This window comes from Hydra vulgaris, chromosome 10, assembly GCF_038396675.1.
Source record: "Hydra vulgaris chromosome 10, alternate assembly HydraT2T_AEP".
Lineage (NCBI taxonomy): Eukaryota > Metazoa > Cnidaria > Hydrozoa > Anthoathecata > Hydridae > Hydra > Hydra vulgaris.
Genome location: NC_088929.1, coordinates 28,098,003 through 28,230,415, shown reverse-complemented (window position 1 = coordinate 28,230,415; position 132,413 = coordinate 28,098,003). Strand labels below are relative to the sequence as shown.

At 27.9% G+C, this 132,413-nt stretch overlaps 4 protein-coding genes across 9 annotated transcripts in view; 3 read left to right on the top strand and 1 right to left on the bottom strand.

Annotated features, from left to right (window-relative positions):
* Positions 1 to 11,017: 11,017 nt before the first annotated feature.
* On the top strand, positions 11,018 to 81,139 carry LOC100205497 (serine/threonine-protein kinase TAO3). The gene is made up of 19 exons (XM_065807687.1): positions 11,018 to 11,401; positions 25,015 to 25,060; positions 25,751 to 25,858; positions 27,475 to 27,516; positions 38,721 to 38,781; positions 50,481 to 50,532; positions 51,762 to 51,801; positions 61,769 to 61,862; positions 64,339 to 64,420; positions 70,767 to 70,970; positions 71,223 to 71,348; positions 71,474 to 71,601; positions 74,097 to 74,265; positions 74,346 to 74,474; positions 75,176 to 75,361; positions 75,603 to 75,842; positions 75,944 to 76,156; positions 79,906 to 80,088; positions 80,174 to 81,139. The coding sequence occupies exons 1-19, from the start codon at positions 11,102 to 11,104 to the stop codon at positions 80,570 to 80,572; spliced, it is 2,802 nt and encodes a 933-aa protein (XP_065663759.1). The 5' UTR covers positions 11,018 to 11,101; the 3' UTR covers positions 80,573 to 81,139.
* Positions 81,140 to 82,680: 1,541 nt separating this feature from the next.
* On the top strand, positions 82,681 to 101,100 carry LOC100199415 (uncharacterized). Its single transcript, XM_065807686.1, has 8 exons — positions 82,681 to 83,000; positions 83,989 to 84,281; positions 84,359 to 84,629; positions 93,796 to 93,947; positions 94,320 to 94,422; positions 99,979 to 100,220; positions 100,344 to 100,632; positions 100,802 to 101,100. The coding sequence occupies exons 1-8, from the start codon at positions 82,738 to 82,740 to the stop codon at positions 101,070 to 101,072; spliced, it is 1,884 nt and encodes a 627-aa protein (XP_065663758.1). The 5' UTR covers positions 82,681 to 82,737; the 3' UTR covers positions 101,073 to 101,100.
* A 17,407-nt stretch (positions 101,101 to 118,507) lies between these two features.
* Positions 118,508 to 120,535, top strand: LOC136085882 (tigger transposable element-derived protein 4-like). The gene is made up of 2 exons (XM_065807685.1): positions 118,508 to 119,187; positions 119,315 to 120,535. Exons 1-2 carry the CDS (start codon positions 118,802 to 118,804, stop codon positions 120,405 to 120,407), a joined length of 1,479 nt encoding a protein of 492 aa, XP_065663757.1. The 5' UTR covers positions 118,508 to 118,801; the 3' UTR covers positions 120,408 to 120,535.
* Positions 120,536 to 121,150: 615 nt separating this feature from the next.
* Positions 121,151 to 132,413, bottom strand: part of LOC101235931 (hyaluronan mediated motility receptor) — a 40,343-nt gene continuing 29,080 nt past the window's right edge. For all 6 annotated transcript variants that reach the window (XM_065807680.1, XM_065807681.1, XM_065807682.1 and 3 more), the window contains 5 exons: positions 129,105 to 129,207; positions 127,118 to 128,883; positions 125,219 to 125,590; positions 124,021 to 124,464; positions 121,151 to 121,990 (listed from right to left, as the gene is read on the bottom strand). In XM_065807680.1, coding sequence (XP_065663752.1) covers positions 121,980 to 121,990; positions 124,021 to 124,464; positions 125,219 to 125,590; positions 127,118 to 128,883; positions 129,105 to 129,207 — 2,696 coding nt within the window. In that variant the 3' untranslated portion in view covers positions 121,151 to 121,979. The remainder of the gene's footprint in view (positions 121,991 to 124,020; positions 124,465 to 125,218; positions 125,591 to 127,117; positions 128,884 to 129,104; positions 129,208 to 132,413) is intronic.

The following is a 132,413-nucleotide window of genomic DNA, read 5'->3' as shown; positions in this document are numbered from 1 at the left end:
GATTTGCTTTGTAATATTGCAGATCTTTTACCAATTTTCTATAATAGAGTAACTAGCCGATGTACACGTTTATAAATGTTGCAGTAGCTAGCCGATGTACACGTTTTATATCATTTTTCCTGATGGAAAAGAATTTTTATATTATTTTTTATTTTTCCAAGGTTTTCTAAAATCTAGATTTTCTGTTTGAAAAGTTTTATTGTACACCAATCTTTTAAATTAAAGAGCAATATCTTGAATCGGGCGTAATTCTGGAACATTAGTGGGGTTATGCTTTTTTGGTACGAATTCAATATTTTAAGTTTTTCTATTGACTTGTACAGACCATATAATGATACTGTCATTTTTATAAAATATTTTTAATGAATTTTTCTAATCTAACAAGATATTTTGTAATACACACATTTTCATTGATTGCTTGGTCCGATGAAGGAACGTAATGCTTGAAAACTCCTTTTGTCGGGAATGCAATCCAAACAAGTAGTTTTGGCTTTTTTTTTTTGTAATTTCTTTTCAACCGTACATAAATGAAGCATCGTTTTATGCTTTATTTATGTAAGAAGAATATGGCGTTTTCAAAAATATAGGTGTTGCTCAAATAAAAGAAAGATTCGTTGCCAATAACAACTTCTTTTATTCCGAAAAATTGAAACCAATCTACGGCATCTTAAACGAACAGCTGCTTATAGCTTCGGTGTTCTTTTATGTGTTTTAATATTTTTATGATGATGAATACACAAGTTTTTTTTTATTGATAAATATTGCATATGTACGGTTACGATACATTGAATCGTTTCGCAAGACCACACTGTAAAATACCATCTTTTTGATTAATCGATTTCTAAAGTTGTTTTATCTGATTTTAAGACATCTTTTTTGCGTTTCTATCACTTTCAAATTTTGGTCCTATATTGTTCTCCTTTCTTTTAGTATATTATATATTATTATGGTATGTTTTCCATTCAATAATGATTTACAATAAAGCTTTTATTCTCATCTGGATTTAAATACAACTATGTGTACACTCGTTTTCTAAGCGAATCTTCGTCATAAGCCTTGTTTTTCATTTTAAGTTATAACTAAATAAAAAAATATTTAATGATATATGTGAAGAGTTAAATTTGTAAATAAATAGGAGTAATTGTAAGCATATAAAGTTGTTTCTTCATTTTTTTATTCCTTCATATTTTATTTCTTCATATAACTTTAAAGTTGTTTTTGTAATTATCATATTGTTTGGATTTTTCACTGAGGTATTGACTGTACTTTTTCTTTACAACTGACTTTGGCAATTTGTTCTGATTTACAAAACTCATTAAAGACGACTGTTGATTGGATTTTGCTATTGACCTCAGAGCAGCAAGCACGTTTGCCGCTATCCAATTTGCAGGACAAGGCACCTAAGGGTATTTAATCCTGAGATAGCTGATAGAACTGACATATTAACTTATTGTATTAATGTATTTAATTTTAGATGAATTATTTTCTAAAATAAATTAAAATTAGTGTTTTTTAAGTAGATTTAAAAAGTTATTTCTATATTTACCTGTGTTACAGTTTGAAAAATTGAACTTTTTTGCCAACTTAATAAAACTTTTTTGCCAACAAAACAATAAATATGAAGTCCTGGATTGACATCTAAGGGAGATTATTTAGCTTTGTACTCTTTTTTTTTTTTTAATAATTTGCAGATATTTGTAGCAAAGATAAAGTTTTTTTTTTTACCTTATTGTAAAGATTGCTACACAACCCTGAAGAAAAACATCACTTATTCAAAAGATTTGTTGAGTTCTAACATTGTGACTCGGGCATTGATGGTGGAGAATTCTTATTATATGCTTGCTTGAGTCTAATTTCTGAGCAGCTAACAGAGCCACAAAGTCCAGTAAAAAAGTTGATTAAGTTGGCTTCAAGTAAAAATTTTAAAAGTATAGGTGTTAAAAAGCAACTAATTGTAGCAATCTCTGAAAACACCCTTAAAACGTTTAGCAATATCAAACTGATTTTAGATCTAATGCAAGTTAATGACATTGATTTAGTTACAAATTGATTCTGTCATAGGGTATGAAGCTTGCAAATATTATCTGTCTAATTAAGTCTCACAGTAGCAAGTATCCTTGCTGCTGTTGCAATAAGAGTTGATAAATATTCGTGGCCAACTTAGAACATTTGGAGCAATCAGAGATCAATATCAAAAATTTCTTTTATCTGGTAATGATCTAAAAAAGTCAAAAGAATTCAAGTATAATGTTCATCCACCAATATTTCGATTCCCAGATGAAAACTTATCTTGGAAGCTATTCCTCCAATGGAACTTCATTTGTTTTTAGGCGTTGTTAACCATCTTATTAGGCACTTGGTTTATGTTTGGCTAAAAACCAAAGAATGGTTGACTTCAATACATTTACCATACCATAGTGGTCACTGGCAATAATTGCATAAAGTTGCTGAAAAAAATGACACCCTGAAGCAGATTACCGTGGCTGATAAGACATTTGAAAAATCATCCATCTGCCATGTTCTACATTTGTTTCTCCAAGTTGTTAGTTCTTGTTTTTGATACTCACTCTCTCCAGACTTTGAGAAAAAGATTGAAGACCAATTATCTAAAATTAACTGTTTCTGTCACTCCAAAAGTTCATGCTATTTTTCACTATGTTCCAAAATTTCTAAAGCACCATAAACTGGTCTTGGAATTTACTGTGAGCAAGCAACAGAGGTACTTCAAAAGCTTTGTCACATCCAGATTATTCTAAACAGTTGTTGAATTGTGTTGTGTTTTGAAGTACAATTGCAAAGTTGTAAGAAGCACAAAAAGGCACAACGAAGGCACTTGTGATTATTGTAATTTGTGATAATTAAATTTAGAAATTTTGTAAATAATCATTTTACATATTTATATCGTATTTTTTATTATTATCTATTTATTTTTTTAAAGAAACATAATAAAATGTATATTAAAATTATTTGAACTAACTTAGGCTTTGCAATTCTAAAACTAAATATTTGAGTAAGGGAGAAAATTTGGCAATTTTGAAACTAAATATCTCAATTGGATTTTAATCCTGGATTTTAAAATTTATCGTTTTGATGTCCTATACGTATATTGAATCAACCCTATAAAGAACAATTTTTGGGTATTTAGTAAGCAAACAATTCAAAATTTTTAAACTGTGGTATTTAAGCTTTTACTTATTTTATTCGGCTGATATCCAGTGCATAATTTGAATTTAAGTTTGCTTCTTAGGTGGTATCTTCAATCCACCAAGATAGGTGACATTTGTGGTAAAATTTTTCCCCGTGACAATTTGGGGAGTACCCTTACTAACATTTTTATTGTTTTTAAATAAAAATAACATAGTATGTATACATCTTGAACTAATTGATAATAAGAAATTTAATAGTGTATTAAATACTCATAGTGCCCAATAGATAGCAAGGGTCTGACAAATCTAAATACTTCCTTCTTAAATGAAGTAATGATAAAATGAAGAGGTCTACACCCATATATATACATCCTACCTATACAGAGCTGGATGAGCCTTGTTTGAATAATGTCTGCAAAGCAGTTGCTCCATTTTTTTTTTTTTTTTACTTTTATATCAGTTTTTTTTTTAAATTTTATAGAATTTAAAATAATTGTTCAACCAAATTGTAGTTCAATCTTTTTATTCTGACGAATTGCTTGGAAAGTAACGGCCTCAAGTAAGACTAAAGGTCCAAAATATGGATTAGGTGTCACTGGTAAATAAAAATTTAAAAAAAGGTCAAAACTACATGCTGGAGAACCAGATATGTGTACTAGATTTCTTCCTTCTTTATGTATTTTCACAATTTTGGCTATTTAAAAAATTTATTGCATTATAAATTTCTTATTGAAAAATTAACATCTTACCTTAACACTTACGGAAATGAAACAAAATAAGTTTCATAAACTATGTTTATATATTTGATACCCCACGGCGCAAAGGAATTACCGAACAGCACGAAGGAATTACCAAAAGTCTAATTGCAAAGAGTAGTAGTAAAAATAAGATAGAAATAATTAGATAGAAAAGTATTATTTTAAAATTGGCTTTGTAATTATAATCGTTAAAATATAACTTTTTACTAGTTATCTTGTGGTTCATTATTGGAGCCGTATTTTGGTACCAGAGGATAGCTTTATTGTACGTTATTAAATTGTACTATCGTCGAATAGTGACGATGATTCAGGATTTTTTGGTGATTGAGATAGCTAACTTCCAGACATGGAGAAAACTCCAAACATTAGTATGTTTATACTTATGTCAAATAATGAAGCTGCGCAAAAAATTACGAGATTGGAGGCTGGGAACGAAAGAGCCTTTTAACCTCATCCCCCTCACCCTCACCCCAAACGTAAGGGGCAAGAAGTCGAAAAATAGTTTTTTAGTAATTTTCTCAATTAGACTTATATTTAAAATTATGACTATATAAAGTTTAAACCTCCTCAATTTGAGGGGGTTACAAATTTTATATGGCCATAATTTTTGAACGCTGAGAGATAATACTATGAAACTTGAAATTTATTGATGAATATAAGTCTAATTAAGAATAGTACAATTTTTTTATTAACTTGTTGCCCCTCACGTTTGGGGTGGGTATGAAGTCAAAGGGCTTTTTTGTTCCCAGTTTTTCGTTTTTTCGTTTTTATAAAAAAGTTAATGTTATACATGGACGAGTTGGAAAATTTTGTTGACCATCCTAAAAATCTGAATAAATTCTCTGACTTATTAATTATTCACTGACTTATTAATTGAGCTTGGTAATTGAACATTTAACAGAAAACTTCAGAAAAAGCTATCAGAGAAAATGCTTGCTTAATATCAGTGTTATTTTTCAAAAATACAAAAGAAAAAAAATGATGAAACCTAGCAAAAGTTTATCATGATAGAGACAGAATTCTAAATTGCCGCTGCTGAAAGATTGCATAACATTAGCCGTTGTAAACAAAAAACTAATCAATTGTATTTTAGAGAAACTGGAAATGTGGAAAAGAAAATAGGTGGTCAAATTGCTCTGTTTGTAAATTAAACCATGCATTAAGGAGTTGTGATCAATCAAACAAATTGATATTAGAGATAGATGTATAGTTGTGAAAAATTAACTATGTTATCGATGCGTGGGAATAAACCATACTGGAAGCCTGTGTACCAGAATAAGAATATGCAGCATAAACAGAAGCAAAGTAAAAAATTATCAAACCCAGTAAATAAAAATAAAGCACTATCACTGAAGAGGAGTGAGTTAAAGAGGCAAGAGACATAAAGATGTTCACTAAAACTAAGCCAAAAAATGATTTTAAAATTTATTTATTGCTTCTAACTATTTGAGCAACGATTTGAATAATTAAATTGACACGTTTAAAACAATGTCGATTGATTGTGGTCTCGAAAGTTTAATTGGCAAAGTGGGCATGAAGATTTTAGTATGTACAGCAAACAAAGTAACTGGAAATTTAAAACCTGTTAATTTAAACAAACAAGCAAAGAAGGAAAAATGTTTTAGAAAAATTGCCCCCAAATATTGGTTCATGACCATTTTACTCCATTTTAGTTGAAAAAGATTACGCTGAAATTGAAGTTGTTCCAAGTAAGTATAAATACACTATGACTGTACATGAAATAGCAGCAATGGTAGCTGCACAAAAATCCATTAAATGTGAAAATGGAAGCTATCAAGTTGACATACCATTGAAAGAAGGAGCGTCAAAATTAATAAATAATTTTAGAATGGCACCTAATTAATACACACCGAAATGAAAAACAAAGACGTTAGTAGAGCATATGCGAACCTTTTAACCTATAATTGTGAAAAGGGATATATTCGCAAGTTGGGGAAAACAGAAGTTAAAGCCAGAACTCTAACCACCCCGCCGTGGTGCAGTGGTTAGAGTTCCGGCTCAGAACCCAGAGCTCCAATATTCAGCGCCGGCTCTAGACCATTAAGCGACAAGGAAGAAGGCGTGAACTTTCTAGTTAAATGCTCTTCCGCGGTGCTCTGTTAACAGTAAATACTACTGGGAGCACCTTATTAACTATAAAAAAATAAAAGATCTTCTGTGGCTGTGATTTGTGATAAAGAGATAATGTATCTATAAATACGCGTTTTAAAAGATAACAGAAAATTTTGAAGATGATTTGGAGAGACTTAGATCAAAACTAATTCTAAAAATTACTCTATCATCGATAGAGTAAAATTCTAAAAACTACTCTATCATCGATAGAGTAGTTTTTAGAATTAATTCATCTTCGTTTATGGGGAAGTTCGTGTGACAAGAAAATGCAAAGAAAAACACAGAAAAATATCCATTAGCTGCAGAAAAAATTATAAAATTTACATATATGGAGGATAATATTGACTCCACTTTAGACAATAAAATTGGCGTTGAATTATATAGGCAATTATATACAGTATGGAGTTGGCTGGAATGCACTCACGCAAAAAGTTGTCAAACTCTGAGATTGTATCATAAGAGATTCCTACTAACAACCGATCTCAAGAAACATATTTGAATAAAAGTGAATTGTGTTCAGTATAAACATTAGGGATCATGTTGTTATCAAAAGAAGATGTTAACATATTTAAATCTAAGCACCTGACAAACAATTCATCAGAAACTTTTTGAAGCAGATAGCGACATTGCTTGAGACACTTGGATTTTTGTCATCATACACGGTAAGAGAGAAAATGCTTTTCCAGCAGATGTGGACCAGTAGAATTAAACGATCAGTTGGATCCTAAACAAATATGGTGGCAACTATGTGGCTCCAAGAAAAAAAAAAATTTACAAGATATAAAAATAAAAAGATACATTCAAAATTGTAACAAAGGTTCGGTGGTATTTTTGTTACACTCGTTTACAGATGTTTCAGAAATAGCATATGGTGCTGTTATTTACACAAGTCAATATGAAGATGGCGAAAGTTCTATAAAGAAATCTCTACAAAGTCAAAAGTGGCACCCCTTTTAGCAGTAAGCATTCCACGATTACTCGGTGCAGTATTATTTTTATACTATATATTTTATATCGATAACATATTATTTATTAGCATATTATTTTTATACTTTTATCCTAGTATGCAGGATAAAAGTAGTATAAAAATAATATGCTATCGAATTCTTTTTTAAACATATTTTCATCATTTTCCAAAAGTTATAATTTGCGATCAAATAGTTTCCATAACTATTATACTAAAATAGCTAAAACCCGGTATTCTGAATTAAGGCCGCATAAAATGGAAAAACTTGAAAAATCAAAGCTTAAAAGACTTTAATGGAATATCAATGTTTAAACGGCAAGCGAAGTTGCATATTCTTGTTTTTTAAGAATCTGATACGCAATAACTTTGAATTTATACTTTTTCACGTCAAGAAATGTATTTATATATAGTATACTTGAAGAAAAATAAAAATAGATAATTAATAAAGTTATGTTGCGGTGTCTCATCTACAAAGTTGATATCAAAGAAGTTACATTTGAACGGACAGCATGAATGTAATCTGGAGGATACATAATCAAAGTAGAAGATTTAAACTCTTTGGGACTAATAGAATTAAACCTAATCATATATCTTTATGTGCCAACCAAAGAAAATCTTGCCGATAATATAACAAGAGGAATTGCAGTATCCGTACTAAAACAAAACGTTAGATGTTGGAAAGGACCAGAATTTTTGATTGATTAAAAGAAATAGCCAGAAAAAAAGCTATTTAAGCAAAATGGCAACAATATAGAAGCAAAAAAGAGTAAGGGAAAATTTAACTATGTTAGTTTTTGTGAGAGTTGGAACATGGTGGTTGTAACTTAAAAGAATTTTAAGTTGGATTTTTAAATTGGATACAACAGTGTCTTCTTGGAGCCATCGTTTTATAAACAACTGTACGTCACCAAAAACATACAGGCTTACGGGAGATCTACAAATAGAAAAGATTCTTGAAGCAGAGAATGAACTAATAAAACTTGTTCAAAGCGAGAGTTTCAAAGAGTATAAAGATAAATTTTTACTAAGAACAAGTAAGCTGCTATGATTGAAACCAAGAGTGAATGAAAATAGAGAATGACGGTGTAATAGACGTTTAAAATATGCAACAAACTTGCCATACAATGCTAGATTTCCCATTATATTACTAAGGAAAAACAGGATAACAAAACTTATAATTAAAAAATCAAGAGAAAGCGACATATGTTTGTAAAACCAATTAGACATTGTTAACATTTTTGAGTTGGCTTTGGATATTGTAAGCATGAGTAGAAAAATATGAATGTGAAACTCAATGCTAAAACTGCAAAACGCAAAAAGCTAAAAGTGGGAAGCAAATTATGACAGCATTGTCAAAGATTAGGCTAAAGATACCATTGCATGCGTTTTCAAAAGCAGCTGTTGATTTTGGTGGTCCGTTCATTATCATACAGGAGAGAGGTATTTGAAGAACTAAGCAGTATTTATGTTTATTCATTTTCTTTACGTCAAGAGCCGTGCATATAGAAATAGAACTTGCATTAGACACAGATTCGATTTTGAACGTGTTTTATCGGAGTGTCAATAGACGTGGTCTTCCTAAAAAAATGGTTTCAGACAATTGTAAAAACTTTGATGGAGCCAATAGTGAGCTACGAGAGCTTGTCGACCATTTAACTGATAAAAAGATATACAGTCAACAAGCTGTTGACTATACTTTGTATATCTATTTGTTGAAAACATCTAAAAAGGTATTAAGTGGAACTTTAACCCTCTGATCAGGCCACGTTTTGAAGGAGTTCATTAGACAAGTATGAAGTCTGCAAAGTAAGATACATATGGTATTTTGGGTAATGCTAATATTAACGAAGAAGAATTGATGACTGCACTGGAGCATTAAAACTGCAGTTCTGTTTCATTCACTGGAGCAGAAGCCTTGATCAACTCAAGATCTTTAACATATCAATCATCCTTTTAATCCTTATAATGATGTTCCATTGATACCAAATTATTTTTTGCATGGTTAAGTTGGGGGCGAATTGGCTCCGGGAAGCGTCGATATTAAAAAGTTCAACTTAAAGAAACGTTGACGTAGAATTCAAGATCGCGAAAAGTACAATTTACAATTCTGGATAACTCTATAAGACATTATAAGGAACACGTTTATAAGGAACACAACAATGATTTAAAAAAGAGTAAATAGTAATAGCAGTAGTAATAATAGAAAAAAAGATAGAAAAGTAAATTGTTGTAAAAACTTTGTATTTTAAATTTACGTTGTAACTTAAAAAATGTGAATTTTTTACTTCATTACTATAGATGCTGTTAGAGTTAAAAACTTAAATTATTCTAAGAAAAATTTACCCCAAAATTTGTGTCCCTTCCTCAACCCTAAATGCGAGGGCAATGTATTACTCAATTTTATTATTTACAAATCGAAACTAAATTCATATTCATCGGCAGATTTCACATTTACCTAAAAAAAAAAAAAAAATTAGTGTTTGAAACTTTAAAAAAATTAGTTTTTGACCATGTAAAGTTTCCGATCCTTAATAACTACGGTTTGTAAACTTTTTACGTTGTCATAATTTTTGAGCACAAACGATGAAATGTGAAATCAATCAATAAATATAAATTTATTTTAGAAAAGTATAAAAAAAAATCAGCTTTGTGTTCTAACATTTGGTTGAGAGAGGATCACAAGTTTTGGGGTATTTTTGTTCCGAGTCTCAAGTTAGCAATTAGCAAAGCATCCTCATTTGAGATAATCTCAAACATACCCATACAAAAGCAAACCATACATGAAATATTTTCCATGTCTCAAAGTTATCAATCTCAAACAAAAACAAAAATTATTGCAACCCCTGACATGTAAATACTAAAAAGAAGCCTATAACTTATTACATTCTTATTATATACGCCTTTTTAGGTAATTGTCGCAACCGAAATGGAATGACCCCTATGCGCTTCTTGAATATGTCTTTCCCCTCCGTCCGATTCCTTAAGATTAAACACAAACAAAGTTGATCGTCGTTTATTTTTATTTAAAAACAATTAAAAAGCAAGTATTCTGTTTATCTTTAAATGCTATACAATGCATTCCTAAATCCGAAACAATTTTTCGGTATGACATTTTCTGGCGACTATATTGCGGATATTACCTAGAATTATTACTTTTGGGTTGCTTTTGTTTATTATTACAAGAAATAACAGTAATTTTGCGTGTAGTTAACGTTAGAGTTGACAAAATTTTATAGGTCAACACTTTAAAAAGCACGTTAGATATATATATAGTAACATGATATAGTATATACAGCTGTAAGAATTTAGTGCTTCAACATTGTGAAATAGATGTTAATGTTTATGTTTGGATTTAGAATAGATTACCGTCTACATATCTAGTTTTATTATTTTTCAATAGTAAGTTTTTTTATCAAATGTATTTATTATTAACTTTAGGAGTTTTTAGAGCAATTTTATGTGCCTAACAAATTAATAACAAATTAAAAGCAAGAACTATCATCTAAATAAACAAACTCACCTTTCAAATTACAATGTAATTTGAACGGTGAGTTTGTTTAGCTAGATGATAGTTCTTGCTTTCAATATTTTAAAAATGTGTCCTCGACTTTAAATATTAAATCTTTCAATATAATTTTAATATTAAAGTATAAAAGACATTCATTACTCTAGATAAGCCTCGAATGAAGTTGCAACTTTAACAAGCTTACTTAAGTTTAATTATCTTTCACTTATTTAAATAGGGTTATATAAATTGTGAGATATAGAATCTTGTGAAAAGTTTTAGTATATTTTAAAAAGATGTCTTGAAGAATTGTCTGTAAAACATATAAGTATTTATTTGTAATCAGGGTATTAAGTCAAAAAAGATGAAGCAGAACTTAATCTTTAAAAGTATGTGAGTTGATTTTGAAAAATCTCAGTCAAATGTGATTTGTTTATTGTTGCTTTGAAAAAAAATTTAAAACTGTATGCAAATATTAAAAAGTTAAATTGATTTACCTTATTTATTTTAGATTTTTATTTAAAAATAAATGTTCTGGTTGGTAACATATTTGAAAGTTTATTTTTTAAAAATCCATATGTAGAAGCAAACAATGCCCAACCCCAAAGCGGGTGTAAAAAACCCAGAATATGCAGGGTTATTTTATGATGTTGATCCTGAAAAGATATTTGTTGATCTTCGCGAAATTGGTCATGGTAGTTTTGGAGCTGTATTTTATGCGCAAAATAGTCAAACTTCAGAAGGAGTGGCTATTAAGAAAATGTCTTTTTCTGGAAAAAATTCAAATGAAAAATGGCAGGATATTGTTAAGGAAGTTAAATTTTTTGTTAATCTGAATCATGAAAATTGTGTCAAATATCATGGTTGCTACATCAAAGAAAATACAGCTTGGGTAAGTTACCATTAATTTATCTATTCACGTACAAAATTAATTTATTGCAAAATTTACACTGTTTAATATGATTGTTGTTTTGTGAACATAAAAAAATCAGAGAATCAGCTAAATTTGAATTAAAGCCATTTGGTTTAAACAAAAAGTAAATTTAAAGATTTTTAATCAACTTTTCTAAAGTCAAATAAATCAAAGAAAAACAAATATATATTTGCAAATCCAAATATAATTAAAATCTCAACAAAAATATTTATGATAACCAATAATAATTATAATAACTATTTACAAGTTAACATTAACAATGCTAATAGCAATAATAATAATAATAATAATAACAATAATAATAATATTAATAATAATAATAATAATAATAATAATTATTATTATTATTATTATTATTATTATTATTATATATATATATATATATATATATATATATATATATATATATATATATATATATATATATATATATATATATATATATATATATATATATATATGTATATTCTAATAAATAAGACAAAAAGAATTTTTAATTTTTGTTAAAATCATTTATTTTATAAATACATGTTTCGACTATATCATAGCCATCATCAGTTAAAATATATTAAAATGCTTAAATCAAATTAGTAAAATTAAGTTAAATTAATAGACCTTGTAATAAAAAATACAATAAAAATGCAATTAAATAGTATAACAAATGTTTTAAAAAGATAAAAAAACAGTAATGTTAAAAGGAACGAGATTGAAATTGTCATTTTTACATGGTTTATTTGTTTATTAATAGTGGGTTTTTCCCACTATATGTACATGCTTTCTTTGAGTTTTAATATAAATTTGTTGGAGGTCAAATCCAAATTGTAAAATTAGCATGATTAAAACTATTAAAACAGCTTTCATTTGAAAAGGTTTCTTTGATGAATCCAACTATCGGAATTTTGCACTAAAGATTCTTTCACCTTTTCTAAAGAAATAAACCAAGCTAGCCTTCATAAACATTTTTTAGTATCTTACGATATTACAAGTTTATACACCAATATTCCACTACAAGAAACAATAGATATTGCCATCAATAGCATTCTAAATAGTAAAGTTAACCAAAAATTAGTAAAACTGATTTAAAAAAACTCTTCAATTTTGCAACATCTAAACTCATTTTCTCTTCAATGGACAAATTTATGACCAAATTGATGGTGTTACTATGGGTTCTCCTTTAGCACCTGTTCTTGCTGATCTTTTCATGAGAAATTTTGAAGATAAATGGCTCAAATCATGTAATGGAGAAAAACCAGCTTTTTATAAGCGGTATGTAGATGACATTTTTGTTGCTTTCACTTCCGAAAATCATGCCGATTTATTTTTGGAGTATATCAATAATAAACATAATTCTATTACTTTTACAATGGAGAAACAAATTCAATCAAAAGTATCATTTTTGGACCTAACTCAAAATAAACAAACAATTCTACAATTACCACTATTTTTCATAAGAAAACTTTCTCTGGACTCCACACAAACTTTTTTAGTTTTACTTCATTTTCATACAAAGTTAGTTTGGTTAAATGTTTAATCGATAGAGCTTATAAAATAAACAACACTAGTCTCGGTCTTAGTCATGATATCAAGGATCTTTATAAAGTTCTTAAACGCAACTTGTACCCGTCTTGGTTGATTAAAAAAATCCATAGCTCTTATAATAACAACACCAATATCAACATTTCCTTGCGTTCAGAAAACCTACAAAATTATCAATATTTTAAACTTCCTTATATTGGAAAAATATCTGATTTAATTAAACAAAGACTAAACCTAATCATTAAAAGATATTGTAAATCAGTTACCGTAAGATTGGTTTTTACTTCATTTAAAATTTCAATATTTTTTCCCGCAAAAGATCCCTTTCCTACAGACTTTAATTCATTCGTTGTCTATAAATTTGAATGCGCAGGCTGTAAATCCTGTTATATTGGCAAAACTACTCGCCATTTAAAGACACGAATAATTGAGCACCAAAAAGGAATAAAAACTCACACATTTATAAACATATTCATTCAAATGAAAGCTGTTTTAATAGTTTTCATCATGCTAATTTTACAATTTTGGATTTAGCCTCCAACAAATATATATTAAAACTCAAAGAAAGCATGTACATAGTGTGGGAAAAACCCACTATTTATAAACAAATAAACCATGTGAAAATGACAATTTCAATCTAATTCCTTTTAATATATTTTAACTGATGATATATTTTAACTGATGATGGCTATGATATATCAAAACATGTATTTATAAAATAAATGATTTTAACAAAAATTTAAAAAAATGTCTTATTTATTTGAATATTTACTCATTTTGTGCTAAAGAGAAACTTTGGAAATATATATATACATATATATATATATATATATATATATATATATATATATATATATATATATATATATATATATATATATATATATATATATATATATATATATGTATATAATAGGTCTTGTTAAGAATTGTTATGCAGCTTGCATCTTATATATGAAATAATGATTTGTGTATGTGTTTCAGCAATTTTACGTTAAAAATTTTTTTTTTATTATGAAATATTTAAATTATCTTTTAACATCATTTATGTGTCATTTATTCAGAAAATATCAAGCCAAAAAAAAAAAAAAGCATTTGACCACAACTGAATTTTTTTGTTAAAAACTGGTTATTTTATATAAATTTTTCTTGAAATTAATCATTTTGAAATTAAATATGATTTTAAAAATTAAACATTTAAATTTAGTTTTAAAGGAATGTAAAAGAGTTTTGTAATATTATCGAAGAAGGAATTTTTTTCTTGTCCTTTATTAAATAAGATATAGTTTTATTATAAAATATTTAAATATATATATGTATATATATATATATATATATATATATATATATATATATATATATATATATATATATATATATATATATTTATATACATATTTCGCTTTTATTTTAATTTAAATAGCAAAATTAAAAATTCTTTTTTTTCTGCTATATAAATTAAAATAAAAATGAAAAAAATGCTTTGAATAAATACTAGATAAAATAGTTCCAAAAAAAAATGGTAAAAAAAGGCTACATTTCATATAAGTTAAAAATTATATATATACAGGGGCTATTCTAGAAAAAAAATTTGGGCAACAGTAGTAGTAGCACCCACCCCCTTTTTCAGAGAAATTTAGCAGAAACATTGCTGAATAAGGACAATTTTTTTGCATAAAAAACAAAATTTACAGTTAAAAATGTAAAATATACATATGTGTATTATATAAATATATTACACACACACACACACACACACACACACACACACACACACACACACACACACACACACACACACACACACACACACACACACACACACACATATGTATATATGTGTATATATAATAATTTAAAAACATAATTTATAAACATTTAAAAAAAAGTTGTTTAATTGCCACTCTAATATATATATATATATATACAGGGCTCGAATTAACGTAAAAAAATCATATCGCAATTTTTTTGTTGCTCTTAACCCCTCCTCCACTCTGCCGGAGGGGAGGGGGCATTATTTATTTTAACTTATTTATAATAACATATATAATAAGTCTCATTTTTGCATAAGATGTCATAACATTTACCTTCAGCGGTTGTAAAGTAGCTTTAGTTATAATTTACATTATTACTATTATTATATTGCATTAAATCTAACGGCTGTATTTTTGTAAAATCAATTGAACTTGATATAATCAATCAAATTGAACTTAATATAATCTTCTTTTAATTAATTATTTCATTTTCTATTTTATTTACATATTTTAAACTGTTTAAAACAACTAGAATATTTAATTTTCTATAAATTTTTAACAGTAAAAAAAATTATTTAAAACTCTAATAAAACAATCTATAAATTTGAAACAGTTATAAAAAACTATTAAAAATGACGAAAACATTATCGTGATAAAACTTAACATTTTCACGAAAACCCGCACAATCACAAACAAGAATGATAATTAAATTCTTATTATGTAAGTTTTCTTATCTAAGTAACCTTATCAAATTTCCATGATATTTCTATCTGTTGCTTTTTTATTCAATGTATTTTTTAATAAAAGTTAGCGTTCACTTTTTTCATTCAATAAAATAAAGCGAAAGAAAAAAATGTGTCTAAATAATAGAATCTTTTACGATCTAATACTTTTTTTGATTTTTGATTTAAGTTTTGCCAAGTAATATGCAATATTAAACTTTTCCCGTAACGAGTCAGCGTCTTTTACGGCCGTTTTACGTAAACCATGCCCAATTGGAGTATTATGAATAACATGGTTAGATAATGAAACTGAACCTAATGTTGTTTGTTGATGAATTCGCGTGGCCTCTTTATGTTGCGCACTGCTTAAGTGCGATGCCAGTGAATCTTTTTTTATTGATATTGTTCCTGGTTTGATCCAGGTCATGGAAAACAATTTTGTTTGACTTATCCGTTTTTCAAATTGTTTACATAAACTGCATCTTAATCTTATAACTTCATTTCCATTTAAATCATATTCTAACTTGCAATTAAAATGTTTTCCCCACTTTTTAACTGTAGATAATCTGCATCTGTAGTCCATATTTGCATCCATTTATTGCTATTAATTTAAAATTAGCAAGTGTACTAACAAACTTTTAAGTTTTTTATTAATAACTATTTAGAGTCAATATTGCCTTCCACTACTCTTCGCAAAATAAACTTATAAAAATATCATTAAATTTGTTCATAATGAATGAGCTAAATCGGAATAAAGCCCTTGAGAATTCGAGTTTAGAAAGTGACTTTTCAATCCATTAACTTTTATTTCTTTTTTCAATCAAAATCTTTTATTTCTTGATTCAAATAGGTATTTAATTGTTTGTTTTTTATAAATTTTTCCTTCCTTAAACAATCGGTTTTTTTCCTGCATTTGAACATTTTTGCTAATTGATTTTCTAAATCTTTTATTTTTCTTTCTTTTACTTTATGCTCCGCTTTAAAAAAAAAATTATCGCTACAGAAGTCACTGCAGTTTTATACTGTAAAAGAACACTAAATATTCGCAAATAGAGTATCAATCTTCTAAAATAAAAAAGGAATAATCACGAAAAAAGAAAAATCGCGAAAAAACAAATTTTAAGAAAAAACTAATCGCGATGTATGTATATTATATATACATATATATATATATATATATATATATATATATATATATATATATATATATACATATATATATATATATATATATATATATATATATATATATATGTATAAATAATATATATTTATATAATGCATATATATATATATATATGTATACATAATATATATTTATATAATGCATATATATATATATATATATATGTATATATAATATATATTTATATAATGCATATATATATATATATATATATGTATATATAATATATATTTATATAATGCATATATATATATAAATATATATATATATATATATATATATATATATATATATATATATATATATATATATATATATATGTATATTTTACATTTTTAACTGCAAATTTTGTTTTTTATGCAAAAAATGCCATTATTCAGCAACGTTTGCACTAAATTTCTCTTTTCACTTAAAAATTGCATTGTGTCAAGCTAAACAAATTCTATCTGTTGACCAGCCTCGCACCCCTTCTTCATCTATTAGACTGGGGCAGATGTATTTTTTTAATACATTGTTTCCAGTTTAGGATGTTAAATGCTGTATCTTCTTAACTCAATGCATGGGTTTTGCTTGTGTCTCTGTTTTTATGACTAGGCAACTCATTTTATTATCTCCAAATAAGGGTACAGCTCTAAAACTCAGTTTTATGATTCTGATGCCGGCTGGTAGTTAGGTTTTCTGAAATCTGTGGTAGCTCTCAGAGAGGCTGATTCCATCAACGGCTATAAAATATCAAAGTATTAACAGTGCCATGTCGCGCATGGATGGTGTTCCTGTTTGTACTTTTGGTGTGCATTGCGGAGGCCACATTTAGAGCCCTTTGTTATGGCTTCGGGTTTATTAGTAGTAATGAGGCAATTGCTTTGGCTATTAAACAGTGTTCTGAGTACTATCTATGCTTTGAGTCAAGCTCTTCAACAAATTTAAAAATGAATAAAGTACCAAAAACTATAAAACACAAAAAACCACCATCATCACCAAGTTCCCTAAACCTATCATTCACTAATATTCGTGGTCTTCAAAGTAACTTTTCTTCTGTTGAGTCTTATCTCTTGCAAAGTTCACCAGACCTACTTGCTCTTTGTGTGACTAATTTGAGTTCAGCTGTTCATCCTGCGATCTTAGTGTTGATGGTTATCTTTCTTTGATTCGTAAAGACTCCAACAGTCACATGCTTGGCATGGACATTTACATTCGTAAGAATTCACCCATTTGTAGTGAAACTAGGTTTGAATCCACAGACTATTCTTTTATGTGCTTTCGTTTAACACCACTTCACTCTATCGCCTTTCTCTTTGTTCTATATCGCTCTCTTTCATCTCAAGACTGCACTCTTTTTGATGTTATTTCTGATCATATTGACCAAGTCCTCTCTCTTTATCCATCAGCCTATATTGTTGTTGTCGGTGACTAATGCTCATCAAACTGAATGGCTTGGCTATAGTGTCAGTGACTCTGCAAGCATTAAAGCCCACAAGTCAGTGGCCTGATAGTGGATGTTATTTATCAAGCTTTAATCGTTCATGAGGCTGATGGATTTGTTGACACAGTTACAGGTTTTTTCCTTTGGAAAACAGGGAAAAATTAGGGAACTCAAGTATTAGCAGAACAATCAGGGAATAATCAGAGAAGTTGCATTGAATTTTAAAGAACTTGAGGAGAAATCAGGGAAAATGGCTCTTCATCAATCTTACATAACTTACAAACTTATGTTAGTCATATATTGTACACTAAATCTAAAGTTTCATTTAACAGATAGTTTTATGAACTTGATACTTTGTAGCAATTTTGCAGTTGAAGAGTGTTTTTCTAAAAAGTATAGATTTATTTTTTATGAAGTTGACTTTAGGTAACTTTGAATTAAATCTGGGAAATCCATCGGGAAATGTTGGTAAAATACCTTGTACAAGTAGCGACAAGAAAATATTAATATAAGGACTAAACTAAATTCTTTATCTCTTTGTCAGTAGACGATGTGCTGTAGCATCATTTTAGTGAATAAAATGGGTAGTGCTGACCAAAGTGTTTGTCGACATGATTTTTAAACTCATAAAGATGACGAGAGTCAATCACAGTTTATGGGAGTAAATTATATCGGCTGACTGGTCTGTTAGGGAAGAAATTAAGTCTAGTAGAAATAACTTGCATGTTTTTGTTGAGATCATTGAAGAACTCTTTTAAAATAGAGAGTGTCCACGGGTGTCCACGCTGAGAGTGTCCACGGGTTATTCAAACATTTAGTTGACCAATTTGTGGGTTAAGCCAACAAATATTTTATAACTTAATAATAAACTTGAAGTTGTCTAATAAATCACTCTAAGTGCATCTTTTATTTAGTGAGGTGAGATAAAAATGTGATAATCTGGCTTTGTTGGATAAAGCTCTGAGAAGCGGAATTGCTTTGGTGGTGCAATTTTGAGCTTTTTCAAGGATTTTATTTTTTAATGATGTGTGCAAAAAGAGAATTTCATACAGGAGCAGTATACTTGAAATGAGTCTGAACAGCAATGTTTAGAGTCCTTTATCAAACTTGTGCATTTTTATAGATAGAGACTTTCTTTACTTAATCAAGGACAAAGTTAGCTTTTGATGATTGTATTTCAACATGCCTGTCATATTCAAGGTTGTGTGAAATGCAATTGCCAAGATCTCATTTGTTGTAAGAGGAATTGAGAAGCTGCATCCCTTGTTGAGTCAAGATATAGTATTGGTGGTTGGGATTTTTGTTGAAGTGAAAGATAAGGCTCTTTCCATAATTAAGACGTGGGCACCAGAACAGTATAAATCAAATCAATTTAACATGTGATTTATATCATTCTGGAGGATAATTGGTGAAATATTGGTGGCATAAATACGAGTTGATGAAAATAACTTTGTTGTCATCAGCATATAACTTCATTGGATTGCTAACTAGGTCTGCGATGTCATTGATGTAAAAGAAAAATAGAAAAGGTTCTAGAACGGATTCTTGTGGGACACCACTAATGATTGGTAACCAATCTTGAATAGTAAAACCCATTGTGCTCTGTTATAAAGAAAAGAATTCATCCAATTAAGTAACATATAAAAGACACCATAATGTTTGTGAAGCATAAGATCATGAGAGAGTTTGTCAAACACTTTTTTATAATCTAGATATAAAGCATCTACTTTACATATATTTATAACGGTTAGCTTCATTAAAGATACAGTTAACCATTTATTTCACAACGTTCGAACATCAAATGAGCAAATTATAACAAAATTATTTTGTTAAAATATGACTTGAATTATATGCATAGATCATCCAAGTCTTATTTTAAAATTGTTTAGTTAAAATATCCGGAAAATTGTTTAGGTAAAATATCCAGAATATATTTTCCCTTTCCTTTCTCTTAATTTTGCTTTTAGCTGAGTAGTTTCTAATTTTTTTTTAAACTTTTCTTTATTTTGCTAAGAGTGATAAGTAAAGCTTAAAAAATAGATATTCACAAAAATTATACCTTAACTTGTATTTTAATATAACTTATTAATATATAACTTGTAAACTTGTATGAAAAAATTGTTTTGGATATCCTGAAAAACTATAAGTTAAAAAATATATCCGCAATTCCGGATAAGGCTAATCCCTGTATACTGCTCCTATAATATTAAAGCTTATTACTCAAGCTATCTTTTTTTTTTAATAATCCAGCAGAAATTAAAATAATTAAAAAAATACGGGAAACAAATATGTTGATTTACTTTATAGTTAACGTATATCAACATATATTTATTTCAGCATTCATCTAATCCAAATTTTTACTAATGCAAAAAATATTTAGCGAAAAATGTCTGGAATATATTTTGCCTTGCAGTTTGTCTTAACTTTGCGTTAAAGTTATTAGTTTTATTTAAAACTTTTTATTAATTTTTGAATAAGTCAGGTTGATAAAAAAAGCAATTGCTTTTACTCAACATTTTTGAAGTAATTGTTACGCTTTATGTGAATACAAATTTGAGCAAAATCGATAAATATATTCACATAAAGGTGAGATAAAATTAGTCTGAAAGCGTTGAATAAAAGCAATTGCTTTTTTTATTCACCTGGCCTATTGAGCTGAAAAGACTATAAAAGAAATGTTAAAACCATATAAAACAGTTGTAAAAATTATATATTTGAAATTGTGTTCACTTTTTTTTTTAAACAAATTTATTTACATGATAAATAGTTAAATGTGTAACAAAAATATTTAAAAAAATCTATATAAAACTATTTTTCTTAAAAAACAATTAACGTTGAAGGCACTTTTCCAAATCAGTTATAAAGCCGCCATCTCCAGGACCAAGGAGTCAAGCATAGCTTATTGTAAAGAAAACTATATTAAAATATAAAAAAATAAAAATATTTATTATCAATAGGGACGACGATTAAACATTAAAAAAACTATGTGATTCCATATTAGTAGGAAGTTATAGAAAAATTAGTAAAAAGTAAAAAAAAAAATTAAAAAAGAACAAAAGAGAAAGATTTTTAAAAACTACTTAATTTTGTGAGCACTTTGGCTACAGTGTTCATTTTTGAAACCAACATCTTTATCTTTAATGAAAAGTCAACTCGTTTAATTAATCTCATCCAAAGAGCAAAAATATTAATAACACTCAGGATAAAAAAAAAATGAATGAGATATAAACAATTGTACTATAGTAATATCAAATGCTATATTGGCTTTTAGTGAATGATTAAAAGCAGTTAGAGAAACTACCTGTAATTATTTTTAACGATTACAGGTAGTTTCTCTAACGGGAAGGTAAGCCATGAATCATGCAAGACCATGAATCATGCAAGCTTTATTAATGTCATAAAGTTGAGGATTTACAATCGGATCTGGAATTTCAGTAGGTATTAAATTATTGATATCCTGTGGTGTCTCAAGCTTATCATCATTTGCAAAATGAAGTAAAATATGAACATGTGGCAAACCACACTTTTGAAATTCGATAACCTGAACATGTGTTACAGCTTTTCCTAATACACTGTTAAAAATGTCATTGAGAAGGTTATTTAATTTGAGTTTAAATATTCTAGTAACCAAGTCAGATCTATCATTTGCAGTCTGACCTGAATATAAATTTTCAGTTATCTTGCACCATTTTGGATTGCAAGTAAAAGTAATAAAAAGATCTGGTTTACCATACTTTTTAATTGTAGTCACAGCATCTTCAAAGTTTTCTTTTAAAGGTCTAGGACTTCCTACATAAGTTGATGGCAAAACTACAACACGCCCTAGTCTAACATTATAATCATTTCCAAGGTTGTTTACATGTATGTGTAAGACATTATACTGCTCGCTTCTCAGTTTGTTTTGATTATTTCTGATGAAAGTAAGGCGCTGGCCTTCAATTTTAACATATGCATCAACAGCATATTGCTGAAACAGTTTTTTGCCATAAAAGGGTGAAGAAAAAAATTGTCTAACTGAAAGTTTATAATTGTACTACTGAGATGTAACATGATTTCTAACCAATGTAGCACATTCGAGGTTGTGAACCAATTGATTATGCCGACCAGCATCACCTCTTGGGAAAAACAGAGGATGAACCATAGGATCTAAGTTGGTAGACATACTTGATATAGTTTTAAGAGGATGACCTCTTGGGTAAATAACAACTTTCCAGAAAGCAGGTGGTGCACCATCTTCACCAATAAATACAACTGCAACTTCATTATGCGAAGGGAGGTTATAGCAACGTCTATCTTGCCCTTCAAATAAAGACATTTTTACAACTGAGACTAAACGACCATCTATAATTGCTTGACGAATTTCTTCATCTTCTACTTCAGCCATGTTTTTAATGCAAGAGCAAAAGGGTTTTCTTCACTTACTATAGTTTGCAAATGAAACATTAAATCATGTAAACAAAGATCATTGCCATGTTGCTGCATTCTAAAGTTTACTGCTGCAAGTGGGTCATAGATATACTCTTTTAAATAAAATAAAATTTTTATTTATTTATTACTAACCCGTATTACAGGTTGCTTACTGCTAATAAAAGAGAAAAACAAAATTTTAAATTTTAATTTGTTTCTTATCTATAAAACAATTTAATTAAACTATTTAAAAGAGCTATAAAATCAATGCAAATGTAAAGCTAAAAATATAAATGCAATTACTTTAGAAGTAATTAAATAAAATATATAAACCTTTAAAATTTAATTCATTAATTTAACAACTGGTCAAAAAGATTTACCAAAACAAAAAGATTTACAAAAAGGTCAAAAACTAATAAATAAAAATTAAACCAATTTTATTAAAATTTTCAAGGTAGCAATTTTAAAAATAAAAGATTTATAAAAAGCCATTTTTATTATTTATTAAAATAAACATATATATATATATATATATATATATATATATATATATATATATATATATATATATATATAAATATATATATATATATAAATATATATATATATATACACACACATACTGTTAAAGAAAACAAAAACTATTTACTAAATAAGTATATATACTCACATTTATATAATTACTTTCTGTTAATTGTATACACAAAAGTTTTTTATTATCCCATTGGTACTTCGGCCCCTGTATGGGGGGTATTGATCACCCCATCTAAATGATGGGTGGTCTGACCCCCTATACTGCACCCATCTTTGAAAAGATCTTTGGGTCAAAGGACCAGACTTGTCAACACGATAGCGTTTGCAGTCTTCATATGTAAGTTCTAAGAATAAAAATAAATGATACTTTAATAAATCTAACTGAAGGAGCAAAATTAGAATTGCAAAATTAGAATTGCAAAATTAATATTGGAATTATGATATAACTTCTTGTAAATCTTGCAGAAATAGTGAAAATGGAAGCAAAACTACCTTTGTATTATGGCAACATAAAAAAAGTGTTTCATCAAGAAATTTTTAGGCTCAGCAATGCTGACAGAACTGGCTCATTTCTCCTAAATAATTATAATCTAGAATAGTATCACTTCTTGCTATACAATATATTCTAATTGTCTAGCAGCATTTCGTACATTTTGAGAATGATTAATCTCATCTCTATATCTTTTATTTATGTGATAATTACTTTTAACTCGTCTAACCATGTTGTACTAATTTAGGTATAAAATTAATTTCTTCTTACCAAGCAGCATTTCTTATATTTTGATGACGATTATTTTCAGCTTGCCTAGTTCTAATCATTTCAATAAATTATCAATTATTTTTAAGTTGATAGTATTTTTTCTAATAACTTATTTAAGCCAAATATCGACCATCCAAAAAAAAAAGAGAAAAGAAATAAAAATGTCAAAATAGTCTAAAGTGGTAAACATATCTACAAAGTGGTAAACATATTTACAAAAAGAAAAATTAACAAAAACCTGCAATCCTAATAACAAATGTATTATTTGGTAATAAAAACAAAAACACAATGTTGAATCTTACTTGGTTTCTCATCTATAAAACAATTTTATTTAACTATTTAAAAAAAAAAAAAAAAAAAATCAAAATGCCTTATGTTAAGCAATGTATTTAAAAAAAAATCAAATGCAATTACTTTAGAATATATATGATATATAAACCTCTAGATATTAACTCATTAGCTTAACCACTGGTTTACCATTGAGGTCAAAAATTAATAAACAAAAATTAAAACAATTTATTACAATTATTATTCAAAATAAAAACCTCTAGCAATTTAATTTAGGATTTATTAATGTCCATATTTTTTTGGCAATGTCAGTTAGTATATTTTTATCTAAAGTAATAAAAAAAACGAAACCATTTAAGAACAAATTTAAAAATCTAAATATATATTCAGATACCTTAAAAAGAAGCATAACACAACATTCTTTTGACAACTTCCAACATAATTTTTTTACTTTCTACTACTTTTTTCTATTTTACTATTTTCTTTACCTTTTTTTTTATTTAAAAGAAAATATACATATAGATACAGAGAAATATAAAGTATACTGAAATATACGCAAATTTATGTAAATACACTTACATGTCCACAAATAACAGTCTTAATTTATTTAAAGAAAAGGAAACAGGCTATAAAAATGAGAAAAATACGAATAACCATCAACAAACAAACATTTATTTAAATTTTTATTGAAAAATTTAACAATGAACAACATCAATTTAACTTGAAACTAAAACTTTATTCAGTTCTAAAATTCCACTTGAAACTAAATCGGCTTGTAGACCCTGCTTGAAAGACCGCATAGAGTAAAGAAATGCTTTTAGAAAAGCCTAGAAACTTCTTTATTAAAAATAAAAGTGAAACGACGCTACTGCTACTACTATTAAATTAGCGTATTCAAATTAAGATGTATGTATGTATGTATGTATTTATTTATGTATAAGCAATTTAAAATTTTTTTTAGCTTGTTATGGAATATTGCATTGGCTCTGCTTCTGATATAATTGAAGGTGTGTTTTATTAAAATAGTCAGCAGTTTAAAAACTTTTTTTTTTTAAATGTATGCATAGTGACAAAATTTCCTGAAATATTTTTAGAAATTTTTATTACCATATATGCATTTTATAATTTATTATTTTTATAAATTTATGCATTAGTAAATAAACCTTATTTAAACTTGACTTTCAAATTGTTTTATTTGATTGATATTGGAACATGACAGGATAAATTTTTATTTACAATATATTAGAATATAATATCTTAGGCATCAAACAAGTATTTCTTTCTAATTATATATAAATAAACCTGAAATGACCTGACCTTAAAAAGTCTGGCTGTAGCTTAATAGTGTTGTCTACACTGACCTCAGGTTATTTTAAATTAAATAATAAGAATAAAGCAGCCTTGATGCTGCATGTTTGACATTGAATTCTTCATGGTGCAGGCTCAATGCAGATTTGATGCTCCATGTATTAGATTTAATGTTTAATGGTGCAGGTTTGATTTATATACCTTGATGCTTCCTAGTGCAAGTTTTTTAGTAAAAATAATTGTACACCAATATTACTAAATGTTTGAAACAGAATTATAAGTATTGCCTAATGTTTGAAACAGAATTATAAGTATTGCTTAATGTTTGAAACAGAATTGTGATAAGTGTAATTAATGCTGCTATAAAATAGATATTATATTTTATTTAGTCCAAAAAAAACCGTTAGCAGAAAATGAGTGTGCAGCTATATGTCATGGAGCACTTAATGGTCTCAGTCATCTTCACCAAAATAATAGAATTCACAGGGACATAAAAGGTAAAAAAATTTTGAAATTTGCATTAAATGCTTATGTTTACTGAATTTTAGTAAGAGGAAGGAGAAATTATATTTTTTATATAATTTAGAGGCTACTCATAATTTTTTTTTATATCTATAATATGTTATAACTAAAGATCCGGAGAAAATCAAAAATTATATAACTTTTTAATGGAGTAATCAATTTTATTAATTTAAAAAATATAATTGCAAAGTAAATCTAAATAAAATTAAATAAAATTTTAGGTTTTTCATGGCTTGATGACAAACAATGTCCATGTTTGTAAATGTTGCAGTAGCTAACAAATGTCAATTTTCATGATTAATTACTTTATGTTAATTTTCATGATTAATAGCTTGATCCAGATCTAGATTTTAGTTTGCCAGAGTTTATTGTACACCAAGCTTTTAAGTTCAAACCAAAATTCTTCAATTGGGTGAATTTCTGGCTCATAAACAGGGTTATGCACTTTTGGTACAAATTTTATATTTTTGGATTTAAGATAGCCTTTTACCTTATGTGAATAATGTAACAAAGCAAGATCAGACCAGGAAATAATAATGTCATCTTTATAATTTTTTTTATTGAACTTCTCTAATCTGACAAGAGAATATACACATTTTCATTGACTGCTTAGGCTGATGTAGCAATTTAATGGTGAAAGATTCCTTTTGTCTAAAATATTGTTTGGTGGAAGGTTTCTTTTGGTTATTGTTATAAGGTTATTGGTGGAAGATTCTTTTTGTCTAGAACTTGTTTCTCGTGCAGCAGCCTTGTTTGTCAAGGTTCGTGTTTCCGAGTTATAGAGTTGAGAGAAGGTTAAAACCACCTTTAAGTAGCCTCCTCGCCTGTAGTTCTGTCTTGTAGTCTGTAGTGGCCTTCTCCGGCATTGGGGAGTCAAAAAAAAAAAATGTGTTATTATAATAAAACTATGATTCATTGTCAATAGCAATTATTTTTAAGTCTAAAAAACTAAGCAAATTTTAGAAAATAAGTGTAAATAAATATAATTATAAGTAAATTTTTAACTAAATAGGAGTGATTGCAAGTATATTTAATTTTTCCTTCATATTTTTATAGTTGAACTTGGAACTTCTTGCTTATGAAGCGACCAGTCTACCACTACACCACTACCACATTAGTTATTGCATGTTATATGTACATAAAGCTTTTAATTAACGTAAACTAAATTAAAAGTTTTAATTTTTTTGTTTAGGGTATTTAGAAAATAGTTTTGCAATTATAATACTATTTAGAAAAAGTATAAAACTTCATGTAAAACAAATATTATAAATAAAGAAAATTAAACAAATTATTTTTATAAACTATAAAGAGTAAAAAAAGTGACTTGTAAAAGAAGTTGCCTATTGATTTATATTCATCTGGCTTATATTTAAATATATTAGATTAAAATAATTAGATTAAGAAAAATGAAGAAAATTTAAAATTATTTTTACAAACTATAATGAGTAAAAGAAGTGACCTGTACAAGAAGTTGCTTATTGATTTATATTTGTCTGGCTTATATTTAAATATATTATATTAAATTTGTCTATAGTTGTTATTAACAAGAATTACAAATGAATATTTTTTTTATTTTTTTTTCGTTTTTTAGCTGGAAACATTTTACTTTCAGAAAAAGGTGTGGTGAAATTAGGTAAGAATTATGCTCATGTATTATTAAATTTCATAATATGTATGTATGTATGTACAGTTGTGGACAAAATAATAGTAGTGGCTAGTAAAACAATGATTTATGATAATAGTTTTATGTAAATTTAAATATAAATTAATAAATTTAGGCATAACAGTAATACAAAGACTGAATAATGAAGTGGGAGTAAAAAATGTTGGTAACACTGTTCAAATTACTTTAGGGAAGTCCCGAATTTTATATACGAACATATCTAGATTTTTAGGTTAAAATAACATATCTGTTGTTTCCTATCAATTTATTTATATTAGCTTTTTGTTTATTTGGTTTTAGTAAGACTAATTAAAGGTAAGATTAATTTTAGTGTTAATTTAATGAAATATATAAAATAATCGTATAAATTTATTTTATAAATAAAAATTATGGGTTGTGCAAAGCATTGTAGTGCCAAAAAGAGACAACTAATTATTAAATTAAAACAAGAAGGGAAAACATACAAATTTATTCAAGAGACATTAAGTTGTTCTCCTATGATGATTAGAAATGCTCTAAAATGGAAAAATGTAGGCGAAACAAGGGGTCGAAAACAAAAAACGACTGAACATGAAGACAGATTGATAAAATGTGCTGCTGTTGCCGATCCTTTTGTAACTTTCCACCACTTTAAAGAAGATTTAAATTTAAGCGTTTCTTCGTGAACAGTACATAGACGGTTAGTACAAAGTAAGTTAGTCGCCAGAAGCCCAAGAAAAGTTCCCCTTTTGAAAAAAAGGCATGTGGTAGCAAGATTACATTTTGCAAAAACGCATACAGATTGGCCTGTTTCAAAATGGCATAATATTTTGTGGTCTGATGAAAGCAAAATTGTATTTGGGTGAAGTGGACGCAGGATGTATGTAAGGAGGTTACCTAACTCTGCATACGAACCGCAATACACCATAAAAACTGTAAAACATGGCAGAGCAAAAATAAATATTTGGGGTTGTTTTTTTTATTATGGCGTAGGGCCAATCTATAAGGTTGATGGTATTATGGACCAAGAGATATACCTTCAAATATTACAAAATACCATGTTGCCCTATGCAGAAGAAGATATGCCCCTAAGATGGGTTTATATGCAGGACAACGATCCAAAGCATACCAGTCGCAGGGTAAAAAGTTGGTTCATCGAGAATAGGGTTGCAGTTATGGATTGGCCTGCACAGTCACCGGATCTCAATCTGATCGAAAACCTTTGGGCGAATGTAAAAGTGGCAGTTTATAGTCAAAAACCAAAAAATCAGCAGGAGTTATGGCAAGTTGTCCAGAATGCTTGGAATAACATTTCTTTAGAACGTTGTCAAAATTTGATTAACTCAATGCCGAATAGATGCAAAGCTGTGATAAAAAACCAGGGGCATGCGATTAAATACTAATTTTTTACTATTGTTTAATTAAATTTATATCATTTCTTTGTTAATAAAATAAATTATTTGCAATATAAATTAATACTACTATTATTATGTATAACCTGTTTTTTATACTTATTATAAATAAAAGCAAAAAATTAAAATTTTCTACTAATTAGTTTATCATCTCATACCTATTTAATTAATAATCCAGTATTACAATTTTATTTTCAGTGACTGTTTAAAGATAATAATATTAATTCGTTAATTTTAATAACACTACTATTATTTTGTCCATAACTGTATGTGTGTATGTATGCATGTATGCAAGCCTTCCCAGGAAGCACATATGGTCACATGCCTTGTTCATCCATGTTCAAAGTAATTTATTTAGACAACTTGACCACATTTTTATATAGTAGACATTTTAAGAATTTGCGGCAAAATAAAGCTCTAAGAAACTACAGAGAATTTTAAAATTAAAAATAAAATGGATAAAAAATATATATATATATTATACCTAAATATATACTGCTTTTGTTTTCTTTTTTTTTGGGGCATTTGTTATTTTCACACTACCAAAATTAATACAAGTCGAGGAAGAAAGCAGATAAGAATATGACAAAACTAAAGCATTTTTTGATATACAATTTATTTGCGACTTTTGTCAGTCAGTATTTTAATGAAATCTATATTATTTGCACTAGAAATAAGGACAATTTTAAAATTTGTTTTTTAAATGTTTTTGCTAAACTGTTTTTATTAATGCACAGGAAAACAAGAAAAATAATTGCTATTTATTTGTAAAGCTTTTATTTTTTAACAAGTTTTTCATGTAAAATAATAAATAATATATTAGGTTGTTTTCACAACCTAATTGAAATTATGTCTGCAATTTTGTTTGATTTTTCAAATTGTGCATTTAAACCTGATAGTTTATTTCATGATGAACTTTAGTTATTGATGCTCCAAAAGGTTGTGGGTTAGTGGATTGTTAATTTACTGAACTTTTTTAATGAAATTTTTAGAAGCCTATTTAAAACATTTTTTTAAGTTTTTAAATACATCTTTTCAAACAGTGCAATCATGTTCATTATCTTTAGTATTTCGTCTTAATGTTGAAAATTGGGCAATACAAAGGAAACAATTTCAGATAAAAACAAATATTGTAAATACATTTATAAAAGAAACCATGGTGTTTTTTATTTAATTTCTTCCATCATTATAAAATTTATTAATCAAATAATATATTTTACCAATAAAAAGCAATTTATTTATGTTTTTCCTATAATATAATTATTGAGAAAAAATGTCAAATATAGCAAAAACATGTGAAAACAAATGAATGTAAGAAAAAAAATTAACAAAGTTTCTCATAGTTCTAGCATACATAGTAAATTAGTTTCTTAAAAATTGTGAATAAATTGCATATCAAAACATACATTTGTTGTTATAAAGTTGTTGTTTTATCATAATATGTTTTTTTCCGTGACTTGTATCAAATTCTGTGGCTCAAAATAACAACCACCTTAAAAAAAAAAAGAAGAGCTGTATAAAAATTTAATAAAAAGTTTTTTTTTGTTTTTTAATTTTCTTTTTTCAATTAATATTTTTTTTTAGTTTATTTATTTAAATTAAAATTTGATATTTCGTTACAATTTTGTTTCCATTTTTTAATATTAGATTCTTTTTTCTCAGTGGATAAGTTTAGCTTTTTGCCGCGAATTATTGAAACACTTAAAAAGTTAAAAAATGCAAATTGTTGTGGTCAGTGTCTATAAATAAGTTGACAAGATAAAATTGTAACTAAAGTTTAGCTATATTTATTTACTAGAGATGTCACAAATATTTGGTGACTGTTTGGTGTTCTGCCTATTTAGCTACTTTTTTTAATATTTGGTATTCAGCCAAATATTGCAAACTATTTGGCCAATAAAAAAATTGTAACAAAGAAAACACATAAAAAAGGATTACATACAACTTTATTTTTATCTTTTTAATAATAAAGTAGTTAGCATTTTGTTACTTAAAACCTATAGATGATAAGTTATGATAAAAGCCTTTCCATTGTTTGATGATAGCAAATGATTGCGCTTTTTCTTATAAATTGTACATACTTTCGAAAATAGCCATGCACTATGTGCACTACCACCTGCAGTGTACATAGTGAATGGCTATTTTTGAAATTTCTTTTACTTTTGAAGTGGAGATGAATCCTCACCTATGTCTAGTAGTAATGATAGTTCTTTTCACTGATAGGAATTAACCTTTCTCTGAAAAAGTTTATAATGTGTGTCACATCTCAATCTTCCTCAGAGCATTTAAATTTTATTTTTGCTTTTCTCGTATGTAACTAATCCCAGAAACTAGTTTTAGAATGTGCATTAGGGTTATGACTTTTTGACTTTTTAAAAAAAAAAAAATTCCTGTGTCATAAATTGATGAACTTTTGTTAGAAAACATTGAAAACATGCTCAATTCCTCTAGGTTGTAAAATAAGGTTACCCTGCAATTAAAATTACGAATTTTCATTTATTTAATCTTGTTACTGCTACTACTAATATGTGTGGCTTTGCTGAAAATCATTTAAAACTTTTATAGGTTAGAAGTGTTTAGAACTTTAGAACATTTTGGAAAATTCCAAAATATTTTATATGACTTTAGAACATTCTGGAATAATTTAGAATATTCTGGAACAGTTAAGAATATTCTAGAACAATTTAGAATATTTTAGAACAATTTAGAACATTCTGGAACAATTTAGAACATTCTGGAACAATTGAGAATATTCTAGAACAATTTAGAATATTCTAGAACAATTTAAAATATTCTAGAACAATTTAAACTGTGTGTATATAGCTGCTTATCTAATTTTATAGTTATTACAGAAGCAACACATGGCGATGCATAAGCCTATCGGTAGTAGCATTCAGAAGAACAAGGATGTCTGGACCAATAATCTGGTAAAATTTAAAGACTCTCATAAAAAAAGAAGAATGATCCCTTTACAGAAATATTTACTGGAAGAAAAGTGCAGAATGCCTCTCCAAAAGCGAATTATTGGACGCTACCATTTCCTTGGACCAAAAATCAAAGGAAGAAAGGAGCAAATAACGGAAATTTATCAAAGAAGTCACCAAATTGTGGAAGAATAAACTGAATTTTCCACATGTATCTAATCAAGTTCTACGAGCAAAGCTTGATAAAGTACTGAAATGTTATGATGAATGTGTCAAGCGGGGAAGCTACGAACCTCTTGATGAAATTTTTGATATTACTAAAGTGGATGGAACATGGTTATCTTCCGAGGACAAGCGATTGTGCCATCTCCAAGTGGAAAGGAACAGTGGGATACTCTACAGGCCAAGCGGGCAGTAAAGAAATGATCCATCCCTCTAAAAGACAAAAGCTTTCTAATAGGTCATCCAACTTATCATCTTACTATCCTGGTTTTAGTGATTCTGACTCTGAGGCTGACAACAGTAAATATGAAAACGATGAAGAAAAAGGAGATGAGACTACTCCTACACCAAGCAGAAAACATCATAAAAGCAAAACTGCAGTTGACTTGATCATCTACACAAGAGTATCAACAAACAAAGCTGTAAACATATGCAAGCAATTGGCTTGTGAAAGTATTGACATCCTAACTCCATGTCAGTCAGCTATTTACAAGTCAACAATCAAAAAGGCAATCAAGCTGAAAAAAGAAATGATTGAAAAGTTGCATATGAAAAGTTGCATATGAAAAGTTGGTCCTTACACTTTGATGGCAAGCACATCAACAGAATCGATTATCAAGTGGTTGTCCTTAAAAATAAAAGAAGAGAAATCAACTTGGATGTCCTGGGCTTGGTAGATGGCAGAGAAAAAACTATTGCTCAAGGAATTTCTAAAGTCCTCGATGAATTTCACCTATGGAATTCAATACAGATGATTGTTGTAGATAGCACCAGCATTAACACTGGAAATTAGAATGGTGTTGTTGTAATACTGCAACGAATGTTCACAGAGAGACGCATTAACAAACCTCAGTTTATCAGTCGCCGAACATCGAATATCCATTTGTATCTCAACTGTTGAAGGAGTACGAACAACTGAAACACAGTTTGATAATGGAATAGAAGTAATTCTCGAAACATCTCACTCATCTCATCATATCAAATCTCACTCGAGTGTTCCAATTATTTAAAAAAAAAGGGACATTTTCCATTGATCAGGTTTCAGAAATTACTCAACATCAGCAATGTGAGGTGGAATTCCAGAGCTATACTAGCAATCCTGGCCTTCATTTTAATTCCTTTAACAAGGATAGTTTTGCAGAGAGTTTATGCCGATTTATATCGTATGGCTGGACAGACCATTGGTTTACAGACCAACTGTACAATGAAAACGGCTTTAATAACTTAGCTGAAGTGCTGAATCCATACAAAAAGGCTTTATGCTCTTTGAAAAATCACTGAAAGCGAGAGCCATCCATACTATAGATCCCCAGAAGTAATCAATGCGCAGAGTGTGCAATCAAAGTAATGAAGGTAACGTATTCATCATGCAAAAATAAAAAGACAAATTGCACCTATTCCTTCTATGCAACAAGCAAGAGCAAGGTCAATGGTCGAGTCATTGTTGGATTGAAAATTTATTATATTACATGACTGTGACATTCTAAATACATTCGAATACATAGTAGTACTTATGTCAAAATCGATTTTTCAATAGTGGGGTGAACTTTTTTTAAAAGTTATGTAAATAAAAGTTCATTTTGTGCTTTTTAGGTAAAAGTTCATCAAACTACAGTACAGGAGCATGGGGTTAAAAAAAAGTTTTTTTGTAAAGTGATTACTGTTTTTTAAGGTTTTTATATAATTTCGCTTCTTTTGAGTACCAGGTTGACATACTTTAGAAGAACTTTTATTTTCAAAATTTTAGGGACCAGTCAAATTTTTAAGGGTCTTGAGCTACCCCTAAAAAAATTTTTTGTTCAAAAAAATTTTAAACCTAGTGTTTTTGTATTATATAGAACAAAGTAAAGAGGTAGGAACAGGTTTTTTTCAAAAATGTTGTTTTAAGAGCCACCCTAATGGCCTTGTATGGAACTGTTGTCATATTAGGCAAGTTCTTCTATTGAGGCTTTTCTTTTTTAGACAAGGTCCAAATATGCATTGTTGATGTTGTTGTTGTTGCTCTTAGCTGTTAAACTTCTCAGCTCCATGGCCTTAATGTTGTATCTCTTTCTATAAAAACTACCATAATCAATTGTGACTTGTTATTCAGCAAAGCTGCATTAATTTACTGTAACTGTTCCTTCTTGCTCAAAAAAGTTTTATTAATCTAGATTTTTTAGGAATACTTTTTCACACACACACACACACACACACACACACACACACACACACACACACACACACACACACACACACACACACACACACACACACACACACACACACACACACACATACATATATATATATATATATATATTATTTTACTTAATAATTGCTATATGCATGAAGCATGAAAAAGAAATACTCTGCTAGGCGCTTGGCCAAAGCATATGTTGAAGTGTATATGCCAAATATAATGTAGGCATTCTTTTTTAATTTGTGACTAGGTTGTATCACAGCACGCATTATTTGTTGACTGTTACATCAAATATTTTAACTATAGTAATGTATAAAAGTATCATGCTTTTCAAACAATTCAAAAGAATTTCAAAAATAACCAGCTCAAGGTATATCTTGAATTTCAGAGGTAATTTAAGAAAATGTTATAGATAGATATAGCACAAAGAACTCTGAACTTAAACTTAAAGCATGGTTTAACTTTAATGGGAATGACAATTAAACGGTTTCCTTTTTTATTGATGCATATTAGGGGTATGACTTTTTTTTAACCCCATGCTCCTGTACTGTAGTTTGATGAACTTTAAATATCTAATTTTTGCTTGTGATAAATTTTGTTTCTTTCACAAAATGTTGAAAATAACTTTGCCCTACAAAAAAACTCATAAAATAAAGAGTATTTCTGAATGTTTGGAGAAAAAAAAATATTTTTAAAAAGTAGTCCAAAATATTTGTTAATCAGTTTTTGAAAGACCAAAAAAAAGCAGAAAAAGCTAATCACAAAACTCAAAAAATTATATCCTTGAGATTTAATATTCTTTATTTTCTTTAAATTCTTGACAGATGACAAAACAGTAATAAAATGCATAAGAAAAGCATTCTTTAATTGTAAATTTAAAAGTGACATCTCTTTTGTGCCTCTCCCAGTGGATTTTGAAATTTAAATATGAGTTAAGAACTTCTGTTGCTTGTTCACTGAAGAGGCCAAGTCTTATCTTTTTAATTTTGATGAATGATGGCACATGATGGAAAATAAAATGTACTTTGGTGTGATGGAGATTGAGAGCTGTCCCTGCATTTGGAAATTTTCTGTTGTCCCTGCATTTGGAAATCTCTAAAAAGAGAGAGCATTTAGATAATGGTGTTAGCCTGACTAAAGTTGGCAGCATCAGCCAGCTCCTGCAATTTGTCTAAGCCTCTTTAAAGCTTCATGTAATCATTCCTATTGTGCCTGTTATGGTAAGGCTATAGTGGAATGTGCAGGCTAGATTTCTGGTGCAGATTCAGGGCATTCTGGTGCAGATTCAGGGCAGATTTCAGATGCCATTTCTTTTGCCCCAGGCAATCAGATTTTTCACAAAATGGTTCACAATGTCCAGCAATTATTGTAGTCCCATTGGAGAAATAGCTTCTAGCACAAGCTTTTGGTCAGGGAACTCTTGCAATAGCAGATACACAACATTTTGGAAGGTTTTTAATTTTCTCAAATCTCCACCTGAGGTGATGAACTCCTCATCCTTGCTTTTTATTTGTCCAAAATTTTTAAGACTTCCACAGTTTGAGTAGGTTTGAACTTTGATGAGATCAAGAATACATGTTTTTGCAAAGAAGACTTAGTATTTGCATGTTTCTGGAGTGTTTTGAGATATCGCTATGAGCATTTGTTGCTTGATACTGGTAGTTTTTGATGTTAAAGGTATCAATCTGACAGTTTTCTGAATTGGGCTGTGAAGTTCAGCTTTATCTTGAACCATGATAAGCGTAAAATTTAATTTCAGAAATTATCCCCCCCCCCCCCCCCCACCAAGTTTCAGCAGAATCAAAAATGTTTCATGCTATCGAATACTTCACTAAGCTTGCTGAGATCACTATGATCATGGCAGAGTACAACCTGGCTTATAAGATTGTTTTCACTGAGCTTAATACTTGTAATTGTGAAATGCTTCTTTTGGCCTGTTGCTTTTGGATTCTTTGCGCAAACTTATGTTAAAAATTTGGTTCCAAAATTCTGATAGGGCTCAATAGATTCAATGCAGATCCTAGTTTTTGCACCCCATTGTTAGAAAGACCAGTGTTTTGCTGAATCTGCAACATGTCGTGAGTTGTCAATGATTTTTGAAGAGTGATTGTGCAGCTGAAGATCCTGTTAAAAAAATGTTTATTTTAGAAGGAACAAATATTAAATAGCTCACTCGGATCCAATCCTAAATTTCAAGATTACCTCTTCTCAGTGCAAAAGGTTTACCTTTTGCTTGACTAAAATAAATGATTCCATTAGGAGCTAAATCTTTTCTCACTACAACTTATGATAACATTTGCTCAGCCCCAACAGAATCAAATTCTCTGCAATCCCTCTCAAAGTTCTATGGCAAATTCCTAGTGTGCATATGTGCTTTATTTCTCCTTTTTTTTAAAAAGGAGAAATAAAGCACATATGCACACTAGGCACATATGCACATAAGCACATATGCACTTTTATCACAACTTTTAGAAGTTTTAGAAGTTAAACTTTTTTTTTCGACTTTTCAGCTTGAATTCTACAGTTATCACAAACTTTCAAAGGAATTCTGGTAATTTTGAAGTAAATGTCCTGTTGGGTTCCTTGATGAAGTCTTGTCATTTTAGTCTCTGTGAGTTCTTTGACTGATTTTTTCAGAGGATACAAAATGTATCTATGAATTTGTATCAGAGGATACAAAAAGTTCTCCTACAGTCTTTATGTGTTTTTGCTGAGTTAGGCATTTTGACTTTTGGTAGCTTTAATTTGGATGGTATGGAGTCCAACATGTACCTAGAATCACGCCCCAAAAGAACTTTTTATTCAGGGGTTATCTTTTTCTGGGTATTTCCGTAATTCTGGATATTTCTCTCAACTTTTAGTTTTTCTGGATATCCAAAATGTTTTCCATACATACAAGTTTAGGTATATATTTTTGTAATATATTTGTTTTTTAAGCTTTTTTACTTTTTCTCATACAAAAATTAAGAAAAGTTAAAAAAAAAAAATTGAAAGCAATTCAGCTAAAAGCAAAGTTAAGAGGAATATTAGGGAAAATATATTCTGGATTTTTTCTGGATATTTTACCCGAAAAATTTTCTCCAGTTTTTTTGCTGAAGCTCTTGAGCAATCATTGATTTTATTGAAAATTTGAGCACAAATTTTATTTTTGCTCTAAATGATATAAGAAACTTTAAGTCGATGAATAGAATTTAAGTAGGAGCGAACAATGTTTGCACTTGTATAATGATTTTGCTTTATTTTTTTAATAAAAAATACTTCCATACATTAAAATGACTTTCTCTAGATGACATTGTAAACGGTGGTCACTCTTGTACTGCCACACTGTAAATGTACTATTTATTTACATTTTTCACTGGTACCAAAAAAGTGAAAATAATTTTTGTTGTTTCTTAAAAAATGCTATATTGTTATTATAACAACAAAATATGAATAAAAAGAATAAAATGTTATAATTTAAAAAAATTGAATTTTTTATAAACTAATGTATTATTAATGCTTAATAAACTATTCATATCATTTTTATTATAATGACTGTTTTTTATTAATACTATAATTATTATTACTATTAGGAGGGCTAAAATGGCTGAATTGTATGCATCATTTAGTTTTTTTTTTAAATAATATACTCCCAAAAAGATAAAAATGCTACCGAGTTACCTATTTTGCCAAAAAATATTTCTTTTTCAGTTAATGAAAAAATTAATGATTTTTCAATCAATCAAGTGTCACAATCTTTAATAGAGCATGAAATTGAAGACCAAAAAAAAGACTCCATGTTTTTCCAAAAAGTTTGTTAATTAATCAACTAACAATTAATTTTTATTATTTGTTAATTGTTCACCATCCCTAGTTTTTTTATTCATTTTTATTTAATTATATTTCTAATAATTAAAACCTGACAATGAATTAAACTTATTTTTAAAATATGAGTGCAAAAATAACAGTAAACTAGTAATATTCTAGACAAACATATAATCTTACTTCATAATTTTTTTTCCTACACTATACTGTAGGAAAATGCCTTATACTCTATATATTTTATAATTTTTAAAAATTGATCAACAAAAAAGAAACAATTTAAACAACTTTAATAACCAATCAAGGTCTGTATTCTCATCTCTCCGTTAAGCTTAACTGAGCGTTAGTCAAAAATTTCATTTAAATTACATTAATAAAAAATTTATTTAAAATTATAATTTTTTTAACATAAATGTTTTATTTGGTATAAGTTTTATTTTAAGGAATTTATATAAATTTTTGTCATTTCTTTACTTAGAAATATTGTAATGAAATTTCAGACAAAAGCTCTGTTAAGCTTAACGGAGAGATAAGAATACGGCCCCAAATCACTTATCAACTTACAATCACATCACTCACTTAGTAGGTTTTAACTTGAACATTTTTTGATTTTTCTATTATTCATTTCTTATTATTATACATTGTTACTTATAGCTGATTTTGGATCTGGCTCAATGCATGTTCCTGCAAATTCTTTTGTTGGAACACCATACTGGTAATTACTTTTTCTATTTTAGTTTTTAAAATATTCATAGATATTGTATTAAGTAAATAAAATACCTAAGTTTATATATACCATAATGTTTATATATTTATATAAACATAAAGTATATATATTTATATAAACATAAAGTTTATATATTTATATAAACATAAAGTATATATATTTATATAAATATAAAGTATATACAGTACTGTTCAAATTATTACAAAAATTGACAAAAAACTTGTTTTTTAGACTTAAAACTAGTTTTTATTCCTTGTATCCAATATATAAGCCTAAATTTAGCAAACATACATGTACTGCATACAATTTACTCATTGTGCATATGTTTTCAGTATTTGGTTGCACCACCCTTGGCTTTTATAAACGCTGCAATTCTATTCGGCATACTTGCATAGTATTTGGAAATTAACTGTGTGATATCCGGATTGTGATACCATACATGATTAATGCGTTCGATTAGGTCACGTTTGTTAGTGGTGGTGACCTCGTTTACTCTGTCTTTCAGATTGTGCCATATCTCTTCAATTGGGTTCATATCAGGACTACTTGATGGCCAGGGCAACACTTCCATACCGATGTCAACAAAGTAATCCTTGATAATGTTTGCTGTATGGCAGGGTACCCCATCTTGCATGTAAATGCAGTTCCCATTAGGAAACCAGTCTTCTAGTTGAGGAATCAGACAAGTTCTCATCACTTTCTTGTACTGTTTCACATTCATCGTGCCATCTACAATGTATAGACGTCCAGGTCCTTTGAAACATATCATGCTCCAAACCATGACTTTAGTCGGATGTTTGATCTTTTGCGCCAGACACTGTGGAAGAAACTCTTCTCCTGGTCTTCTTCTTACATAGTGGCTATTGTTGTCCAATATTTCCAGTGTTGATTCATCCGAAAAACATACCTTAAACACACACAAATACAGTGAATTACACAGACTACTATTATAGGCTTACAACTGCCACAATTATTCTCATTCTAGTAATTTAAATTTCTAGTTAAGTTAAATTTCATTTAATTTGTCGCTAATCAAATTTAAAAATTATTTTGCTGGACAGTATGGAAGTAAATTTAGACAACTCACCATTTTCCAGTACTCCGCTGTCCACGTGGCAAATTGTTTGACCCATAATAATCTTTTCTTCATCATTGCAGCGGTCAATTTCGGTTTCTTTCTTGGTCGGTATGCCCTCAAAACAGCTTCAATTATTCTTCTTCGCACTGTGCATCTGAACACCTAAAGTGTTCATTTCAACCATCAATCTGCGTGATGTCATCTTGCGGTTAGATTTAGAGAGCCTCGCCAAAACTTGATCATCTTGTTGTGATGATATCTACTTTCTTCCACATTTTCCTTTACGTTTTGGAGTACCAGTTGAGCCATGCTGCATGTTCTTTTTTATGCTTGACACGATGCTCTGAGTCACCCCACATTTTAAAGCTATCTGACATTGAGTAAGCTCTGTATTCTCCGAAAGAACTTTAATCTGACCTCTTTTACGGGGAGATAAATTTTTTTTTTCCCTATTGCTACTAAAGTAAATAAATAAAACAATTAAACACTGAAGACTATTTTGATTTTGTACATGAAGTTGATGGTCTGGTTTCAGGACCTCAAATCAAGTCATTTCTGGTAGCCTATCTTCTTGCAAAATAATCCCTGCCTAATTGCAAATAATTGAAAAAATTGAATATTCATAACTAAAAACATTACTAACATATTTTTTAAATTTTTAAAGTACAAATCTAATATGCATTGTATGTATGTCAAATAACAGGGCAGACAATGTTCCTCCCCCCCCCTCCCCTATTTTTTTATTCTAAAGGCCCTGTTTTTTTTTTTTTTTAAAGAGAAATAGATGGTTCCACTTCAAAACCTGTGTCGTCAGACATAAATAAGCCAGTTTTATTTTCAATTCTTTCAATTTTTTTTTTTAATTCAAATAATTTTTTATTAAATTATAAGGGAGTTTTATTTTCAAATAACTTATTCTAGTTAATAAAATATATCAAAGATGCTTATTGAATTTTATCAATTTTTTATTAATTCAAAACAATTTTTTATGCATTTGCAAAGTGCGCGCAACTTAATGATAACTTATATGCAATAACCTTATGACTATAAACTGTTATCCATTAATACAAAATAGTGAATTTTTCTCAATTTAGTTTGTTAAATTTATTTACTTATAAATACTAAAAGAAATTTAAATAAAAGAGAACTAAAAATAAAATAAAAGTTGTTTTGACATTTCTTTTTTAAAACATTTAAAAATAATATAATATTTAGTATTTAATATGTTATTATACTAAGTTATTATTAATTACTTAATATGATATCATTATATCTATAATGTTAAGTATTTAATAATAAAATATCATATTATCGGTGTTGTTAAACGCACAATAAAAAATTAAAAAAGAATAAGCAAGATAGTTCTATATATTCTATTAAATTTATATATATTTCTGCAAATCTTAAAAATTTTTTTGAAACTTTAAAAAGGTCTTTATTTATTATAACATTTATTTTTTAACTTTAATTTAACGCTAATAAGAAAATTAAAAAAAAACACTCTTTTGAAGAAAGCAATGTTTTAGCATGGTTTCTTTTAAAGCATGGTTTTTTTAAAGCATGGTTTCTTTTTAAAGTAATTGCAAATGCATTGATTTTAACTAAAATTTCCCATGCTTTTGTAAATGCATGTAAAAACCATGCTAAATCATAATTACTTTCTTTAGTTGCGTACTTAATTATTATACTTAAAAGTAATGCTATTGAAGAAAGTATTAGCATGGTTTCTTTTAAAGTCCTTGAAAATGTGTTTTAAGTAACTTTTTTTTTTTTTATAACAAATATGTTTTTTATATAATAAATAAAAAACTATCAATTGCATTATTATTTTGAAAAAAAAATTGCTGAAGTTATGTGTTCGTTTTTAAAAATTTTAAATAAACACCAATGTTTGCTTAAGTAAAAGTAAGGAAACGTGATGCTCATTTTTCTGTCTTTTTTTTAACAAACATTTGCGTGTTGGTCGATTTGTTGCGCCGAGTCGAGGTGTTGTTAAGGGGATTTTTAAATATTATAATGTCTATGTGATATTTTGCTGACTACAATATCTATTGTGACTACAATAACTATTTTGCTGTCTACAATATCTATTATGTGAAATTTTGCTGACTACAATATCTATTAATGATCTGGTCTGTAAATTATGAAAAGACAGACAAAAATTAAAGTAATGATTTTGTCGTAATACAAAATAAATGTGTTTGTAAATAAATAACCCAGATCCGAGATTTTTTTTTTTTCTTTTTTCTTTTTAAATCTTCTTAAAATCACAATTGCTTGTCCAACTTAAATAAGATTTTAAATAAATATGTTGGTTTTGTAAAATGAACATCATAGTTTAATAATATTATCTGTTCTGATCGTTTATTGACAATTTTTCTTAATTATAAGCTCTTTCTTTGTCGGAATTCTATTACTTTTTGTGAAAATTGATAGAAATGTTCTGTTTTAACAGTTATATTCATTTAATATGTACTAGAACAGATTAGATCTAGGATTTATGGTAGATTAAGGCACTTTTTCAAAACATTTTTGATTAAAATTAAGTTAACGCTGTTGAGCAGAATTGATCTAAAGACTTAAAAATGGTGTTCTCTAGATTCACAAATAGGGGTAATAAAAAATTTTGAAAATTATATAATAAAAAAAAAGTTTCTTTAAACATAAAAACTTGAAGCAAAAATTTTTTTTTGCCTCTAAAGCTCTTTGGACATAATATGCTGACAAACGCTAATTCCAAATAAAAGAATCCAAATAATTTATAAATCGCCTTAACTACACTGAATGGTAGTGTAGGTTTATTTCTAGAACTAAGTAAATTTTTTGGAGATTTAAATACTGGTGCATATCCTGCTTTTTAAATACTCCTCTTAGGACTGATTCCAGGGATCCAGGGTAAAGACACAAATTTTTTTGGAAACAGAGTTTTCAAGCTCATGAATATCATTTTTATATAAAAAATAGCAATTAGAAAGACAAAGTTCTAATAGTAACCTGATCTCTTCAAAGTTAATTTAGATATAAAGCTCTGGTTATTTCTTGATCTTTCAACTAATATAGTGATTACTTCTTTAATCGGGACTGAAGGGAACAAATTAACAACATCAAAGGAGACCTGAATCTTATTGTTATCAATTTCCCATTATCTTGCTGTATCCACAAATTGCTGCGAATTTCTTAAACATGTTTCATTTAAGTTTAGATTGGGTTGTACCATATTGACTAAGTATTTAGATATGCTATATATAGGTGTAACAATTGTGCTTACAATTAACATCATTGGATAGCTTTTTTCAGGCCTATGGGCTTAAATTACTCCATTAACTAACTGATTTGATATCTAACTTAATATGATGGTATTGATATTGGTGTTGGAATAAACTTAGGTCCGAGATCGAATAATTTTTTGTGATATTTTGGAATTTCAGTTACCTAAATTAAGCATTACCTCTCTGATGAAAGTCAGCTAAATAAATTAAGCGTTACCTCTCTGATTTTCTTCTTTTTTTGTTGCTGTTGTTGATAGTGATGTTATTTTGCAGTTCTTTCATTTCCAATTTCCTACTTAGTTCCAAAAGTAAATTTACCAGTTAATACCAGTTAATTTATATCCTTGTGTTTACAAATTAGAGTGCTCTTGTGGCAAATGTTATGTTGGTAAAACAGGACTAAAGGCATTGTCTCGGATATGCCAGCATCAAACAAGTGCACAATAAGGTAAAGGGGAAAATTCAGCTGTAGCTGAACATTCCAATAATTGCCATGGAAATTTCCACTGTAATGGTTGCAATACCTTAAAGATAGAAATAAACAATTTTAACAGGAAAGTTCGGGAAGCATTGGAAATACAACACAATGAAAGTACCTTTGGTGACAATGGTCTTAAGATGATGACGATTATGTGACGACATCATTTTGAAAACCCATGTTCAAATACTAATGTCACAAAAAACTCACTTAAAAAACTCTTAAAAAGAAGCTCTTACAAAAAACATTTCATAATTTTTAAAAATAAGAATGCAAAAATGTTTTGTAAATGTAAATGGTTTTGTATAATTCAGCGGTTTTATTTTTTTTATAAATGTTTTTTAATATGCTGAAATAACGAGAGTATCTATATTTCCTCACAATATAGTAAAAATAAGTATATTTTTAACAAATAGGAATAAATTCATAAAAAGAAATTTGATTTAAAGTATAACTCATATCATATTTTTGTAATCTTTTTGAATGGTTTGAAGAGTATGATTATACATTGTTATACATTACTATAGTTTAAAAGTTTGATGAAATATTTGACATGCGTGCTGTAATTCAACCTAGTCACAATTGAAACAAAAACGCCCTTAGTGTTGTTGATATATGCACTTTAACAAAGCAGGTCGGAACCCTCAATATAACTAAGTATCACTGAATATTTAGCAGCCAAATATCTAACCGAATTGACTAAGCATCTAACCGAATATTCAGTATTCAGTGTTTAGCAAAAATCACTATTCGGGACATTTCTAATTAAAAAATGTATATTTAAAAATGTTAAAGTTTTTTTGTTTTGTTTTAAAATAACTATAGTGGCTTTTATATGTTTATAAACTCCTCTGCCTTTAATTTTATATAAATACCTGCAATTGAGTGTTCTGAGTATTTAATTGATGCCAGAGTTGTAAACAAGGGCAAAAGTAGCAAGGCCACAGGTTACAAGGCCAAGGCCAAAAGTTACAAGGTCAAGGACTAGGCCATGGCAAAGAGTTTTAAGGTCAAAGCCAAGATTCCGAGTTTCAAGGCCAAGGCTTCACAAAGATTTTCTAGACTAAAGACTTCAATTTTTGCCTTATGTCAAGGCCACTTTTTAACAAAACTGTAATTTTTGTAAAAATAGACCACATTTTGTAAAAATTGACCAAGGTTATGTGCAGAGTACAATGAATTCAATAAGAAATTATGTATTTTTTTTTAAGGCCAAGACCAAAACAATCAATGCCAAGGCCAAAATTTTCAAGGCCAAGGCCTAAATTTTTAGCCTTAAGGCCAGGCCAAGGCTAAGGACTAACAACTCTGATTGATGGTTATATTTGATTTATTAGAAATAATTAAATAAGATTTAAATAATATATGAGTCACAATTTTTAAGTTTAAAATGTTTGATCACTAGTAAATTCCTTAAGACTATTGAGATTAGCGGCAATTTTATTTTTGAATATTACATTGTACTGTATACTTTTTCTCCAATTTTATCTGATGATTTGTCAAATAAATTAAAATAATAAGTTTAAACCATACTTTTTAATAATAATAGAAATAATAATAAATAGTAATAATCAGCTTATATAATGAGATTTTATATCATAATTTCAAGATAAATATTTTTTATTGAATAACAACTATTGAGTTTTGTGATAAAAACAGAGTTTATGGTTTATATATATATAAATAATATATATATAAATAATATATATATATATATATATATATATATATATATATATATATATATATATATATATATATATATATATATATATATATATGTATATATATATATATATATATATATATATATATATATATATATATATATATATATATATATATATATATATATATATATAAATATTTTTGAAACATCGCTCTTTTATAATTTAAAGACTTTTTTTTTTAGTCATTTTTACGCTGTGGAACATAAAATGGCCTCCAAAATAAAAATAGCCCCCGGCCCCGAAAAGTCTAACAAGATTCTTATAAAACTAACGCTAGCTTTAGTTTTATTTAAGCTAAATTATTTTATAAATAAAAAAGTTAATTTTTTTAATAACTATTTTATGTTTTGCGTAGTTTGAAAATTTTAACATATTTGAAACAATTCTTCTTAGTAAGATGAACAAATGAAATAATTAAATCATTGAGTTACTATAGAAATTAAATTAACTAGATAGAAATCAACTAAAAAGGTTAAAAATACTTTATGAAGAAGAAGCAGAACTGCTTCACAATATTGCTTATGATGTTTAGTGATTGGGCTTTTTAATTTTAATTAGTATTTAAAACAGAAAAAAGTAACTTCAAGTTTAAGTATAACGAGTTTGTAAGAATGGCAACTGAAGTGAAAATATTTAGAGCTAGTAAACCAATATCTAAGAACTTAAAAACTTTTCTTTATATCTAATAACTTTCTAAATATATATATATATATATATATATATATATATATATATATATATATATATATATATATATATATATATATATATATATATATATATATATATATATATATATATATACATCTTTGTGTTTTGTCGTGATCTTGGGCGCGGTGCTTGCTCATCCGCGAGTTACTTTGTATGCATGTTTGTGTTTAGTAACCAGAAACTTCTTGTATGTTTGTTTCATAATTAGTTTTATTAACTTTGATTTTTATTAACAATTTCATTGAAAATGCAATTATTGTTGAAAGTCTTTTTGTTTACAAAATAAATTGTAAAAGCTGCTTTAAAAGATTACATTAGAATAAAAAACAAATACACAAAGTTACATTTACATAAAAAATAACTACTTTTTAAATAAAAAATAATAATATACTTATAAAATCAATATTATATAATAAACTTTCAAAATTTTGACAATTTAAAAAATATATATTTAAAACATTTATTTTTGTAAACAAATAATAATAGTTTAAAAGATTTACAGCTTTGCAGATGTAGCTCTGAGAATAAGCCATAGTATTAAAGTAATAGTTTGTTTGATAGTATATTCTTAAAACAATTTATGTTAGCAATTTAAAAACTTAACAAATTTCAAATAATACGATTTTTAAAACAATTTAACAGAAAACTCAAGAACTTTTTTTCGCTTAGTCAGCGTATTTTTTGAACCAATAGAATTAGTTTGTTAGTAGATTTGGCTGGTTTTTAGTGTTAGAGAATATTCTGTTTGAGAACATTTAAGTTTATGTATATCCATAAAACAAAAATTTTTTGTTTTATGGACATACATAAACTTAAATGTTCTTAAAACAACTACAAAACCTGGCTAGTTTTTTGCAACTAAATATTATTTTCGTGGTCAGTAATCGAGAGCGATTGCTCCTGCTTCCCGACTAAGCCTAGTTGTATTTGTATACTAAAAATATATGTATACTAAAAAAGAATGTAAAAATGCAAAATTTTTATATAAAGTCCTTTTTACTGCCAATTTTTGGATATTTAAGTTTTGAGTTTGAAGCGGAAACAAGCATTCCATGTTGTTTTTGATAAGTTGTGACAATCTTTGATACTCTAGATACTTTTTTAATCAGGCGTTCAACATTTTGAGAATGGCATGGAATATCAGGAACTTGAAGAGTGCCATTTGTAACACTGATTAAGAGGTCTTCATTGTTCACTTCAGATAAAATCGGAGGAGGAGAGATATCAACATTTGACCAGTCGATCATTTCTAAATATTAGGAATTATGGAAATTTAGAGAAATCTTTTGTAGAGAAAAAATATGTATACCCCATCAGTATTCTCTTCTCTTCATCTTTGATCTTATTCGTCTTCATCTTTGATGGCTGACAATAAAATACTTTTAGGATGAATGAAATAGCAGTTTCTTTGCAATATTTTCTGGGCGATTGCTATTGTATCAGGATGATTAAGGAATACATTTCATAATCATGAAAAAATTCCATGCTCCTTTAACACATTTCCAATTTTTCTTGATTAAAAACCGACAAAAAAACAGAAACAGTAAACTTAGATGGTGTAATCAACAACTTTTATCAGTCTCGTCGTGGGATTTATGGTTGACTTAACAAAATTATGGTATAACCAAAGCAGGTAATTCACAAATGTGAGCCACCTGGCATTATTAAGATTTCCGGGAGGAGTATTTGTGAAATACTTCTTCATTTCTACATCCAAATTTTGGAATCCTCGGGTAACAGCATTGCATGCTTTAAGTATTTCTGATCTTTACTGAGTACTCTATTTTTACACCGGCAAAGTTAACTATCGGTAGAAAATGAGCATCAAAATATAGTTGTTCACAAAGAATGCCTTTGAATACAGTAGGATCAGATGTACTGCCATCAAGTGCAGTGAAAATTGCTCTGAGAGGCAGCTCATTCAAATGAAGAAAACAAATGCACCATTGAAGAGGTTTGCCAATAGAGTTTTAAGTAAACAAATGATACCATTTTTCCAGCCCATGTTTACATTGGTTCCATCACAAACAATACTTTGTAAAGTCACAAGAGAATTTCTGTCATTTAAAACAGAAATGTTTTCTTTTGCAAGATCAACTGCTTTACCACTTTGTGGACAAATGTGATCAAAGTTCCACTAACCTTAGGGTTTTGTCTATACAGCCATCAAAACTGATTCCAATGATTTCTTTAACTAATTCTGCATGTTCTTCAATATCTTTTTGTTGCCACAGGTTTCTTTGACTTCTAAATTTTGCTGGATCTAATATGTATTGTGGTGAATCGAATGATATATCTTTCAAGCAAACGTTAATGATTTTGCATGCATCTCAGTTGCTATCTTATTTACATCTCTGATTGATGGTTCTTCAGAGTCTAAAAATTGTGAGAAAGTCTTTGCCTGTCTGATGTATAGATAATGCTTAATGACTTCTGCTTTTGTCGGCTATTGACTCTCTGGAAATTTATAAGGTTGACTGAATACTGAGTGTTCTGTGTCACTTCTGGTTTTGATAAACTTTTTCTTCAAGTTTAATATGCAATCTAAAAAGAATAAGAATAAAAAAAACATTCAAAATACACATTTAAAAAAAATAAATTTAAAAAAGTCATGTTCTCTTGTGAACATAAATATCAAGTGCCAACAAATCAATATTATATGTGACATTTAACATGTACAATTATAATTCACCAATCTTAAACAATAGAACAGTGAGTGATCAATGTCGAGTTTGGGTATAGTTAATTAAATAAAATTTGAAATATTCCATTTGGTGAATTCATACTATGTAGAAAAGCGTTATTTTAAAAGTTTAAGCAAAAGTTATTCCTTTAAGATGTTGAAGAAAGCTCCAATTTTCATCATTTTCTTTTTAATTTCATATTATAGCAACTTTTTGTAATTGTGACAATAAATTTAAAAAATATGACCCACCCTAATATATACACACACATATGTATACATATATGAATACATATATATATATATATATATATATATATATATATATATATATATATATATATATATATATATATACATATATATATATACATGACAGGTCCCTAATATTTTGAAAAAAAAAGTTTTTCTAAAGTATGTCAACCTGGTACTCAAAAGAAGCGAAATTATATAAAAACTTAAAAAATAATAATAAATTAACATAAAAATATAATTTCAGATATAATTGAATTTTTTTTATTTTCATAATATCAACATAAAAAAAATCAATATTTTTAAGTTTTTTTAAAATAATTTTTTTAAACATGTTTTTTATATAAATTGATTATTATTTTTTAAGTTTTTATATAATTTCGCTTCTTTTGAGTACCAGGTTGACATACTTTAGAAAAACTTTTTTTTTTTTAATATTAGGGACCAGTCAAATTTTTAAGGGTCTTGAGGCACCCCTAAAAATATTTTTTATTCAAAAAAATTTTAAACCTTGTGTTTTTGTATTATATAGAACACATTTAGTTAAGTGCAGCAGACTATTTAAAAAAAAGTTGTTTTTTGAACCACCCTAATATACATATATATATATATATATATATATATATATATATATATATATATATATATATATATATATATATATATATATATATATATATATATGTATATATATATATATATATATGTATATATATATATATATATGTATATATATATACATAAATATATTTGAACATATTGAATATATATATATAAATACATACATATATATATATATTTGAACATATTGAATACATATTGAACAATTGAATATATATATATATATATATATATATATATATATATATATATATATATATATATATATATATATATATATATATATATATGTATATATATATATATAAATATATATATAGATATATATATATACATATATATATATATATATATATATATATATATATATATATATATATATATATATATATATATATATTGTATATTATACATATACATATATATTGTATATTATACATATACATTGTATATATATATAAATTTTTTCATTATTCTTTGTTTTTCTATTTTTCTAAAAAATAAGTGCACATTTAAAGAGTTAATGTGCAGAAAGTATGATTAGGATATTATGACCTTATATGTCGCAATATCCTAATAATTTATTTTATAATATTAGATTGTATGTATGTATGTATTTTATTGATATATTTATGTATATATATATATATTGATATATTTATATATATATATATATATATATATATATATATATATATATATATATATATATATATATATATATATATATATATATATATATATATATGCTGTAGTTTAACTCCATTTGGAATTGTAAATAATATTAACTTCATTTGGAATTGTAAATAAAATATTATGTTGTTTTATAATAGACTACTTTTTAAAAAACAATATTTTTCTTGAGGATGTCACCTGAAGTTATTCTTGCTATGGATGAAGGGCAGTATGATGGCAAAGTATATTCAACATAAGTTTTTTTATTTTTTAATATATTTGTTTTTATTTAGTTGCTAAATTAAAAGCGTATAAATTATTTGTTGTGTTTAAAAAGTAGAATTATTCTCTGATCATCATAATCTCTGTCATCAAAGTTTCTATGACATTATAGTTGTTTAAAATAAGTATTAAATAATAATACAAAAAGTATTCTGTGAGGTTGGATAATGTTGAGAAAGAACACAGCTCAATTTGCTGAGAAAGAATACAGCTCAATTTGTTGAACAGGAACACAGCTTTAGATTTAACAGAATTTTGATGTCAAAATAAATATTAAAAACATTAGCCAGCATAAATGTCTTTTTTATTATTATTATTATTATTATTTGCATTCTTTCTTATCTGGTCCATCATTTTTAATTTGTACACATACCTTGTTAAAAAGGTTGGAAGGTTCTAAAATTTTCAAATTGACTGCTTGACTTGAAAAATTTTCAATTGACTTGAAAAAAGTTGCTTAAAGAATAATGTAAACAAATAGTTCTTAAATAAATAGCAGCAAGCAGCATATAGAAAAATTATTCTTTTGAATTAGAGGATGCTTATAAATTCTCAAATAAATGTTGCTTTTTTTTAAAAGATTTTTTAATTAAATAAATCTCTATAAAAGAAATTCCATTTTTTTAATTAAAGTATTTTAGGGGACAATACGTATATTTGCAATGTACAATAGTTTTTTGCACATTGCAAATATACTTGATGATAATAAATAACTTACCATGCAAATATACTAAATAATAATAACTTACCATGCAAATAGAATAGATAATATTAAATAACTTGCAGTAATTTTATTTTCTTTCTAAGTTTTGTATTTTATTTAATAAAACCAAAAACTTACAAATTAAAGTATTTTAGGCTTAAGTTTAAAGGTTTTTAAATTTAAGTTAATTTAACTTTATAAATAAGAAAACTTTTTATAAGAAATTTAAATTTTTGATTAATAATTAAACTTGCACTATTAAGCTATTTTTTTAATTTTCACATTGCAGACCCATTCAATCTAATATATATTACATAAGTTTGTTATAGTAACAATATAATAATTATTACATTTTGTTTAAGATAATGGTTTTAAGAAAAATATTCCTTATCTATACCATTTTGGTCAATTAGTTTATTAATGGAGAAATTGTTGCTATGTCTTACCTTGTTGCTATGTCTTACCTATGCTATATACTATGTTTAGGTTGATATATGGTCTCTTGGGATTACATGCATTGAACTAGGTAAGTAAAACAATGCTCGAATATTTTGGTGATGTTAATAAATAATAAATACAAAATAAAACATTTTAAAAGTTCTATAGATATTATATACATAACACATATAAAGATATTATATACTATAACAAATCAAAGCAAGAGTATTTTTAAAAAAGACTTAGAATTTCTAAAAACTTCAAAAGACCGATTTTGTATAATACAAGAAAAAAGTTTGTTGCAGTAATTGTCACAAAAATGCAAGATTTTGTATTTTTGTGACAATTTGTTTCATGTGGGAAAAATGCAAGATTTTAATTTTGTGATGCAATTTTTTTTCTCTCAAGTTTCAAGTCTAGAAAAACTCTTGAATAAAAGAATGCCTAGCCTAAATCATAAACCCTGAGTTGATGTACACTTGACTGCAGCTATGCCAATTTAACTTGAATTGGATTGACTGTCTAAATTGTTGAGTCTACGGCTTTATCAGTCAATGATATAGCTGATATATCATTGATAAAAAAATAATTAATAATAGTATAAAGTTGACTATCAATATCTCGACTACTTGATATCTCAAACTTTTTTGTATCACGAACTTTATTTCCAGTACCTTGCACACTTGTTCGAGCCAAAATCTTGAACTCTTGATATCTCGAACTTTTTTTCTGGTCCCCTGAGAGTTCGAGATATCAAGATAATAATATAATAATTGTTTAAACAACAAAAATAGTTAATATGCATTAGCATAAAATATTATGTTAACGTAACCTGTACTGTGACTAACTTATTGCTAAAGAAGTTATTTAAATAATATACTTATCAAAAATTCTTCTGCGGTTCTTTCTCTGTTTACTCACTGTTAATTTATACAAATTTAAATCGAATTATAGGAGTGCAAAAGAATATATGTACACTCCACTTTCCCCATACCTATTTAATTCAGTTGATGTATGTAGCTACACTGCGACTACATCTTTGTCAGTCAGCTTAAGTATGCATTAATTATTATTCTTTTTTTTTCTTTTCTTTTTATGTTAATTCACCTCCCCAAGGCTGAGAAGGCCACTACATAAGGGGAGGCTACTTAATTGTGGTTATAACCCTCTCTCACCTCTATAACTGAAACATGAACCTTGACAAAAATGGCTACTGCGCGGTGAAACAAGTTAAGTGCGGTACTACCAGGGTCGTGGTGGGGATCGAACTCAGAACCTTTTGCTTGTGAAGCGAGCGCTCTACCACTACACCACTACCGCAGTGTAAAAATTTGATTACTTAAGAGGTAGATGAACCTGCACTCTTGCTCACTGCACCTTATAATATGCAAGTTTGCTCATCCACGGCTCTACTCAATTATAACAGTTTAAAAAAAAAATCAAAGAATTTAAAAATATCTTGCTTACAATAGTTTTTTGTGGGTTTATTATTTATGTGCCTACAAATAATGACTTTTAAAGTAATGTTTAATAATAATAATTAAAATTTATGTGTATTAAATTGTATTCATTAGATAATTAAAAGCAGGTAAGATAATTAAAAATAATATCGTATTTAAAACCACAAAAAAAATGTTGGGGAAGGGCTATGAATTTGATATGTAATTTTAGGGAGGGGAAGGGTAGTAAAGCGTTATAATTCATTACAAGGGGGTGAAGGTGGGAAAGAGTCCAAAATAGTTAAAAATTACATGACATAGTTTATTGGCGACCCCTTATAGGAAAAAAGATTTTACATTCAAAATTTTATTTTGTTCAAAATTAATTAACGAAGTGAGTGTTCTAATAAACTGCAGATAAAAAAAATTATGGTCTGAAACTTAGTAAAAAAAAAAAAAATAAGCCCGTCCTGCTAATGTTGCAAGAAGGTACTGCTGTGGAGGCAAAAAAAAAGGAAAAAGCCTGTAACTAGCAAAAACACTTAAATTTTATATTAAAAAATAAAATTAATTTTGCTATATTTGTTTTTTTTCTATAAATATATACAGCCAGATTAAAAACATTTTAAATGTATTGTAAAAAGGAGTGGATTTAAACCATAGCAAAGCGACACCATTGACAGTACACTAAGCCACTGTGCTATCAAATTTATGTGTTTAATAGAAGAAAAAAAAAGATTTTATAAATCTCTTGTATTGATTGCAATTAATCAACACTTTTCAAGTGGGTTCTCTAAATAAGTGCAGCTTTACTGCATAGCAATAAAGTTGCGTATATATATAAACAATATATATATAAATAAATATTTTTATAAATAAAAATTATATAATATAAACAAAATATTTTTATAAATAAAACACTTATATGATGTTATATACAGGATCGTGTGTAATATAAGAAAACTTTTCTAATAATTACAAGTCTTTTTTTCTTAAACTGTTTTGTTTTGATTTTTTTTTTTTTTTTGAAAAGCAGATCAAGTTAACTTATTTGAGATTCCTAATAGTGAGAGTTCAAAATAAAATGGTAATATAAAGAACAATATTAATTTAAGAAAAAAATTAAAAAAGAACAATGATTATTATTAACTAGCAGAAAGCAACCTGTAATATGGGTTATGGTCGGTCTGTTACATAATTGATTTAAAGTGGCTGTTTTCCACAATTTAAAGTTGTGAAACCTTAACTTATACCCTTTTAGAAAAATGTCTTTAAATTAAAAGTATTAATCCATCAGTAAAATTAACATTAAAAGTATGAAGAGGTTATAAAAAAATTTACCAGTTAATATCTAACATTATTTGAGTAATTTACAACTGACTTAAGTCATATCAGTTTGAGGCAGAACCATTTCCCTCAACATTCCCAAAGTTCAGCACAATAAGTTTTTAGTTACTGACACAAATTAGTAACATTTCATCATGCTTTAAATTGGCGAAAATATCAACTAAGTTCTTGTAATATTTTTTATAACATGAACTTTAATTAATTATTCAGATTAATGTGAAGTTAACTTTCTTAACTTCATATTAATTTTAATAATTAATTAAATTATACAGGAGTTATTAGTTTTTTGGTATCACTTTGATTAATTTTTCTTTAAGAAAGAAAATTGTTATTTTAAAAACGTTAAATGCACACAACTAAATAAATTTATTTAAAAATAACTAAGTTTATTATAAATAACTAAGCAATTGAGTACCAATGCATTTCAAACAAAAAAAATTTAATTTACAATCAAACATGTGTATAACAAATTTTAAAAAATATGTAAGCTTTGATCTTTTATATTGCATTAATGCGTCATAACAAACCTAAAATAAAAATTGTAACAGATAATTAGACATAAAAGAAAAGAGAAAAAAAAACAAAAATGGAAAGCAATTTACCTGCTTTCGGTAACCTGTTGTCATACTTCAGTTGCTGTCATGATGCAGCTTTTCAGTGTTGTTTAATGACATTATTTCATGTTGGCTTAGTTAACTTAGTAAACTTTAGTTTAATTTAAAAACATCACAATAGATTTAAAATGTTTTAATTAAAAAGCAAAATAACAAATACTTCAAGGAGCCAAACTATAAACATTAAAGATAAAAAATCAAATTGAGATATAAATAAATTGCATTTATATAGCTAAATATATTGTCTTGGCTTATAGTAAATTTTAAAAGTAGGAAGTTTAATAAATTAAACCACCAATTAAATATTTTTAACAATAGAATGTAGCATCATTATATTATGATAATTGAATAATTAATCAATTAACTATATTTAAGTTTAATTGGTGAAAAAACAATTAAAATTTCAATTAAAAAAGAGCAAAACAAATCAAATATACAACATAATATATTATTAAAAAAAATTTAAAAAATAAAAAAAAAATCACCAAAGAAAAAGCAGCAACAAAAAAGTTATAAATATCTTCACTGATTTAGTAGCCATTGGGAAAATTCTCTTTCCCCATCTTGTACTCTCATATTTTCAGTTAATGCAAACTTCTGCACCCATTGCCAATGTAAAGAACATTTTATACATAATTCTACTATTTCCGCTGGTTGTCCTCTGTTCACAACAGGCAGAATTTGCCTTAAATCACCACCAAAAAGAATGATCTTTCCTCCGAACAGAAAGTTGTTGCAAATATCTTTTAACAACCTATCAATTGCATTTAAGGCATGTTTAGGTATCATGGATGTTTCATCAACCAAAAACAAAGTAACTTGTCTTAAAAAATGCCCTTGTATAGAGTTAGGAGTTACATTACATGTGCTATTATCCAATATTGGGACAGGAAGTTTGAATAAGCCACACAATGTAGATCCATTTGTAAGAAGAGTTGCTGCTATGCCAGTCCATGCAGCTGTAGCAGATTTAAAGCTCCTACTTATGGTTTCAGTAATCAAATAATTATATGTAAAGGTTTTTCCACTACCAGCTGGTCCATCCATAAAAAACAATCTAGAATGTTTATTTTCTACACTCGGTTGCTCATTCAGTGCAGCAAGGATAGCATTACATACATTTAATTGGTTGACATTAAGCAACAGTCTCATTCGATTGGCTTTGTCAATAGATTGTTGAACATTTTCATCAAAATTTTCTAGATTTAAACCTATAAACTTATCAATAACAGGCAGATTGTAATCAGCCAGCGTTTTACCACTTTGATTAATGATCTTTTCAATTTGACAAAGAGTAGCTTGTTCAGCTATTAGAAGTGTGAATGAAATACTGAGCGGTGAATGAAATCTTCCATCATAAAAGCTTTGTATGTATCCCAGAGATGTAAAGGATTGTCAGGTTCACAAAGGGTCAAAATTATTGAAAACAACTGTCTAATTTGCTTTGGCATATGCGTTAAAACCACCCCAGAAAGAGTATTCTGCCATTCAGTGTTGTCTTGCAACAAACCTTTTAAAACACATGCTTCACAAAATGTTTTAAAAACAATATCATTAACAGTACACACATCTTCCCAAGATGTTGCTTCTTTTGCCTGCAAAAGTAAAAGTGTTAGAAAAAATAATTCTCCAGTTGGATTAACGTTATACATTCTTACTACCACCATATTACCACCCTTTTGTCTAACCTTCCATTTACAATGATTATCATCAAATATAAAGTGATAAGAAATATCTACATACAAATAGCAATGTGCTCTTTCATTTTCAGTATTTAACTTAAACCATGTCGTTAGGTGCGTATTACATTGAGCTGCACAATCTAAAGCCATTTGTTCTGCTCCTTCTTTAAAATACACTAATTGATTTTAAGGAAGATGAACTTTAAGTCGTATAATAGTGTGTGACATGACTTGTTGGATATTCAAAAATTCACTACAATCCTTCAGGTGCACTAACATAATGACAATCTAAAAAGTGTTTACTTCATCATGATTAATTTGTTCATTTGTTAAAATATTTGCACAGTTGTGACCCTTGTATATGTACTTGTACAAATATTTAACAGACATGCAAGCTTCAACATTGATGTGAGCTTGATATTTCTTTGATAACCATGGATTGTAAGGTACCACCCAGTGGTTATCTACATTGCTACCTTTAATATTGATAACCAAACCATTATCAAGACGTCTATAGGGTGGATAACCATGATGAACTGTTACTGTGTTAGCATTAAATTCTTTAGGATAATTTTTACTGCACACCCCATCTTTCATGCAGGGAGAATTTGGATTCAGTATGCCACATGGACAGTGAATCATGCAAGTTTTAACAATGTCAAAAAGATCATGATTAACAATTTGATCTGGAATTTCTACAGATATTAAATTATTGATATCCTGTGTTGTTTCAAGCTTATCATCATTTGCAAAGTGAAGTAAAGTATGAACATGTGGCAAACCACGCTTTTGAAATTCAATAACCTGAACATGTGTTACAGCTTTTCCTAATACACTGTTAAAAATGTCATTGAGAAGGTTATTTAATTTGAGTTTAAATATTCTAGTAACCAAGTCAGATCTATCATTTGCAGTCTGACCTGAATATAAATTTTCAGTTATCTTGCACCATTTTGGATTGCAAGTAAAAGTAATAAAAAGATCTGGTTTACCATACTTTTTAATTGTAGTCACAGCATCTTCAAAGTTTTCTTTTAAAGGTCTAGGACTTCCTACATAAGTTGATGGCAAAACTACAACACGCCCTAGTCTAACATTATAATCATTTCCAAGGTTGTTTACATGTATGTGTAAGACATTATACTGCTCGCTTCTCAGTTTGTTTTGATTATTTCTGATGAAAGTAAGGCGCTGGCCTTCAATTTTAACATATGCATCAACAGCATATTGCTGAAACAGTTTTTTGCCATAAAAGGGTGAAGAAAAAAATTGTCTAACTGAAAGTTTATAATTGTACTACTGAGATGTAACATGATTTCTAACCAATGTAGCACATTCGAGGTTGTGAACCAATTGATTATGCCGACCAGCATCACCCCTTGGAAAAAATAAAGGATAAACCATAGGATCTAAGTTGGCAGACATACTTGATATAGTTTTAAGAGGATGACCTCTTGGGTAAATAACAACTTCCCTGGAAGCAGGTGGTGCACCATCTTCACCAATAAATACAACTGCAACTTCATTATGTGAAGGGAGATTATAGCGACGTTCTAACTTGCCTTTCAAATAAAGACATTTTTACATCTGACACTGAGCGACCTTCTATAGCTGCTCGACGAATTTCTTCATCTTCCACTTCAGCCATGTTTTTAAATGCAGGAGCAAATGGACTCTCTTTACTAATAATAGTTTGCAATCAAAACATTAAATCATTTAAGCAAAGATCATTATCATGTTGTTGCATTCTAAAATTTACTGCTGCAAGTGGATCATAGGTGTATAGTTGACAATATGTCAGCGGAATATCTTGATTTGGCCTAAGATTACCTTTATGATGAAAAACTTGACCACATATTCTAAAACATGGCGGCCCATCATTCATGGATTGAACTACATTAGCTTTAAATGAAGCAAAAGAAAGACAAGAATTATAATTTCGAATATATTTAAAAAATTTCAGTTTGGCATTTTAATCTGCATAATTTCCTTTAAATAAATCTTGTGGAAATGGTGAAGGTTGTGACAAAACTACCTTTCCATTATGACAACATAAAAAATGTGTTTTATCAGGAAATTTTTTAGCACCACAATGCTGACAAATATAATTCATTTATATATAAATAATTATAATCTGGAATAGTATTACTTCTTGCTATGCAATGCATTCTTTCGTATCTAGCAGCATATCTAGTATTTAGTTAATTATTAATTTTATCTTGCCTATATCTTTCATTTCTGCACACTTATTTTCAATTCACCTAACTATGCTCTCCTCATTTGGGTTCAAATTATTTGCTGCTTGCCGAGCAGCATACCAAGCATTTTGTCGATTATTAATTTCTTCTTGCTTAAGCCTAGCTCTTTCATTTCTGTGACGATTAACTTGCCTAATAAAAAAAATATATAAATAAAGGAGATGTTTAAAAAAAATTAACTTCTAAATTTTTTTTTATTTAAAAAAATTAATATAAATAAATAAATTAGCAAATAATAAAAAATTATTAAAATAATAATAGATTATTAAAAACCTGCAATTCTAATAATAAACATACTGCTAACACAGAAAAATTAAAAAAAAAAAACGTTGTAAACCCATTTTTGCAAACTTCAATATTATTTCTTTAAAAAATTATTAGTAAAGGTTTTTAAAAAATTTGCTCAACTTTACAATATTTTGTTCTTCTATACCACATAAATACATCATCTGATAAATCTAAAATAAAAAATGTAACAAATAAGTAAATAAATAAGAAAAACATTTCATACAAAAAATGAAAATTAATGTACCTTATAGAGAAAAGCTGTTGTGATTTACCAGAGTAGTAGTTGTTAAATATTATTATTTCATGTTAGCTTTTAGAAAATAGTTTATGCTAGTACATGATTCTGAAATATTTAAAGACAAAAAATCAAGTTGAGATAAAACAAATTTTATATATGACAAAATTATTTGTCTTGGCTTTTAGTTTATAAAATAATTTGTAACAAAATATTTTGTATTGGCTTTTAGTGAATGATTAAAAGCAGTGAGATCTAATAATGAAATTACCTATTTATCATTTTTAACAATAGACACCAGCGTGATGGTATGCCAAATGTCTATCAACTCAAAACTACAAAAAAACAACATCTTTTTTTTTATTTACACTTTTGCCGATAAAAAAAAATTTACAGTCGTAACTTATAAAAAAATAATTACATGACCGGGGCTAGAAGAAGACAAATTCCGTCTTATCATTAAGCCCCAAACATCACAACAACAACACACAACATCAGCACACACTATAAGATAATATAATATGTATATAACATAACTTAAGTAACATAACAGTTGTATACAATAGAATATAAGTAACAACATTATGCAAAATTTTATTAAAAGATATTTTTATGTATTTCCAGAATAATTAATAATAAAGGCTAGAAAACACCTAAGCCTAAAGCAGTAACAGTTTGACACTAAACACTGGCGTGTAACCCTCTGCTATAAGAACATCACTTGGCTGGCAAGGTTTACAAATCTTGCTCTACAGGTTTACCAAGTCATAGCACTTTAAAAACATGGAAACAACATAATATAAATAAATGTACCAACTATAAACACAATATATATATATATATATATATATATATATATATATATATATATATATATATATATATATATATATATATATATATTTAACCTTGTATAAACATTTAAACACATTTATAAAACAATTATATAACACATATTACCACATACGCAAACAATAAAAAAACACTTTACATTATTATAAAAACACATTTATAAAACAGCTATAGAGCACATATTACCACATACACATGCTTATTAAAAAAGCATATGTGTAAACAATAAACATATATAACTTGAATTGTGCAACAAAAATTTTAAAAATGACATGAGAAAATTTAAAAAGATTTAAAGTGAACAAAATATAAATATATATATACAAACAATACTCTTTACCTTTAGATTTTTTTTCTGTACTTTTTAACTGTAATCCTTTAATAAAGTTACATACTTTAAGTAGGTTACCTTTACATACAATAACATGTGACATGTCATGTCAGTGTTGGCACAAAGTTTCAAATTATTTTTCTAAATTTTCTAAAAAAGAACAAAAATAGTTAATAGCATCACAGAAATTTCAAAGTAGTAATAACCAATTTTATGGAAATAGTATTAGTATAACTTTTTGCATAAAAAATAGTTAGGCCTCATCCATACCCTTATTTTCCTTCTAAAAAATAAAATATAACCTCAATAAAAACAAAACTGCTAAAAAAAAATAAAGCTTAAAGAAAAACTAAAATAAACAGAATGTAAACGATTTTAAAAATTAAAAGGTGCGATCCTTTCTACTTTATATCTAATAAAAATGTTATATATAAATTGCTAAATTATTTTTGATACTTACTTCAATTATAATATGATCTTAACAATGATTATTAATCTTAATATTATTCTTTATGTAATATTTCTAAATTAATAAATAATAATTATATTCCAAAAGGTAAAAAGTTTTAACTCGCTTGATAGATCTTTCCCTAATGACCGCGTGCATTTTAAGAACGCACTCTTTCAAATTCAGAAAAGTCTAGTAACTAATTAAAACTACTTTAAAAAACAAAAGCAAAACAACATTGAACATTAAACGTAGCAATTATATTAAGATAAACCAGCATTGAAACGAGTACAAAGTAATAATGGATAATAGATAGTTAGCAGTAAAGGACCGTAGAAAATAGGAAGAACTTATTTAATAAAAAAAAAACTTTCTTATTTAATAAACAATTAAATAGACTGTTTTTGAATTTGGAAAATGTTAAGAAAGAATTAGAGACAATAGTTGTATAAACAAAAGTTGTGTTAAATATTTTAAAAATATTTTTTAACGATAATATAATATTGCTATATTTTTTAATCTTCTGCATTCATTTATATTTCTGCTTTGTAATTATTTCAGCTGAACGCCAACCTCCATTGTTTAAAATGAATGCAATGAGTGCATTATATCATATTGCTCAAAATGATCCTCCTCAGCTCACTTCTGGGCAATGGTAATTATTAATTACTTATATTTGACATTTTGTTTACATTTAATGTTTTATATTTTGTTATGTTCAAAGTTGAGTTCAAATCCCCCTCAATCCTTATGAGAGTTTGCATTAATTTTTAATTTCTGTTTAAATGTTTTCTTTTAATTGCAAGCATATTATCTTCCATTTAGTTCTATTTATGTTGAAAGATAAACTATTAAATTATAACTAGTTTTTACTTTAAAATTAAAGAGTTGTCATCTTACATTGTTCCCATTTTCAAATGTATCTCATATAGGCATGGAATTAAAAATTTTAAAAACATTCATTAACATCTGAAAATGTTTTTTAAAAACCTTTAGCAATATCTGAGAAAGTTAATGCGATTTAATTATTCTTAATAATATCTGAATATCAGAAATTGTTAATTTTTGATTTTCAAGTATTGTTGAAAATACTAAACTTACTTAAAGTACTGAATTGAAGTTTGATTAAGTAAAATTTTGATAAAAATTTATAAAATAGTTTCACTTACCACAGTTACTAAACTTTGTCTTGCTAACCTCAGTTACTAAACTTAGTTTAATTAGCATCAGTAACATAACTAAGTCTTGGATATGTGGTTGAGCTTTGAAATTTTTTAAAAGTGTAATAAGTGTAATAACTTGAAAGCTTTTAATTGCAGACCGTTTTCACTTTTCATTACCAAAAAATGATTATGAAAAAAGCTATACATAATTATATAAAGGATATAAATAATTATATTTTAAATGAAAAGTCATAAAACTAATAATTATATAAAGGATACTGTATCTAAAGTTATCCACCAAAAAAAATGACTTTTTTAAATGAAAAGTCATAAAACTAATAATTATATAAAGGATACTGTATCTAAAGTTATCCACCAAAAAAAATGACTTTTTTAAATGAAAAGTCATAAAACTAATAATTATATAAAGGATACTGTATCTAAAGTTATCCACCAAAAAAAATGACTTTTTTAAATGAAAAGTCATAAAACTAATAATTATATAAAGGATACTGTATCTAAAGTTATCCACCAAAAAAAATGACTTTTTTAAATGAAAAGTCATAAAACTAATAATTATATAAAGGATACTGTATCTAAAGTTATCCACCAAAAAAAATGACTTTTTTAAATGAAAAGTCATAAAACTAATAATTATATAAAGGATACTGTATCTAAAGTTATCCACCAAAAAAAATGACTTTTTTAAATGAAAAGTCATAAAACTAATAATTATATAAAGGATACTGTATCTAAAGTTATCCACCAAAAAAAATGACTTTTTTAAATGAAAAGTCATAAACTAAAAAAAAAGTCATAAAACATTTCAAAAAGCGTAATAATTGCAACTTCTCTAAATGTATTAAAAAAATAGTGTATAGAGCTTTTCTAAGTTACTATAATAATATCTATTTTAATATCTGAATGGAGCCTTTGTAAACTTTTAGTTAAATAAACTAAAACCTTTAATAAAATAATGAAAACAAAAACGATAACAACTAAAAAGGATATAAACACAACCTAAAAATAACAACTTTAAAATCTTCTGATGTGATTTCAATACATATGGTCATGCTGAATCTTCATTTAAAATGTTGTCTAACTAACAATAAATTTTGTAAATGAAAGTAATTTTTTAAAATATAAATAACATCAATATTGGCCTTTATAAACATTAATATTGGTCTCTAAAATATTATTTTTAAAAACATTTCTATGTTTTTAACATTTTTTTAAAATCAGTTATCATCAACATGTTTTGTTGATGTTACTGTATTACCAAAACTTTATAAATATTTTAAATGCAGAAAATTAAAAATGTAAAATGAATCATGAAAAGATTTCAAAAGTTGTAAAGTTGCAAATGTTGCAAGTGCGAAATGGCATAAGTGCAAACTGTTAATAAGTGTGAATCTTCATAAATACAAACCAGTTGCAAAAATCTTCATAGGTACAAACCAGTTGCAAAAAACTTCATAAGTACAAACCAGTTGCAAAAAGTCCGAATCTGCACGAGCACAAAGTGGCATAAGTGCATCAGTTAAGTTCGCAAAATGCTGGAATTCGTTTGAGTTCGCAAAATGATATATGTCAAATCATCCTTTATATTATAAGCTTATATTATAATAAAGTTACACTATTTCGAAGCAATTATATTCATTATTTTTCAACTGCTTATAATAGAATAATTGCATTGTTTATATAATAAAAGAACTCTGTTGTATTTTATATAATTAAAAAGTTTATTCTAAATAATCTTTCAGTGTAATAAGTTAAAAAAAACAAATAATGTTATAAAATAATTTACATGAAATTATTTATATAATCAAGAAATATCCCATTTTTTATATAATCCATTTCGTGATTTTTACAATCTGTTTATGAATACATGTTTTTTAACATTGGTTTATGCAATTTTTTGACATTTGTTATATATAATTTCACTTAACATCTCTTTAATAAATTTAGGTCAGAAGATTTTCGAAGTTTTGTTGTCAAATGTCTAGCTAAACTCCCATCAAATCGTCCTACAGCAGAAAGTCTACTTAATGTAACTATAATTTTGTTTGTTTTTGTTTTTAGAGAAACATAATGTATAACTTTTGAGTTGTATAATATTTATAAAGTCAAAAATAAGTAACTTCTCATCATTTGTTGTTTAATGTATCTCGCATTAAAATAACTCTCTCATATTTTAATGTTTCTCATAGTATCACAGTTCTCTTATATTTTAGTGTTTCTCATTTTCACCACAACTCTCATATATTTTATTGTTTCTCATTTTCACCACAACTCTCATATATTTTAATGTTTTTCATATTTATTTTAGTGTTTCTCATTTTCACCACAACTCTCATATATTTTAATGTTTTTCATAGTATCACAACTCTCTTATATTTTAATTCTTTTAGTTTTTATAATGAAGCTTTTAATTTTACTCATTTTTTATGTTATCTAGCATACATACAGCTTTCATAGTAGCTTACTGTAACCATTGTATGCACATAAATCATACAACGTGCAACAGCTTCTAACAGCTAACATTTGGTTAACAAATACTAACATTTGGTCAACAAATGCTAACATTTGGTTAACAAATACTAACATCTGGTCAACAAATGCTAACATTTGGTTGATAAATATGCAAACATTTGGTCAACAAAATCTAACATTTGGTTGATAAATGTGCAAACATTTGGTCAACAAATGTTAACATTTTTATGAAAAAAAAGTTTCATGTTTAAAATGATTTATAAGAAAATTTTTCTGGTCAAGCGAATATAACTTTTGATTTTTTGTCCGTTCTAAGGTACTTTTTGGACCACAAGTATCACAGAGAAATGCTTGTCTTTTAAGTTTGTTTATTTGTATTTTGAAGTTAATTAAAGTAGTAACAAGCTTTTATTTTCCTCAATTCTAATTTATAATAAGTATTTTTATCCTATATTTGTATTACCTTGATGAATATCTGTTTTATACAAATAATATTCAATACATAATAGTTGTAAGAGTCTTATAAAAGAACTTGGCTATTTTTGTTGCAGCAAATTTGTTGTTTTTTCTGCAAAAATTTGTGCAATCTTGTAAATTTAAGTTAATTCGCCCCTTGTTTATATACTGTTATACATTGGGTATTAATACAAAAACAAATAGTTGATTTAAATTTTTATGGTGTGAAAAAAAAAACATAATTTGGAGACATGCTTTTAATCAACAATTTTCTTGGATAGCTAATAAACCAAGTCCATCTGCAGTTATACTGGCTCCCAACTAATTTTCACACAAAAGCTGCGTTAACATTCTGCGGATATTATGGGTAATGTGAATCTGATCTTTAGGAGCTCAAAGAGATTAGGGTATTATTTTTTATTTCAGATTGTTAGGGCTTTAACCAGAATATTAGTCCTATCTTTAGATTTAACAATCCTTTTTTTTTTCCAAAACTCTTGATTTATAGCATCTGTGTTTGGTAATTCGCTTTGATACATTTTTATTAACTTTTAGAAAGCAGTTATCTCTCTACAACAAAATTCCTAGTAACAGCAATTTTTATTAGATTTGTACTTTCATTTCGGAAATGGTGTAAAATAAAGATATAATGAAGGCCTGTTTAAAATATTCTTGTGGTTTCTCTGCAACTACATTATTTTTGTGCACCTGCCTAAGGCTTAAAAAAAATTAACATTATATTTTCAATAATTATTTATATTGAATGCAAATCAGATCAGTATTTTGAAACAGAGGGAATATTTATATTTTGTTTTGCGACTTCTTTTATTTAAAATATTTGATCACCCCTAAATTCTTTGCTGTTGTTTTTTTAATATTACATCGTATTGTATGCTTTATTTTCCTAGTTTTATAAGATGATTTATCATATGAATTAAAATATTAAAGTTTAAATCATTATTTCTAATAATTATAAAAATAATAGTAATAATATGGTTTTATAATTATAAAAAAAATAGTAATAATACGGTTTTATAATGAGATTTTATATCATAGTTTCAAGATCATTATAAATATTTTTTATTGACTAACAACTATTGAGTTTAGTGATAAAAACAGAGTTTATGGTGTTTAAAAAACTAAAAATTTAAAGACCAGAAGCATTTCCTGATATCGCTATTTGCAATCACTTAATTCGAGCCTTGCTGCCTTTTTGTGATTTTAGAAATGATTGGACCACAATTTATTTGCCATAAGGTTTAAATTATTAATTGTGACTTATAGTAATATTATAGTAAGCATACATAATGTCAGTTGTGCTCTTGCAACCTCTGATATAAAGTAATGAGTGAAGTAAGTGGTACAAAGTTATAACACCAATTATAAGTTCAAATTTAATGAGTACATAAAAAAATGAGCTGGCCTCTTTCCTCTGCATTTGCTACATTAAACTAAAAAGCACTAAGCTGCTCTATATTAGTGCTTTCCTAATATAATCTCTAATGTCTCTGATAATTGTAACTTAATATTATGACATTTGTATTAACATGAGACTATTATATGATATATACCATATTACAAAGTATATGATACATTTTATAAAACTTTATTTTGAGCTAATTTAATGATAAAAAGATATGGTAATTACTCATTAGTAAAATTAAGTGTCAAGCATACTTATTTTCACGACTGGCAAGTTTCATGGATAATTAAAAATAAATGGATTTTCAGCAACAGCTTGCAGCTAACATTGGTGGCTTGTGGGTCTATGCAAATCCTGCTAACTTGTAGTGTTTGCTTATTTACGCTGAGAAAAGTTTACTCTGAATTAAACTACTCTTCTTGCATTGGGGCTCTTGGTTGAGTAAAAGCTAAAGATAAAAAAATCATTGTAAAATGTTATCTTAACCATGAATTTATTTACATAATCTGAATTAATTTAGCGTGAAAATGGAGCTAACAAGTTCAAATTGTTGTTGGTCAGATTTTATACTTTATAAAGTATACATAATTCAAGAAAATAACGAAAGAACTTTTGCAATTTTCAGGTAACGTGAGTTAACAAAAACATGATAAAGTTTTGTTTTTTTAAAAATTTAGTTTAAAAATTAAAGTTTTTTAATAATGTATGCGAAAGAGTATTAAATGTTACGTTTTCACATTTACAGTTTTGAATAATGATGCTTATGTTTTAAATAATGATGCTTAAGTTTTGAATAACGATGCTCAACACATTTTTATTTTAAATTTTGTAACATATGTTAAAACTACATGCATTTTACTAAAGTTCTGGCGCTTTTTTATTAACAAAATAAATTATGTCATTAAGTAAATCGCGTTGGTTTGACAAGGTTCTAAATAAAACGTTTTATATTAGGAGAATTTAGAAAAAAAATCTTATATTATTTTTTTAATGTTAATTAAAATTGTTTATATTATTATTTTCTTATTTGTTTATGTATACTTATTTTGGTTGACATATAAATATACATAAATAAATAAAAATAAGAGCAATATAAATATTTTTATTTTTAAAAAAAAGGTTTATTTGCTTTTTCCTAATATAGTTAGAACCTTTTTTGTTTTTGTGTTAGTAAATCAAATTTTTTGTAAGTGTGATTAAGGGGGGTCATCCATAAAGCACGTCACCCTATATTTGTCAATTCTTAACCCATTCCCTCCTGTCACAATCGATCACATATACCTGAACCCCTCTCCCTCCTAAACTGTGATAGCAGTTTTTACATCAAAAATATTTTAAAAGATTTAAATGTTAATACTTTGCAGCATTTTAAAAGTTCAACCTAATGAAAATAAGGCAATTCGTATAAACGTAAGAAGTGTAAGTAAAAACTTCGACAAAACCAAAGATTTTCTTATTTAAATGACTCAAATAAGTATTATTAAAGTTGTAATACTAAAATAATTTTTTAAAGCTGCTCTCGGTCAGATAAACTTTTTTGATAACTTTCATAAGTGTTATAAAAATAACTTTTTGTTTTTCTTTAATAAATGTTATGAAAAATCACTAAGGAAGAGTGCCACTAGTTTTTTCAAATTTCCTTTCTTAATTATTTATTTAGAATTAATTATTTATAAGATCTTATTTTTAATGAATAAGTTCAATACTTTTGCAATTCTTTTGTTGCATAATTCTAACTCTTAATGTTAGATATAAAAAATCCACTATAATAATCTCTCGGTAATGTAAGTGATGTAATGTAAGTTAAATATATAGTACCAAAAAAAGTGATGTAACATAAGTTAAATATATAGTACCAAAAAAAACAGTTTGTTTTCCTTAGCCGGTCACCTCTGATAAATTTATATCTATTTTTTAAGTTTGTGTAGTATATATATATATATATATATTATATATATATATATATATATATATATATATATATATATATATATATATATATAGATCTATAGTTTGTTGTCTTTGGGAAGAGCGGAAGGAAAAGAGCGATTCTTACGCCAACACATACGTCACTTTTAATTACTTTTGACTTTCGTCCAACATTTGCGTGTTGGACGAAAGTAAAAACCATTAATTTAATTACAAATAAATCGTTTTTTAAAAAAACCACAAAAACGCAAATTTAATTGACCAGAATGTTTTAAAAACATTCATGTTTTTAAACATTTTAAAACATGTTTTTAACAATATAAACAATGTTTTTATTTTTTTTAATAAAATGTTTTTATTTTAATTTTTTTTTACTGTAAATCATGCGCAGAGTGTTGCTACATCGACTATCTTATAGCCTGACTCGCAAGGGAGTGCTGCTACATCGACTGACAAATAGCCTGACTCGCAAGGTAGTGCTGCTACATCAACTGACAAATAGCCTGACCCGCAAGGGAGTGCTGCTACATCTACTATCTTTTAGCCTGACCAGCAAGGGAGTGTTGCTACATCGACTGAGGGTTTGGTTGGGGCAGGCAGTCTATCAACTAATAAAAAAAAAAATTCCGGTCTTGCAGGTTATTTTTTACTTTTTGTCATCAAAATATGGAAAAAACTTTCAGACAACATCTAAGGGTTGTATATATATATATATATATATATATATATATATATATATATATATATATATATATATATATAATACACTTGGTATGATGTCCTTAAGCTTTCAAACATTTTGCTAAATGTTTAGGAATAGAGTAAATGAGCTTTCTTAAATATTCAGGAAACATAAATTGAATCTATACTTAAATTCAAGTTATATTTTTGGCCTAATTTTCTCTCGTAGATAATCAGAAAAAATAGGTCTCATTTTCTGGACTTTATTTTAAAGATGATTGTAGCAATTTTCAATAGGGTTGAGGTTAAGTGAATTCCCAGGCCAGGGACAAATGACCTCAATCCTATTTTTATATAACCAACTGCTTACAAGCTTACATATTGACATGATGCTCCATTATGTTGAAATTTGTGAGTATTTATGATGTTCAAGACCATGTAAACATAGCTATTTATTGTATTTATGGCTATTTATTGCGATAGCAGTTAGTGTCAATCCTTTATCTTGCAAAATACCAATCTGAGCATTTTTCTGTTGTTAATTCATTAGTTTTTCCCATAATAATTTAATTTTTCGCTAGAATAACAACAAACTATTGCTAAAACAAATTTAGTGGTTTTAGAAATAATTTACCTATGTATATAATTTTAATACTCAAAATTTTGACTGTAAAAATAATTTCTAAAGAAATCTTTTAAATTTTTGCAAATTTTAAAAATGTGCGAAAATTTTTATGAATATATATATATATATATATATATATATATATATATATATATATATTCATCTTTACTTGACAGTAAAGATCATTAATTGAGAAAGAAGTTGAGCATTTTTGAGGGAAGTGATGGGTTTTAGCAATGTATCTTACACTTACAGCATGGTGTATTAGTAGTGGTGCTACCATATTAGTACTTTTGAAATAGGTTAACTCTACACTTTTATTTCTGCTATCTGCTATCACTTTTTTCTATGATAGTCATTGCATATACTGACCTGGTTAAAATTATCTTAAATTGCTGTAAAACACTTTTCTCGGATTAAACAATTATCTATGATCAGTACTTAGCTGTGGCTCATAATAAAATATCTTTTATTGAACCAAAAAACTAGAGACTTTCTTATGAAATCAGGACATTCAATATTTGAAGCAAATGTTTACAAACTCAGGCTTTTAAGGTATTATCAAGTTTTAAATCAGAATGTTAAATACCACATTTCTCTTTATTTTCTGCATCCTATGTAGGAAATTAGCATAAAGGACAGGTCATGTCATGACAAAGCATCGTCAAAATAAATAGAATTAGATTTTGTTACTATAAAAAAGAAATAATTCTAACCTTAAAAATAAAACAAAAATATTTTTTTACATAAATTATTCCTTATCTCAATTTGGTAGTCTTTCTTGTGTAGGAGCCTTTTATATGTCGTCAAAGACCCAGAAACATATTGTTAAACCTAATAGAAAGAACAAAGAGTGCAGTTGCAACTTTAAATCAAGAAAATTATAATAGAGTAAAAATCATGATGGGTGCTGCTGAAGATGAACAATCTGAAAATAAAACACCAAAGAAAAAAGAATCTGTTCAAAATCTTTGGAATGATCGAGATAACAAAGTAAAATATTTTTTTGTAATTTGCTGTATATGTATGTATGTATATATATATATATATATATATATATATATATATATATATATATATATATATATATATATATATATATATATAGTATATATATATATATATATATATATATATATATATATATATATATATATATATATATATATATATATATATATATATAGTATATAAATGTATATATGTTTGTATCATATATTATGTATATACACATTCTGTATACAGAATGGGAAACAAATGAGTATATCAAGTCATAAAAGTTCACTCAGTGATACTTATCCAAACACAGGTTCAGAAGATGATTCTACAAGTCTTTCTTCCTCACAAGATAAACCAGTATTTTTTACTAGCGTAAGATTTTTAAATTAATAAGTGATTTTTGTTTTTGCTGAGTTTAGCTTTTTTAATCAAAGCTTCAGCTTATTTTGAAATTTAATTTTTTGCATTTTTTACTTCTGAAGCATTTTTTCTTCCAGCCTATTCAAGAAAAGCAAGTTTATGACAATCGATTTTCAACATTACGTCCAGCTCAACTAGTTGCAAAACAACTTATGGAACATCAAGTAACTAATGGTTATCGCGATCAACTACTTTTTTATAAAAGGTAAGTAGATATAGGAATGAGAGTGGCTTAAGGTTAGCACATTAAAGCATTAAAGTGCTGAAATTTAATGGGGAGGGGAGCTTTATAACAGATATCAACTGAGGATATGGGTCTAGGTACATAATATTCAATTATAATAATATAGTCTTTTTTTTTTCTTCAGTTTTTTTTTTTTTTCTTTTTTTATAACCTAAAGTAAGCACTCAAAATATTATTTTTATCTTTTATTATAAAAAATGCTATTAAAAAAAAATCATTTTGATTTTATAAAAGCAACTTTTTAGACAAATATAGTCTCCTTATTGAACTTTATGTAAGAATCATTAAAATTAATACAATCAAAAAGACAAACAAGATTTTGTCCAAAAAAAAATGTTTTTGAAAGCTGTTTTTATTAAATAACTTTGATCTATATTTATACTAATGTTTTTATATCATTGAAATGCATTTAAATCAAATAATAAATTTTTTAATGCATATATTATTTACTAGTGTGTATTTACATGGAAACTTACTATTTTTATGTTATTAAAACAAAAAAACACTATAATTTAAACTAAATGTGCGTATTCTTTAAACAATCATTAGAAGTAAGGGTTTCTAATAATATAAAAACAACAAAGTAAATAAAATAAAAGATAAAGTTCGATGTTTATTATTCTAAGCGTAATTAAAACTTGATATAAATAATCTTAGTGTTTTAGTTTAATTATATTTTTGTTTTGTATTTTAGTTTTAGTTAAGTTCTTTTTATTTTTTCTTTTGCTAAGGTTTCTTTTCTTATTTTAAATTCAAAAAATTTTAAATTTCTTTTTTAAATAAATCAACATGTTTCTCCGCGCAGCGACCTTGTTCGTCAAGGTTCGTGTTTCGGAGTTATAGAGTTGAGAGAGGGTTATAACCACTATTAAGTAGCCTCCTCATCTGTAGTGGCCTTCTCAACCTTAGGGAGGTGAATAAAAAAAAAAGTGTAGTTAAATTTTTCAGCGCAATTTTGAAATTTATTGTTTTAAATATTTTAGGTTTCCACAATGCCATTTTTTATTTAAGTATGACATTATGGAAAAGTTTTTATGTATATATAACTTATTCTTTAAAACTTTTTTTGTTCAGTTATCATAAAATATTTTTTATTCAGTTCATATTTATCATAAATCATTTCCCAACATTTAGAAAAGTACCCAAGAATATTTTTGTTTAAGACAAGTAACTTTTTTAACATGTGTTTTTTAACATGTGACTATTTAATTTAGTTAATTGGAGAAAAAAAATTTAACTACTGCAGCCATGGCGCAGTAAAAAAACTGGGCTGAAAGAAAAATCTTTAGGGGTTGCACAGTATCAAGTTTTTTCATTTTACCAATATAGTGTCAATCTTTAAATTCTCGCTGCAGTTTCTTTCAGAAAGAATGCAAGTGCAATGAAAATATAAAAGAAATATTAATTAACTCAGTTAAAAAAGTGTAGCCTCTAATCGGAAATTCACTCTTAAACTTTTTTTGTAATTTGTTAAGATAATTAATATACTAAAGTTAAGATAAATCAAAGTTATATACTTGTATAAATCAAAATTTTCAAAAAAATTTCTTTAAAAGCAATTAAAAATCTTTGGGAATTTCCCTGAGACTTTTTTTTCTTATTGCTCTATTATGGCTATGTAATGTTATTAACTGCTAATTTTTACCAGAGTTGATATTTAAGCAATTGTGCAATTCAGAAGCAGTAAATTACTACAAGCAGTAAATTACTACAAGCAGTAAATTACTACAAGCAGTAAATTACTACAAGCAGTAGTACTGTAATTTTCAAGTGTACTAGTTAAAATGGAAAATTCTAGAATGGGGAAAACTTTAACCATTGCAAACAGGTGTCTCTTATGAGGAAAATTTAAATAAGATATAATTTTCTTTTTACCATTGTTTTAGGCATTTTTGTACACTAGTAACATATTATTTCTGTCCTGTGTGACTCCTAAATGTTATTCTTTCAGTCCAGTTTTTTTTTTACCTGTATTACGTTACTTAGTGAAAAATAACATACTAAAACTTCTCGAAAAAATTTTGAAAACTGACAGTGAAATCTTTTAAATGTTGAAAAAATAGGCACGAATACTACAATTTACTCAAATTACATAACTGCGCTACTTCTTAATAATGTTTGGTTGTCTCAAAATTTTACAATAACTATTTTTGAATGATTATGCACCTCACATAAAAATTTGAACTCAAAATTTTAAAAAAATTCAAATATTTATTTAAAACTTTTTTTTGAAACTTTTGATTTGTATTCATTTTTACAAATAAAACATTTACATTTTTTCTCTTTGACAAATCTGGATTTCAAATCTAAATTTTATAGCGTATTTAATTGTTGTAGTTTAGCTGAACTTTGTCTGTGTGTGTGCATTAACAACATAAAGATGAAGGAGAGTTTATTTTTAAAATTTGAACATAGAATTACAAGTAAGATAATTTAATAAAAATCTATAACTTTAGGGAGCGACAGCAACACCAAAAACAAGTTATTCAACTTGATCAGAAGCATCAGCAAGTTTTTGCTGAACATCAAAGATGTTTACAGAGAGAGTTAGAAAGTCAAATGCACATGTTTGACAAGGAAATGGAAAAAATTAATGCAAGAAATAAACTGTTACTGGAGCAAATTGTAGGTTTTTAAATCAAATCTAATGAATGTTTTTATCTTGCTTTTTGTATTGAGTAATGTATTTAATAATATTTTCCTAGGTAAAAGAAAGTTTTAACAATGAAAAAATTTTGATTCGACAGTTGAAGGAAAAGCAAGAAGGAGAAATGCGTTCTCTTTTAAGTCAACTTAAATCCAGCTACAAAGTTGCAAAACAAAAACTTAAAAAGGTTTCAAAATTTTTTAAATATGCAATACTCACTTTTAATAACAAGATATACATGTATTTAATTTTTATGATTTTGGTAATATTTTAATGTTTATATTATGGAATTGTAACTTATAGTATAAACATAACGTAATATTATAGACAATTTTCTTCAGGAAACTTCTGGGATTCACTTAAAAGTCTTTTCAATTTCCTGAATTTTCTGGATGTTTTTTGCAATTAATTTTTGATAAAAGTATATAAAATTTTAAAAACAGCAATATTTGTATTTAAGCAACTATATTTTTATTACTGAAGTTTTCACATAAATAGATCTATATTTGCACTAAACTTTTAATGGTTATGGAATTTTGATTCCTTCAAAATAATTATTTTGAATATTGAGAACTTTTTTTGTTTTGTTTTATTTATTTACTTTATTAAGGTGTCACTCCAATGACTAGTTTTTAATTATATGAGTGGCACCAAGCCTAATTTTGTAAATTATAATAGTTGTAATTTTTAATTTTAAAGTTAAATGAATGGATTTAAAAAAATAAATAAAGTGTATTTGTAAGATCTGTAATTAATCCTGAGCTATGAAGTAAATATTCAAAAAAATTTTCTCAGCTCTTTCTATAACCGATTTGTTTATAACAAATTTATATGTTAATAGATGTTTATTTTATTCATTCTTTCTTATTTAAATAATCTGATGTTTAGGATGAACAGCTAAAGCGAGCATCATTGACCTCATATCAATTAAAAGAACAATACCTTCATCACCACAAAACACAAGAACATAATTTGAGAATTCAACACGCTAATGATTTTGAAGAACAGCTGAGAATATTTCGCAGAGAACAACTTCTGAAACAACAAAAACAAGAAAAAGAGAATCTTTATGAGGCAAGTTTTTTTCATTGTATTTGTTTTTTTAAATTAAAATTTATAGATATATAATTAATTTCAAGTGAGTATATTGATATTATATTTTAATATGATACAATTATAGTTTAAAGTATATTGAAAATTTACATTTGTTGTGTTTAAGTTTATTTATAAGTTTATTAAATATTTATATGAGCTATGTTATAAATATAAAGAATATTTAATTGTATTCTTGTTGCTTTTATTACTATTGATTTAGGAGCTGAATAAATTACAGACACAAAAAGACAGAGCTCACCAGATGATGTTGCATCATCGTCAATGCACTGAAGAACTTAAACTTAACCAAATGAAGGAGAATCACAATTTGCGATATGAGCAGCTAAAGAGATTGCATACCACAGAATGGGAAAATCAAATGGAATACAATAAAAAGGCAGAAATGGATTTACAAAAAAAACACCTATTAGAACTTAGGCAACGACCAAAACATCTAAAGGTGAGATTTAGCAAGAAAAAAAGTGAAATTATTTTTCTAATATATTTCAATTTGTATTGATATTTATTACTAATACTTTTTGGTGCAACTGAAATTTTCAGGCTCAAGAAGAACGTGTAAAAAAGCAGTTTCGTGAAACATGCAAGATCCAAGAGAACCAATTTAAAGTTTTGCAAAAGCAAACATTAGCCAATGCTCCTAGAGAAAATCATCAAGCCATTATCAATAAATTCAAAGAAGACCGATTAAGAAAGTTTGCTGATCTTGGAACACAGTATGAGCAAAGTATTACGGATTTGCTTCAAAAACAAAAAGTAAAACGTGTTATTTTCAATTTAAATTTTGATTTTAAAATATATCATGGGTAATAAACAATTTTTGACACAAAGTAAAATAGTTACCACTATTGACAATTTGTATTTCAGACTTTTAATGATAGTTTATATAATATTTATTGACTTTTTAAAAATTTAAAAATTTTTAATTTTCGTACATTTTAAAAAGGTTACTCAACTGAAATATTTAAGTAAGTTATAAGTTGCACAAAAAATTATAAAAAAAATGTACAACATCAAAAAAAAGGGCAATCTCACTATTTTCATTAAATGGAAAGAAAAATCTTTTTCAACCACTTTTTTTTTTCAATTTTTTACCTGATCATTGTTACATGCATAAAACTTAAAGTATTAATTATGCAGTAAGTAAATCTATGCATAACTAAGTATATTATAGTATTCTTGTGCAAATTATTTTGACACGTAGTTTCAAAATAATTTGCACAAGAATGTTACATAACTAATGAAAACATCATTTTCATCATTGTCTGGACTAATTCTTTTATGATTGGTTTTGTTTTTATCAGTGCAACGTTTATATGATTTTGAGATAAATAACATTTTTTTTGTCGGTTATAAATAGTGTAGAAAAAGCAATCTCATTCTTGTTTGGATTAGGCCCATGATTAAATGTAGTGAATCAATTTTAGGGATTATTGAGGGAGCAAAACTTGTATAATTTATAATCATTGTCATTTGAATGTTTATGTGTACTTATGCTCTTAGATAATTTGACTGCTTCAATACTTACAATCTTGTACAGTTTCTCATATTACAGTTCCTTGTGTGTTTTTTATTCATATATTTTCATATTTTCATATTTTGCTTATATTTGTTCATATTTTGCTCATATTTGTTCATATTTTGCTTATATAACAGTTCCTTGTGTGTTTTGTGAGTTAATTGCAGTTCCTTGTGTGTTTTTTCTTTTGTGTGTTTATGTTTTTTATTTTAACAAATTTACAACAAGGCTGCAAACAACAATTATGCTATGAGTTAGAAAACAAAGAAGAAAGTTAAAGAACATTTGACAGAGAAGAAATCAATTGACAGAGAAGAAAACATTTGACAGAGAAGAAAGCAATTGACAGAGAAGAAAACATTTGACAGAGAAGAAAGAAATTAACAGAAAATAAAGCAATTGACACAGAGAGAAAGTAATTGACAGAGAAGAAAACAGTTAACTGAGAGAAAGAAATTGACAGAGAGCAGAAAACAGTTGACAGAGAGAGAAAGTAATTGACAGAGAAAGAAAGTAATGACAGAGAGAAGAAAACAGTTGACAGAAAAGAAAACAGTTAACTGAGAGAACGTAATTGACAGAGAGAAGAAAACAGTTGGCAGAAAGAGAAAGTAATTGACAGATTGAGAAAGTAATTGACAGAGAGAAGAAAACAGTTGACGAGAGAGAAAGTAATTGACAGAGAGAAGAAAAAAGTTGACTGAGAAAGAAAGTAATTGACAGAAAATAAACCGTTGACTGAGAAGACTTAAAAAACTGTAAGTTGTATCAGTCAGGAAAACATAAGGACGGGAGAAAATTCCAAAGAACCAGTTAAGGAAAATAATTAAATTAATTAAGCATATTTAGCATGAGATGTAAAAAGCAACATGCATTATTTAAATGTAAAAAAATCCACTTATGTATTGTTATGTAAAAACATCTGTAAAAACACTGTAATTGTAAATGCTAGTACTACTGACAGTAGGTAAGATGAGCTGATTGTATATGGAAGGTAAATGTCATGTATATATTATATAAAATTTAAAAAACTTTCAAAAACTTTCTAACAATACAAAAATTTCTAACAACAAAAGAAAACTTTTTTGCTTATACTATTTTGTTTTAAATTTTAAAAGAACACAAAAAATATTTTCTTATCCAAGCAAAAAAATTGAATCTTTATTGACTATTGTCTTACCACTCAGGGAACATCACATCCATTAGTAAGGTGCTCCAAGAAGGCCACAGCAGAGTAGTATTTGCACTAATCACTGCGCCACAATTGCACAAATATCTAGCTACTAATGCTTATGCTCAGTTTTTAAATTAATTTTTCTTTAAAAAATTTTAAAGAAAAATTAATTTAAAAAGTTATCAATTTGCCATGACTCTTCCCCCTTCCTTCTCCTTCCCCCAATAGTTCTGTTTGCTATTTTGATTATTTACGTCATAATTTAACAATCCGCTAAAATTTGCGTCATAATTTAACAATCCACCAAAATTTGCGTCATAGTTTAATATTCCACCAAAATTTGTATTAAAAACAACTTAATTAAAAGTTTTTTTCATTGAGAGTTTATTCCAAAAAAGTTGCTAGCAGAAAAGTCTAACAGATAGAAATAGCTTATTTGACATACCTAGCTCCCCATGACCCCTTTTGTGGAAACTCTTTTTCTTTTAAAATAAATATAGTCTTAATGAGAGGATTGAAATTGTATTATGGCTTTAAAATTTGAAAAACACCATGAGAATTATCACACAATTTTTATCTATGTTAGAGATACTTATGTTATATTTTTTTCTTAATTTGGTAATTACCTAATCAATGAGGTAAATCTGCACATCTTCTGCAGACTTTTTTTTATAAAGTAGAAAGATGTTAATTTCAGACTCTTCCTTTTGAAATAAATAAATGAGGGTTCTAATAAGCTCTAAGTATGTGGAAATTTTTTGGCTCTAAGAGCATTTTTTTGAATAAATTATTTTCCTACCATTTATTAAAAAGTATTGAATTAAATAAGGAATAATATATTGAAATGGTCACTGACGAATAGACCAAGACCTGTATTTTTAGTTAATTAATTTATGTTTGTTGTCTTTTATCAGAAAACTTGCGTTTGAACTATTAGTTTAGAATTAACTTCTCTCTTTCAATAAAACTTTCAAACTAACTTTTTCCTTTTGATAAAATTCAGAATTAACTTCTTCAGTTTGAATTTAAATTTAGTAAAGAGTTCTCACTCTTGAAAGTCCAACATTTAGTAGTCGTAGCAACATCACTGCAATCAGGCAATTCCTTCTTTAATTCTGACCTTAGGATTCGTTACTGAAAGATCCATCATTGAAAAGTAACAGCTTGAACCTTTTTAAATGTATTTACCTCCTTTACTATCACTTTTAAACTTAAGTACTTTACAATTTTAGGGGGTTGTACTTAAGTTCTTTACAACGCTGTAAAAAGCTGAGTTAAGTGCAAAAACAAATGGTATTCTTGTAAAAAATTAAAAAGATATTGTAAAACTTTTATTGAGTCAAGTTAAATATTTTTGAAATATATGAAGTTATCCTTAATTTTTATCTGTTCTGGAGAATCGATCTCTTTAATTGCAGCTTTGATTAAAAATAATATAGTTATTAGACTTTTCACTTATTGTTTGAAATGAAAGATAAGTAGAACGTATGAATATAATAATCAGAGGCTATGTGACAACAAAATCACAAAGATATAGTGAAATAAATAGTATGATATATAAATAGTATAAATAAATAATATAAACAACGCACCGCATATTGCATTGTTTGTATAGTAATTTTTCTTGGGAGGTAAGGTCATTCAAAAACGTTTTATTACATGACAATTGATACTTTATTTCTTATTTTTCTTTCTTTATAAATAAGATTTTGATTAACATTGGGTTAAAAGAAGATTAAGTTAATAAACTTTAATTTGCAAGAAGAACGTGTGAATTTTGTTTTTTACAAGTTATTATTTTTTTGCGTGTAGCTTTGTTCAGATGAAAAGCAGTTAAATGAATTAAATGCATTACGCGTTCAGCTGAAACAAGAGCAAGACATACTTGTTAATTATCAAACGAGACAGTCTACACATTTGAAAAATCACATTGATAAAGAATTGCAAGAGTTAAAAAACAATATTACACTTCATAAAAGTGTTCTCGAAGATAAGGTATGGTACACTTATTTAATTTAAAGTTTTTGTCTCATCATTATTATTATTATTTTTAATTTATTTCTTTTTATTTATCTTTTAGATTCGCGAAGACATAAATAAACTTCAATCTAATCGGCAAAAACGCTTATTAGATTTGCAAAACAAGCACCAGCAAGAACTTATAGAGTTTGATGGTCTTTCAATGGGATATATTGACAATAGCATGCGCTCAAAATATTTACCAACATCAGGTAGCCCTAGTCTAAATAGATTAACAAATCGGAGTAGTCCTCTTACCGGGCGTATTTCTAGTTTGCCCTTAAATCGGTTTCCAATTTTTCGTGATAGTTCGGTGAGTATGAACAGCTTGCAGCAAACAACTTTTTTTTATAACTCGCAACTAGAGAACGATGTTTCTCACTTCACAAACCCGCGAAATCGCGTGAATGAAAATAGAAATGGCAGTGCTGTAAATCGACGATCCTATATCGAACAATGACAAGTTTAATTTGTCATTCCCGCGAATACAGTTATATATATGACGTATTAGTATTTAAAAAAAGAGCAATTTTATAAGATGTCTTGTATAACTAAAAAGTAACGGATATATTAACAGCTTGTTACAAGGTAATCACAGAAAATTTGAGGGAATTAAACATAATAATCGAAAAAACAACTATTGTCGTGCATCGTTATCATAATGTATGTTTTAATTTACGTTATATTTGATATAACTGTGGCAATCCTAACATTTTTTAAATTCAGTTATTTTTTCTACCTACACTGCAACTTTTTGATAATTTAAATACCCACTTCATCTTGAGATTCAAGATAAAGAGGTATCACTGCAGTATAATAATGTCTTTGATACAAATTTCTTTAACTTTCTTTGGTTTTTTGTAAAAAAAACAAAAGACTTTTGATCAAGCCAATTTTTTTTATAAAAAACTTGTTGATAAGTATATTGTCTGTTTCATTGTCAATTTTTTTTCTTGATTTTACTACTTTGCGACTTTTTCTGTTTTGCATTTTTTTTTTTTTTTTTTTTTTTTTTTTTTTACAAAAATATCTATTTTAAACTTAGAATTTTCAAGCAGACTTTTATTGTAAATAAATTTTTTTTCCTGTTCTGTTTATTTAGAACACCAGTTGTAAATCTGTTCTGTTAATTATGAATAGCTATGACTGGATTTTGTTTTGTATTATGTTATTTTATAGAAATGTAGATTTTAGAATTGGTTTTGAAAAAAATATTTCACTTAGTCTTAATTTTTGATTTTTTTTCAGTTGATATTTTCATTTTTTGATGCTTTTATTAACATTTAAAAGTAATTTTTTATTTAGTTTCTAATGATTTTTTATTTTAGGTTTTCTTTTTAAAAATTAGTATTTTTATATATAAACATTTTATATGTTCATTCATATAGCAATCCTAGCAATCTTTCAACATTCTACACCAGTATTAAAGTCACCTAAGCAACCTTTTGTTTAAAAGCTTTTAAACTTAAAAAAAAAAATGAAACAACTTTAACTTGTGGATAATTTATGCGTGCTATGTTTCCCAAGGTGCTTTAATAAAAGTTATTAAAGCTCCTTGATATTTCCAATAATCAATCCAAATTATTCCCAGCGAAGCACAAATTCTCCGTGGTTTCAATGTTACCGTCTTTACAAACTTTTTACTTTCTTTTTTTCTATATTGGAACAATAAAGGACATAATAACTAAAATTTTTTTTTTTTTTTTTTGCAGGCCCGTGTTTGCTTTGTTGTTGTGTTTGTCTAATTATACATGTATTATAACTTAGCTTATAGGGTTGTCAGACGAGAATGTCTTTTTGCGTACGTGGAATATTTATTATAGAATTGCTACAGTAAATTAGTTCAATATAGCTCAAATATATAAGTTGTTGTTTTTATTTGTATTTGCATAATATTTCAGCTTTTTCTTTTGTTGTACTTTTTTTTTTAAGATTAGTTTCACGAAAAACATTCTAAAAATTTATTTAAAAGCCCAACATTACTACATATAAAGTGACAAATTCATATAAATTACTTATAACTATAGCAACAAGTAATTCAATGAAAATCTTTATTTTTTTAGTAGCTATGTTGTTTGTTTCTCATAATATTGAGCACTATATTTCATTATGCAAATGTACACACGCATTGTTTCTCATAATATTGAGCACTAAATTTAATTATGCAAATGTACACACGCATTGTTTCTCATAATATTGAGCACTATATTTCATTATGCAAATGTACACACGCATTGTTTTCATAGATTTTTGTAATATAAAAATTTTTTTCTTTCTTTTAATCGTGTTTGTTGCTGTTCGAACAAACTATATGTTACAATGTTATTTATTCTTATAAATTATTTTTGTATAATGCTTTAAAATAATAGTAATAAAAAAAAAAAAAAAACAGGAGTAAGAAAGTTAAAACAAAGTCAAAAAATACTACAATACTTAAGTAGAAAGAAATTTATTTGTAAGAAGAAATCCACACATTTTTTTTTGTATCGTTTATTTTATTCGTATTATTTTATTGTGTTACATAAAAATATTTTTTTATATAACCAAAATTATTTATTGTTAGTCTAAAATTTAAAGTGACAATTTGTTTTTGATATTTGTAGAAAATAAGAAATTACTTTTGCCATGTTCAGACTGTTTAACTATGATTTGACCAAAACAGAAATTACTGTAACTTACCCACTCATATACCTTCATGGAGAGTGCACAAGTAAAGCTTCATGGTTAAGCTGCTTGTCTCTTGGTATTGTTCGCAAGTGGCCTGTACTAAATGGGTACTTTAAAGTGTATGCAGAGCTTGCAGTCGGGTTGAATGAAGTTCATTTGACCAACGAAGATTGCGTGCCATTGACTATTAAGGTTATATATCTTAAATCTGAAAATCCGAGGTAACAAGGTGTTTATGTTTTTTTTAACTATTCTAATTACAATGAACTAGGTTTAAGCTTTATGCTACAACTCAAATATTAGAATACTATGTTTTGTTGATCAAAAACATTGTAATGTTTGTTTGACGTTTGCTTGAGTATAAATTGTGCGTCACTCCTAAATTATTATTAAAGTTACGTCACTCCCAAATAGGATCAGCTTATAGGCTACAAAAAAAAGCAATGACAAAATTACGGTAATAGAAATAAATAATGAAAACGTTTAAAAATTTAATTTAGAAATTTATAGTTACTAAATTTATGGTGCGGCCAATGTAATATTGGTCGTTTTAACGATGTTTACAACCCTGGTATAGTTGGTATAATATGTTATGCAACAATGTTGATAACTGTTTTACGACGATTATAAAAATGGTTTTATTGACATAGTACTAGTAAGATTACCACTGTAATTTTACTTTCATTTAATTAGAATTATTTTTTTATTGATGCAATCGAAATATGTGCATATTATTTTCGATTATAATTCGCATAAGTTATGCATATTATTTTCGAGTGCATAAGTTATGCACGTTATTTTCAATTGCATACGTAGAAAGTATACTGATATAGTAACGTTTAAATTTTTTATTTAATTTTTAAAGTTTTATTCATTTAAATGCAAAATTAAATTATTTGTAAGAAAAATTGTTTTACATCTTAGCCTGAGTAGTAAAAGCAGTTTTTATTAGTAAATAAAATAATAGAATGCAGTATGTTTAAACTAAATATCTGCATTATTCTAAATTTTTTCATTACTTATGCCCTTAAATCAAATACGTTGGGTTCTTATCGCAGAAAAATTCTTTGTTTTAAATATGGATCAATCAAATTGTTGGCTTCAGCTAACAAATGCTCTGTTTAACGAAAAACAAAATTAAAATTTTTGTTTTTATCATGATTTATTGTTACGAAGGAATTATGTCCTTTTTGTGCATTTATTTTTCAGAAAGGTTCTTCCTGTGTATATTGTTTGCAAAAATTCTGATGGATCTTTTATATCACCTGACAAAACACGTGAAAATAATGTAGATGAAGCTCTCAAAAAGATTCAATTGAACGTACGATTAATGCAGACCTTTTTCGCGGAATCAATGTACGAGCATGGGTTTTCTAGAAAGACTTTTGAAATATATGAAACTAATGAAGGTGTTGTGTTTGTTGATATATTGTACAGCGATTTGGATATAAATGAAGCTCAAACCATGTCTCCTGACAGTCTTTATTCATACTTTATAGAAGGCGAGCTTATAATTTTTTGCAAGTAAAATTGTAACATGGAGATGTCAAAAATAGTAAATAAAATATTCTTCATTTAGAAATCACTAGAAAAATCAATAAACCAAACACCAAGTATTTGTGTTTTATGTCATGTACTCGCTACAAGGCTCCCAATGAAGAAAATAATTTCACCATAGGTAAAATTATGTCATATGTAACTGGTCACGCTGCACTCGGTGGAGGTGATATGGCCTTGTTTGGAACTGGTTCCTTTCATACCTGGGCTACGCATATGGAAGAAATATATTTCAAATTTTCGGATAATACTTTAATCGACAGAAAGTGCATGTTTGACGATAGTTGTGGAAGGTAATATCTAATATTTTTAAGGAATCTAATATTTTTGATGATAAATGTTCCATAACATATTTACAATATACTCTCAATCATTTGCATAATTATTACAATTTAATTTTTATATACAGTAAAAACTCCCGATAGCTCGAACCTCCAAGATAGGGATGGCTCTTTTACTAATTTTTTTTTTACTTACACGAGTAAGTTAATTTTTATCAAAAAGTAAATTACATAAGTAATTTTAAACGTTTCATGTAAATTTACATTTCCGTATAAGTGATTAATTTTTTTGAAACGACTTTTACTTTATAATGTCAGTTTTTTTACTTTCAAAAGTAAGTTATGTAAAAGAAGATTACATCAAAAAGTAATTTACTTTTACATGTAAAAGTAAGTCACATAAAAAAGCTGTTTACTTTTACATTTAAAATTTTTACATTTTACATTTGAAAATCACATCAAATAATATAAAAGTTCCTCAAACTGTAATTTACATTTACCTATAAAAGTAACTAATTAAATTAATTTTAAAAAAGTTATATTAAAAAGTAACTTGCATATGAAAGTAAATTACATAAAAGTAATATGCTACCAAATGTAAGTTAATTTTACAAGTAAAATAATATTTTTTAAGTAGAAATTTTTTATATTAAAAGTAATAACAAATCTTTATTAAAAATAAACTATATAAAACAAAATTTAAATTACGTAAGCTTACATTTTATATAATTTGTAAAGTAAATTAAAAGTAATTTATATAAAGTAAGTAAATAAATTTACTTACATTTTACAATAACTTTTACAGGATCTTGTACAAAAGTAATGCAAAAAAGTAAAACTTTAAGGCACTAACATTTAGTTTGCCGCAACATTTGATTTATTTTTTTTTTTTTTTTTTTTTTGTTAATTCACCTCTTCAAGGCCGAGAAGGCCACTACAGACGAGGAGGCTACTTATTTATGGTATAACCATCAACTCTATAACTCCGAAACACAAACCTTGACGAACAAGGCCGCTACGCGGAGAAACGAGTTAAGCGCGGTACTACAGGGGACGTGATGGGGATCGAACTCGGAACCTCTCGCTTATGAAGCGAGCGCTCTACCACTACCGCATGATTTGCGCGATTTTAGGTACTTCGTCCCTGTAAAGTTTGAAAATATCAATAATAGGTTTCTGCCCATGATAAAAACCTTCTCTAGTTACGGTCCATGTTTTAGCTATAATAAACATTCTCTGAATCAAACCGTCTCAAAAATGTTCACTTTCTGGCCAACCATTCGAAAGGTCTGAAATTTAGACAAAGTTGAAACAAGGCACTTAGCAGAAGACGCATACACCCATGGGAGACTCAAAAAGGGTAGTTTATTTGAAAGGAAAATAATTGGCATAATAGTTAGTTCATTTTAACAAGTTTTTTTGCGTAAATGTATTTATTGTTTAAAAACTAAGGAGAGAAAGTTTAAACCTGTCCTTAATTACCATAAAGTCTTTAAATGAGTTTAATATGATTTTTAACAACACATTGAAAGACCTAATTAGTACGTAACTATTAATAATACTATTAGTTAAAGATGCTGTTGACTAAGTAATTCTAATCGGTTTGGTGATAAAAGGAATCGCCGCATTTTCAAATTATGAAACCTTTTTTCATTGCTTTCCACATCGTATAATACCATGCAATGCTTGTATTTAAATCAATTTAAAATTAAATTTTGTATTTTGTTTAATTTATATTTTCATGGATAATATTTTTTAAACCATTCCATAAAGTAAAATTCCATAAAGTATATTTTCACAACTTGCTTGGTCTGGACAATATTTATGATAAAAAATAAACAGATTCTTACATATTGCAAATTTGAGACTAGAATTAAAAGCTTTCTTCACAAAATGCATAATCCAAAAACAGTTTTTAAATTTTTCAAAAAATTCTAAAATTTACAATTTCTAATTTTTTTTAGTCCAAAACATATATTTCTGAAAAAGTTGAGTTTGTAGGTGTTGTTTGTTACAGATGCTTGCTGTTATAGTCACACAATTGAAGAGTTGTTTTCCATATTCTGGATGAGTTGGGATGCGCTTGTACCGCTCCCAGTGAACCTTGAACCTTGAATGCATTGCTTCGGTTGCTTGTTCGTTGAAGATTCCGAGGGAGGTTTGATGTTTTTCTACAAATTCAGAAACATGGTAGAAAACAGCATGGACCTTAGGTGTCACCGATATTGGCAAGAATAGGAAAGAAGTTTTAAACTTCTGAATCGTTTCTTTATAATTTTCCTGCAGAGTTGTTCCAAAGCATGAAGTGACAACTTCTTTGAAATGTCTTAGAGTTTCAATGAAACCAAATGCTTGATAGGCACAAGCTTTTTCTGCCATTCTTTGGAGAATGTCAAGGTTTTGCAAAAGCTTATGGCATTCATTGCCAGCCAAGTGTCCGCCATGGTATGGCTGGAGCTGAATGTGCAGCAAAGTTAGCCATTCTTTGGCACCAGGCCATAACTCAGAAAGATTCTTGAAAAGATGATTGACAATTCCAAGAAGAAGATGGAGTTCCATTGGTGGAATCACATCCAAAATGAGTGTTGAGTCATCCATTTTAAGTGGTGGATGGATTACATTGTCAAAATCTTTTGCTGATTTTGTAACTGATCCAGCTGCAACATAGGCTTCAAATCTCTCCTTGATTGATCCGAAACTTCTGGATGTTCCACATTCTGAGAGATAGTCAGAATCCATGTTGCACCAGCAACAAGGGTGTTTACTTGAATGGGATTGAATTCCGCAAATGATGTTGGCCATCTTGAGATCGCATGAAATGCAGAAAGAAACATCATTTAATTGAATGATGTTCATCATCAATTTGACGTTCTCATATGTTTCAGAAACATTTTCAGCGATGGCAACTATGAGCTGCCGTTTGACACCTGTGTCTCGGGCAGATGAGCTTGTCAGCAAGCGAAGACTTTTTTGTTGAGGACTTCTTGTTTCATCATCTTCATCAGTTACCTTGATAACTGCTAAGCTCATTTTCAAGAATGATCCTCCTCCATCAATGCCAAGCTTGACAAAATGATTGGAGCCGTATTCCCTAGACAACAACACCTTGTTGGTTAAGTCCTCAAGATTTTTGCAGTGAATGATTGTTCTCTTCTCTTCAGCTTTTCCTTTTTCTGCTGAAATGTTGACAACTGATAGTTGAAAGAAATCATTCAACGATTTTCCTACAGCAGCAAACTTTTGCTGGAAAAATGGCTCAACTAGTCGAGTTTCTGTTGCTTTGTTAAGTGTTGAGGCAAGTTGTCGCATTCCCGTGTTGGATAGTCCTGTGTTCAACTGAACTTTTAACAAGCTTTGCATTGTAAGTGTTGAACTAGTTGATTTGCGTGCAGATGCTGGGCCTAAAAAGCAAATGAAATAAATTTAACAACTTTTTGTTACTTGTGAATGATTACAACAACAATAGTTATGAGTAGAAGTGATTCCCACAGAAGTTTATTATTACCTGGTGTTAATGAAATAAACTGCCCTCCTCTTGCTTGACTCAGCCGGACAGTTCCTCCAGGAGATACATCCTTTGAGCTGATGATGGCAGATGCAATTTGCTCAGCACCAACAGGATCTGATTGGACCAATGCTTGCAAGTTTTTGTGTCTTGTTCCGATTGTGCATGAATGTCTGAAACCTATTGCAAGAATGGACAAACATTGTGCGCATCTTTTCTCTGATGACTATAAGCGGGACTTTGGTGAAGGGCCAGGCTTAGAAGATTCACCTTGGTCAAGGTTTCTGTTCTGTTCTTTTGGTGCCAAGGGATGTTTCTGGTTGAGCTTGAGTTTTGCTATTTGGCAAATGAGGCAGTCACATGGACCAGATGTTCGTGTCAAAGGCTTGACAATGATTGCAGAGAAGTTGTAGATTGCAGGAAGTGAAACACTCATGTCCCCAGCATCTCTTTTTTGCAAGAGAGTTCGGCAAGCATTGCAAATAGCCTGTGGGACTCTTTCATCTGCAAAGTCAATGTCTGTTTTCAACAATTTGTGAATTTTTCCAATGATAAAGTCATTTAACTCTCGGTCTCCTTTCCTCATACAAAGAAAACAAACAGACTTTCTGCATTCTTCATGTGTTTTTGCTTTATTTGGCATTTTTGATGCTTTATGTCTTCATTTTAAAAAATGATCTTCATTCAACAAGGAAAAATAATTATGAATGTTTTTTATTTCATAAATTTCATGATAATCTTTATGTGTACACAATTTTTTTGTGTACATAATCTTATTGTGTACTTCATGCCAATGGAAGGGGGATGACAGGGAAGGATTTAACCCTTTTTAATTTGAAAAGTTAGTGCATGCATGCGTGCGTGCGTGCGTGTGTGCATGCGTACATGTACATAAAATCATTGCTGATGCTTAGTCATTACAAAGTAACTAAATTCAAATGAAATTAATTTTTTTTAGTTTCCAATAATTATTTGACCTTCTGGGATGTTTGAAATGGCTTAAAATTATTTTATTATGATCTCTATATACCTACAAATTAAAAAAATCACTGTAATTTATGATTTTGAGCTGTTTTTTTTTGTGGAAAATCTTGGATTTTGGTTATTTTCACTATATAACTTAAAAATGAAAAAAATGGCTCGGACGTAGTTAAAAGATTTCAAAAACAGCTCTAAATGTTCACACTAGGTCTATTTAATGCCCATCTAAAAGGATTTGTTCGGTCCTTTCGGGTGATGTTAGCCATGGATATTTACAGGGTGTGTAATATACTAAAACAAAAGAATTTGGTATTTCAGCTACACTTATAATAATTTTTTAGATACAGTATATTTTTTAGATATAATTTTTTAGATACTGTATATTCCCAAAAAATACAAAACTATAATTGTCAATTAAAATAAACTTATTAAACTCAAACTTCAGAAAAACCCATGATCATCAATTTTTAATGACAAGTTTTTAATGACTTTATTATGTACAGATATTTAGGGGCTCGGCAATAAGACTATTTTTGTCTTCTTCTTGCCCCGCCATTCGTATATTTTACGAAAGAAAAGTAATAATTTGTAACGGCAAATTTAGAAAAAAAAAATTATAAAAATTAAAAATCAACCACTGAATTAAAGAATGTCTTTTTGTAATAAAATAAAAAAACAATGACGAAATCAAATTTGAAAAAAAAATTAATTTGATAATTATCAAATTAATGATAATAAAAATAAGAATAATTTGAACGATGTTATAATATTGTTTGAAAAATACAAATGATCTTATAGACTAAAGTCACTTATAAAAACTTAATTTTCTTCGTTATTCTTCAACAAAGTCCGCGTCATTTGATTCACGGAAAAACTTATTCACGAAAAAATAATTGAATTAACTTTCGCTCCGAACTTTTGAATGAGGAACAGAATTTGATTGTCAGACGAACTTATAACTTAATTAAAGATAATATTTTAAATCCCCTAAATGATTGGGGTCATAGTTTTTAAACACTAAGAGGTTATTGCATGACCTTAGAGACTTGTTAATGAACTTAAATTTAGTTTAAAATGTTAAAAAAATGCACCTATATATAAATGTTATAAACTCATCACTCTCACACTAATGGCATGAAATGCTATTAGTGTGAGAGCGATGAAAATAGCGATGAAATTGGAAGTTAACATTTTAGGGGAAGTTAACATTTTATTGTTAACAGACTCCGATTATCGCAATAGTCTTGAAAATAAACATGAATATAAAAATGTTTGGAGTTTGCTCCATGTTGTTACATAAAGTTAAATTCTCAAACAAAAACAAAAAGCTTGCTGCAAACCTGATTTTAAATATATGATTGGAATCTGGTTGTTTAAGTATTGTGATTTGCACTTTTGTTAACTTTTTTACTTTAAATTTTTGAAAATTTAAAATAAAAAAGTAACAAAAATTTCTCATAAAAAGAACTTGAAGTTATTTCATCTGTATGATAAAACAACATCAAGACACTTTTCTTCACAATCGACCATATAATTTTAAAAGTGCGCTTTTTTGAACCATCCTTTTAAATTCGCTATATTAGATATGGTAGTGTTGTAGTTTAAATTCGCTATATTAAATGCGGTAGTAGTGTAGTGGTAAAGCGCTCGCTTTAAAAGCGAGAGGCCCTGTTCGTCAAGGTTCGTGTTTTGGAGTTATAGAGTTGAGAAAGGGTTATAACCACTATTAAGTAGCCTCCTTATCTGTAGTGGTCTTCTCGGCCTTGAGGAGGTGAATAATAAAAAAAATAATAATAATAATTAATTAATTAAAATAAGCGGTTGTTGTGTTGTGTTTAACTTTAATTTTTTTTTTTTAATTAATCTTCATGTTATTTATACCAGTTATTTAAAAGTTTTTTAAAAGACTGTCTGGTTTATTGTTCCTGCTTTGGAAATGGCTCTGCATTTTGCAATATTATAAGTTTTGTATTATGGCTTCTTTTATTTAGCGTGGTTGTTGACTAACTAGAACAACTGTTAGATAATAGAATAATAAAGGAGTAATTGTGTCTGGAATAGACTAATTGAAATTTGTTAATTCCAGACAACAGTTTTATGAATAGCTATTAATAAATAAATTTAAAAAAAAAAATTAATTTTCATTTCTGTTAGAGTGGTTGTTACGACCAGAGCCGTCCCGAACGGGGTGAAGTGGGTTTTCTCTCCCCCCCCCCCCTGGTGAAGCTGTTATATATGCATTTGAGTTAGCACATTTGCACATTTAGCATTTCAATTGGCAAGTTTTGAAGTATTGTTGGCAACTGTTAAATATCGAGGACCTTTTTTTTGTGTGTGTGTGTGTGTCTCTAGTTGGCAAAAAAATATATAGGACACCCTCCCCCAATTGAGAAACCTCTTCTGGACGGCCCTGACAACAACAAAATTGAATAAGAGAAGCGAAAAGCAGCAGCATCGCTACAAATATACCCGGCTCCTTTACGGTAAATTTTTATTAGGGCCACTAACCTATTTGCTCCCGAAAAAAAAATTAATACTAAAACAAATCAAAAAAATGCCTTTTTAAAGCTTTTTTGCAAAAAATCTTTCTTTCTAAAAATTTATAAACCCCAACTTTAAAGAAAAACAAAATATTAGAGAAAAAAATATGGATTTTAACACGCATGTTCATTGGAGCTACACAAATGCTGTCAAGATAAAGTAAAGTAAAATCAAAAAAAAAAAAAAAAAAAAGATTCAAAAAATTGGAGTTCTCCAGTTTGCTCTGAAAACAATTTTAAGATGCACTTTTATTAAATTTACACAAATGCTGGAAGTTTCAGAGCTCTAGCTAGTCTGGAAGGTAGTGTGGAATGTTTGAAAAAAATACAAGTTTATTCTAAAGCACTATTTTAATTGAATAAGATTTTATTTTTTTAATCATCCGGGTTGGACACCAACGCAACGAAAGGAGGTTATTAGGGCGTCCACAACCTATAGTAGACGATTGAACAGCTTTCCTTACCATCTTATTTTAAATAGATTATATATGATAAAACGCAACAAAAGATTATATCTGATAAACACTACTTTAATCATATAAATTATATCAGATTGTTTAAATGACTTATAATTTTTTTGAAAACTGTTTTAGCAGTCGATGTCTTTGCGGAAACCAAAAATGTTATATTGCGTCATATTACCATAACAAAATACTTGATTGAAAAGGCAAATACAAAGAAAAAAAACTGGAGAAAAAGCGCGGTCTGACGAACAGTGACTTAGTCAAGGTTTACATATGCATGAATTACCCATAGCTTAGAAATTATGCTTCCCCCCCCCCCCTTCCTTCCGCCAAAGTTTTACTATGGCCACTAACCTATTTCTGCTCAACAAAAAAAAAAGATATAAAAAACAATGACTATTTAGCAGCCTCTATAAGCACTCATGCGGCAGGAAGGCCGTCTCTACACTACTGGTGTACCCGCATGTTGACTATATTTGCCCCTAATTATAATAGAACTATCCTTTATGATATACGTGAAAAAAGATCCTTTCCCAATGCCCCACCACATACACTGCCCACATACATCAGAGTATTACCTGAAGTATAACCCAGAAGTACCCTCAAACAGACAATGGATTTGAATACGCTACCTATCTCAAAGTTTATGTTAAATCAACATGAAATTACTGTTCTTTGAGAAAGTAAATAATATAACTTACATTTTACTTACTTACAAAGTAAAGTATAAAATTTCAAAGAAAAAATTTAATTTTATTTGTAAAAGTAAATAACAATTTTTTTCAAATTACTTTTATGTAAGCTGTTTTTGCTAATTAATTACTTTTACACGTAAAAGTAATTTGTTGTCATGATGTAGTTTTATTTTACTTTGTAAAGTAAGTGTAATGTTTTTTAAATATATTTACGTAAGTTTACTTCATAACTTTTTTTACATTTAAAAAGTAAATTACATTTACATGTAAATTTTTCTCATAATTATAACCAAAATTACTTTTCAAAATAATTTACTTTACACGACTAACCTTTAAAAGTAAGTTACATTTACAAGTAAAAGTAAAAATGCAAATAACTTTTACTTGTTTAAGTAAATTACTTTTTCAAGTAACAGTTACTCATTTAAAAAACTTAACTTAAGTAATTAAGTTTTACACGTTATATAATTTATGTAAAAAAAAACAAATTACTTTTAAATGTAAGTAAATTATATATTATTATATGAGTTATGTAAAGTAATTAACGCTAAAAATCAATTCGCGTTTTTACATCAAAATAAGTAGAAGTGCCATCCCTACTCCAAGGCACGAAGAAAATGGTTCGACTTGTCAAATGTTCAAGTTATTAAACGAGTTTTATGAGAAATGGGGTTCTATGGAAATTTGAAAATACTTAGAGTTCTGGAATTTCGAGTTATTGAGGGTTCGGGTTATTGGGAGTTTACTGTATTACACATTCTTTTTTAATCAAAATTTAAAATTGCTCATAATTTAATCGACTGTAAAAAAATTTTAAATAATTTTTGTTGTGGGATTAGTTGTAAAAGTGGGACTCAAAGTGCTTTTGGTTTCCATTTTTTCGTCCTCAATTTTAAAGTTAGAAATAACTACAGCCTTTGCACTGTTTCTTGGTTTGCATTACGTACTGAGCTTATTGCAACCATTCAAATAATTTCTAACTTCTGTTTACAGAGGAACACATTGGGCTAACTACTCAACTAGTCTAGGAGCAGCGATTCATGAACTTGGCCATTGCTTTGATTTAGCTCATACGCCGTCTGGTATTATGGCACGTGGTCACGATGACATGAATTGTTTTTATATTGTTGTTGAAGGTTCAACAGGTGGTATTCTGTAACTATACTTCTTTGATAATATTAGTACACACAAAAAAAAAAGGTAGAAATTTCTACCTTAGGGTAGGATATGTGATATACCCTTAGTAAGGTATATTTTTCTACCTTTTAAGGTAGAAAATTATATTAAAAACAATTATTTGTCATACAATTTTCTACCTTAAAGGTATAATTTTCTACCTTATAAGGTAGAAAATTACACCTTACTAAGGGTTTATCACATATCCTACCATAACTAAAAATTTCTACCTTTATTTTTTAGTGTGTAGTGATTGTCGTTTTATTACAAATTGAAAAACAAACTTTTCTAAATAAGTTAAGAAAAATATTTTTTAACCAATTTAATGTATTATAACTTAGTGAATGAGTTTCAAAGTACATCATTGTCTAATGAACGTTATTTGGCTAAGTACAATGGCGCTCATTGGCATCGAGCATCTGCTATCATTCTTAACTATCATAAGTATGCTATTTATATTTTCTTCATGTAATATCAATTTTATATTTAAAAAACAATATACTCAATCAAATACTTTACTATACTGTATAAGCAAAAAGTTATAATGTGAGGGAGAACGAAGCCTAAAATTATTACACAAAAACTTATTACTATTTTTTTTTTTTTTTTAAACATCTTTGCTTCCAACAAGGCTGCAAGAAACCACTAATTAAAGTTGGAAGTTACTGCAAGAGAAAAGATGAAGATTGAAGAGCAAGATAACGATTGACAGACGTCTTAAAGGATTGCAAATTATATGAATCAGGAAAGCAAGATGAAGGAAACGAATTCCAAAGAACTGATGATCGAGGAAAAAAACTAGACGAATAAGAGTTTTTGGAGCACTTAGAAACAGTCACAGAAAAAGGATGAGACTTTATTGAATGACGAGTAACGCGAGAATTAATTTTAGTAGATGGCACAAGAGACGCTAGCTCTTTAGAGCAGTGCCCATTAAAGTGTTTGTAGAAAAGAGAAAGAGAAGCAACATTACGACGATGTGATAATGGTTGGAGGTTGGCTGCTAGAGCAGATCCAACAATGTTTACAATGCGTTTTTGCATCTTGTCTAAAAGAGAAAGTGCATTATTAGAAGATCCGCCCCAGATATGACAACAGTATTCCATACAAGGGCGGGTTTGAGATTTATAGAGATAGAGAATAGAATCCGAAGTAAGAAAGTGTCGAGCTCGATAAAGAGATGTAACCTTAGCAAATGCTAATTTTGCAACAGATTTAATATATGGTTTCCAAGAAAGATCAGAAAAAGTGGATGACTCGTCAAGTACATTACCGTTCATAAATGTAGGAAGATCTAAATTTTTGCGATAACGATTGGCTGAAAAAATTTTTATCTAATTTTATTCAGTTTATCTAATTTTATTCAGTTCAGATAAAACTCTCATCTTAAGAGTTTTATCTGAACCGAAGTTTACCAGCAACTGTGAGCCCCATGCTGTAGCAGAAGTAAGATTCTTTTCAAGCTCAAATGCCCCCTCCAAGCAATTAGAGAGTGTTGGCTTCTTATCATGACAAGAATAAATGGTACTATCATCAGCAAACAATGCCATCTTAGATGTCAGAATATCTGGAAGATCGTTAATGTAAATTAAAAAGAGTATAGGGCCAAGGATAGAACCTTGAGGAACCCCTATAGTTACAGAATAAGAAGAAGAGTGCTGTCTATCGAGGACAACTTTTATACTACGATTGGAAAGGAAGGATTCAATAATCTTAAATACGTTGCCAGATACACCGTTAGAAGAAAGCTTATGGAGAAGACCAGCATGCCAAACTTTATCAAAAGCTTTAGAAGTGTCAAGAAAGATGGCCTTAACCTCTCCACCTTTATCTAATGCGCGTTAAAACCTATCGGTTTTTACTGTTAGCAAATCAGCTGCAGAAAGACAAGATCGAAATCCATATCTATGTTCAGAAAGTAACTTATAAGATTTAAGCTGAGAAATTAAGTGTTTGTTAATTAAAGATTCAAAAACCTTGCTTATGATAGGAAAAAGACTGGTAAAAAGAATGGGACGGTAGTTAGACGAATCAGATTGCTCTCCAGAATTTTTGAAAATAGAGATAACAGATGCCGCTTTCCAGCAGGCTGGAAAACAAGACTCTGATAAGCACTTGTTGAATAGGTTTGAGAGTATAGACAACAGCTCCGGAGAACACTTCTGCAAGACTATAACAGGTATGTTGTCCGGGCCACAAGCTGTAGAAGAGTCTAAGCAGGAAATCACTTTAGATACAGAAGCTGGAGTGATACGAATGTCAAGCAATGGATCAACCTGTTTGTTGGCAATATCAGGTAGAACGCAACTAGTGGAATCAAGAGATGATATTGATGAAAAGTTCTTAGTAAACAATTCAGCTTTGTCTTTAGGTGAGGTGACAGTCTGAACCATACAAGAGAGGTGGAATTACAGATTTGCCCTTATTATTGATACTCATAAAGATTCTCCAGAAGTCACGAGAGCCTAATTTTTGTGATGACATACGAGATTTCATAACCTGAGAATAGCGAGCTCTGGCGTTAGATAAAACCTTTTTACAATGGTTTCTAGCAATAATAAACAGACGTTTGTTTTCTGGAGAATTGTTTTTTTTTGTTGTTGTTTTTTTTTTCTAAACAACGTTGAGGTTTTAACAGTTTTATATAAATTCTTGTCATATTACAGCTTGAAATAGATTTGTATACCCCCGCTATTTAAAGTATTTGTCCCCGCTATTTAAAGTATTAACGGTTTACGGTACCCAAATATTAGGGATTTTTATCCAACCTTTACTACCTGTTTGAACTTTGCTTCCCCGCTTAGCTATAGATTTGGTACTTTCTTAAAAAATGTTTTTTCGGCAAGGAACATATTAAATCCCTCCAGGATTTTATTTTGTGTCATAGTATTTTTACCGGTTTTAGAAACAGATAGCCATATTTTAAATATAGCAAAATATAAAGTATCTTTTTTCATTATCCGGCATAAATACTACTTTTATGTCAAGTTTTTTAAAACAGCCGTTTTAAAAAACTTGACATAAAAGCCGAATTATGAACTAACTATTCATGATATTTATATGAACGCCAAACGTCCGCAAAAGTTTTTATCCGCCATGATGGGTGGCAAAAAAATGTAAACGAATATACGATACTAAAAGCCGATCTGGTGAAATCGATTTAGTTTCTGATTTGCTCACAATTATGCGATCACAGTATTACGAGAGTCTTAATTTTGGAAGCAAAAAAAAAGGATACGAAGAAAAATAATCAGTTCTAGAAATTATTTTTGAACCGTATTCTTTATCAGAAAAATACTGTAAACTTACTAATAACGTATATTAGACAAATGCCGTAATCCAATTTTTGCTAATATATATACTGCTACCTAATCAACTTTCCCAGTCAGTTTACAAGTCATAATTTAAAATAATACAAAGGTCTTAAATCTTACAACTATGTAACCAGTGGTCTTGTTCACAACGTTCCTGTAAAGTTTATTCATGATGTAAGGTCTATTTATATAGTTACTAGTCGTGTAAGACATGGTCAGAGCATTTTTGCTATTACTTCAACAAGAATATGCGTTAGCGTTCAAAAAGATAGTGAAGTTATAAATGTAGATTGCACATATATGACTGGTTTAGGCGAAGTCTGTTCTCATATTGGAACAGCATTTTATTTAACGTTAACATCTAATTTTCGAAAAAGAAATAATGATTATCCTTGTACATCTTAATTGTGTGCTTGGTTGCCGCCAAACCTTAAGAAAGTTTTTTGTTTGTCACTTTCACAAATAAATTTTACTGATTTTATTCCAATATTAAGTAAGACAGAAATTGCTAACTTTACAGCAAAATATTAGATAACGCAAGAGATGGTGTAGTTCTTCGTGTAACTCCTGAATACAGTTGTAAGTATATACCTTTAGTTGCAAAACTAAATTTAATTGTTTTTAACTTTTACAAAGGAGAATATGAATAATTAAAATCATGAATTCGTGCAACTTTGAAATTAAAATTTTTCAGATATAGAAATAAGTGAAGATGAAATAAACTGATTTCAGATCATACAAAACCTCAATCTCAATCAAGTTTATGACTTAGAGCACTTGCAGGGGTTATAACAGCTAGTAAATTTAAAGCTTGTTGTCATTCTAATATAGCCATGCCTTCTAAAAATATAATAATGCAAATTTTTTATCCATCAAAAAATTAATTTATTACCAAAGCAATAAAATATGGTTGTAATAATTAAATTGTAGCTAAAAATTATTTAAAATCTTTAAACAACTCACAAACTCTTGGAGATTTTTGATTGTAGATTGCTTAGAACACGCAGATGGCCATACCTCAGAGCAACTCTTGATAATATTATGAAATGTACATGCTTTCCTCATGAATACATAGTTGAGATCAAACGTCCATTTAAATGCACAAAAAGAAATGTCTTTAAACTGGAAAATAACAATAAAGAGTTTTTGCATGGAAATAAATGACGGAAAACATTATTTAAAAAGAACTTCTTAATATTATTATCAAGTTCAGCTACAAATGTTAAATTCAAATATTCCGATTTGTTATTTTATTGTGTATGATAGTGAAACCAGTCTATTTGAAGTGAAGCCAGTCTAATTGAAAAATATTATGTTGATAAAGAACTTTTCACTAAAAAGTTAAACAAAGCAAGAGGTTTTTTTATCTTAACAATATTGCCTGAACTCCTTGCTAAATGGTATTCTTGAACTCATAATGCTTTTGTAAATATCGAGGTATTAAAACAAAGTAGTAATTTTAAAACAATACGTACCGTCAAAGGGGGTTACTTTGGCCAGCATGGGTAACTTTGGCCACACTTCGGTAAAAAGATTATAAACAAAATACCCACATAATAATTAAAGTTAAAGTGTAATCTATGATTTGCATGTATGAAAGTGGGAAAAAATATATATTTAATGGAGTTATAAGCTAGATAATCTTTTTACCGAAGTGTGGCCAAAGTTACCCACGCTGGCCAAAGTAACCCCCTTTGACAGTATTTGTGATGAAACTAGAAAGAGTATTATAGTTAAATGTTTCAATTTAAACAGCATTATAAAAACCTATCATCTTAATTGTCTTGGACTCACAAGCAAACCAATTGGAAAATGGTATTGCCCATATTGTTGCCACAAAAAGACCAGAGTTAAAAAAAAGTTTTAAATGAATAGATAAATATAATTCTACATTGTGTGTGTGAGTGTGTGTAAAATAAAGTAATATCAAGTTTTTGACTAACCTATTTAAGTGAAAAAACAGGTAACAGAAATTTCAAATTATGTATGTTTATATAATAAAATAAAGTATAATTCATTAACATATTCCATAAAAATACCATTTAGTATAATATATTACATATTCCATCAACTGATTAGTTTATTTGAAAGTATTCCTTGCAAAGTTGTGTACTTTTTTCTTAAGAGCCAATCAAATGTTCAACGTTTATTCGTAGACAGACAGTTTTTTATTTCCAGTGCCCATGTGTTTACGCATTATTTAAACATTTAATAAAAACACGCAAGAAGACTTGACTTACCAGTAATAAAATGTGCATCGCAAAATGTAAGCAAACTCCAAATTCACAGTATGGTGCACAAAAACTTTTCAGCTTTTTTACATTTGTTTACATCTTTTTGCCACCCATCACCCAGCATGTAAACTTTTGCGGACGTTCAGCGCTCATAAGAATACCATGAATAAATCAGTAAATATTGTTTACCAATTATTTAAACCTTATGTTTGCAATACTTTGGTTTCAATATGAAACAATATCATTGGATAGTTTTTTTAACAAGTGGAATGTGATTGGTTAACTTTAAATTATGATAACTACGGTATTTTATTAAAAATTATGCTACTTCGAAGGTTTTATTAAAAATTATGTTACTACAAATTTTTACTTCGTTCTTCCTCCAGCTAATTATACCACTTTGGTATAAGATACTTTACATATTTTTTGAAAATAATTTTCTAATTATCTAGATGGTTTAACTCACGCAGTGCCTCGGCCACAGATCTAGTGTGTGATAAAGTTTATTTTTCTGAGTTAACGCCAGTGTTAATGATACCTGGTAGAATAGGGCCGTTTGGTAATAATGGGCCTAGTACCCAGACCAGTCAAATTGATTTTGACTCAAAAGTTTGGTTAAATAAACACAACTTGTACTTAAAGGGCATTGTTTTATTTTGGGACACTTATTTATGCGGAATACAATTTATCGGAGGTAAATATGAATATAAGTTACTAAGATAACTAATACTAAAGTAATGCATATATTTTTACATAGGTAAAAATATATGCATTATAAATAATAATATACTAAAATAATGCATATATTTTTACATAGGTAAGCTTTTAGATAACAATGAAATATGCTCTCAAATTTACGGATCGTCCGCATTTTGTAAAAGATCAACGTTTGACCTCGCTTTAAATGAAAAAATTACATCTATCACGTTGAGATCAGGAGCATGGGTTGATGGGATTCAGATTTCATCTAATTATAAGTCGTCACGCTGGCTGGGTGGAGCCGGAGGTAACGTTATACATTACAAAATACCTGAAAACCGTTGGGTTGACACGATATTCGGAAGTGCTGGAAAATATGTTGGCAGTTTTGGTCTAAAACTAAATGAGTAAGTTAAAACATTGAGTTTTGAAGTTAAAAAATTGAATTTGAAAGAATTTAATTTTGAAGTTCAAATAAAGTAAATTACTATCTTAACTTGAAACCATTTTTAATTTCAAAATATTTTAACTTTTTGTAATAAAGTTTTTTAAATTGATTTTTATTGTTTTTTTTAGCTACGAAGAAACTCATGCCCCTCAACCATTTATGTTTCACACAAATAACGGAATTCGGTTACTCGAATTTCGAAATAAGTCGGGCGAAATTATTGCACATAAAGAATATCTAAATCGACCCCCTAAGAACCTAGTAATAAGAGTAGAAGATATAATTTTATATCAATCCCGCGTTAATAATGAAAAATCTAGTGAGAGTGGAAATGAAAAAATTATTAGCGGAATGTTGCTGGACGATTCAGGAGAGGTTCTTCGATTTCATTTAAATTAGTTTTAACTTATTTTAGTTTTAACTAAAATATTGTCATTTTTTTAAATTACGTTCGTGCGTCCGTGTGTGTGAGTGTGTGTAAAATAAAGTAATATCAAGTTTTTGACTATCCGTCGAAAACTTGAGCCGTATTTACCTACCCGTAACCTATTTAAGTGAAAAAACAGGTAATAGAAATTTCAAAAATACCAGTATCGATAGTTCAATCAAATGCAATAAATATCGTCAAGTAAAGACGACTAAAGTTAAATAAATTAAAAATGGAAAAGGCCTTATTGATAATTGTGTTATATAGTTTAGCTTATTTAGTAATCAAAGATATTACATTATATATAATTTTATCTTAACTGAAGTTCACCAGCCACTGTGAGCCCCATGCTGTAGCAGAAGTAAGATTCTTTTCAAGCTTAAATGCCCCCTCCAAGCAATCAGAGAGTGTTGGCTTCTTATCATGACAAGAATAAATGGTACTATCATCAGCAAACAATGCCATCTTAGATGTCAGAATATCTGGAAGATCGTTAATGTAAATTAAAAAGAGTATAGGGCCAAGGATAGAACCTTGAGGAACCCCTATAGTTACAGAATAAAAAGAAGAGTGCTGTCTATCGAGGACAACTTTTATACTACGATTGGAAAGGAAGGATTCAATAATCTTAAATACGTTGCCAGATACACCGTTAGAAGAAAGCTTATGGAGAAGACCAGCATGCCAAACTTTATCAAAAGCTTTAGAAGTGTCAAGAGAGATGGCCTTAACCTCTCCACCTTTATCTAATGCGCGTTAAAACCTATCGGTTTTTACTGTTAGCAAATCAGCTGCAGAAAGACAAGATCGAAATCCATATCTATGTTCAGAAAGTAACTTATAAGATTTAAGCTGAGAAATTAAGTGTTTGTTAATTAAAGATTCAAAAACCTTGCTTATGATAGGAAAAAGACTGGTAAAAAGAATGGGACGGTAGTTAGACGAATCAGATTGCTCTCCAGAATTTTTGAAAATAGAGATAACAGATGCCGCTTTCCAGCAGGCTGGAAAACAAGACTCTGATAAGCACTTGTTGAATAGGTTTGAGAGTATAGACAACAGCTCCGGAGAACACTTCTGCAAGACTATAACAGGTATGTTGTCCGGGCCACAAGCTGTAGAAGAGTCTAAGCAGGAAATCACTTTAGATACAGAAGCTGGAGTGATACGAATGTCAAGCAATGGATCAACCTGTTTGTTGGCAATATCAGGTAGAACGCAACTAGTGGAATCAAGAGATGATATTGATGAAAAGTTCTTAGTAAACAATTCAGCTTTGTCTTTAGGTGAGGTGACAGTCTGAACCATACAAGAGAGGTGGAATTACAGATTTGCCCTTATTATTGATACTCATAAAGATTCTCCAGAAGTCACGAGAGCCTAATTTTTGTGATGACATACGAGATTTCATAACCTGAGAATAGCGAGCTCTGGCGTTAGATAAAACCTTTTTACAATGGTTTCTAGCAATAATAAACAGACGTTTGTTTTCTGGAGAATTGTTTTTTTTTGTTGTTGTTTTTTTTTTCTAAACAACTTCGCTTCTATCACAACGATGTGATAATGGTTGGAGATTGGCTGCAAGAGCAGGTCCAGCTATGTTTTGCTGATAGATAATGGAAGTAACGGTTTCGATTGGCAATCGCAGCAGCACAATGTGAGGAAAACCATGGAGAAGAGTGCGGCTTGACGTTAAAAGTAACCCAAGTCTAATTTTTTTTTAATATAAAGATAAACTCTTCTAGTTTTAAAATATATTAGGTTTTAAAGCCTAAAAATTTAAATAAGCGCTAAATTATCCAGTTTTAGTAGTATACATAGCCATAAAATCAAATATGAGTTTCCAGCATGTTTAGAGATACTAAAATTTAAAAATTTAATTATTGTGAAAAAATACAATTTCCATGGCCATATTTAAATCAATTTAAATAATAAGATATCAGTTATACATCTTTATAGCAAAGCTATAAGCTACTCTTTTAGAATATGGTTAAAAAAAAATTACTAAATAAAAGCGAAATAACGATATCTATTTTTATTAAAGGTTGCACGTGCATCGTGAGCGTAAAATTAAGATCGCGCTAAAGGTTCGCTTAACTTACGTTAGAGTTAAATTATAAACAAATGAGAAATCTTTCGTTTACATTTTTAACTAAAATAAACAAGGTAGTATAAATGTATCAAAAGAGCAACTATTATATATACTTAACTACTTTTGCAATTACTATAGCAACACTTTTTTTAACTTTAAATTTAAGAACATTGGTTAATTAGTAAAAAATAAATTTAAACTTGACTAAAAATAAATGTAAACAATATATTAAGGGATTATAGATACATTTACAATCTATGAAAGTACGCTTTTTTTTGAGACTCAAGTTAAAATAATAGTTTTTAATAGTTAAAAGAGTTATAAATTTAGAAATTAATTAAAATTTTAGTTAGGGCTTTTAATGATTTATAATAAAGTTGAAAGAAAACTGATAGATCCTATGAAAGCTCAAACATTCAGTGTTTACTTATAATATAACAAGATACTCATTGAAGCAAAATCTTAAAGTTAGCTTAAAGCAGGTTGTAGCATCAATAATTAATTTACCCCAAAACAGTTCACTTTAGAACCCCATAACTCTACTCAAAAATAAAACCAAAAAAATATATTGCTTCAATGAGTTTATCATTTATTTTACTACAACTGTACAAAATTTCAAAGCACCACAACAAGTAGTTCTTAAGTAATTTATTGCAGCATGCTAAAAAATGGCATTATGAGAAAAAACCAGTTTAATGTAGTTAAAATAAAATAAAAATAAGTTAAAATATTAAAACAAATTTTTATTTCACTTCTAAAAATTTAACTCCTCAATATAAGAGAAGTAATTTAATTTTATAAAAGCACTCTAAACTTATAAAAGTTTTTTATAAGCTTTATTTAACTATTTAAGTTCCATACAGAAATTAATATTCATATCTAGCAAAACTGAAAATTTTTAAAATTATATATAAAAATATCGATTGGAGGATTGAATTAAACTAACATTACTAAAAACTCTCAGCATTATAAGTTATTCCATCTATTTCTTTATCTTGATCAACTTAACATTTTTATTTTGTTATAATTTGTTTCCAATGTTGGTTTAATTTATCACTTGATTTTTCTGCTATATTTTTAATTTTTTACCTTTTGATTGCAAAATGTTTTATATTTTTTACCAGGGTTATTAGTTTTAAATAAACATTTAGTTTACCATATTATCTTTCAGACACCATTCCAAAATTATTGCATGCTATTAGACTTCATCTCACAGTCAAGGCATGTTCAAACAAAGGCAAGAGATTGTATAATTACATTAACATCAATTAAAAGATTATTGGACTCATTTTGATTACTGTGAGGTTGTGGAATAGCTTCATTATTGACAATAAGATTGTTGATTATATATATATATATATATATATATATATATATATATATATATATATATATATATATATATATATATATATATATATATATATATATATATATATATATATATATATATATATATGTATATGTATATGTATATGTATATACATACACACAATGAATCATATTCAAGTTAAAAAGGTAACATAAAACTTAATTATCTGACAATATTTATAATAAAATTCTTATGAATTTAATTGCCCAAGTTATAAATTATAAATATATTTTTAAAACATAAACCTACTCGACTTAATCTTTTAATAAACATAAGTTTATTGAACTTAATATTGGGAATATCATTTTTTCCTTTCAGACTGAAAGTTTAGTAGCACCAATTTACAGTTTAATTATTTGTAGGCATACACAAAAAAACATTATTGTAGCAGAATAAAATAAGAAATTTTTTAGAATTAGCATAAAATTTCTGTCATCTTTCATACTTATACTATTAGTATAACAGGCAAATTGTCACATAACAAATAGTTAGTATTACTCAAAAAATTGTTAAAATGTGTAGACTAAATAGTATACAGCATTTTATCACAGTATGTACTTACTTCTGCAAAATGACATTATAGACTAATTAGTTGATAATATTTTAACAGATTATGTTGTTATTACTGCATAGGGAAGTAGTTTTAAATTAAACAAATACTTTTTATTAAACTATAACAAAAATTAGTTTAATCTACAAATTATAGATCAATTTTTTTTGTTAAAATTAGTAAAAAGATTTTTTTAAATTTGTGATAAATATAGTGTGTATGTCCCTTTAAGTTATATTATGAATTATACTATAATTTATACTATATTTTATAGAGACATATACATTATAGGGACATATACAATTATATACACTATGTTTATCATACACACTATAACTTATTTGTCACAAATTTTAAAAAATCTTATTACAAATTTTAACAAAAAAAAATCAATATATGCGATATTTTAAAGTTGCGCCAAAGTTAAGGTAGCTCCTACCTAATGTAACTTTTCTTGCTTATGTCTAGCTGAGCATTTTTTTAAAGATGTTTTGTCAGTACCATAATTTAAGAATCGAACTTACAAAATATATATCGCAAGTTTTGTGCTTAGCAACTGAGCAAGTTTTGTAAACTAACAGGAAAAGTTTTTTAAATCATTTGATTTATTTACATGCAAATGATAAAACATCATAAAAAAGTTCTAATTATAGTTTATACTGTTTCTAATATAACCAATAAAAATAAAATATTTGAAAAACTTGAAATAAAAAAAAAGCTTATGTTTAAAAGACTGGCTTCTAAAAGCCAGTCTTTTAAACATAATAACATGTTCAATGAATCTGGCAGCAGAGATGATCTGTGCTTGTCTGCAATGAATCCAGCGGTTGAAAACAGTCTTTCGCATGAAACTGTAGTCACTGGAACTGCCAAATATTTCTTCACAATTGTTGCTAATCGAGGATATGAACCTTGATGTAGCTTCCACCACTGAAGAGGATCTGAATCCATTTTGGTGCAGGGTTCTTTTTGATATCGACTCACTTCCTCTTCACTTGGGGAATCATCCAGATCTGGTAGATTAAACGCCATTTTAAGATTTTTTGCTGATGCCTGTTGCAAAATAATTATTCAAATATTACCATAAATAAAGCATATAAATATTATTTAAATATTTCAATTAAGATTATAGAACTCATAGAATTTATCTATAAAAAAGGTTATTTTGATAAATGCAATTTTTGAACCCATTACTATGTCATTAGAATAATTCAATAAAAAAACAACATCAAATTTACACTTTAAAATGCTCACCTCTTTTGGTTCTTGTTCTATTGATACTGGTATGAGCTCTGGAACAGATTCAAGAAGCTTTGATAATCTCTGCCAGACATTTGATCTTTCATCTGAAGCTATAAATGATAAATTTTTAAATCGTGAATCTAATGCTGACAAGATTTGCAACCAACTATCATTCATAAACCATTAAATCTGCGCTCCATTTCATTTACAAATTTTTCTTTAAATAGTGCAATGTAATGAGGATTGTCATCTTGAATAACCATTTCACGTGATAAGTGGCATATAATTGGTAAAACCACCGAACTAGATACGTATTTATTACCACCTAACAATTATGAAGCGACTTTGCATTATTGCAAAACATCAGCAATTTTTTCCATTTTTTCCCACTCTCTTTCTGTCAAAGTCTGTAGATGATGGTTTTGCTTATCAAGTGTTACTGTGATGGCTTTTTTTATGTTTCAACATACGTCTCAGCATACCATACATGCTATTCCATCTTGTAACAACATGCTGAATTAGATTTTCTTGTGACAGGTCGAGGTCAATCTGATTTTCATGTTTAAAATGTCAAACAATTCTGTGACATTTAGTTAGTGTTATGTCAAATGCAATCTCCTTAATGGCAGATTTTATAATTAGCTAAACGGTATGTGCGAAACATGGAAGATGTTTGAAGGGAAAACTTGATACAGCCTTTACAATGTTTCTACCGTTATCAGTACCAATAGGAAATATTTTTCAAATAATCCCCATTCATCGGCAATATTTCTGATGTGGGTTGAAACATTGTCACTGGTGAGTCGGTCCAATGTTTGATGAACACCTAAGGCAAATGAGTTCAACATCCAGTTGTTATCTATTAAATGACATGTTAAACCAAGGTAACTGACATTACCCATTGAAGACCAATGATCACAGGTAATTGCTATACTAGTAGCCATGTTTACGAGGTCTATTTTTTTTTTCCTCTCATCTTCATAGAGTGTTTGCATTTTTATTTTAATTGTGTTTGCTGTTCGAATGACATTTGTCAAGCCGGCGCTACTGCAGTTTCTCCCCCCTTTTTTTTATTGCTGAATATGATAGAGAATTTTATGCTGATTAAGAATCGTATAAAAACATAGGTCTGAAAATTAACAAAAAGTGCTCTAATTCGCTGTTGAAGTTTAAAAAATTACACTAAAAAACGCTAATATTCACAATTTTTTTAAAACGTTTTATATCAAAGTTTACATTTTGAAATCAATCGTTTAGAAAATCTTTTTTTAATTACACAACCCGGTTTTTATTGTCGTCAAAATTGAATTATATTGAAATTAAATTGTTTTTATTAATATATTTTATATATTTTTAATTAATTTTTTAAAAATTAATTTAAGATTTTGCTTTTTAAATGTACATAAATCGACTGAAAAATAGGGATTGGCGCAATTGAATGCACATACATCGACTGACAAATAGGGATTGGCACTACTAAATGCACATACATCGACTGACAAATAGGGATTGGCGCGATTAAAAGTACATAATTTGAGACAGGGTTAGGGTTTGGGCTAGAGATAAATCAGAAAATGATGCGCTCAGCATTTTTAAACAGTTTTGTTTTACATTTTTGATGGAAACCAGGCCTTTTAAAATTCATCGTTGAAAAGAATTTTATTTATAACAGAGTATGAAAAAATGGCGATTATTAGCGTTTTTTAGTGTAAATTTTTAAACTTCAACAGCGAATTAGAGCACTTTTTGTTAATTTTCAGACCTATGTTTTTATACGATTCTTAATCAGCATAAAATTCTCTATCATAATCAGCAATAAAAAAAAGGGGGGGAGAAACTGCAGTAGCGCCCGTCAAGCCTGGATCTGTAACAATGTTGAGTGGTCGACAGCTACTGGCAACCCAGCAAACAATGGCTTCCATAATTTCCTTTGATTTATATGCAGAAATTTGTTTATTTACGCCATTTTGTGATTTAATACTGTCATGAATTGTAAGTTGTTTTGACAAACTCGCTGTCTTGCTTTGATTTTTACTAGTAGTTGCAAAGAACACGTGCTTACTGTTCAAATGATACTGAAGCGTTGTAAGACTTCGGTGATATGCAAATTCTTTGGAGCAATATTTACAGATAACCAATTTTTTTGACTCATCTTTAAAAATAAAGGCTCTCTTGAGGATAGATTGATTGTCGTTTGAACCCATAATTTAAATTATTAATATAAAGTTAATCAGGATAAAATATTAAAATTTTGGAAATTTAATAAATTTATTGACAAAACAACAACGCGATCAAAACAATTTCGAAAACAAAAAGTATAAGGTGAGAGAGACATAATTGAGACAAATAAAACAAAATGGCGTCATCACGTGAGTAAACATTGATTAGAAATAAGAAAGTGGTATAAAAATTTCTTTATTGCTCAAAAATTATTTTTTGATGCTATCCAAAATTAGCATCGCCAAAAAAATTTATGATCTAATCCAGGGTTGTTATCAGTCAAATATGTCTGAACACACATATTTTCCCAAATATTTTCTATCGACAAATTTTGACATAATTTTATGCCTGAATTATTTTCTGTTGACATAAAATATGTCAGACATATTTTCTGTCGACATATTTTGACATGATTTTTTGTCTGAATTATTTTCTGCTGACATAAAATATGTCAGACATATTTTCTATCGACATATTTTGACATAATTTTATGTCTGAATTATTTTCTGCTGATATAAAATATGTCAGACATATTTTCTATGGATATATTTTGACATAATTTTATGTCTGAATTATTTTCTGCTGACATAAAATATGTCAGACATATTTTCTACGGATATATTTTGACATAAATTTATGTCTGACATATTTGCTGTTTGATATTCTTGAAGAAAAAATCTATCTAACAAATTTATTGCGCATTTTAGCTTAATTTAAAGAGTAAAGTGAAAATAGTCTAACAAATTTGTTGCTTTTTTGCTTCATTAAACTTTTATTTTAATCCCTATAAGCAAATATCAGTTGTTTCATAAAGGTCTTTTTCTGCCCTTTTTAGCGATGTATCGTTTGATAGTATTGACTAATATTAACTAGTAATTGACGCATCTCTTGATAGTATTTGATAGTATTGATTAGTAGGGATGGAACCACTGATCTCAATAATAACTCAATAATAGTTATTATTGAGATCAGTGGATGGAACTTTTACTTATTTTGATGTAAAAACGCGAATTACTTTTACGCGTAAATTATTTTACATAACTCATATAAAAATATATAATTTACTTACTTTCAAAAGTAATTCGTTTTTTTTTTACATAAATTATATAATGCGTAAAACTTAATTACTTAAGTTAAGTTTTTTAAATGAGTAAAGTTACTATGTTACTTGAAAAAGAAATTTACTTTTACAAGTAAAAGTTATTTACATTTTTAGTTTTACTTATAAATGTAACTTACTTTTAATGGTGAGTTGTGTAAAGTAAACTACTTTGAGGAGTGATTTAGGTTATAATTACGTAAAAAACTTACATCGAAATGTAATTTACTTTTTAAATGTAAAAAATTTTATTTATAAAATAAACTTACGTATATATAATATTTAAAAGACATAACACTTACTTTACAAAGTAAAATAAAACTATATCGTAACAACAAATTACTTTTACGTGTAAAAGTACGTAATTAGCAAAAACAGCTTACACAAAAGTAATTTGAAAAAAAATTATTTACTTTTACAAATAAAAGTAATTTTTTTCTTTGAAATTTTATACTTTACTTGGTAAGTAAGTAAAAAGTAAGTTATATTATTTACTTTCTCAAAGAACAGTCATTTCATGTTGATTTAACATAAATTTTGAGATAGGTAGCGTATTCAAATCTATTGCCTGTTTCTTTTCACGTATATCGTAAAGGGTAGTTCTATTATAATTAGGGGCAAATATAGCTAGTGAACAGAAACTTTCGGCTTCGGCCGAAATTTCTGCCGAAACCGAAACCGAAATTTCTGCTTCAACAATTTTTTTACTTTTCCCGTTTCGGCCAAAATTTCGGTTCAAACCGCAACCGAAATGAAACTTTTATAAGATTAACCGAAACTTTTATAAGATTTTTTTTAAGTTTTAATTTAAAGTGGGATCATGACGATTTCCTAATTGTAATCGTTTGTTAGTAAATCAATTTTTAATTATAACAATTGTAGAAATTTTAATTGAAATCACGTTACATAATAGTTTTAAGTTACTAATCTCAAATCATCACATTTAAGAACTTGTTTACTCTAAAAAATTTCCTAACTGAAAAAGCAATACTCATAACTACCGGCAGTCCTGAAAATAAACCAACTTCAGATCAAGTTGAGTTTATTACAATTAAAAAAAGAACAATACCCTTATTTGACACCAGAACAAAACGGCAGAGGGCTGAAATGTTGCAATTTGCAATGCCTGGCTGGGTTGATAATATCTCAAAAATTGATTCAAACTCCGAAGAAGGTCTGAAGTTTCATAGATTTATATTAGAAAACACCATTAAAAGAAAAGTTTTGTTTGGCAAAAGTAGCAAAGAGATTCTTTAGACCTCCACCAACATCTACCGAAGTAAAAAGATTGTTTTTAACTGCTGGAGACATTCTTTCAAATGAAATAAACAAACTTTTGCCAGAAAACAGGAAAAAAAATGTATTCCACAGAGAAAATACTTCAATTATTACCTTTAATTATTGAAATGTCTTGACATATTATAAATTTAAACTATGTTTCATGATGATTGTTTAGATATATGTAAAATAGCTTTTTTTGCTTTAATTCGGTGATCATAAAAGGTTAAGGATTTTAAACATTCTTTTACAAATTTCGGCCGAAATTTCGGTTTCGGTTTCGGCCAAAATTTCGGTTTCGGTTTCGGCTACGGCTTCACAACATCAAACAACATCATAAAACAACATCAAGACAATTTTCTTCACAATCGACCATATAATTTTAAACTTGAAAGTGTGCTTTTTTGAACCATCCTACTAAATACGCTATATTAAATAAATTAAAATAAGCGGTTTTTGCGGTTATAAAAAGTTATAAATTTTTTTTCAAGTTAAATACTTTTACATTTATACTTTTTTTACTTTAATTTTTTTTTTCAAATTAATCTTGATGTTATTTACATCAGTTGTTTGAAAGTTTTTTTTTGAAAGACTGTCTGGTTTAATGTTCTTGCTTTGGAAATGGCTCTACACCTTGCTATTTTATTCTAAGTTTTGTATTTTGGCTTCTTTTATTTAGCGTGGTTGTTAAAAACCAATCTAACCAAAAAAAGTTATTTCTGGAAATGACCAACTCGAATAATTGTTAGATAATATAATAATAAAGGAATAGGGGAAAGGCGCCTATGATGGCATACTTAACTTTGAAGCTTCATTATTCAGTATCCTGAAGACCAATAATAAAAGTTTTGATATGGATACATTCCTTGTTACATCTAGAACAATAATTACCCTGGGAGTTTTCATCAATTTTATTTTTTTTATAAGTAATTCTTATTGTAAAAAAAAGCACAAGTATGCCATCATAGGCAACCACTGCTCCTATGATGACATAGGGGAGGATGGGGCTAGTTAGGATCGAGGGTAACTTAATGATTTCATTTAACCTTAGAGTCTTCCCTCAGAAAAGCCAGAAATTACTCGAAACCATCCTAATTTACCATTTCATGCTACACACCAGCATTGTAAAATTTTGCGCATGCGCATAGGATATATTGCGTTTTACGTATTTTTTGGACCAAAAAAAAATTTTGGAGCATTGCTTTCTTTTAACTTTACTTAAAAATAAGTTTTTCTTATAAAAAAAAAGGTTTTCCCAACTCCTCAATATTTCAACACCCCCTACTCGTCAGTATGCCATCATGGGTAAAAGTCATCATTTTCATTAAAACAAGCTGTGTCTGCTTTGTTCAAAAGATAAAATTAAAGTAACTATTCCACTAAATGCACAAAACTTGAATATAAAATGCACAACAATTTCATTTCTGCACAGTTAATAGTAAAATCACAATCTTAAATATATGAAGGAAATAAAACTACAACAGCACATCCCAAAATCGATTTTTGTTGATTATAAAAACAATACTTGTGCACAAGGGACGTTTTTTCACTAAAACTAATGTAAATTCAGTATAGTCATGTAGGTCTAATAATTTTTTTACCAAAACCAGTTTTAATGAAAATATGACCGGTATGCCATCATAGGCGCTATGCCATCATAGGCGCCTTTCCCCTACTTGTTTTCTGGAATGGACTAACTGAATTTAGTTCATTCCAGACAACAGTTTTATGAATAGCTATTAATAAATAAACAAAAAAAATTAATATTAATTTCTGAGTGGCTGTTTCGACCAGAGCTGACCAGTGCCGTCCCGAATGGGGGTGAGAGGGTATCCCCCACCCCAAAGCTATTATATAAGCATTTGAGTTAGCACATTTGTACATTTAGTTGGCCAGTTTTGAAGTATTGTTGGCAAATATCAAATATCGAGGACCCTTTATTTTGTGTGCGTGTGTCTTTAGTTGGCAAAAAACACATATGAACCCCCTCCTCAATCAGAGACCTCTTTGGGACGGCTCTGACAACAACCACGCTGAATAAGAGAAGCGAAAAGCAGCAGCATAACTACAAATATGCCCGGGTCATTTACGGTAAATTTTTATCAGGGCCACTAACTTATTTCACAACTTTAAAGAAAAATAAAATATTAGAGAAAAAAAGTAAGGGTACGACCTCCTTGCCCAGGAAACAAATTTAACATGCACGTTCATCGGGACTACACAAATGCTTTCAAGATAAAGTAAAATCAAAGTAAAGACGGAATGATAAAGTAAAATTAAATAAAAAAAGATTCAAAAAAGCGGAGTTCTCTCCCGTGCTCTGAAAACAATTTCAACTTGTACTTTTATTAAGTTTACACAAATGCTGGCAGGTTTACACATGCATGAATTACCCATAGCTTAGAAATTATGCCCCCTTTCCCCATCTTCCCCCGACAAACTTTCATTATGGTCATTAAAGCCTCCAATCATCGCAATTTTTTGCATAGGTTCCTCATTTGACATAAGTTTAAACATATAAATGTTTGGAGTTTGCTCCTTGTCTGGAAGTTAGCTATCTCAAAGACCAAAAAAAGCTGGTTACGGCTCTGATGTAATTAATTTTTAATAAAGATTTGTAATTACTTTTAAAATAAGAAATTCCTACTTAAAAAATATCATTTTATTTGTAAATTTAATTTACATTTGGTAGCATATTACTTTTATGTAATTTACTTTCATATGCAAGTTACTTTATAATATAATTTTTTTAAAATTAGTTACTTTTGTAGGTAAATGTAAATTACAGTTTGAGGAACTTTTATGTTATGTAATGTAATTTTCAAAAGTAATTAACTTTTAAATGTAAAAGTAAAATTTTCACGCTAATCTTAATAAAATCTTACTTTAAAAAGTAAAAGTCGTTTCAAAAAAATAAGTTACTTTTACGGAAATGTAGATTTACATAAAACGTTTCAAATAACTTATGTAATTTACTTTTTGATAAAAATTAACTTACTCGATTAAGTAAAAAAAAGTAAGTAAAAGTGCCATCCCTATTGATTAGTATTGATTAATATTGGCAATTTCCATTATAAGAATGTAAAAACCATCTCAAGCTGAGTTTTTATTACTGAAAGTGGTTTTTATTAGTATGAATAAAATTAATATTATTTTTTTGATTAAAACAATTATAAAAAAACACTGTTTCAGTTATTTTTAATTAATAGTTTATCCTGAAAAAGATTTTATTTTGAAAAATTGAATTCAAAAGATTCTATGAAAGAAACGGATCACATAATTTCAAAAATTTTGTGCCAAATTAAATTTGTTTAAGCTGAAAAATTTGAAAAATTTCACATAAATTATATTCAGCTCATTAAATTCATATTAAGAAGACTAACCGGTAATAATTAATACTAACCGGTAATAATTTATAATTTCGAATAATTTTTTTATAGTTATAACAGTTACGATTTATTACCCTGCCATTTTGAAAAGGGCACAAGTCCATTTATTTAAACTATTAAAAATTAACAAAACATGGTTTTTTAATAAAATAATTTCTACACTACTAAAGAAATTAAACATAAAAGTAGATAAATCAAGAACGTATATAACTTATGTAACTTTTATTTTTTATAAAAAAATATAAATAATACAGAAATTTTTAATTTAAATTTATTAACTAATTGTTAAAAGTTTTGGGCTTGTGTCCTTTTCAAAATGACAGGTTCAATTGACAATTCCTCAAAAGTTTTCATAATGAAAAATGAAATCTCAAAAGATTCTATGGAGACAAAATTGAATCTCAAAAGATTCTATTGCAAATTAAGAGACCTTGTAGAAAAACAGTTGTTTAACAAAAAAAAAAAAAAATGAGAATTGTTTTTTAAATAAGTAAACAAGTTTTTTAAACGAATTTTATTTTATCAATTAAATCCAGATTGTTTTTTACCACCATGATAGAGTTTAAGAAATCATTTGAAATGCGAGTACGTAGATGGCTATAAATCAAAGCAAATCCAGAGAAATCACGTTCAACTTTTACGCTGGAGAACGCTGCACCGTGAACTACTTGCGAAATTTCATAGAGCCGATCCCATTTTGTTTTTTGATTTTTCTTCCAGTAAGCAAGAATGTTGAATTCAACGTCTAGTATCACTCGCACTTCATTAAGAGCCCATTTTAAAATTAGTTGACGAATATCTTCATCTGATTCTGAAGACGCATTAACAATACCTTGCCTTGTTCCTCCTCCAGTATATTCAATGAAACGGCGTAATTTTTCAGCTTCATCATCTTCTGAGTTCATCGGAAGTATCTCTTCAGAAGTATTTGATGAATATGACGCATTTAATTGTATGGATTCTTTTGTTGATGAAGAATTTGACTGTTCTTGTCGAGTGCAAAGTTTTTGATGGATTTTGATCAACTGTGTGATTCCTCTATTCAACAGTTCTGTATTAAACAGTTGATGACCCGATGTAAAGCAAAATCTAGGATCCAGAACTAAAGCAGCAATAAATGCTTCACATTTAAAAAAAACTTGTTCTCGTGTATTAATTGCGTTGGTCAGTAATAATTTTAATCCCAAATCACCTGCTGGAACGTCCTCGATTTCTATTTTCATTTGAATCCATCGAACGTAGAATTCACTCATTGATAATTTTGGTGATTGAAAATCCATCATTGGCGAATGTATTGGTAAAAATGCGTTGAAATATTCATCTATTAACCTCCATGATGCATCATTTAACTTTAACTTGTCGTGTCTTATGATTCTGCGTTGGTATGAAAATCTTTTATCATCAAAAAAGTGGAATCCCAACGAGGTGCAATGTCTATACAAGGCTTTTTTAGATTTTTATATGTTTGAATATATGCTACTTTTTTGGATTCAATAGCAACCTTTCTTATATTATTCAATGCATCTTCAAACATTGATGTTACGTCCTTAGCAGCTAGCTGACACACATGTGCGCCACAAAACATGGCTGAACAATCCTACCGATTTTTCAACGCAAACAGTGTGGGATTCGCTATAATTCCCTTCTTCATTCTCTAAAGCGCCAATATCAATTTCTTCGTCTTCGAAATCTATAAATTCGTCACCAAAAATTTCAAGGATTACTTTCATTTGATCTTGTGCATTTTGGAGAATATTTGAAGCCTTCATCATATTCTTTCCCTGATCTGTGCAAGTTGAGTAGATATCATTAGCACATTTTCCAATTTTTCCAATCACATTTTCCAATTGAGCCAAAATTTCGCCAAACTGTCGACCTTCTTGAGTAATTATGCCTAAGGTTCTGTCAACTATTTCCCCGTCCTTGATATATCTGCAACTAACTCCAAACACGTTTCTTACATATCGCGACGCACTATCAAACATCAACGACAGAAGAACATTTTCAGTTTCTTCTCTTATTAGCGAAAAAATATTTTCACATGAATGTTGAATGTAGCGTTTCATGCTGTGACGATTTATAAAAATATTGAATTTTTTGAGTGCATTTTTTACTAAAGACATTTGTCCGATTTCATCAGCTGATGCTAAAGACAAGTTACGGCGCATCATTAATCGAATCATTTCTCTAATTAATTGATTTGCATCAACTTCTAGCTAATTCGTTTAATTAATTGAATTTCATCGTCATTTCGATGCTTTGTAGCTGGGGTAGCTTCAACTAATTCAATTTCGTCGGCTTTTTCTTTGTGTTTTCGAAGAAGGTGATCTTTGAGGTTACTTAATTTGCCTTTGTAAAATTTTTTGCACATTTTCCATTTTCCTCTTTCTTTATTTATTTCAAATTGAGTTTTCACTTGTTCATTTAATAAATTACTCTCCATTTTTGACTTTAAATCGTAAGGAAAACAAAATAAATAAATATTAAAATATATATTTCACTCAAAACATTTTATGCAAGTTTATGGCAATTAACTATGCAATTATAATGCAATTGTCAGTTTTTTTAATGATAAATGTATCATAACTATTATAACTATAAGTATATTATTCGTAATTAGTTATAAATTATTAGAATCTTTTGAATTCAATTTTTCATAATGAAACCTTTTTCAAGATCAACTATTAATTAAAAATAACTGATAACGTTTTTTTCTATTATTATTTTAATCAAAAGAATAATTTTAAGTTTAGTCATACTAATAAAAACCACTTTCTGTAATGAAAGCTCAGCTTGAGATGGTTTTTAGATTCTTATAAGGGAAATCGCCAATACTAATCGATACTAATCAATACTATCAAATGATGGATCGCTAAAAAGGGAAGAAAAAGACCTTTATAAATTAACTGATGTTTGCTAATAAGGATTAAAATAAAAGTTTTATAAAGCATAAATGATTGCAAAAAAGCAACAAATTTGTTAGACTATTTTCACTTTACTCTTTAAATTAAGCTGAAATGCGCAATAAATTTGTTAGATTGAAATAAAATAATATGTCAGACATAAAATTATGTCAAAATATGTCCATAGAAAATATGTCTGACATACTTTATGTCAGCAGAAAATAATTCAGACATAAAAATATGTCAAAATATGTCTATAGAAAATATGTGGGACATATTTTATGTCGGCAGATCTGTCAGACATATTATGTCGTAACAACCCTGATCTAATCTAATCTAAGCGCCAAAAAATTTATGAGTTAGAAAATTTGATCTGCGTTAATTTTTTTAACTTGCGTTAAATTATTAGCGCTTTAACGCGTTTTTAACGCGTTAACTTTGCAAGCCCTAATATATATATATATATATATATATATATATATATATATATATATATATATATATATATATATATATATATATATATATATGTCAACACATCATTATTATTTTGTCAAGAAAACTTTAAGGATATTTAGCGCCGGGCTGACTTGTTTTATTTGTATGATTGCATTATTTGTTAGTCGGCTGATGATGTAATTGTGGTTTGAGTACATCGACCAAGTTTGAGTTGATAATATTGTTAGGAAGCGAATTCCATGCTCATATGACGTTGATTTGAAACGAGGACAACATTGTTTGATATAAAAATTTTCTTTTTTTAAGGTTTTAATTGATTTTGAATTGTTCTATCAAAAGTAAAACTTCTCTAAGATACCCTTTTTTCTTCCTTTCTTCTAGTGTTGTCAATCTCTGAGCTTTCAATCTTTTTCATAAATGTGGTATCTTAGAGAAGTTTTACTTTTGTTGTACGTTGTCGAATTTGCTCCGATTTGTTGATGTTACTTTTTTAGCTAGAAAAATCATTCGTAGAATGTAACATGTGTTTTAAGCGCCAATATATTAAAGTATTACAACACTTAGAAATCTCTTCTTGGCATTGCAAATATTTTATTGTCAAAATTTTATTAAAAAATAACTTTTTTTACGATATTTTTAATAATAAAACAAACGCGTTGTAGTGTTGAAGACATGGTAATGCAAAGCGAGCGAGGTCGAATAATTAGACGCAACCTAATAATGTATCAAGAAATATATACAGTCGACTCTCGATATCTCGAATACTTGATATCTCGAACTTTTAGTATCTCGAACTTTTTTAGCGCTCCCATGGACATAACGTACTAGTTTAGGCTAAAATCCTCTCGATATCTCGAACCTTATTATCTCGAACTTTTTGGTATCTCGAACAATATTTTCGGTCCACAGGGCAATTTTCTCTCGTTATCTCGAAATTTTCAACATTTTTTTTTTCAAAAATGTTTTAATAAAATTTAATTTTTTTTAAATTCCAATTTTCGAAAAAAAAATTTTTTAATTCCATTTTTTTTAAGAATCGAATTTCTGAAAAGTTTTCCTTTAATATATAATTTATTCTTTTTGTCAAACGCAGCAACATGCCGCTCGTTAAACGAAAACTCACGAACAAATCTATAATAGAAAAATGCAAGGCATTAAAAGACCTAGAGACTGGGATGTCTAACAAAGAGGTTGCCAAAAAGTATGGAGTCCCAAAGAACACATTATCAACCTGGATTAAAAATAAAACCAAGTTATTAACCTCACTGGAAAAAAATGGCACAAAATCTAAACGGAAGAAACTTCGTAGTGGTAATTTCAAAAATGTAGACAAGGCCATATACACGTGGTTCGTTGCAAAAAGAAGTCAACAAGTACCAATTGATGGTACCATACTAAAAGAAAAGGCACTAAAATTCGCAGAAGCATTAGGAGAGTTGGATTTTAAAGCATCTGATTGTTGGTTTCATAATTGGAAAAAAAGGTCAGTTAAATTTTGTCAAATCTTGTTCAATTTTAATATAAACAAATAACATGTATCTGTTTATATTTAATTTATTTAGTTTTTTAAACATGTAATTAAAATTCAATTATTCTGTTCCTATTTTTAGGAACGGCATCAGCTTTAAAATAATCTCAGGCGAAAGTGCCGCCGTGACGAATAATATGACTGCTTCGTGGAATGAAACTACACTTCCAACATTGCTTTTGAATTACAAGCTTGAAAACATTTTCAATGCCGATGAGTTTGGACTATTTTACCAGTGCCTACCAAACAAAACATACCATTTATCACGAGAAAAATGTTTTGGGGGAAAAAATAGTAAAGTCAGACTAACAGGCATAGCAGCAGGGAGTGCAACGGGAGAAAAATTACCTATGTTTGTTATTGGAAAATCTAAAAACCCACGGTGTTTTAAGCACATTAAACAACTTCCTTGCACATATAAAAATCAGCTAAAAAGTTGGATGACCGGAGACCTTTTTACAGAATGGGTAATGAAACTTGACTCATTTTTTCGTGCTCAAGATAGGAAAGTAGCACTCCTGGTGGATAACTGTTCTGCCCACCCACACATTGAAGGGCTAAGCAACATCAACCTAATATTTCCCCCCCCTAACACCACATCTGTCCTTCAGCCCATGGATCAAGGCGTAATACGAAGTCTTAAAGCTCATTATCGTCACAAAATTGTGCGTTTGTGTATCAAGGCTGTCGATAATAACGAACCCATGCCAAAAATTTCTATACTTCAAGCAATGAAAGATCTTGTTTCTTCGTGGAATGCTGTGTCGAAGGAGACTGTCATCAACTGCTTTAAAAAAGCTGGTATCAGCAAAACAAACAAGAGTATTGAAGAAGCTGATGATGATCATTCTTTTAAATTTTTGACAGAAGAACTTAACCGTTTGCGAGAGTTAGATCCTCGTGCCGTCCAAGAAGATCTCTCAGCGGAATCTTACATTGGTTTAGATTGCGATGTAGTAACCACCGGTTCACTTGCTACTGATGCTGAAATCATTGCTCAGATTTTAGACCCTAATTTTGAAAACGACGATAATGAAGTTGAAGATAGCGTTGACGAAGCTATTGACGTCGAAGCCCCGCCACGCCCATCTGATATTCAATTAGAAATTGCTTTTGAAACAATTCAAATGCTTCGCTATACAGCTCAAAATACGGAAATGAAATACAATCCCTAGCACTAAAACTTGAGGATTTAATGTAGATGGAAAAGATGGATAATTTAAAGCAATATCAGATAACAGATTTTTTCCAAAAGTTGTAGTTTTTGTTGTTAATGATTTTTGTCAGAAAAATAACTTGTTTTAATGAAAGTCGGGCAATTTTATTTATTTTCAACCCTTTTCTTGATATCTCGAACTCTCGAAATCTCGAGCTTTTTTTTCGGTCCCCTTAGTGTTCGAGATATCGAGAGTCGACTGTAGCACTATACAAAGATGTAGTAAAATAATTTTTAAAATTTTTTTTATATGGGTTACAATTTTTTACGCAATTGTATAATAGCCTACTTTTATTTTGTATAAATGAAGTATACTTAGTGAAACTAAATCGAAATACATTTTGTGAACTTTTAGGCGTGAAAAAAGACAAAGTTTTAAACTCTAAAGTTTCAAAATTGGTGATTTGATGTTTCATCAACAAAAGCTTATATAAATAAATACATTTTAAAACATTTTATTTAACTTGCGCTCTTATAACTACGTATAAATTTGTATAAATTGCTGCGTCACAAAATCGGATTTTTTTCTTCTTGTAAAAATCACAAAATCACTTCCTCAAGACCGCCCACCCGTCCCCTAAACATCAGGTACATAATTTATAACGTAATTTATAAAGATAATTTATGACGGTACGACGTAATTTATACCCCTTGGGTAATAAATAAGATCATAGTACATACGAAAATCATAAAAATTTTAACTTCTTTGAACTCGTGGAGTTTATTCATTGAAATACGATCTGTTAACAACAAAAAATTGAATGTAAGAAGTATACTACATATGAATACATTATAAAATGTTAGTTCCCTAAAAACATTCATTATATATTTTTTTATATTAAAAATATATATTTTTTCATTTTTTAGCCATTCATATAACAGAGATATTGAAAGCCTAACTTATATACAAAAGTTTATAGAACATCATATTGTAATTGAAAGATATTTATTTTTGAACTTTAATTTAAACTCTAGAAAAAATTATTTTGCAAAATTAATTTAGAAATTATATTTCTATCACACAATCGATGCAATAAGTTGCATCATTTATTCACAAATTTAAAGTTTATTTAACTGTAAAAAAATAGTTTAAAAAATATATAAAAATTTTATTAGTATTATGTCAACTTTGTATTAGTGCAAACGAACGTCTACTATGACGTCAACTCCATATCACTGCATAAATCGTATACGCTTCGGACGTTTCTTCTGTAAATTCGTAAGAGAGTGAAAATTGATACTTTTATGTTAACTTATTACTAATGGTATTCTAAAGTCGGTTGACTTCTAATAATTTTAAAAAACTATTCAACTTGCGTATTTATTAAAACCTTTTATTTTGCGTTCCTTAACAGTTGCTGTTTCTATGGTTCAATTTAAAAACTGCTTCTTTTATATTTACTTAAATGTCTGTAAATACGTCGGAGTCTACTCAAAACATTTGGTCTCTTTAATTGTTTGCTTTTTTTTGATACCTGTCGCTCCAATATAAATTTCATAATTATGTACTTTTTTAATGATAAGAAACCAACTAGAAGTTAGCTAAGTCGAAAAAATTATAAATATATATATATATATATGCATATATATATATATATGCATATATATATATATATGCATATATATATATATATGCATATATATATGCATATATATATATATATATATATATATATATATATATATATATATATATATGTATATATATATGTATATATATACATGTATACATATATGTACACACATATATGTGTATATGTACGCATGTATGTATGTAGGTATGTATGTATGTATGTACGTATGTATGTATGTATGTATGTATGTATGTATGTATGTATGTATGTATGTATGTATGTATGTATGTATGTACGTATGTATGTATGGTTGAACTTATACTGCAAACTTAGAACATCATGAAACTGGTAACATCACTGATATAAGTCACTGGTGGCATTGTACTGAAATAAAGACTTGCAAGGGCTTCAGTACATACATCTGCTAAGGGCTTTGGGTTAGTATTAAAAATTCTCAATATATTTTCAATTCGACCTTAGAATCCATGGCACGATTTCGAGAAGTAAACTCTCGAAATACGATCAAATGGCAAGAAAGGTCTTGAGGGCCCCAGTGTTGAAGATGGGATTATACACAAGCATCAGACTGAAGTTTAGCCCACACTGAATAGTTCATAGGATTAACATTTGGAGAGTTAGGAGGCAACCAGTTTTTCGGCCAAAAATTTTGCATATTTTTTCAAGCCAGATCTGTCTTTTTGGTGGTGTGGCACGGTGCTCTATTTTGGCTTTTGTATTTTTATCATAGGTTACCTCAATCCAAGGCTTGACATGACTCTCCAGAAAATTTATATAAGAACTAGTGTTCAGTTTTTCCCCTTCTTTAACAAACACGAGGCATTTATTGGCCTTCAGAGGCAATGACTGCAAAAACCATGACTGACTAAGATGTTTTGCTTTAAAAGTATGTCTGAAGTGTTCTCAAAGTTCACGTTGGTTGCCTTTATAAGTAACAAAGATCTTGCCCCACTATTAGATTTTATGAGGTTACTCATAAAATGTAACATTGAGGTTTCTCATATTGTTCCCTCAGATGCACAACTTAAGAGTTCGTTTTGAACGTGGTCTTCAACTTCCTTTTTTCATTTTAACATTTCCACACTTGATAAACCTTTTTTTACTCTGAGAACAGTGCTTCCGAGGACTCTAATTAACTCGGCGACTTATTTGGGTGTCATCCGGGCACTCAAAAATTGAATGGTTTGATCATTTTTGATTTCTATTTTGAACTATGTTTAAATATTATTGTTTGTTATTTTACCATAATAATCTACACATCATAAGTTTTCCGAAGATACCCAAAACTTTAAATTTAAATTTTTGGCGGGAAATTCTGTTTAGCATGCACCATTTTTTTATTACGCACTTAATAATATTTGGACAGTATCTAACGCACAAAAATAACTTTACATTGTAACCAATAGAGGCAGAGTATTTTTTGAGGGGAAAACCCATACTCTGCCGCTATTGGTTACAATGTAAAGTTCAAGTCGAACTTGACTCAAGTTCGCTTCTTGCATTCCACACTTAATCTTTGATACGTTAAACCTGTTAAAAAATATCTACCAATTATTATTTGTGATGTAATCATTTCCAATTGTTTTTTATCTTTTACAACAAGATGAGTCGATTCTGCAAATTCTTCGGAAATTTTGAAGACCAATGTGTCTTATTGCATTTGAACTAGAAATTTAATATTTTCATGAACAATTTTAAACTTTTTTTATTCTTTTATGCTCACGTATGTTGTTTCTTGAACAAAAACGTTTTTTTATAATAACTGCATATACTTTTATAGCGAAAAACACTGTATATACAGTTTTTTGCTATAAATATTGAGTGTTAAGGTCTTTATAGTCAATGATGTACTGAAACTCCCGCACTGTGTGTGCGTGCGCGCGCGTGTGTGTGTATGTGTGTGTGTGTTTGTGTGTGCGTAATTCCAACACATACATCTGCACAAAAACTGAATTGTTTTTGTAAAGTTTAATATATTACCTTTCAGTAACTTCCTTTTAATTAATTTATTTTCCTCCTTTGCTTCAAGAAGTTCCTTTTCTAAAGTCTCTCTCTGTTCAGTTATTAATGATAATGTTCGAATAAATCCAAACCTATCTTCTTCACATTGATGCAATTTATCTAAAATGTCTGCTTTATCATCACGAAGTTTTTTAAAATTGTCTTCAAGTATAAAGTTTTCTTGCTCAAGTGCTTGAATTTTTTGGACTAATAGTTCTTTATCTTTCTTCAGTTTTCTAAGTTCTACTTCGGAATCAACTTGAATTGAGTTTGTATCTAAACTGCATAATTTATTGTTAAGTTTTTCAACTTCTGCTTTAGACATACCACACTCATACTCAAGATCTGAATTTAATTTCTCTAGTCGAAGTTTATCTTCAGTAAGTTGCTCCAAGATTGAGAGATAATGTCGTATCTCTGTACCTATTAAAAATACTAATACTATTTTCAATTGAGTTGCATTAAATTAAGTTGTCAGATAAAACACTGATCATAAAATCTTGACAAAAAATTAGGCTTTAATATATAGGTTTCAAATGAGGCCTATATATTAAAGAAAAATATAAATGAAAAAATTTAAAAGTAAATACAAATTAAAAAAAAAAGTAAAAAGTTTAATGCGGTAGTGGTGAGTGCTCACTTCATAAGCCAGAAGCTCAATCCCCACTATGCCCCTGGTAGTACCAAACTCAACTTGTTTATCCACGCAGAGGCTTTATTTGTTATACTATTTGGAGATAAAGGATTAAGAAAAGGTTATAACTACATAAAAAAAAAACAACACTAGTTTCCTCAATTGTAGCGGCCCCCTCAGTCTTGTGGAGTTGAATACAGTAAGAATATATGCTAAATATATTCCAGGGTGTTAGCCAGCCCGACGACACCGCATATACCGCAGAATTCTCAATTGATTTAAAATTCCCAAAATTCAATGATTTTTTATTGAAGAAATAGAACAATTTCAATAAAAATTCACAATATTTCGTAGAACAATAACAATATAAATATCACAAAAATGCAGTAAAAATATATTCCTGGCTAACACCCTGAGTACAGGGTGTTAGCCAAGAATATATTTTGAAATCTTTTACTAATATAATAGACAAAAAATATATTACAAAAATTTATTAAACATAAAATGTACAAAAAGAAACAAAAATTAAATAATGAAATAAACCTGATGATGCACATTGTGAACATTTATCAGAAACCAAACTATTTAAACTGTCACTATGTGAAATTAAACTTGAAGGACGTGATTTTTGTTTTGTTTGATTTTTGTTTTTTAAGTCATCTAACTCAGCAACAAGGGTGTTATTTCTCTCAACTTGCTTGCATAATGAGTCCAACATGGCAGCTCTTTCTAATTCTAATCTTTCATTTTTTTTCGACATTTCTTGAAAACAAATGGCAGTATCTTCAGAGTTGTCAAAAGTAAAGTTTTCCTTGCAATTTGAAACTTGATTTTGTTTCCATGCTATGTCACTAAATGAGCTTTTTCTTGAACTATCATTTAAAGAATCAGGTTGTGATTTCTCATATTCCTCGCCTGAATCATGAAAACAAGAACTTAAGCAATATATCAATTTGAGAAAAATAAAATAAAATCTCAGCTACCAACTATATAAAATTGATTGTAATTGTATAAAAGATGAAACATATAATACAAAATATAATATATAAATAATCTGCATATTTGGGTACAAATAATCTTAAAACTTTTTTTTTTTTAACCTAAAAATGACTTTTTTCAGCTGGTTCATCTTATTCTAATATAATATTAAGTTATGTGTAACATTGTTACACATAACTTATGTTATGTGTAACAATGTTATACATAACTTGATAAAATTTATGTGTAACAATGTTACACATAACTTGATAATACAATAAGTTATATGTTATTGTAACTGTCATTTGTGTCATTGCATATGCAACAATATGATCATAATAAACACGTAACATGAACTGAATGATTCTAAATTTTGATTAAGATATGTGTTTAACTTTCAATAATAATTTAACTTGCATTAATTTTATATTAATTACAACATTTTAATGCAACACATGTATTATTGTATTATAATATAATATAGTATATAATATATATTAATAATAAATAAGCTTTTAATAAAATTGTTAAGTAAATTTAATCCAAGTTATGGTCATATGTTTAAGCTCTTCACCTGTTATCTGTTAAATTAGAAAATAACTTAATATTAACCAAGTAATTGCAACAAAATTCCTTCACTTACTTTCCTCACTACTACAAATATTTACTTAATTCTTTGTAAACTATTTAATAATTTAGTTCAGAGTCAGAGATGTTGACTATTACATGAATAATTTTTCTGAAAAAACTATTAGCAAAGTTAATTTCCTTTTTCTGTACTAAGTAAAAATTATTAGCAAAGTTAATTTCCTTTCTCTGTACAAAGAAAAAACTTATTTAATCAAAACAAAAATTTACCAAAGACTGTTATTGTAAATTATTTTGTTTCAATTTTTTATTAAGTTTTATTTATTCTATATGATTTCAATTTTGTTTCAATAAAATAACTGATTAACTTTATTTTGCTATGTCTTATTTGATGTAATATGCTTATTGAATTGACTAACCCAAAGTAGCATTCATTATTGACCAATATTTTTGCATACTGAAAGTATCACTCATTGGCTGTATTTAAACTCGTTTTGCACAACAGGTTTTAACATTCCGTTTGATGCTCAACTGAGCTATCGAGCCAACATAGACTTTAAAGATTTTAGTTTTTATTCGTAGGTTAATTTATTATGAATTCTTAAATTTAATTGTTTAAAGAAAAAAATTATTTCTATATATACACCTTTCTGATTATAGTTATAACATTAAAATTGTTTTTCAAAAAGTTTAAGACTTTAATAATGATAAAGTTGATGAATATTAATTAATGAATATTAATTTATGGTTTATCAGCAACTCTTAAAACTATGCAATATTCAGTATATTAAATAAATTCTCTTGCACAACTTTAAAGAAAATGTTTTTGCAAAATTCATAAATAATAAGTAAAAATTTTATTATAAAAAAATTTACTGTCATATTCAGTTTCTGTTTCATCTTCATCATCTGTTACGTTATCGTCTGTAGAAGAATTGACTTCAGACTTACTCACTTCTCTTGACCGTTGGGAGGCTTGTAAATTAAGAAAACTCATTAGTAGTTGTTGTTTATCTTGATGAAGCCTGTTAACTTCATTTTCTAAAGCAGTCAATTTGTTTTGAGCTTCATCTCGTTCACTTTTCAAGATTTCTTTCTGTTTGCTGCAATCACATTTTTGCATGGCAGGCTGCTGCATAGATTTTATTTCCAACCTTGAGTTAAGAGCAAACTTCAAATATCTAACTTCCTCTTCTAAATCTTCACGATCTTGCTTAATTGCCTCATAATCATCTTGCAGCTTACGAGTTGGATTTAAATGAGCAACAATCTGTCTTCCAATAATTTGCGCTTGTTCTTGAAGATCTTCTGATTCTGTATCTTTTGATACATGATCTTCTCCTAGTTTTTCTTGTAACTCCATAGAAAGCTTGTCAAGAAATTTTTTGAACGCATCTTGGTTAGCTTCCATATTAACAGCCTCATGCTGAAGATCTGCAAGTTTTAATGAGACATCTTCATGCTCTTTCTGCAAATATAAATGTTCAGCTTTTAAATCTTCTACTAAAAGAGTATCTTTTTCAATTCTTTCTAATGCTTCCCGGTACTTTTTTTCAAGCTCATTATAACTTTTATCATAGTCTTCTTTGATTTTTGTAATTGATTTTAGTTTACTGGTCAACTCTAAATTTTCATGCTCTTTGAGAATATTAACTTCTAAAGTTGCACGATGATCATTCTGTAACTTTTCAAACTTTTTTTCAAGTTGAAGTAATTCAGCTCGAGTTTCTTCATGCGCTTTTTCACTTTTCATTGCATCAATTAAATCTGACATAACTGTATTTTCTAATTTACCTCTAGCAGAATGGTAGTCAAATTCAAATAGTTCTTGAAAAGACTTTTGTTCTTCTAATATTTGTTTACTAAGTTTTTCGTTTTTTATTTTGAGCACATCTTTTTCTTCCTTTAAATCCTCTACTACACGTTCAAGATGTTGCAATTGAGCAGAAAGAGTTGTACACTTAGTGAGCATTTTTTGGTTTTCTTCATCCAAGCGTTGACGTTCTAGACTAAACTTTATGCGCTCCTGAGCTAAACTTTCAGCATCATAAATTAAGCTTGACTTTGAGTTCCCTGACTCAGTTTGTGATAATAAATTGTTTTCTAATAATTTAGCTCGTCCTAAGTCTTTAATCTTAAGAGATTTTCCACGTAATTCGTAAATTTGATTAAGTAACTCTGCTCGTTCTGTTTTTAATGCTTTATTCTCTCCTTCAAAACGTAATAGCCTACGCTCATGCCACTGAATTTTTGTTTCAAGTTCTTCTTTCTCTGACATTGATTGTCTTTTTTCTCTCTCCATTTTTTTCGTAAAAGATATATAAGAATCTAGTTCTTTGCGAGAAGCAAAAAGTTTTTCTTTTAAAGACACAATCTCTTTCTCAATAATAACTCTTTCAGCAATATCATTAATACACTCTGTGTTGCTATTTTCAACTTTCAGAACTTCATGCATTCGTTCACGCACTAAACTATCATATAAATCTGCTTTCTTAAGAATTTCACGCAACGCTGTTATTTCTACATTGGAAAGATGATAATCGCGTTTAAGACGATCTAAACTGTTATTTGCTTTTTTGATTTCAGTAAGATCAGGAAGTGATTCATTGGGATCAAAGGATTTTTGAGATTGACTCACTTTTCTAAAAAAGATATTTTATATATTTTATAATCCAATTAAGAATTTACAGTTGATGAAACTTCATTATAAAACAGTACAACTTATGAAATAAATATAACAACTTAGTAAAATAAATTATGCAACCTAACATGAAATATTATTTTTTATCATAAAATTGTACAAGCTACTAAAATTCAAACCTAATATGAAATAAATAGAATTTTAAAAATGTAGTCTTTCTACCTCTGTGTCATAATTGGTGATGGTACAATATGAACTGAAATAGATTGTCCTAAATCAAGGGATACTGACATAGTGTTGGTTGAGTTTTCAGGTTTGTCCAATGCTAATCAAAATAAAAGTTAATAACCAAATCAGAAATACAAGTTTAAATCATACTAATATATATATATATATATATATATATATATATATATATATATATATATATATATATATATATATATATATATATTACACAGTTAAGTAGCCTCCTCATCTTTAGTGGCCTTCAGGTGAATTAACAAAAAAAAAAAAAATATATATATATATACAGGGGTTATTTTAGGAGAATTATTTGGGCAGCAGTACCCCCGTACTGGCGGCTTTCCGGAACAAAATTTGCCTTAAGTAACCATTTTTTTGCAAAAAAAAAATGATATTCGTTGTTAAAAAAAAAAAAAAGTTCTCAAATTTTAATTTGGGCGGCGTCCTAATACAGTTGACTCAAAAACAGTCTAGAATAGCCCCTGATATATATATATATATATAAATATATGTATATATAATAAATATATAATATATATATATAATATATATAATAAATATATAATATATATATATATAATAAATATATAATATATATATATATATATATATATATATATATATATATATATATATATATATATATATATATATATATATATATATATATATATATATATATATATATATATGGTGAAACACAGTGTTGAAGTAATCAAAAATTAGATAAGTGTTTTTACTAATTTATTATTGCTCTGTTCTTTTGGAACATTGAGCACTCTGTAGAATACACTAACATAATTTATATATATATATATATATATATATATATATATATATATATATATATATATATATATATATATATATATATATATATTATAATATTTTATAACTCTTTAATAATATATTTTTATGATATATTTAATAACCACAATAATATTTTATATTGATTAATATAAATGACCTACACAAAGTCTTTACCAAATGTATTTTTAAACAATATTTATAAAATTTACAAAAACAAAAGTTATTTAAGACAACCATAGTTTAAAATAAAATTGGTAATGAAGAATATAAAACAATAATACAAAATGATAATCTGAAGTGATAAAACCAAGTAACCATTTTTTATTTACCATTATTTAGCAAAAAACAAAGCAACCATTTTTTATTACCAATATTATACAACCATATTTTATAATAGAATTAAATAAAAATTACAACAGGAAAAGTCATCTGTTTTGAAATAACTGTAACTATTTAAATGTTTTGAAATAACTATAAGTTAAAATTTGAATTAATAACTTCAGTCTATGATTTTATTTTTTTAAATTCTTATGTTGGCATTATAAGAATCTTTAAGACTATATATTTATATCTTTTTTAGAAAACAAAAGTTTTGATTTAGATGTTTGCTGTAAAACCTTTTTGTATGTTAATTACTAAAACTAAATTAAATCTTTTTTTGTAAGCTTTTACTTTATTTGTAAGCTTTTACTAAAACAAAATTCACATTTTCAAATCAAGTTAAACATTTTTTAAATTGATTTCAAAATGATAAACTAATTAAAAATCAAATCAAATATTTAATAGTACATTTCAATAGAGTAAAACAGAATAGAATTTACTTTAGAGTAAAACAGGGGGTAATGTTTTTTCTTTTGCTCTTTACTAATTATTGAATAAACTTTTTACAAATAATTTTCAATTATCTTGTAGAAAAATCTATTTCTGATATAAAATTTAAAAAAAAAAAAACTTTTTTTTATTAAAAAGATTTTTTTTTCTCATAAAAATGAAAATATTTTTTTATTAAAATAAACTTAAAAAGTATTTTTGGAAATAGCACAGGTATTCACTGGCATATGTTCCTGCCATTAAAAAGTTCCAGGTTATTAATATAGTATTTGGTTTAACCAATTATTTAATTAAATAAATCTAATTGCAGTTATTACTTATAGGTATTCATATTTTAGTCATAGATTGACATATGTTACCGTGGTTATACTTATTTGCATTGAAAATAAAATTTTGTTAATTTGTTTACTAGCTCACTCTCCACACATTCTGAACTATAGAATGGTATTTATTGTCATGTCAAATAAGTTTGGTGAAAACTACTTCAATAGTTTTATGCAGACACAAAGCTCAGTAATTTATCGAAAGAATACTCTAGTCGACTGCAAGCAAATCTTTTAAACTCTGGATAAGTTTATAAAACAACGGTTTGTTTTCAATTGACACCAATAAAATCATTCAGTCAAAGTTACAAATCATTTATAGATTTGAAATACCATAATCTCAACCTGAGTCTTTGTCATTTCAACCATCACTATCACTACCACCATCAGTAACTTCAACCTCTCAGCTGCTGCCTTCTGAATCTACAACAATATCTAGCATCAGTATACATAGCAACAACTGCATAGTAACAACTGCAAGTCAACTCACCTGCAGCCTTCAATATTTTCGTAAACCTTGCTATTTAAAAAGAAAATTTTTTCAATTGACACAAAGGAAATTCAATAAGAAGTTGATAAAAAAAAATCGCAACAAATATGCTAATATTCAAAGTAAATCAGTTTCAATAAAATTGAAATACTTAAAAAACGGACAGCAAAGAAGCAGCAAAGCAAACTAGGAAACAATATAAACTTAACTTTGATGATGAACAGCAGATAAACAAATTGCAACAAAAAGTACCGTACAAGTAACAACTGAACCAAAAAATGGGTCAGGCTTTTTCTATGTCTAATAACATCTGTCCAATAACATCTGTAAATCTAATGATGTATAACTACATCTGTCCAACAATATCTGTAAATACACTGAATTATAGTAACATCTGTCCAACAACATCTGTAAATAAACTGAAATATAGTAACATCTGTCCAACAACATTTGAAATTTGATTGATGTCTAACAACATCTGTGTAAAAAGTATATGATTACTACAGATGTAGTTACATCTTTTCAATTATCCAAGTATAACAACATCTGTGCAACTATATCTGGAAATTTTACAGATGTAATTACATCTTTTCTATTATGTTAAGAATAACTACATCTGTACAACTACATCTGTGAATTCTACAGATGTAGTTACATCTTTTTAATTATATTAAATAACTACAGGATTTTGTGAAATTATTAAATAATAATGTATTATTTTAACCAAATGTAGTTTCATATATGGTTTATTTCAGATGTAGTTGCATCTGGAAAAAATGATAAATATGAATCCATTATTTTAACCAGATGGAGTTCCATATAAGATTTTTT

Bases quoted from the DNA above. Each gene is read 5' to 3' on its own strand.
- LOC100205497 (XM_065807687.1), top strand. From the start codon at position 11,102: ATGCCCAACCCCAAAGCGGGTGTAAAAAACCCAGAATATGCAGGGTTA. The intron at 76,157-79,905 runs GTAAAACGTGTT...TTTTGCGTGTAG, and splicing joins ATTTGCTTCAAAAACAAAAA to CTTTGTTCAGATGAAAAGCA. The intron at 80,089-80,173 runs GTATGGTACACT...TTTATCTTTTAG, and splicing joins AAAGTGTTCTCGAAGATAAG to ATTCGCGAAGACATAAATAA.
- LOC100199415 (XM_065807686.1), top strand. From the start codon at position 82,738: ATGTTCAGACTGTTTAACTATGATTTGACCAAAACAGAAATTACTGTA. The intron at 83,001-83,988 runs GTAACAAGGTGT...TTTATTTTTCAG, and splicing joins CTTAAATCTGAAAATCCGAG to AAAGGTTCTTCCTGTGTATA. The intron at 84,630-93,795 runs GTAATATCTAAT...TTCTGTTTACAG, and splicing joins TTTGACGATAGTTGTGGAAG to AGGAACACATTGGGCTAACT.
- LOC136085882 (XM_065807685.1), top strand. From the start codon at position 118,802: ATGCCGCTCGTTAAACGAAAACTCACGAACAAATCTATAATAGAAAAA. The intron at 119,188-119,314 runs GTCAGTTAAATT...TCCTATTTTTAG, and splicing joins TTTCATAATTGGAAAAAAAG to GAACGGCATCAGCTTTAAAA.